Source organism: Erithacus rubecula (genome assembly GCF_903797595.1).
Source record: "Erithacus rubecula genome assembly, chromosome: 5".
NCBI classification, from domain to species: domain Eukaryota; kingdom Metazoa; phylum Chordata; class Aves; order Passeriformes; family Muscicapidae; genus Erithacus; species Erithacus rubecula.
In genome coordinates, this window is record NC_136687.1 from 47207583 (window position 1) to 47313986 (window position 106404).

The 106404-nt window shown below is 38.7% G+C and overlaps 5 protein-coding genes across 8 annotated transcripts; 4 read left to right on the forward strand and 1 right to left on the reverse strand.

Moving 5' to 3' along the window:
• The first annotated feature begins 3138 nt into the window (after positions 1-3138).
• On the forward strand, positions 3139-10224 carry LOC306802605 (radial spoke head protein 4 homolog A-like). Of its 2 annotated transcripts, none has more exons than XM_079307065.1 (6): positions 3139-3832; positions 4290-4524; positions 6108-6854; positions 8022-8157; positions 8930-9047; positions 9661-10224. In XM_079307065.1, exons 1-6 carry the CDS (start codon positions 3600-3602, stop codon positions 9878-9880), a joined length of 1689 nt encoding a protein of 562 aa, XP_079163191.1. In that variant the 5' UTR covers positions 3139-3599; the 3' UTR covers positions 9881-10224. The 2 variants fall into 2 exon arrangements, with proteins under 2 accessions (XP_079163191.1, XP_079163192.1); XM_079307066.1 differs by having other exon boundaries at positions 3265-3832; positions 8905-9047; positions 9661-9797.
• Positions 10225-10889: 665 nt separating this feature from the next.
• On the forward strand, positions 10890-52599 carry CENPE (centromere protein E). Its single transcript, XM_079306472.1, has 45 exons — positions 10890-11057; positions 11244-11335; positions 12824-12913; positions 12993-13111; positions 14158-14277; positions 15176-15257; positions 15468-15535; positions 15617-15688; positions 17203-17254; positions 18068-18155; positions 18339-18465; positions 19132-19251; positions 20327-20485; positions 20856-21000; positions 22010-22104; positions 22418-22474; positions 22555-22722; positions 24724-24798; positions 25047-25169; positions 25473-25607; positions 26163-26340; positions 26796-26950; positions 28381-28695; positions 29426-29737; positions 29922-30080; positions 33386-33595; positions 34506-34790; positions 34899-35057; positions 36434-36676; positions 37191-37400; positions 38317-38601; positions 38710-38868; positions 39648-39890; positions 40728-40928; positions 41015-41161; positions 43689-43901; positions 45094-45303; positions 45831-46040; positions 47119-47340; positions 47982-48185; positions 48771-48883; positions 49391-49488; positions 50046-50205; positions 50595-50845; positions 51658-52599. The coding sequence occupies exons 1-45, from the start codon at positions 11002-11004 to the stop codon at positions 51753-51755; spliced, it is 7083 nt and encodes a 2360-aa protein (XP_079162598.1). The 5' UTR covers positions 10890-11001; the 3' UTR covers positions 51756-52599.
• A 1821-nt stretch (positions 52600-54420) lies between these two features.
• Positions 54421-65904, forward strand: BDH2 (3-hydroxybutyrate dehydrogenase 2). 2 transcript variants are annotated; one of them, XM_079306575.1, is made up of 11 exons: positions 54421-54537; positions 55888-55968; positions 57424-57502; positions 59326-59422; positions 59927-60035; positions 61195-61255; positions 61903-62016; positions 62517-62575; positions 63291-63383; positions 64174-64274; positions 64571-64656. In XM_079306575.1, the coding sequence occupies exons 2-10, from the start codon at positions 55897-55899 to the stop codon at positions 64255-64257; spliced, it is 768 nt and encodes a 255-aa protein (XP_079162701.1). In that variant the 5' UTR covers positions 54421-54537; positions 55888-55896; the 3' UTR covers positions 64258-64274; positions 64571-64656. The 2 variants fall into 2 exon arrangements, with proteins under 2 accessions (XP_079162701.1, XP_079162702.1); XM_079306576.1 differs by lacking the exon at positions 64174-64274 and having other exon boundaries at positions 64571-65904.
• Positions 65905-67296: 1392 nt separating this feature from the next.
• On the forward strand, positions 67297-86429 carry LOC306802606 (sodium/hydrogen exchanger 9B2-like). 2 transcript variants are annotated; one of them, XM_079307067.1, is made up of 12 exons: positions 67297-67755; positions 70351-70450; positions 71629-71812; positions 73132-73302; positions 76007-76149; positions 77911-78038; positions 78914-79089; positions 79609-79715; positions 80854-81003; positions 83364-83472; positions 83633-83769; positions 84735-86429. In XM_079307067.1, exons 2-12 carry the CDS (start codon positions 70361-70363, stop codon positions 84972-84974), a joined length of 1635 nt encoding a protein of 544 aa, XP_079163193.1. In that variant the 5' UTR covers positions 67297-67755; positions 70351-70360; the 3' UTR covers positions 84975-86429. The 2 variants fall into 2 exon arrangements, with proteins under 2 accessions (XP_079163193.1, XP_079163194.1); XM_079307068.1 differs by having other exon boundaries at positions 71632-71812.
• Positions 86430-90640: 4211 nt separating this feature from the next.
• Positions 90641-97891, reverse strand: CISD2 (CDGSH iron sulfur domain 2). Its single transcript, XM_079307075.1, has 3 exons — positions 97714-97891; positions 92024-92235; positions 90641-91000 (listed from the first exon to the last, which is right to left on the reverse strand). The coding sequence occupies exons 1-3, from the start codon at positions 97814-97816 to the stop codon at positions 90911-90913; spliced, it is 405 nt and encodes a 134-aa protein (XP_079163201.1). The 5' UTR covers positions 97817-97891; the 3' UTR covers positions 90641-90910.
• Between the last annotated feature and the right edge of the window lie 8513 nt (positions 97892-106404).

Consider the following 106404-nt stretch of genomic DNA (forward strand, 5'->3'; position numbering starts at 1 on the left):
CTGGAGTCTTGACCACAGCATGCAGTTTGAAACCTATGCCTTAAGAAATTCAAGAAGAACCTACTACTTATGCCCTCCTCTTAAGAGAGCTGCCAGCACACCTGCAACTACTTGATGGAAGAAGCTCTGAATAGAAAGCAACAGCAGCTGCTTCCTATTGTATAGGAATTAAGTTAACTTTGCCTTGCCAGCCACACAGGAGAGACCAGCTTCACCTCATTAGTTATATGTGCTACTTACTGGTCTGGAGATGAAGGCATTCTTCTAGGAAGACACACTGTGAGAGCTGAATCTGGGCTTTCCAATTCAATACCTATTTGCAAAGAAATCAATATAGCTCAGAAGGATAATCAGCTGAAAAGGGAAGCTTTCTTCAGGTTGCCTGTCCTTCTCTTCCCAGTGCAAAATTCACAAGTTCAAGACTCACAAATGAACCTGCATGGAAATGCAACAGATGTCCAGTTCTATGTACAACATGTTATATCATCTTTGGATTTCCATTTCAAAGCCACTAACAAATAAGAGTTCAGTTTAATGAAAAAAATAAAAGCTACTGAGAAGCAGAATTGATTCCACAGAACAAGAAACAATGGCTACCTGGCCACAGCAGCTACAAACCTCCTTTTGAAAGGGAAAACATGAATACTTTGTTACTGTTCAGCTAATTAACCCATGCTACTGACAATGATCAGAGTATGATTACTGCAATATTGCACATATCCATTTCCTACTTTTCTCTATCAACAAAAGACCATGATATTTCTCTGGTGACAAATCCTTCTGCATTGATGTCTTATTTGTCCTGAGCCCTTGCACATTTTACGTGTCCTAACTTAAACAACTGTAATATAGGTGCCCCCAGCTTTCTTCTTTTGCTGAATAAAATTGAAAAGACAAAGCACTTGCCCTTTCTTGCAACATACAAGCAGAAAGGTAACTTAGTTCATACAGTTTTAAGAGAAGTGAATTACTAAGTAGGTTTTCCTTCCACACATGAGATACAGAAATCAAATGAAAGGGAATCCACAAGCAATTAACAAGTCCTGTATCGCCCTCTGCAGTCAAAGGGTAAGAATAAACCCGGGCACATTTCTGGAAAAAATCAATTAAAAAAACCTCTAAAAGTAGAAATCCAGCAGAACTTTTTTACGATAATGTCTTACTTGTTGGAACCCTAGGAACACAATGCAAAAACATTTTAGTTCTTGATATAAATGCTTCACCTGCTAAGGATGTGGAAAAGTATGTTCTGCTGCTGCTTCACCATGGATCAGATTCATCAATGATACTCCTAGCATTTACTCTCTTGGAATGTGAAAGAAGTTTGCCATAGCTATTTCAGAATTTTTTCTGGGTTGCTTCTAATAAACATCCACACTTAAAAGTTATATTAGCTGATCCATCAATGACAGAGCAGTATATTTTATAGTTCAGGTATTGCACTACTATATTTAACACCACTTATAATTTTAACAGAGAGTTTTGCTGAGATTTTTACACAACACTGTATTCATTTCACCCTGGCCAGATGGCAGGTTCCCCCCCAAAGCCGATTTTCTATCATTCCCTCTTTTGAACTGGAGAGGGGAGAAAAAACACAACATGTCAAGATAAGAGTAAGAAGATCATTCACTGATTACTGTCACAGGCAAAACAGACTTGCCTTGGAGAAATAGACCAAATCCTTTACCAATGATATCAGAGTACTACAATGGGAAATAACACCAAATATTTAAACAACAGTGTTTGAATACTGTTGTGAACAAAAGTTATCTCACATTATGCCCACCTGTATTCTTAATTCTTCACCTTCTCAGCCTGTGGCAGGACTCATGAAACAGCATGAGCCTGAGTCAGGAGAGGTTTAGGTTAGATATCAAGAAAAGATTTTACACCTAGAGGTGTAAAAACCACCCTAGAGGGTGGTTGGACTGGAACAAGCTTCCCAGGGAGGTGGTCACAGCACCCAATCCATCTGGGTTCACAAAGCATTTGGACAATGCTGGGGGCACACAATGTGTAACTCTTGGGGTGTCCTGTGCAGGGCCAAGAGTTGGATTAAATGATCCTCATGGATCACTTCCAACTCAGCAGAGTCTATAATTCTCTTATCAATACTGATTGTGCTGCATGACAAAACTGCTTTCTATCCAAACACCTACATTCCAACTTATACCTGCTTGGGATTTTTTGCCCTTGGATGCTTGAATAAGATCTTTTTAAGAAAATATCAAATTTTACAGTATTTTTCTCCTCTTAAAATAAAAATCTTTGTAATTTATGAACAACATATCACCACTAAAATGCACATGAAAACAGCGAAGGCAAATTAGCAACCTTTTAAAACAAGGTTTTAAACTTTTGAAGACCCACTCTTTTGCTCTAAGCAGATGGTTGAAAGACTCATACCACGAATGTTTAAGGGAAAGTATTAAGAGCACTTCATGGTTTCACGGAACAGGACTGGTTTGGGTTGGAAGGAACGGTAGACATCACCTACTCCTCACCTGACGCCATGAGCAGGGGCGCCATTCACTAGAGCAGGTTGCTCAGGATCCCGCACAGACCAACCACCTTCCTTGCACCGTCACCGCGTGGGTCCCGCTCAGAGCGATACAGGCGCCTCTAAATCCCCGTGGGGAGAGAGGGAGCGGCAGCTGGGGCGGGTCACTGGGGCTGCCCTCCCTGCCCGCGCCGCGTTCCCCCGGTGACGCCCCGCCCGCCGCCGCCGTTGCTGCTGAGGGGCCGCGCGGTGTCCCCGGGCAGGGCAGGGCCGCGCCCCGGTGAGAGCCCCCGGGCAGGGCCGTACCCCGGACCCCCAGAGAGCCCCCGGGCAGGGCAGGGCCGTACCCCGGGCCCCCAGAGAGCCCCCGGGCAGGGCAGGGCCGTACCCCGGGCCCCCAGAGAGCCCCCGGGCAGGGCAGGGCCGTACCGTACCCCGGGCCCCCAGAGAGCCCCCGGGCAGGGCAGGGCCGTACCGTACCCCGGGCCCCCAGAGAGCCCCCGGGCAGGGCAGGGCCGTACCCCGGACCCCCAGAGAGTCCCCGGGCAGGGCAGGGCCGTACCCCGGGCCCCCAGAGAGTCCCCGGGCAGGGCAGGGCCGTACCCCGGACCCCCAGAGAGCCCCCGGGCAGGGCCGTACCGTACCCCGGACCCCCAGAGAGCCCCCGGGCAGGGCCGTACCCCGGACCCCCAGAGAGCCCCCGGGCAGGGCCGTACCGTACCCCGGACCCCCAGAGAGCCCCGGGCCGGGCCGGGCCGGCCGTGCTCCGGGCACTGCCGCCACGCTGCTCACCCGCCCCAGCCGGGCCCCAGGCGTCGGAACCGGGACCGGCTCCCTGGGAATACCGAGAGATAAGGCGAGGGTCTGAGCAGCCTCGAGGCCTGAGGAAAAGCATCTGTCAGCCCACCAGGAGCCCCACCGAGCACAGGACCAAAGGGGAAGGGTCGGCCGCAGGCGTGCAGCAGGAGAAGCACGGTGCCGGTCCCAGAGCCCAGCCGAGCCCCTCGGCCCCCCACGGGCAGCAGCGCAAGGCGCTGACCTGCTGCAGGTGCCGCAGGGAAACACCGGCCAGAGACACGCCGGGACGAGGCGCAGCATGGATCAGCCACCAGCATTAGACCCTTCAGAGGAATCAGAAAGTGCCGACCCACAAGATGCCTACGAACGTGGGCATGGCCCCTACCAGCCACACGAACCGGGTTATGGTCTTGACCAGGCCGGATACAGCCCGTATGAGGATGAGATTCCCGATCCAGAAACCCGGATGCTGGCAATCAAAAATGCAAAAGCCTATTTACTGAAGACCAGCACAAAATCTGGCCTGAACTTGTAAGTCTGAAAATGGACCACAGTCAAATAGGGTAGGAAGTATGGAGAGAAAGGTAGAAGGAGAAAGGGAATTACATAAAGAATGGGATAATGTTATACGTGCAATATTTAATCACTAGTGATACTTGCATGTGTCCAACATCTTTGAGAAACAAAATTCCTAATGGAACTTTCATAGAGTTCAAAAAGAAATTGATATGATTTAGAGTAAGTTTAAATTCAGATTCAGCTCACAGATAGATGAGATATATACTAAAAATGGAAGATGGGAATGCTCTCAAGTATAATTAGACTAGTTTTAACACTAATTTACCTTAATGCTCCATGATCCTCTTTCTTCTGATTATGCCAATGATTTCTCCAAGGATGCAGATGTTTAGCATTTACTTTTTCTCCTAAAAGCATAATATTCTGACTTTTGTATAGTAAGCCAACAATATTTACATTTATATGACAGATATGATCATTTTGCTAATGTACTAACAAAGATCCTGGATGAACAGCCCACAAATACAGTAGACATAATTGAGGATATCAGCAAGGATGTGAAGTGCGCTCAGTTTCGGAAAAAAATGGACACTCTTCGAGATGAACATTTGATTCTTCCAACATTTCAAGCTGCAGTAAAGTATAAAGCTTTGTTCATCAGGGAAGGTGGAGGAGAAGAAGACGACGACTTAGAAGAAGAGATGGTGAGTTATTATCAGAGTGAAACAGGTACCAAATATACCAGGGGAGGAGTGGGCGGATGGTGGGAAGGGAAAGGGAGGAAGTTGTGGTTTGTTCTGTAGTGCTGCCTCTCCTCGCCATACAAATAATTGCAGTCACAGCACCATGTACCCTCTTCAGAGCTGAGCTCCTCCCATGTCTAGTTCCGAAGGAAAAAACCCATCTGGTTACTTAGTTGACTTTTTTTTTTCTGTAGTAAATCTAATATCCTGAGCCTTTATAATCAAGGATGTTCTAGAGGTGATAAACAGGAAGTAAGGTTTGTAACATCTCCCATATGCCAGTTCAGCACAGAATATTGCATCCAAGTTTATTTTCTTTATATAAAAGGATGTTTCTTTATCTGAAGTGACCATAATTTTTGATACCAGTTAGACAATAGTGTACGCAGCTGCTACTGTAAAATAGAACCGTGGTTCTTCCAGCTCCTGGTGTGGTTCCAGTCTGTCCTTGTCCAACAGAAACTAAATATGGTTTTAATGAAAAACTGATATGATTGAAAAGCCACTTCTTAAACCAGGATTTTTCATTATTCTGCTGCTTATATACAGAAACATTTGTATCCAAGGAAAAATGAGAATTCTTATAATGAGAAATACAAGACCATAATGAGAATTATAATAGCCAAGGGAAATAAATCAACAAGATGTTGATTTGCATGTGAAGTTAACCAGTATATATTCAAATGAATTACCATTGCAGAGTACAAATATCAACTACAGAAGAGATAGTCCTTCATGTTTTCCAGCCTGTTATGTATCAGTATAGGATGCTGAAAATGGAAAAATTGTAAGGAATTTCAGAAAGGAATTGGGAAGTTTTCATATTCCTGTCAGTCTTGCATTGATATAAGAAACCTGTCAGATCCAAAGAAATTCCATATGAAACTAACACTATTTTTTCCAAATTCCCTGCCCTGTCACGTCCAATTTCTAATAACTCTGTTATATGATCACCTACCCCCTATTAAATGCAAGATGGGTGGTAGAGCCTCTGAAAACACTTAATCATTGGCCTAGTTCTGCTTCTGCTGAAGCCAAATGGAGTCTTAAAATGGACTTTGTTAAGAGCAGGCATCAATATTTTAAAAACTGTAGGAAGCTGTATGCCAAGCAACATTCACCTCAGAGAAGTGTTATTGGTCTGGTGCCTAAATGTATGAAATCTGCATTATCTATGACACAAGGCAACACAGTGTCACTGTTTGCAGGCATGAAGGACTCAGAGCTGACATGCCCTAGCACTGAGTGCATTGTAGATCTTGTGTAAGAATGCTGACTTTCCTTATTTTGCAGTAATTAGGAATTTGAATTTTGAAATCCTGTGTTCTAAGAGCTGCAGTTCATCTGTGTTTTCTTCTTTACAGCTAAAAGGCTTCTATTTTTTCTAAACTAGTAAAAAAGTAGTGAATGAATGTCTGCAAAGCACTTTGAGATGATGAGTGGTACTACAGAAAAGTGAAGTATAGTGTTCAGTACATAACATGTCAATATTTAAAAGATAATGATCCTATTCTTTAGCTCTAACTGTGAATCTTCTTTCCTAGGGACAGCCCTCTCTACCAAATGTGATGGAAGCAGCCTTTTATTTTGAACAGGCTGGAATTGGCCTGGACAAAGATGAATCCTATTACATATTCCTTGCCCTTAAAAACCTAATTAATGTTCAGCCAATCCAGAGCTGTCGCTTCTGGGGCAAAATTTTGGGCCTGGAAATGAACTATATTATAGCTGAAGTACAGTTACAGGAAGGTGAAGATGATGAAGAAATAGAAGATGAAGGAGAGGAGATTGTTGGGGAAGGAGAGAAAGAGGATGAGGCTGAAGAAGAAGATGAGCAGAAAGAAAAAGAAGCTGAACCACCAAAGTCCACCTATAAACCCCCACCTGAGATCCCAAAAGAAGCAAATGGGACTGGGACTAATAAATATGTCTACTTTGTCTGTAACGAGCCAGGCAATCCCTGGGAGAAGTTGCCTCCAGTGACACCAGCCCAGATTGTCTGTGCCAGGAAAATCAAGAAGTTCTTCACTGGTCGGCTGGATGCTCCCATTGTGAGCTTTCCTCCTTTCCCTGGAAACGAGGCCAATTACCTGCGTGCACAGATAGCTCGGATCTCAGCAGGAACCCACGTCTCTCCCACTGGATTTTACCAGTTTGCAAACGAGGACGAAGAGGAAGAAGAAGGAGCAGACACATATGAAGAAAACACGGAGTTTGAGCCTCCTCCTGTGGCTGAAATGGTGGAGTCCCTCGCCATGTGGGCACACCATGCCAAGAGCATTCTCAATCAGGTGTGTGCCAGCATAGCTCACATGGAGCTTGGATACCACTCACACTGCAGTGCTTATAGGGTTACAGAATGTGAATGACACTCCTCACCTGCACATGCAAACTATTCACCAGAAATGGTATTGGACTGAAAGATTTTTATATAGCAAATACATTTTATGTTGTGTATAGTACCAAAATACCTTACACATAAAGCATGTATTTTATATGGTATATAATGTGTAAATATCTTGCACATATTTTAATATACCATCTAATTTTATATGTAGATATGCATATTTAGAAACTCCCTAAGTTTAGTACTTTTTCCAGTGACATGTTCTTGAGGTTGAAACCTGTCTTCAGATAACAGCATGGAGCCAGGCCCCAAAAGATAACAATAATTTCTTGCAATCTTTTGTATTAGGTTTTCTGCTTTGAGATCCTTATTTGACAAAAATGTTAAAAATTCTCTTTTTTTGGGTAGGATGCTAAAAAGCAGATAGCTTATGGTTGTATGCTAAATGGAACTTACTTGGTGTTTTCTTCTGGTTAATTTTTTGGTTTAACACTTTCTGCTGTAAAACATTCAAATGGAAAAAACTTTAAAATGTTCTATCAGACTTGAAAGAGGTACTACTAATTTGGTTTTCATTCCTAGGTGGTTTGATGGCCAGTCTACCAAATCAAAAATGCTACTGTGAAATAACAAATTTCTAGCAAATGCTAGAAAATAAGGTTTAAACTTATTACCAGCAACATAATAGTTGTAATAAATAAAATGTATATGCATTAGAATCTTAAGAGCATTCTGTTATGATCCTCTGACTGATAGCCAAATAACAAAGCAGATTTTAAAAAGAAAGGATAGCTTTTAGTAACTGATAAACACCAAGGATATAAACCAAGCTAGCCAGGAACTGAAGAATACAAAATGACAGAGGGCTGATGACAGAGGTGTAGGGTTATTCTCGAACAGTAAACAGGAATGAATAAGGGGAGGAATAAGGGGAACATTCTGCCAAGAGAATACAATACTCTGTTAACAATATACCAGTTATGGAATAGGTGTTTTTGTTCTCCTTATCCCATAACTGTGTGTGTCTGAGCCAATTGTTCTAACTAGTTCTAACTTACATTCTTTCAATGATTGTTACAATGCATTTATTACTTTTCCACATGAATTATAGGGTCGCTGCTTTTGGATTAATCCTTTTCAAAAATCCGAGGAAGATGACGAAGATGAAGAGGAGGAAGAGGATGAGGGGGAAGAGCAACAGGAAGAAAGAGGACCACCCCTTCTTACTCTAATCTCTGAAGATGAAGGTATTCTTCATGGAATGTGAAGTTTTTTTATAGAGAGTCACTAGGAATGTTGTCATTTAGCAGTAAATATTTGAAGTTATAGGACTCTAACAGTTCTTGGAGCAATATATTTTGCCTCTGTAGGGTAAAAACATTCTTTTACAAAATCAGTAAAAACCAAAATGGTTAATAATATTGATATTAAAACTGAAATAACCAGGTTTACTAGGTAACCATCTTGTTGAGATTATTTGACTTGTTATTGCAAGTTCAAAACAGCTCACTACATGAAATACATTCAACTATTTTTATATCATCTTTTTAGGAAAAAAGTGTGTGTAAATACAATAATATGTACACACATCCACTGATATACATTATTTGTATAATAATTTAGATCTTTTAGCATATCACTGCAGCAAATCATGGGAATAAGGGAGCCTGAATATTAGATTACATCAGTATTTGATTATTTTCCTACACTCCATTTTTTAATCAAGGTGAAATATAACTATACAATTTATCCATAAGTGATAAAAACTCCTTGACAAAATACTAGGGGTGAGTGCTACTAATTTTTTTTCTGTAGGGGGTCTATCAGCCTTCCTGTGGAAAAACACCTGTTTGAAAGCAGTGCCTACACTTAGTGTTTCTGACTTCTGCCTCTTCTGTTGTGTGACTTATTATAAACCTTGCTTGAATCCTGTGCAAGTCTTGTAGCTCAGTCTTAAACATTTTCTAGAGGCTCGTCAAGTCCATTTTTCATAGACAGTGTGTGTTTGGTTGTCTCCAGGCATGAAAGACATCCCTGCTTGGACAGTTCAGACTTCTACAGACCTGATCCCACAATATTCTGTTGCAATCCTGCGGTCTAACCGATGGCCTGGAGCTTATGCCTTTGCATCTGGCAGGTGAGAGTCCTCCTGGCATGGTTACAACACTGTATGTGCTACACACAGGTGCCTCTTTAATGCAGGCAGAGTTACTTCATTATTAATTCATTGACTGAATTCTAATTATTCCAAGAGACTGATGAGAAGGCTGCTTAAATGTGCACAGCAACAGTAAATATATATTTAAGACTGCAAAAAACAAAAATCATTGGAAAGGCTGGCATTAATTTAATGAATGTAAATGCCAAGCTAGTATTTGAGCACAGTCCTTGATTTAAAACACATATTCTTGTGTCTGTGGGACTTTTTAGAAAACCAGCTACATTCTGTGATTCTAATGTAGTAATAACTACATGTGATTATTACCTCTGTGTATATTTCCACTACATAGTCATTCTACTACACTGTACTACAATGTACTGTAGTGCAGTACACTTCATCATTTTAAATAGAAGATATATTAATAACCATTACAACAGTTAAAAAAAGAGGTGCCATGTTTAAAATTCTTCTGCTATAGGATAACTGCACCACTGTGACTTCTTGTGCAGCAGAGTAAAAATTCCTGACAGTGTCTCTGCTAATATTTCATCAGGGGATGAATGTGTGATCTTTCATTTCTCTTTCTCAGGAAATTTGAGAACATCTACTTTGGCTGGGGGCACAAATACAGTCCAGAAAGCCATACTCCTGAACTGCCCCCACCAGCACAAGAAGAATTCCCCAGTGGGCCAGGAATCACTGAGACAGTAGACCCCACTGTGGAAGAGGAAATGGCTTTCAGGGCTGCACAGGAAGAAGCCTTAGCTGAAGCTGAGGAAGGGGAAGATGAGGAATTGGAGGATGATTAAAATCTGGAAGAAAACAGATTGTTTTAAAGGTTTGAATATAAACAACATTTTCATAACATAGTCATTCATTTGCTGACCTCAAAAGAAATGCATTTGGAGCATGCCTTCTTTTTTAATTTCTGTAGGCTTTTCTTTGCAGCTATCTTCCTCTCCTCACCCCTCAAACCTACCTGCACTGGCATGAAGGCTTTTTCTGTTTGTTTGACTAAGAAAAAAATCTGTTTCCTAAAATGATACTGCTTTGAACTAAGAACTACCACCCACCAGATATTCACACTGTTTTTCTAGCCCTCACTTCAATACAAATATACATTTTACTCAAATAAATTTTTTTCTAAATCTCATGTCAGTGTCACTTTTATGTGTAAAAGCGTACTATTTGTATTCAGTAGGCAGCTTATTGAGGTTACAGCTTATTGAGGCCGAGCAGGGATACTGCTCATAATTGGCACCTCCAATCCTGTGCTCAGTTCTGGGCCCCTCGCTGCAAGAGACGCGGTCCAGAGAAGGGGATGGGGCTGGGGAAGGGTCTGGAGCACAAGTGCTGTGAGGAGCAGCTGAGGGAGCTGCGGGTGTTTAGCCTGGAGGAAAGGAGGCTCAGGGGAGACCTTATCACTCTACAACTGCGTGAAATGTGGGTGCAGGCCTTTTCTACCCAGTTATAACCGACATGACAAAAGGAAGCAGCCTCTAAAAGATTAATAAAAAGTTAATTTTAAAAAATATTTTAAAATAATGGAAAGGGCTGTTATCCTTAGAACGGCTGCGCAGCGAAGCGGTGCAGTCATCCTCCCTGCGGGTGTTTAAAAGACCTGCAGAGGTGCCTGTGAGGACTCCGTTGGATTTTCAGGCCGGTGCCATCTGGGCGCTGCCGGGAGGGGAAAAAGGGTGCCGCGGGAGAGTCAGGGACTGCCCAGCCGCCTGCTCCTGACCGTGCTTCCCCTCAAGCCTCCCCGCCAGCTTGTGCGAGTGGTGCGCTCCACGCACGGCGTGCGTCCCCGCAGGCCAATAGGAGCGGCTGCGGGCGCAGTTCAAACTGCGGCGGCGGTTGCGGCGGGCGCTGCCCGGTTCTCCTCAGTCCCGTCCCTTGTCCCTGTTCCGCTCCTCCTGTCCGGGCGGACATGGCGGACGAGGGTGCCGTCACGGTGTGCGTGCGTGTGCGGCCGCTCATCGCCAGGTGAGCCGCCGAGCTGGCGGCAGGGGGAGGCTCCCTGGGTGCCGCCGTGCCCGGGGCAGGGAGGCGACGGAGGGATCCGGAGCGAGGGGCTGGCGAGAGCCGGGGAAAGGGGGCCGCGGTAAGGGGCCCGTGTTTTGGGAGTAGAGTCCTCGCCCCATAAATGTAACAGAGTCTCTCTTCTTTTAGGGAGAATGCCTCAGGAGATAAAGTGACCCTGCACTGGAGAAGTGAGAATAATACTGTTTCCGACGTGAATGGTACCAAAATATTTAGTTACGGTAAGAATGTGAAAGCAATTGCTTTATTTAGATGCTTACGCGGAACTTTGCTACTTGTACTCATCTGTGGTGAATGCCCTGAGGTTCTTGAAATGTCCCCCAACCTTCCCAGGTTCGTAATTCCGCAGGAGTGTCACTGGGGCACACAGGATTTCTGGTGTAGGCAGTACTGGGATGTGCTTTTGAGGTCAGCTTCCTGAGGAATGTTGCTTTCTCTGTTCTAGTTCATGCCGTAGCGGCTTTGGAACACTTTTTTTTAAATCTGAAATCTAGTTATAACTGGACTAAACAAGGGCTATTCCAGAGCATTTAGGGAGAAGGGTATAGGAGACCATAATCCCAAAAGTCACTAGTGTGAACGCTGGATCCTCATAACTAACAGGCTCCCTTCAAGTCTTTTCCTACTGATCAACTTTTCTTGCTAATATTAACGTAGCCACTACAAATATTTTTTCTAAAACACAGATTCAGTAAAAGAAGCAAAAACTTCTCTGCCTCAGCTAGCCAGAAACTAACCAAGAGCAAAGGAGAGCTCTCTCCTGCTGTCCACTGCAGACAACAGAGTGTGCGAAGAATGCGGGGGAATAATTGCAGTCTCTGATAACAACCTCTGTACCTCTTCTCTCCCCCTTCACTCCTGGCAGGAGTCTTAAAGCTGCAGAACTCAATAGCCAACACAAACAGAACAGGCAACCGGGGATACATGTAGTAATTACGTCAAGACAGACACAGCTGGTATCACCTCTAGCCCTTTAACTGGCATCCCCACCAGTGCTTTATTTGCAAACTCTACATTCCTTCTTTCACAGGCCTCTCTCTCATGTAACCCTGACTCCTTTTCTTATAGCAGCTCCACATTGCACTGGCTTCTTTCACTCTGCTCGACTGTCTAACCCCAAGCTGTCCCTTTCCTGGCCACCTAACCCTGACTGTCCCTCACACAACAGAGCCAGCAGCCTCCTCCTCTGACAACAGCAGACTCTGAATCTCAAGTTCTAACTGCAAGTGCCTGTAACTGGTGGCCAGCTACCCCACTCTTTTATGTCCCCCAAACTGATTGAGCAGACACAGATGTTCCCACTCCTTGGAAATCAGTACTGCTGCAAGTCATTGGGAAAGTCCCTCCTGCACCATCCTTTCAGCCTGGCTATCCACAGATACAAGCATCATAAAGTCACCCCAGGACAATTAACAAAAACTTTTTAGGATTAAATGAGATGACCATTTAACTATGTTCATAATCATTCTTAGGGTTTTTTTACATGTCTATCATCTGTGCATTGTGTTCTTCTTGATTTTGTGTTTATTTTTAAACAAAATTTTAAAAGCATTAGTGGTGTTACAGTGATATTTATATTTGAATTAACTTACAAATAATTATGTAAATTTACTGTATTTGAAGTCAGCAATACAGAATTTTACAGATTGTTTTGACTTGCAATAGAGTGGATTCTCATGCTTTTTTTTTTTTTTTTTTTTTGTTTTAAGATCATGTCTTTCACTCAAGTGACAACACTCAGCAGTTGTATGATGGTGTAGCTGTTCCAATTATCCAGTCAGCTGTGCAAGGCTATAATGGTAACTTTTAAAACTGTGTTTAAATCTTTTTTGTAATGTATTTCAGAGATAGTTGGTAAAACCTTAAATCTCTTTTTAGGCACAATATTTGCTTATGGACAAACTGCTTCAGGGAAGACTTACACAATGATGGGGAATGAAGATTCCATGGGCATTATCCCTAAGGCAATTCAACATGTGTTCAAAATTATTTGTGAGGTGAGCAATTCTATTAAATTGAAGTGACTGAAAAGACTAGTAATATTTGTGATGGTTACAGGAAAGTTAATTTTAATATCAAGAGGCTTATGAAGGAAATTAATTTATGTTGGACTATATATTGCAGTTACCTTGCTAGCCTGGCAAAGATGAGTATTTCAAACAAAAAGGTAATGGGACTCTATTAGTTAAAATCAAATCAGAACAAAACTGAGGAGGATTCTTAACCTTCCAAATATGTTCAACTGATTACAAATAAAAACAGGTACTCACTTGTTAATGTGGTAGATAAGACAATGTGAAACTTCGTGTTTATTCTGCTATTTTAAAAGTCTAAAAAGTTAACAAATAAAGACTTTAAGTGGGAAAAATATGACACAATATTTATTTACTTCAGGCTTACAAAAGAATTGCAAATTGCTCAGTATTAAAAGTAAGGAGAAAGTGTACATTAAAACAGTGATTCCCAAAACATGATTTGCAGAGTGTTTGCTTCTGCCTTGAGGGTTTCAGGTAATTATTATCAATGAAGTGAAATGGTTGCAGCTCCTTTAAGAAGGTGCAGAGTACCCTTAGAAGTTTACAGAATTAACTAAAGGCAAGAAAATTTTCCTTGAGTCCATTGTGCCTTTACTCACCCCAGTGTTCTGTACCAAGGGGGTAGAGGAAGAAGCAGCAGCCACAAACTAAATCCAAGCAAGCAAAGAGAGAAGACAAGGTTCACAAAGAGGAAAGAGCCTAAGCAGGAGGAGATTGTTTACAGAAATGGCATTAAATTAGGGTAACTATTGTCATGGTTCTGTAGGGAAGTTATCTTAATTTTATAACCTCTTAGAAGTGGTATACTATTAATGCAGCTGGAAAGAGGTGGGATAGAAGAAAAATTATTCTGTATTGGCAGATGCTAATGTACAGAAAGGATGATGGAAAAGAAATCTCTGGAACAATATCCAAACCTTTATCTCCAGTTAAAGAATACTTGCATTAAAAGATGTCCATCAGTTAGTCTGTTTTTTTGTTTGTATTTTTTTGCCTTTCAACATTAGATTCCAGATAGAGAATTCCTGCTAAGGGTTTCTTACATGGAAATCTACAATGAAACAATTACCGATTTGCTTTGCGACAATAGGAAAAAGAAGCCTCTGGGAATTCGTGAAGATGTTAATGTAAGTGGATGTTTTGTACAAGTGTTGCATCTGCTTGGAGTAAAATATGTAGGGGAAAAAACACCTTCAGAAGCATCCAGTGAAAAACTTCTGGGACAAGCTCTGTAATTGTACCTTCAGCAATAGCAGAAGGACACTTGATGTAGTAGAATAACAACTAACTTTGGGCTTGCTATTTCTAGTTCATATTTATAAATCTTTATAAAAGTAGAGTTAACCCTCAAGTTTCCAGGATGGTAAGAATTGTTTAGCTAACAACGCTTCTACAAACATGACCCTAAGCTCCATGTGTTACAAGCTTCTGACAGATATACAGAGTTGCTTTAATATCATCTTCATATCACCTACCAAGTAGATACACTTTTCTTCTACTCTTCTACTGTAATCATAGAATAATCATAAGACTAGAACTATTCTGGAAGATGACCATTATAGAAAAAGAAATCTGTATTAACACCATTTTCAGTTTCTTTATATTAAGTGTTGTAGGAAATAATGAAAATTGTTGGTTTAGGGTTTGGGGTTTTTTTATTCCTTTGGTTGCCTTAAATGATTATGACTTTGGAACATACAAAGAAGGGAAATTGACAAGTTGTATGACTATGTCCTTATAAGGGTTACTGAGAAATATACTCTTAAATTCCTTGAGAAAATGTCAAGAAGAATATTTCACTCAGTAGATCTGGTTTTGGGACACTTTTTTAATCTGCTGTTTAATTCTTGTGCCCTTAGGCCACAATTTTGGTCAAAGTCTAAACTTTACCCATCCCTTGTGTTTGGAGTAAAATGACATTCAGCTGCTGAATAAATAGCATAATAATTGGTCGTAATGTTTACTTCATGTATTGAAGTGTGGTTTTGGAGTTTGGTAAAATGTATTATGGTGTTTATTCTATAGAGGAATACATATGTAGAAGATCTGATTGAAGAAGTGGTGGTTTCCCCAGCACAAGTTATGGAATGGATCAGAAAAGGAGAAAGTAAGTATTTAGATGATGTCAGCTGATAGCTTAAAAAAGTGTTGGTTAATCAGGTATATTTAGAACGATGGGGTATCCCTTTGGGCTTATATTCATAAATCAAAGGTTTTCAGAAAGTTTTAAAATTGTGCTTTTTGTCTATTTATCTCTAGTCTATCCAATTATAAGCAGAAATATTCTAATATTTTTATTCTTATATTTTTTTGATAGGAAATCGCCATTATGGAGAAACAAAAATGAATGAACACAGCAGCCGTTCTCACACCATCTTCAGAATGGTAAAAATGGCTTCACTACTGGGAGTGGTTTTATTGTTTTCAAAGTAACAAAAACGTCATTGCTCTTCATTGCATTTCTAGATCATTGAAAGCAGAGAACGAAGTGACCCTGCAAACACCAACTGTGATGGAGCAGTCATGGTTTCCCACTTGGTAAATGTATATTTAATACCTTAAATGTCTATTTAATACCTTCTTGGAGTACAGGTTAACTAGAGAACTTACTGCTTGTTTGAGACATTAACGATACTTCACAATGACTTACAAGAATTCCTTGTTGTTAACTTTGACAGATGTTTCTTAAGTATAGAGGGAGACTCTTGTGGCATTATCTAGAGATGTTCCCACCAGAGGGGATTCTACATGAGAATTATTCATGCTGGATTGGGGAGCATTATGACCTTCTAGGAGCATAAAGGACTATATCAGAGTGCTCTTGCATTTTACTAAATATATCTTCCCTGCAGTTGCTTCTGACTACTGACAAGTCCAGTAACCTTAAGACTTCCCTTATCCTCAAATTTAGTTGGTGTTAAAATAAAGTATGGCCTATATCTGCAATGGCCAAAAGATTAACTTTTTTCAGAAGTAACCCCACTTAGCATCTCTTTGGTGGATTACTGGTATATGAAATACCATAAACTGGGGGGAATACCACTGGACCTCTCTAAGAAAATTTTAAGATTTCAGAAGCCTTTTCTACAGCCTTTTCTTGATTCTCAGAAAATTACCTGAAACAACTGCAGGAATGGAACCAATGTGAAACTATTTGAGCCTGCTAAAATCTGATGAGCCCTCTTACTCAGAATTGGAAATAGCATTAAATTAATCCACATGCATTGTGGAAAGAGCTTTCTGTTCTGGCTTCACATGAAAAATCTCTGAGATCTGAATGTAAACACCACTAATGCAGTATCTCAACAAACTAATTACCTACTTTTTGTGCTTACCATAACTTACAGTATCCACTCTTCCTACACCACCCCCTCTGCCCCATCTCAGTTCCAAATGATTTCAGAGTAACCATGATTAACAAGGGTGAGGGGAGAGGGATTTTGGCACTTTTGGTCTGTTGCTGCTTGGTGGAGTTAGCACAGGATTTTACTCTTCTGAAGCAAAAATTAACTAAAGTGAGGGCTACTTGCTCAGGCAAATCATTATGGGATACCATAATGTTCTAGTTGACTTTGAACTAGGTTCAGAGTGAGGCTTTTCCTCTGGTAGTTCATTGCTTTTCCATATTGCCACAGTAACAGGCAAGGAGAGACAGACACCCAGCTTAGGAGAGGACACTTGATAATCTCACCTAGGCTCTTTCCCATGAAGGATTCCTACAGCTGGAATTAGTAATTAACTCTTCTACATTGAGAATCTGTGTTTATCTTTTTGTGACTCAGGGTAGAGGTTGTTGCAGTGCAAGGTTGAAACACTATTTGGGGTGGAGTAATAGAGTTCATACAAACCTACTCCACGCCCTTATGTACCTTTGAAAGTATTGGTTGTGTGTAGTAGCTATGCATTAATTCAAGTAATGACAGACCTCTTGCTTTTTTTTTTTTTTTAAGTTTAACTTTAGCTTACTAAATTCTTAACAGTGGCTTAGAATTATGAGAACTTAAAGTAAATTGCCTCAGAACTAACCTGTGAAATATTTAATGAATTTGCAGAATTTGGTAGATCTGGCAGGCAGTGAAAGAGCTAGTCAAACAGGATCTGAAGGTGAGTGTTAAATAAGGCTCCACTGACAACAACTTCTGTTAAACCTTATGAGAAACTATGATAGAAGGGAAATTATTTGATCCATGTCCTATTGTGTTATTTATTGTTTATAAATAAGGCCTTTTCCCCTGGGTAGAACAGGATCTACTCAGGAAAATACTGTAAATGCTGTGAAGTGCAAACAATTAAGTAGTAGTAGTATGCCTTCTCTAGAATTGCAAGCCCAGCAATAGTCCTGCACTCAACTCATACAATGGAGATGACTCAGTGAAGATGCACCTGTAATAACAAAATTGCAAGAAGCTTTTTAGGGACCTGTGTGTAAAGGTGAAGAGTGAGTAGATGGCTCAGTCTTTAGTTCAAAGGAAGCTCTTCTGTTAACAGTGACAGCATGAAGCTGCACAAAAGTCCCTTGATCAGAAAAAAAGTGATCTGAGATGGACACAAGTAATAGTCTCTCTTACAAAGAATGACTACTCTAAAGCTTGTATCTAAGACTGATTTGTTGTATGTGTAAATGGGCACTTGCAAAATTTAAACAGGAAGCAAAATTGTAGTTCTTATACCCCAAATGCTTACCATGTAAAGGTTCTAAATGTTTATTTTTGATTACTCTTTTATTTCTATGCATTTTGGCTATCATAAAGGATTGGGTACTGCCTGCTGATGGGTCAGTATTGTGGCACTTAAGGTTTAACTCTTGGACAATCAATCCCTCTGAGCATAACATAGCACAAAAGCTTGACAGGTTGAAAATGTATCTTAATATTGTTTTAAATTTAAAATAATAATAATAAAATGTGTGGTACCCAGGTGTTCGACTGAAAGAAGGCTGCAATATAAATCGGAGCTTGTTCATTCTGAGTCAAGTTATCAAAAAACTTTGTGATGACCCTTCTGGGTAAGCAACTGTTTGTATACCTGCTATAAGATAAGGCACTGCTAAACCAAGAAATTAAAATCCTTTATTTATAATCTTATGTAGGTAACTGTTTCAAATAACCTGTTACCTCTAGAAAAATATATTTACTGTGTTTCTGCAGAAATCTGAGGTTTTTTTCTGTTGTTGCCTCTTTTTTATTAGCTTCATAAATTACAGAGACAGCAAGCTGACTCGAATTCTGCAGAACTCCCTTGGAGGAAATGCTAAAACAGTTATTATTTGTACAATTACTCCTGTTTCTTTTGATGAGACACTCAGCACTCTTCAGGTAAAGCTTCTCACCTCTTCTCCAGCACTAATCATTGCAGATAGGTTTGAGGAGTGGAAAATGTAATCTGCTGGATCTTTAATGACTTGGCTCTTCTGAGGGGCATCTGTAAACTCAGAACTTGAAATATTTTCTTGTACTTATCATCTTTTCCCAGTCATGTTGTTGTCTACCTAGAGATTTTTAGACGTTGGAACAAAGCTCTTTCTCTCACTTTGCAGGCATGAGATAACCACTCTTACCTCATTTGCCTTTTCCAAACATAGTTAGAGAAGTCTTTGCTAGCACAAGATGTTAGGCACTACAGGAATTGAAATGTTAATGAACAGTATATACTCTTTAGGTAGGATTGTATCCCTTTTCAATGATTTTTCAAGCTTTTTCTTAAATAAAAAATAACTTGGGACACTCTTACTTAAATGTTATGCTTTATGTTTTAGATACTAATATCAAGCAAGCAAAGGAAAACTTCACCTCTTCAAAGCTTAGAATACATTAAAAATAACTTAATTCAAATGTTTGTGTCCTATTGTATACTGCTCTTTATCTAAGAAAGCTAGATAAATCTTTAATTCTCCCTTTAATTCTGTTGGGAAATATGGGACAAAATAAGTCTCTTTAGATATTTGTTCTTCAACTATTGCTCATGAAAGACTGTTCTTCCAGTTTGCCAATACAGCCAAAGGAATGAAGAATACACCAAAAGTCAATGAAGTACTTGATGATGATGCTCTCCTGAAGAGATACCGCAAAGAAATTCTGGATCTGAAAAAGCAGCTGGAGGAAGTATGTAATAAACTCAAATAAATAAATTCTTAGTACTGATTGCTATTTGGAGACCATCTCTTTTAAACCAAAATCTGTTAAATGTGTAGGTAGGTGAACTCTTTAAAGTGATATCTGCCATTTTTATTGAGAGAATAGAAATTGGTGATGTATAGTCTAGAACAACTAATGATAGTCAATATCTCTGGGTGCAAGATGAGGCTGAATGAGATCAACTGACAGAATTGTTAATTGGTTGCACCTAATCAGTAGGTTAACATAATTAAGAAATAGAAATTTGTGATGCCTTATAGCATACTTTAACTGATCAAAAGAAACAATTAATATAAGTAATTAATCTAAGACGTGATTGAATGTCTGTTAAAGATCCCAACTTCATATTATTTCTTCCCTTACTGATGTCTAACCTCAGTTTGAGTTGCAGGATGTTGCAACTGCATGAATATCACTGGCAAGACTTAGGTCATGTATATGTGGAAGTTGCATTTAGAAAATGAACAGTAGTAACTTCTCACCAAACAATGTAGTCTGATGTTTCTCCTCCTCTAAAAATCTCAGGCTGTGGAGCAATCTTGCAAGTCTTGTTATACCACAGACGATAAAAGCACAGGAAAATAACCATGCTGAACTAGTGCATTAAATCAAAGAATGCACATTTCTTTATTGCAAATTATAAACATCCTTAGAGAAAACTTTTAGACAAATTATTTCTTATTTTTAATGATAATGAATTTGCGACATGAACTTGGGAGTATGTTTCATATCTTCTCTGATAGCAGGTAGTGAGTTATATTTGAAAGAGTGGTTTTTTTTTGTTTTTTGTTTTTTGGTTTTTTTTACCTGAAAAATCTGAGGCTGTATTGTTTCTGGGAGTTTTGGCCACTTTTAAATACTAAGTCTGCAGTCAAATTGTAGACTAAATAGTCAGTTTCATTATTAAGGATTCAAGTCTTCTTTTTAGACTTAACAGAGGGTAAGTGGGTAGTTGTTTTTAAGTATCAATAATTGTGTATCTTCTGTAGGAGTGGTTTCAACTCTTAAAATGTCAGTTTGATTAATATTCTCTTTATGGAAGGTGTCTTCAAAAACTCAGATTCATGCAATGGAAAAAGACCAATTGGCCCAGCTCTTGGAAGAAAAAAATTCCCTTCAAAAAGTGCAGGAGGACAGAATACGAAACTTAACTGAGATGCTGGTGACTTCTGCTTCCTTTTCCTCAAAACAAAATGTTAAAGTAAGCACCTGTTTCAGATCTTATCTGATAACTGAAATACTTTACAAAAGGTAACATTAAATACATAGATTTATATTGATAATGACAACTAAGTATGATGGGCGATTTTCCCTTTTTTTTTTTTTTCATATTTTTAAAAGCTAACTTTTAAATTAACTTCTGACTGTCAATTCAGTATTTCCTTGTGGTGAACAGACTGCAGGGACTTTTTTGCTTTCCAGCTAATTTTGAGGAAACTACGAAATACTGTCTAGTTAACTGCTGATACAGGTGCTGATACAGGTGTTGATACAGAACTAGCCTGAGGTAACATTTACTCTCTACCCAGTGGTTTCATTTTATCACTTTTTCTCTAAATACTCTTTTAAAGGGCAAGAGAAGAAGAAGAGTTACTTGGGCTCCTGGTAAAATAAACCAGGCAAGCATGAGCTTTTTTGAAGACTTTGAAAATGCAATGCCCACTGAAACAAAAAAAATGAAGTTGTCTCTGCCAGCAGTACCAGATGTGGAGGATTGTAAGTAACCAGATGGTCTTTGAGGTCCTTTCCAACCCAGACCATTTCATGGTCTATTTAATTTTCTGTGAAATTCCCAATAAATATCTTTGCAAGCATTCCATTACATTTCCCAAAGGGAATAAGTTGATCCTTTGATAGCATAAATTAAAAAACAAATTAACAAGACTACAAATGTTCTTGTACATATTTTTCAATGAAAAGTGCTTCTACCACCCCAACTTCCCTAGATATTGAGCTTTTAATTTCTTAAAACCAAAGGGGAGAATTTTGAGGCAAATGGCAGTATCTACAAATAATTGTCATGCAGCCTACCCACACCCCCTACTTTTTTGGGAAACTGTTCTTTAACACAAACTATCAATTTCAGCCCATATTCTCTTCCAAAAAATGGAGAGGTGTGTGTGTGTAAAATCCCCAAATCCTCAACAAGAATAGGAAATCATTACTCAGAGATCAGATTGAGACAGAGAAATTCAAGGATTCATAAGAGAAGTGAACTGAAATAGAAAAAGAAATTTTCTAAGGCAATTGAACTGAAGACAAGAGGAAAATTTAGCAGTATTATTGCTGAATTGTATCTTACATCCTTATTACCTCCTCTGTCAAATGTATTTGCTAGTATGTGGATTGTTATGAGTGTTTTTTCCTGTATGGGGATGGGGTGCTCTTTTTCCTTAGATCTTGCAGGTTGCTGTTGAGTGGTTCTTTCCTTGATACTCAAACTTTTCCTAGTCTGTAGTTAAGTATATATTCTGGATTTTTGTTTTGGGTGTTTTTTTTTACTTCATTAACTTTTGATAAAATGGTCAACATAAGTATAGGGACTGGACTTCAGTGGTGTTCCCTTTCATAACAGAAAATTATCAGAGTCAGAAGTCTGACTCGGTGTGCTGTCGTTTTGCCATTGAATGATTGTTTCCAATGTGGTAAAATTATTTTATGAGAAAATTTTTGATGTTTAGTTTAAAATCTACAAGCACTTTTGTTAATATACCTTTCTTTTCAGCTACTTTAGAAAATTCTGAGTATGAAAGCCCTTGCCTGCTGGCTCCTGATCAAGTTTCAGAAACAGAATGGATTGCTGGTCCTAACATGAATTGGGTAACATCATAATCTGTTTTGACTTTCTGATACTGTGCATATGCATAGCATGCTTCTCAGTAAGATCCAACTTATTCTTCTGTAGAACACCAGTATTCTGTATCTGCAGAATTACTGAAACTGATTAGCAAGTCTCTTGGACATCCCTGTGAAGCTGTGGTATGGTTCTGTGATTCTTTGGGTTTGTGGTAAATGATCCAGTCAACTTTGGTCTTTAAGCAGGATTAACTGTGAAAAGACAAGCAAGAAGGAATATAATACTTAACTTGTTTGATGTTGTAGATCTGCTAACTGAGAGTGTTTGTTTTTCTAGACCCAGAAAGACTTTGAAGAATCTGTGCAGCTCTGTGAAGCATTAGCACTAGAAAAGGTAGGACTGTTCTGAATATTTTGGAAATAAGGCTGACATTGCAGCAACAGCTTCTAAAGTTTCTTGTGCCACTTCTTCAGGATATTGCTGTAAATGAGGTCAACGTCCTGCAAGCTAACTTCGATAAACTAGTGGTGGAAAATGAGCAGTTGAAATCAGAAATAAATGAAATGAAAGAGAAACTGAAGGAAAAAACAGAAATAGATGAATTTGAAGCACTGGAAAAGCAAACACAAAAAGATCATGAGGTATGGTGTGTTGAAATAGATATGAATTCTCTATGCTCAAATGCTTTCTAGAGTTTATTCAGTGTACATAGCCTTGAATGTTGATTCAGAAACAGATGGTGTTGTAAGCTACATCCAGCAACAGAAGGAATGAACACAGGATTTAAACTGGATTTGGAGTGTAGAATTCAGACAGATCTTTGGAGAGTTGCATACTGAAGCCTGGTTAAACATATTTATGTGTATATATGTATCCATATGTTATTTTATAAATGTGTGATCTGAATTTCATTCTAGACTTCTGTGAGGCAGTTGTTTGCTGCTTAAATACACTTTAGAACTGTTTTGAAGTTCAATTATGGTTGCTAAACCATATTTCCCATTTTTCTTGTGTGAAACATCTTGTCTTACATTCCAAGACAGATCAATAGTTGATGCTCACTTTGGTAAATCCATGGACTACATTATCATTAACTTTTAACATATTATTTAGCTTAGTCATGAAATTATTTAATAATAATAGAATAGTAATAGTAAACTCAAAACATTGTATTTTGTGCCAGGAAGTCACAAAAAAAAGTGAAGTTATCTTCAGATAATTTAGAATATAGGAAATTCTGACTTTCAGTTCTCTTCACCTCTTTGTGTAGTTACTGGAGATGCTCCTTGTTTGTCCAAATGTTTATGTTATGATTCTGTAGTCTAAAATACTTACTACTTATATTAAGTTTTACCTGCCTAAAGTCTGGACTGTGAAATGAGTTATGACCAAAAAAAAAAAAAAAAAACCAAAGCAAAAAACCCAAACAAAACAGTAACTTGAGGTATTGAGACAAGGATGTATTATTCCATTTCTTTCCCAGTACCTTTGCTGGACATTACTTATGCACGTTAGTCTGTGTAGTATCTTCTGATCATGACACTACTGTTGAATTTGTTACATCCTTTTGCATTTGTTTTTCAGGGTGCAATTTAACAATGTCACTGCTCATTTACATTGTGTTCCCTACAATGATTTATGGATCTGAAAGAAAATGTCTCCATAAAATATTACCATTTAGCTTGTACTTAAGATTCTTCTTAGAAGACCCTTTCTATGCTAGACTGAATGTGCTATCTTTTTTAGCATTAATGTTTGACAAATCCTAAGTTACAGTGTTCCCTGCAAAGGTTTTGGGTATCTAATAACAAATGTAATGTCTAAAGTAGTTTCCATTGCAAGAATTGTTTTTGAATGACGTATTTTCAGATATCTGAAGACAGTCCATAAAATGTAAGCATTTATTTATACCCATGTAGTAGATTAATTATATGAAAGGTCACATGCTTCACCAAATACATTGGATTAAATATATCAGTTTATACAGATAAACTACATAGGAATAGTCACAGGAGACTGCTTTTTTAAAAGCTTTAAGCTAATGTTAAATTTTTAGATTGCATTTTCTTACCTTTGCTTGTGACTATACATAAGTACTTGTAGGTGAGTGCTTATTGTAAAACTTGTCTAAAAAAGACCAAAAGAAAGAAATTGAAAAAGCTTCTATCTGGTCTTCTACTTATGACTTCTCTCAGAGAATGCCACTGAATGTGTTCATGGCTTGTTTTACTTCCATTTTGGCTTTTCAATCCTGTTAGTGAATAGATTAAATCATAAATATCTGCATGTGTCATAAAAAGCTGCTGAACATGACTAGAATTTGAAGTGCTCTATCTGTACAATTTCTGCATTAATTGCTTTGATCATGTTGCTCTTGCTCGTCAAACTATTGCAGATTAAATTGCACTTGAATTCTTTCTAATTACTGGGAAGCTAAAACAGAGCTTTGCATCTCAGGGATCTGTTTTGAAAGAATATGCAGCATCTTGCTTTGTAGCTATTTAAGTAGATGTGTGAGTATATACTAATAAAAAAGAAAACACAAGATAAACATGGCTTGTTTTCATGGTGTTGGCAACTAAAACTACTGGTGTGGGTGCTTTCTAACATCCTCTGCAATTTTGCTTTAATTTGCTCCACAGATTCAACTAATGCATGAAATTGCCAACTTAAAGAATCTAGTTTCAAATGCTGAAGTGTACAATGAGGAACTTGAGGTAAGCCTCTCCATGAATTTACAGGTTGTAAGACTTGTATGAAATGTGCTTGGTTTGTTTAGCTTGAAATACCATACCTGCTGAGGACAAGCTAGGCATCATTGTGCTTGGGTTAATCTTACCAGCTATGAAGAGGATATGTCTAAAAACCATAAATGCTTTCTGTGTAGGTTTTGATAAATTCTGACCTGAAAAACCAAACTGAGCACTGGAATCTTCTTTCCCCTCTTTTTTCCTCCAACTTTTAGGCAGAAATAAATTCCAAACTGGAACAGCTAAAAGAGAAAGAGAACAAAATAAAAATATTACAGAATTGTGTGGAAGAATTGCAAAAAGCGGGATTGGGAAAAAAGGAGACATCTTTTTCAATGGTAAACTTGAGTGTTCTGCTGGGTTGAGAGATCACTTGGTTTTTTCAGAGTTGGATTAAATTTAGGTATAGTCTTGGTATGATGAACATCTGCTTCCCTACAGATCTTGGGAAATTTTGTTTTCAAAGCTTAAAATGTTAATTACTGCATATCATACAGCAGTAGACTGGGGAAGTCTACTCTTCCTCTTAAAGTTACTGAGGCTTCTGTGCCTTCATTTACATTTTAGCCACATTAAAATGAACACATTTGCCTTATTATGGCTCTATAGGCTTGTGCTTCTTTGAGTGTTGTCTTTTTCAGGGAGATTCTGATAAACTAAGTGAAGAAATTCAGCAGCTGAATAAATCCCTCTTAGACAGTGAAGCCATAGCCTTGGATGCCAAAAAGGAATCTGCTTTTCTCAGAAGTGAAAATTTGGAGTTGAAGGAGAAGATGGCAAGTACTTGTTGAACTGCATTTATAGCTGTACCAAATGCTGTTAAGGGACTGTCTATTTCTAGACTAGTGAAGAAGACCATCAGTGTGGTGGAGCACTCATCATTAGCTTTCTCCAAATACTTTAAGTAATACTTTTATTATAAAAAGAAAGTAAAGGCTTTTTCCATAAGAGTGGGTGGTTAGCTTTAGATTAACCAGGAGAGAGAGCAAGCAAAGACGCAGTCTTAAGGGCATTATTAGTACATACCACTTCAGACATAATTTTACCAGAAAACAAAATAGAATAAGAGATGTGGACTCAGAAGTAGGATGGAGCTTACTTTGAGCTCTGAAAGAGTAAAGGCAAAATAGTAGTAGCAGCTATGGCCCTGACCTCTAAGGCATGTTTTGTTAGAGAACTCTGACAGGAATGCAGTTGTTAAGTTGTGCATTATTCTGCCATATTTGTCAAGGTCAGAATGACAACAGAAAATGTACCAGATGCATTATTTAAATGACAAGTACATAAACTTTGACTCTGTGTGACTTGCATGTCGTATTGTTTTCCTGAAGAATGACATCTTAAACAGCCACAGCCAAATGCAAAAAGATGTTCAATTATATCAAAGCCAAATAGAAGCAGGAAAAGCCAGTTACCGAAAAATGCAAGCTGACTTGCAGAGAGAGCTGCAATCTTTATTTCAAGAAAATGCAAGACTAACTTCACTGATGGAGGGCAAAGTTCCAAAAGGTACTGTTCCAGGTGGTGCCTTTTCCCTGCTCCCTATCTCCTCACTTTTCCCTGTAGTGGTGGGAGGCTTTGGCTCTTCTCTCATCAATACATGGAGACTCTCTGTCTCTGTTAGTATAAACCAACCAGAATATCTGGTATTACTGGCATGGTGTAACTATTTGGGCATTTTCTTGAACATTCTGGAAAATTGCAGCTTACAGAATATTTTGCATTTTGCAGTCAAGTTAATGAAAACTGTTGGAGAGAATCTGAAATAAACTGGATATCAACCTAAAAAATGCTGACAGAATTCAGACCAGGAGCTTAGTCTTTTAATGGTTGGCAAAAGTAAAATGTACTTTTCTGGAATTATAATGATATGACATCCAGAATGCATTATAAATCTTCTGCTTAATTTAAAACATGCTTTTTTTCCTTTGCACTCACTTATTAGTCTAAATTTAATTTTCTAGATTTGCTTTCTCATGTGGAACTGGAAAAAAAGGCAGCTGACTTAAAAGGAGAACTAGAAAATGCTTTGAAAGAGAACGCGCTTCTACAAAAACAAGTAAATGAGCTATCAGAATTTCAATCCCTACCAAATACTATTGAGATGCAAAAGAAAGAGGTAAGAAGAAAATATCTAACATTTTTTCTTGGTTTTGTATTGTGCTTCACTGGTAATGTACTAATGAAGGCCTATTGGATATGAGGTTTTAAAGCCAAAGTTGTCGTGAGTCAACCTAAGATGTTACAGTTAAGTTTCTTAAATTAGTGATTCTCAGATATTTAATATTTGTACCTAGGAGTAAGTTTCTGTTTAGTTTAAGATGTTTAGTCACTGACTACTACAATTAATAATGATTTTCTAGTCCAACATTTGCATGACAAATACTGACAACTGAATGTATCGATGTAATGGTGTTTGATCCTAGACACTATTCTAAATCTAATTTTTTTGTCTGAGCAAAGAGAAAATGTCAAGAAATGCATTAGCAGAAATTCTGCTTGAGAAGTGAGAGACTTACCTTGCAAATTCTGGAAAAATTGCTAGGAAACTTTTTTATTTCCTGGCAGGTAAGGGTAGGCTAAATATGCTGTAAATTTTTAGAGGGTTTGTTTGCAAACACTTTCTAGCTTTCTTTGTTCTAAGAACCACTTGCTACTAGGTATGCACAGTAAAAATTATTTAGGGCAAGTAGTCTACAAACTCATGAATACTTCGCAAAAAGTTCCAAACCCTCCAAGGGTCTACTTCCACTAATCAACAAAATGTAATTAGATGTTAACTTCATCTCTGTATTGATGCCTTAAGTTTTTAGTTTTTACATTTTTCAGCTTCTGCACTGCATTAGTGTATAAATCTGAACTCTGTATAAAATATGAAGCTTTCTTCACATTTTGGTCAAGCTAAACAATCCTTCTGGGCCTGCGAACCAAGGTCACACCATTTGCCTCAGGCCCTGGAAAGTATAAGCAAAAGTGAATCAGGGAGAGGAGGGAAGCAAACTGAGGGAATGTGACTTCGTTACCTGAAGTTATAATTGGACAATTAACCTCTGATTTGCAAATAGACCAAACTTACATCCATCTGAGAAAACTTGTGACTGTTGTCTATCTTGGATGTAGCCTCTGCCAGGCTTTTGCACTGCCCAGGTGTATCCTTTGAAGGCCTTTAATAAATACCTACTTTATTCTCTAACTCTGTCCAGCCTCTCTTTTAGGTAGCCAGTCCAAGGCATCAGTGTAATGAAGAAAGTATTGATACAAGTAAAGATCTGGTTTAGGAGTCCAGTCTTAGCTCAATAGAAAATAGGAAGTATTGAAGAACATCTAAAGAGTTAGAAGAGAGATTTCAGGACTTGGGGAGGGGCTTGACTGTCTTCCTTAAGACTCTTTGTTAGACAGATCCTTCCCAACAGAGCAAAACCCAATTTATCATGCTGTATGTTTGCCTGTACTTTATATATCTTCACATGGATCTGCTTTTTATTATGTAGTTCTGACAATTATTGATTTAGAAATCACTATATATTAATATTGTTTTTCTGTTTCCAGATTCTTGAAAAATGTGAGGAGTTATGCCTATTAAAACTGGAAAACGCAAAACTGCTTTCTGAAGTAGCTGATAATGAAATGAGACTTAAACATATGGCTGAAGAAATTGAGAAATCAAAAGACAGTCTCACAGATGCACAACTGAAATACCTGAAGTCTGATGAGGAATATGTAGCACTTAAACAGCTCCATGAAGAAATAGGACAAAAATACATAGCTGCTTCAGAAACCAATGAACAAATGAAGCTCCAAATAGAATGCTTGTCTAAAGAAGCACAAGAGTCTAAAACAATTTTGGATGAAGTGAAAGTAGAGGTCAGTATCAGCTTGCTCTTTTTTATTTAAGAGACTTGAGGCATTAATTCATAGTGCTAAAAAAAAGTTTTTGGAGAAATATTCTTAAAGTTATGACAATTATCACTCACTTCCTCTGGCATGACTGGCTACAACTTATTCTGTGCCAGGAGTATATTGAAGGATTTCTCAGCTCAATGGTCTCTTTTTGTAGGCGAATAAATATATGTTACTCCAGATTCTTCTGTAATTGACCTTTTAATTCTTTTTTTCCTGTTCTCAAGTATTATCTTTATTATATAAGTTTTTTGCTATCTCACCTACTCTGTATAAAGTCATAGAAACAAAGGTTCCTCATTGGGAACTGGAGATCTTTTAGAATACGAATTTGTTCAAACCACAGAGAATTGCCATGGAAATTGGCCATTAGAATGGAAAAATAAATACAAACATTTTTTTTAAAAAGCAAGTTAAACATACATATTTTTGACCAAGCTATGGACACTGCTCTGTCTGTACTATTTCAGCTATGGTTTTGATAATTCCTAAGCCATGCTACAGTTTCATGTGTATGTTTTAATAAGACATTTGCTGCTAAGGAGCCATCACAGGAAGGTTTCATAATCAAATGCATGTATTGTGGGCAAGAGTGACTTAAAGAGAAATTATGATCTTTTTAAGCTCATAAAAGAACATGTATGTATAATGCATTACAATGAAAGTGTCTGTCCTGTTCCTTTGCAACCTGAAGCTCTCTATCAAAATCAAAGAACTGGAAGAAAAAACAGCAGAGCAAAAACAACTTCTGGAGCTAAGAGAAGATCTTATTCAAACTCAGCAGAAGTTACATGAAATGCAGCAATTAAAAGAGGAAGAAAGGATTAGTGAAGTGAGACAGGAGGCTGAAGATTTGGAGATCCAGGCAGTCTTGCAGCAGCTTACAGAATGTCAGGAAGAAATAAAAACTCTAACCCAGGAAAGAGATGACCTGAAACAAAAAGGGGAGTCTCTCCAAGCTGAGATAGAGCAACTCGGAGAGGATATGAAGGACACTGTTTCAATGGTAGGAATTTTGCATTTATAGAAACAGATCATACATGTTAGGAGAAAGACTTATAAACTATATTAAAATATTCAGGAGAATATAGGAGTGGGAGTTTGTGTGGTTATTTTTAATCAAAGAATGCTTCCTAATATTACAAAATACATGTATTTTCTTTGTGGATTTTCTCTCTTGTATTCTAAAGAACATCTTGGCACAGGAAGATCTGAGAAACACACAAAATTCTCTGAAGGAATCCCAGAACACTGTCAAGAAGTTGGAAAAAAGTATTTCTGAAAAAGAATCTCAGATTCTGAGTGTTCAAGATGCACTAGGGAAAACCATTAAAGAACTCCAAATACGGGTAAAACTTTATGCAATAATTAAAACAAGCCCAGTTAATCTTCTTGTAGTCTCTTCAGCATGTCCTTAAAAACTTTCTAACCTCCTAGTAGCAAGTGAGCAAGAAAACAGTACTGCCTAATTTAAGTCTTTATCAGCGGCTGCTGTTTCTATAGAGCTTCAGGTTATAATGTACCATCTAATAAACCTTTGCTTAACTTGTGTGCCCCATGGTTGTGGATTTGAGTAGTGACATGGGATGGGAAATGGAAGAGGAGATGAGGTTTACTTAAGTGTAGAAATGAGGCTGATTTATATTTAAAATATAAATAATTTCATGATTTATAACAGTCACAAGGAGAAGTTTAATACATGATTGTCAATGGCAGCTCAGATTCCAACGTACTGCAGATGGCTTTTATAAATACTGTAGTAGAGTAAATCAAACAAAATTTGCCATTTAAATTTCAAGTGATGAAAATTATGTCTTTGTGTGTTTCTTAATAGATCTCAGAAATGACTGAAGAAATTAAAATCATCACATCAGAGAGAGATCAGCTTGCTGAGGAGAAATCAGAAAGTGATAGCTGTAGAGAAAGTGATCAGCTTCAGGTGCAAAAGGAACAAATCCTTTTCCTTACACAAGAGAACCGTTCATTGCAGGAGAAGCTGGATAACCTGCTTTTGAAAACAGAAGAAACAGGGGAAGGATCTTTGGTAATTATGCTAAAGTTTAATGGAAAGCTTGCTTATTTAAACTTGGACTTGAGTGAAATAATTTCAAAACACGCTGCAGAAAAGGGTTGTGGGTACTTGATAGAACCTCATTAGACTCCAAGTTCATTAGGGTTACTTGAGATAGAGGCCACAAATATTGTTTGTATAAGTATATATATATATGGACATCTAGTACAAGAATGACCATAAATAGAACATTAACATGGTGTACAGGATAGTAATGATCTGCCCAGGAATGTTCTATAATTAAGTAGACAAAACTCATCTAAAAAGGGTGGATCGGCTCTTTTAAATCATAGGTGGAAATGACTTTTTTTCCTGCCAGGGAAAGTGACATTGAAACAAACACTTCCTGAAATTGGATGTGCTGATTGCACTTCTCGATGTGTGTTTTTCTAACAGTGCCTCTGATTGTTGTACATAATCAACCTGTCAAAGGTATCAGATAAGTTCTTCCTAAAGCTACTTCCTAAATGTGTTTACTTGAGTCTCTTACAAAACATATACCACAGATTCAAGGACAATCTATGGAGCAAGAGTTATTCCTTCTGAGAGAAGAGCTGAGCCAGGCACAAAGGAAACTGCGTGAAATGGAGGAAGCAAAGGCCAGTGAATATCAAGGAGAATCTGAAAAAATGGAAAGAACAGATGTTATTCCAAAACCACATGACTCCCAGGAAGTCAGCACCCAGACAAAAAGAGATGATCATGATGATGATGATTTTAAAATGCGACTGGAAAATCTCCAGAATGAGAGAGACCAGCTAAGAGAAACTCTACAGGACACAATTAGCAAGGTAATAAAAGTAGTCCCCTTCCTGTAGGAGAACAGATATAGTAGATTTCATTTTTAGATTTTTGGAAGTGTTATTCAGGTGTTAAATGTACTTTAATTGTGTCCAAAGAACTCGGAGATGCAGGAGCAGTTGAGATGTACTCGTGAATCTCTTGAACAACACCAGGAGACAATTGTGGAGCTGGAAGGAAATATTTCAGAGAAAGAAATTCAGCTCTCAAAGGTGCAAGAGGCATTGAAGGAAAAAACTGATGAACTGCAGCAGAAGGTCAGAAGCATTTTTGTCGAGAAAACCAGAATTTCTGTTGGGTTTGGCAGCCTGAGTCTACTGCAAACTTCAGTTTGTAGGGCTCCAGTAGCTGTAATAAACAGACCAGTTTATGATAACTAAATATGTCTTGAATGGCTCGATATTATTGGGAATCAACAATGCACTTTGACCTCTGTGCATTTGTGCAGTCAAACATTTTTTTACAATCTAATAATGCAAATTAGCTCTGTAATTCTGAAGATCCTTCTGCAATTTATACAGCTTAGCTCATTCTTTACTTCATCTCACTGCAATAAGTTTGTTCCCTACTTTTTGTTTTCCTGTCTGAAGCCAGTATGGATTGTAGGGTTCATTTTAGCATATAGTGATGTCTCCTGTCTTCTGTGGATCCAGCAACTGAGGCATTCTCATGGCATTAGAATGTCTTGCATGCTTTTCCACGTTTACTTTTGCCTACCACCAAGACAGAAGCACTGACATCTGATTGGCTTTTAAGCAAAATTGTTCTGTTTTTTTGTCTTAGTAGAGCAGGAAACTATTGGAGATGTCTCCTTAAAATGATCCAATTTACAACAGCCCATATGTACAGACAGTGCTTCTGAGGGATGATCCAAAAACAATCTTCATTCCAAACTTCTTTGCTGGCGCAAGAAAATTTAGGAACTTGGAATGTTACCTGTTGTTTTTCCTCCAAAGCATCAAATTATTTTTGTCCGTGCAGGAGGTGATTATAAATACCAATGCTGGTTTGGATTTGTTCTTTCCAGCTCACTGAAGTCACTGAAAAGCTGACTCGTGTCTCGGCGGAGTATGGCAACCTCCTGGCAGAAAAGGAACAAACTGAAAGGGCAATGAATGAGCAAGTGTGCCAGCAGCTTGAGAGAATCACTTCACTTAACAAGGAGAAAGATGAGCTCCAGCAAGTGGTAGAGACTTGTAAAGAAAGGGAAGAACATCTGTTAAAGCTTCAGAGTCAATCAGAGATTTTGAAGGACAGCCTAACAAGCAAGGTGAGGAGTTTTGGTGTTTAGTTCCTGTATTTTTATTCTGATGTTTTCTCACTGATGTGCCAGTCTCTTGTTCAACATAAATCCTATTTAATTTTGAATACTCAGCGCATCAGTTCCATGGTTGGTAAGCAAACATGAACATGGGCAAAGGATTTTGTCTGAGATTATTTACTGATATTTGGTAACAACATCCTCAACTTGTCTCAGCTTTGTGTTGGTCCAGCTTTGGGATGAATGTGAATTTATCATATGTGTGCCTGTTTAATATAATGATCAGTACCTGAACATGCATTCCAGCATTTTAAAAAGGCACTGTGGAGACAGCATGAACTTCACTGGGTTTTGAATCCTTGGTGCTTTTCACTTTGTGAATATCCGGTTTGGTTGGTAAAATTTACTACTTTGGTTATGTTATTTTGATGTGAAGTACACTGTAGCAGAGTCAATCAAACAAAACTTGGCATTTTGTTTTGGAACTGATGAAAATGCTGTCTTTGTGTATTTCTTAATAGATCTCAGAAATGACTGAAGAAATTAAAATCATCACATCAGAGAGAGATCAGCTTGCTGAGGAGAAATCAGAAAGTGATAGCTGTAGAGAAAGTGATCAGCTTCAGGTGCAAAAGGAACAAATCCTTTTCCTTACACAGGAGAACCGTTCATTGCAGGAGAAGCTGGATAACCTGCTTTTGAAAACAGAAGAAACAGGGGAAGGAACCTTGGTAATTATGCTAAAGCTGTAATGGAAAGCTTGCTTATTTAAACTTCTGCGTGTGTGAAGTAATTTGTAATAGACACTGCAGAAGCTTTGTGTTATTGAATGCAGAACATTAAACAGCAGATTTATTGTTTACTTGAGATATAACCACCCATATGTCTCTGGTACAACTTGTACCAGAATGTGAAAAATGTTTGGAAGTAAAATACTGACTTGATACAGGATGGTGATGTTCTGCATTGATCTGCACATGGATGTGGTTCTTATAATCAAGTAAGCTGAAGCTAAATGTTTCTCATCTGGAAAGGGTAATTCTGCTTTTTCAAAGTGTACATAGGACTGACTTTTTCCAGGCAGTGAAAGGGACATTGCAATCAACACTTTCTAGACCTGCATCAGCTGATTATACCTCTGTGTGTGGGTATCTATATAGATTTATATAAAAATGCAAATTTCAGAAGAAAAATAATATATGTGCATTTATTTTAATATTGAGAGGCAGTGGCCAAATTTCAAGTAAATCATTTTCTGGGCCTACCTAGCATTATATAACACTGATGCTAGAAATAGAGATAAGGTCTCTAGTTTTGAGACAGGAAAGGTTTGCTGTTGGGCTTTTTGGTTACTGCTGTTCTCCTCCATGCTTAAACTATGACACTGGAGTTCTACTGCTGATAACTTCTAAAAGAAATTTTTGCTTCAAGTTTTGTTTTTACATGTCTCCAATTTCAAGAAGCATAAATTGAATATGGAGTTTGGGTCAAATTTTAATATTCTAAAACCGTACAAACCTCTTGAAAGTAATGTTGCTGCCTGTTGTACATAATCAACCTGTCAAAGGTATCAGATAAGTTCTTCCTAAAGCTACTTCCTAAATGTATTTACTTGAGTCTCTTACAAAACATATACCACAGATTCAAGGACAATCTATGGAGCAAGAGTTATTCCTTCTGAGAGAAGAGCTGAGCCAGGCACAAAGGAAACTGCGTGAAATGGAGGAAGCAAAGGCCAGTGAATATCAAAGGGAATCTGAAAAAATGGAAAGAACAGATGTTATTCCAAAACCACATGACTCCCAGGAAGTCAGCACCCAGACAAAAAGAGATGATCATGATGATGATGATTTTAAAATGCAACTGGAAAATCTCCAGAATGAGAGAGACCAGCTAAGAGAAACTCTACAGGACACAATTAGCAAGGTAATAAAAGTAGTCCCCTTCCTGTAGGAGAACAGATATAGTAGATTTCATTTTTAGATTTTTGGAAGTGTTATTCAGGTGTTAAATGTACTTTAATTGTGTCCAAAGAACTCGGAGATGCAGGAGCAGTTGAGATGTACTCGTGAATCTCTTGGACAACACCAGGAGACAATTGTGGAGCTGGAAGGAAATATTTCAGAGAAAGAAAATCAGCTCTCAAAGGTGCAAGAGGCATTGAAGGAAAAAACTGATGAACTGCAGCAGAAGGTCAGAAGCATTTTTGTCAAGAAAACCGGAGTTTCTGTTGGGTTTGGCAGCCTGAGTCTACTGCAAACTTCAGTTTGTAGGGCTCCAGTAGCTGTAATAAACAGACCAGTTTTTGATAACTATATATGTCTTGAATGACTTGATATTATTGGGAATCAACAATGCATTTTGACCTCTGTGCATGTGTGTAGTCTTTTTTTTACAGTTCAATAATGGAAATTAGCTCTGTAATTCTGAAGATCCTTGTGCGATTTATACAGCTTAGCTCATTTTGAATTATCAAAATATAAGTATTGGTCATACTCAACTGTGATGGACAAAAGACTCTCTGACAGTGTCAAGTTAGAAAGTGAATGTTTATTCAGCACTGGGCAGTAGCAGTGAGGTAATCCTGTAATATGCACTGCAAAATCACAGGTGATTACAAAGTCTATTAGCAGAGGAATCAAACAAATACATATTCATAATAACACCCCCTCCCATCCCCTGCTTCCTATGATAACTAGCTTGAATAGCTATTAAGCGTGTGGGATTGACTTCTTAAATTAAGTCTGGGGTCGTTTTTGTGGTGAGGGGTCTGAAAAGGAGGAAGTAAGGCGAGTCTTCCTCACCCTAAACTCTTGACCTTTTCTATCACTGACAATACAAATGATTTCTGGGGATAGTCCAGTTTTCCAAAGAATGGGTTTCTAGTTGCATTGTCTATGTTCTTGTGGTTCTGCTCTCTAGTTTCGTCTATTCTCATTGTAAGAGCATCTGAGCAAACGTGAAATGACAGAGAATTCATTATTTAAGTTTCAGATAACTACTCCCTTCTAATTTTTTAATCGTCTTCAGCAAGGTCACTAAAATCCTAATTTTCTAAGATTAGTGTTTCAATTCTTTACTTCATCTCACTCCTATAAGTTTGTTCTCTACTTTTTGTTTTCATGTCTGAAGCCAGTATGGATTGTAGGGTTCATTTTAGCGTATAATGATGCCTCCTGCCTTCTGTGGATCCAGCAACTGAGGCATTCTCATGGCGTTAGAATGTCTTGCATGCTTTTCCACGTTTACTTTTGCCTACCACCAAGACAGAAGCACTGACATCTGATTGGCTTTTAAGCAAAATTGTTCTATTTTTTTGTCTTAGTAGAGCAGGAAACTATTGGAGATGTCTCCTTAAAACGATCCAATTTACAACAGCCCATATGTACAGACAGTGCTTCTGAGGGATGATCCAAAACCAATCTTCATTCCAAACTTCTTTGCTGGCACAAGAAAATTTAGGAACTTGGAATGTTACTGCTTGTTTTTCCTCCAAAGCATCAAATTATTTTTGCCCATGCAGGAGGTGATTATAAATACCAATGCTGGTTTGGATTTGTTCTTTCCAGCTCACTGAAGTCACTGAAAAGCTGACTCGTGTCTCGGCGGAGTATGGCAACCTCCTGGCAGAAAAGGAACAAACTGAAAGGGCAATGAATGAGCAAGTGTGCCAGCAGCTTGAGAGAATCACTTCACTTAACAAGGAGAAAGATGAGCTCCAGCAAGTGGTAGAGACTTGTAAAGAAAGGGAAGAACATCTGTTAAAGCTTCAGAGTCAGTCAGAGATTTTGAAGGACAGCCTAACAAGCAAGGTGAGGAGTTTTGGTGTTTAGTTCCTGTATTTTTATTCTGATGTTTTCTCACTGATGTGCCAGTCTCTTGTTCAACATAAATCCTATTTAATTTTGAATACTCAGCGCATCAATTCCATGGTTGGTAAGCAAACATGAACATGGGCAAAGGATTTTGTCTAAGATTCTTTACTGATATTTAGTAATAACATCCTCAACTTGTCTCAGCTTTGTGTTGGTCCAGCTTTGGGATGAATGTGAATTTATCATATGTGTGCCTGTTTAATATAATGATCAGTACCTGAACATGCATTCCAGCATTTTATAAAGGCACTGTGGGGACAGCATGAACTTCACTGGGTTTTGAATCCTTGGTGCTTTTCACACTTTGTCAATATCAGGTTTGGCTGGTAAAATTTACTACTTTGGTTATGTTATTTTGATGTGAAGTACACGGTAGCAGAGTCAATCAAACAAAACTTGGCATTTTGTTTTGGAACTGATGAAAATGCTGTCTTTGTGTATTTCTTAATAGATCTCAGAAATGACTGAAGAAATTAAAATCATCACATCAGAGAGAGATCAGCTTGCTGGGGAGAAATCAGAAAGTGATAGCTGTAGAGAAAGTGATCAGCTTCAGGTGCAAAAGGAACAAATCCTTTTCCTTACACAGGAGAACCGTTCATTGCAGGAGAAGCTGGATAACCTGCTTTTGAAAACAGAAGAAACAGGGGAAGGAACCTTGGTAATTATGCTAAAGCTGTAATGGAAAGCTTGCTTATTTAAACTTCTGCTTGTGTGAAGTAATTTGTAATAGACACTGCAGAAGCTTTGTGTTATTGAATGCAGAACATTAAACAGCAGATTTATTGTTTACTTGAGATACAACCACCCATGTCTATTAATATGGACATCAGGTACCAGAATGTGAAAAATGTTTGTCTGTAAGTAAAATACTGACTTGATACAGGATGGTGATGTTCTGCATTGATCTGCACATGGATGTGGTTCTTATAATCAAGTAAGCTGAAGCTAAATGTTTCTCATCTGGAAAGGGTAATTCTGCTTTTTCAAAGTGTACAAAGGACTGACTTTTTCCAGGCAGTGAAAGGGACATTGCAATCAACACTTTCTAGACCTGCATTAGCTGATTATACCTCTGTGTGTGGGTATCTATATAGATTTATATAAAAATTAAAACTTCAGAAGAAAGGCAATATATCGCATTTATTTTGATATTGAGAGGCAGTGGCCAAAATTCAAATAAATAATTTTCTGGGCCTACCTAGCATTATATAACACTGATGCTAGAAATAGAGATAAGGTCTCTAGTTTTGAGACAGGAGGGGTTTGCTGTTGGGTTTTTTGGTGGTTGCTGTTCTGCTCCATGCTTAAACTATGACACTGGAGTTCTACTGCTGATAACTTCTAAAAGAAGTTTTTGCTTCAAGTTTTGTTTTTACATGTCTCCAATTTCAAGAAGCATAAATTGAATATGGAGTTTGGGTCAAATTTTAATATCCTAAAACCGTACAAACCTCTTGAAAGTAATGTTGCTGCCTGTTGTACATAATCAACCTGTCAAAGGTATCAGATAAGTTCTTCCTAAAGCTACTTCCTAAATGTATTTACTTGAGTCTCTTACAAAACATATACCACAGATTCAAGGACAATCTATGGAGCAAGAGTTATTCCTTCTGAGAGAAGAGCTGAGCCAGGCACAAAGGAAACTGCGTGAAATGGAGGAAGCTAAGGCCAGTGAATATCAAGGAGAATCTGAAAAAATGGAAAGAACAGATGTTATTCCAAAACCACATGACTCCCAGGAAGTCAGCACCCAGACAAAAAGAGATGATCATGATGATGATGATTTTAAAATGCGACTGGAAAATCTCCAGAATGAGAGAGACCAGCTAAGAGAAACTCTACAGGACACAATTAGCAAGGTAATAAAAGTAGTCCCCTTCCTGTAGGAGAACAGATATAGTAGATTTCATTTTTAGATTTTTGGAAGTGTTATTCAGGTGTTAAATGTACTTTAATTGTGTCCAAAGAACTCGGAGATGCAGGAGGAGTTGAGATGTACTCGTGAATCTCTTGGACAATATCAGGTGACAATTGTGGAGCTGGAAGGAAATATTTCAGAGAAAGAAAATCAGCTCTCAAAGTTGCAAGAGGCATTGAAGGAAAAAACTGATGAACTGCAGCAAAAGGTCAGAAGCATTTTTGTCAAAAAAACCAGAAGTACTGTTGGGTTTGGCAGCCTGAGTCTACTGCAAACTTCAGTTTGTAGGGCTTCAGTAGCTGTAATAAACAGACCAGTTTTTGATAACTAAATATGTCTTGAATGGCTCGATATTATTGGGAATCAACAATGCATTTTAACCTCTGTGCATGTGTGTAATCTTTTTTTTACAGTCCAATAATGGAAATTAGCTTCCTAATTCTGAAGACCCTTGAGCAAATTTAAGATAGCTTAGCTGATTCTTTACTGTCTTTCAATACTATAAATTTGTTCTCTTTTTTTTTTGTTTGTTTTGTTTTCATGTCTGAAGCCAGTATGGATTGTAGGGTTCATTTTAGCATATAGTGATGTCTCCTGTCTTCTGTGGATCCAGCAACTGAGGCATTCTCATGGCATTAGAATGTCTTGCATGCTTTTCCACGTTTACTTTTGCCTACCACCAAGACAGAAGCACTGACATCTGATTGGCTTTTAAGCAAAATTGTTCTATTTTTTTGTCTTAGTAGAGCAGGAAACTATTGGAGATGTCTCCTTAAAATGATCCAATTTACAACAGCCCATATGTACAGACAGTGCTTCTGAGGGATGATCCAAAAGCAATCTTCAATCCAAACTTCTTTGCTGGCGCAAGAAAATTTAGGAACTTGGAATGTTACTGCTTGTTTTTCCTCCAAAGCATCAAATTATTTTTGTCCGTGCAGGAGGTGATTATAAATACCAATGCTGGTTTGGATTTGTTCTTTCCAGCTCACTGAAGTCACTGAAAAGCTGACTCGTGTCTCGGCGGAGTATGGCAACCTCCTGGCAGAAAAGGAACAAACTGAAAGGGCAATGAATGAGCAAGTGTGCCAGCAGCTTGAGAGAATCACTTCACTTAACAAGGAGAAAGATGAGCTCCAGCAAGTGGTAGAGACTTGTAAAGAAAGGGAAGAACATCTGTTAAAGCTTCAGAGTCAGTCAGAGATTTTGAAGGACAGCCTAACAAGCAAGGTGAGGAGTTTTGGTGTTTAGTTCCTGTATTTTTATTCTGATGTTTTCTCACTGATGTGCCAGTCTCTTGTTCAACATAAATCCTATTTAATTTTGAATACTCAGCGCATCAATTCCATGGTTGGTAAGCAAACATGAACATGGGCAAAGGATTTTGTCTGAGATTATTTACTGATATTTAGTAACAACATCCTCAACTTGTCTCAACTTTGTGTTGGTCCAGCTTTGGGATGAATGTGAATTTATCATATGTGTGCCTGTTTAATATGATGATCAGTACCTGAACATGCATTCCAGCATTTTAAAAGGCACTGTGGAGACAGCAGGAACTTCACTGGGTTTTGAATCCTGTTGTTTTTCACACGTCATGAATGCCAGTCAATATTTTTAAGTCTTGCACTTTGATCTTGGCAACTCATTCTTTTCTCAATATTTGCTTTGAGCTTTTCACCCATCTTCTGCTCAGCAAATACTACTCTTAGGTAGAGTAAATATAATTTTTTTGTCTATGTTTATATTAATCTTTTATTTGTTTTAATTTTCTTGTGGTATAGACATATGTTGATTGCATTTTCCTTTGATTCTTGCTTTACACAAGACCAAATTTGACTGTTGTAGACTTTATTGGGTGTTATGCTATTCTTCTTCCTTATAAATTTTTTTATGTTATTAGAACACCAAGATTATTTTTAAACTTTTCTTTTTGCTAGTGTGAATTTTAGTAATTAAAAATTGTGATTTTTGTATTTTACACAACTGATTTGACTGCTTCATAGGGTGTGTAAAGACCACAACCACGAAATTGTGATTTGCATTTTTCTCCACTATTCACTGTAGATTCAACAGTTAACTAAGACACTAAGTAGTGTATCCTCTGAGAAGGACCAGTTATTATCTGAAAAAACTAGTCACTCTTTACAATTTCAAGAACACATCTCATCATTTAATCGAGAAAAAGATGAGCTACAAAAACTTCTTCAGAATGTCAGCTCTGAGCGGGACCAACTCAAGATCGAATTGCAAAGAAATTCTGATGTGGTGAGTGTTGCAATTTGGATACCTGAGTTGCTTACTCATAACTTCTTGTGTTGAATGTTACTTAAATATGTGTGCTTTCATTATAGTGTCTTGAAACAAAGGCAAAACTGGATTATGCTTTAGAACAAATGAAGCATAAAAACCTGAGTAATATGTCCATTCAGGTAAACCCAGTGGATATTGCAGAGCAGGTGGCTGATGAGAGCTTCAAAGAAAAAACCCTGAAGATTAAGGTGAGCTTATATTTGTGCGTTTTTTAAGGGTGCACATAGGACACTGGTCATGGAGCATAAGCCTTTTGTGCATTATGTATAGAATGGTTTGCATATCTTGCTAAGATGCTGCTCCTACCGTAGGATCAGTTGATTTGCTGTTGTTTTTCTGTGATTGCACATCTTGGGTCAACTGAGAAGTTCAATTTCATGTCCACAGAACATCTCACTTGCTTTCATTTCTGTCCGGCCCCCCAATAAAAATAACTAGGCGAGTAGGATCATACAATCATTTAGGTTGGAAAAGACCTCTTAGATTTCAACCCTTAAGCCAGCACTGCCATGATCACTGCTAAACCGTGTCCCTAAGTGCCAGATGTACACATCTTTGAAGAAGTTCCACGGCTGGTGACTCTACCACTTCTCTGGGCAGTCTGTTCCAGTACTTGACAACTTTTTCTTTTCAATTGAAACATTCTTCCCAATAACCAGTCTAAACTTCCTCCAGTACAACTTACGACATGTTACCTGGGAGAAGAGGCTGACCCCCCCTGGCTGCCCCCTCCTGCAGGCAGCTGCAGAGCAGGGCGGTGCCCCAGAGCTGCCTCTTCTCCAGCCTCAACAGCCCCAGCTCCCTCACACTCCTCACAGCACTTGTGCTCCAGACCCTTCCCAGCCCCACTGCCCTTCTCTGGACACGCTGCAGCCCCTCAGTGTCCTTCTTGTGGTGGGGGGCCCAGAGCTGAACACAGAATCTGAGGTGTGGCCTTGCTAGTGCCAGTCTGTTTCCTACTCCTGCTGGCCACACTATTCCTGACACAAGCAGGATGCCATTGGCCTTCCTGGCCACTGGGACACATGCTGGCTCACATTCTGCCAGCTGTTGACCAGCACCCCCAGGTCCTTTTCCTGCTGGGAAGCTTTCCAGACACTATTCCCCCAGCCTGCAGCACTGCACAGGAGATGTTGTGACCTGCCAGTTCCCCTTGTTGAACCTCAAACAGAAGCACTTTGGTTTTATAAAATCCTCCAAATCCTCCCTTCCATTATTCCCCATCAAATACTAAATTGGTGTCAAATAAATTAATTTAAAATAAATTAAAATGCATCTGCCCTCAAACTAGTAATTCCTCAGACCTTTTGTTAGCTACCTATTCTGAGTATATTTTCACACAGATACGAGAAGTCCTGGTAACCTACCAAAAGCCAAAATAAACAGGATTTATCAATGTGTATTGCTGCAGATAGGTAAAGCCTTATAAAATAAGGGCCTTGTTACCCTTGTAAAATCATGGCTCAGGCCTGCTACTTTGGCTAAGTAGCCAAGGGAACTAAAGGAGAGTGACTCAGCTGGAACAGGGGTAGAGAGATGTGAGAGCTGTGCTGCATGACTGCCTCGTGTCCATGTTGTGGTGTATGGTGCCTGGGTGGCTTGGGCTTGTTGTGCCTTAAAAGGATGTAAACTGATAACCAGCTAACTGCCTAAAAAGGCCTGGGTTTTGCAATAAAGGGCTCTCCTTTGCACTGCCTGGGGACTCTTCTTTGCTCTGCATCATCACATCTGGCGCCCAAACAAGAAATGAGATTACAATGAGAAAGTAAAATCCATCCAACAACAAAGCCCTGCAATCCCAAAATACTGAATTACAATGAAGAAATAAACTACAACTCAACAAAATAAACCCTTACAACCCTAAAACTATGAAGAGCAGAGCTCAAGCCCTACCACAACAACACAGAACTTTCTTTATAAACCACAGTCCAACGGAAAACAAAATACCAGCACAACTGATATAGTTAAACCATAATGAAAGAAGTAAACATCAGCTGATCTGTTTTAAGAGCACTCTTCCCCTTCTGACTTCTGTAATTGATAGAATCTTGTTTGCTTCTTCCCAGTGTTCAGAGTTTTTACTGTGAGGTGAAGAGTTAAGAAAACTGGTGAAGTTGAACTACGAACCAATGATGGAGGGAGTATGTTAGGGGAGTTTTATACTTACTTTAAAATGTGTAACATAGGCATAATTAAACATGATACTGGAGCTGCAGATTACTGGGTCTTCCAAGTCTGTAGCACTACTGAGTCTGCTCACTGCTCATTCACACCTTCCTTTTCATGGTAGAGTGCTAGGACCCACTTCATGAGCCCCTTCCTTCAGGAAAGCAGGAGCAGATAAACGTAGAAGTCCATCCTGAGGCGAATGCCAGCTGACAGACTTGTGAACAGGCAAGAATTTTTTTTTCATGCCTGATTTGCAAGACTTGATGTGGCCAGGCAACCTAAACCCTAAAAACAATTTGAGCTTGTAAATTTACTTGCTGGAAAACAAAGAAACTACCTGGGTTTGTGCCTGGATTAGTGTTTTTGTCATACCCCTGTGGCAAGTCAAAACTGAAGTCTTAATCATAATAACTTTTCCTCTTGTAAAACCAGTGCATACTTTAGGGGTTAGTCCTGGAGTCAGGTAATGTAATTTTGTGTTTCTTTTCACACCTAATCACACTTTTCCTTACTATGAACTAATTAATTTGTTTCACTTGCATTTAGGAGCTTCTTGAGAAATTCCCAACCATGGGGAAGAGATATGAATGTCTCTCTACAACATCTCTTAAGCTAAAGAGTGAACTGAATAGTCAGAAAGCACTGATAGCTGTGATACTGCCTCAGCTTACATTGGAGCAGAGAAAACAAATCAAAACATTTCAAACTAAAAATGAGGAAATGAACACTCGTGTCCAGAAGTTACTGACCAAACTGAAGGTACCAACTTAAAATGCTGAATATGTGGATGCTTCATATCGCTATGATTTGGATTTTGGGGGTTTTTTTATAAGTTCTCAATGGTAACAGCTAGGATTTTATATCCTCTAGCTTTGGGTTTTGAGAATCCAGGCATTGGAGAAAATGATTGCTTGACAATCTTAGAAAACTGGAACTACTTAGTTACATAAATCAAACTTAGTTTTTAACTGTCGTTCATCTGTTTAGCACAGAATTATTTCATTAATAATCCATTTTAATTGGAAAATGAAATTTTCTTTCTGTACTCTAGAAATCAAATAATAGATGGCGAAGTATGTATTTCTCTGTGGGGGAAAGAGACATGCAAGATGGCTTGGAAATGCATGTTTATTCTTCAAAACTACCCAAGTAGTTTGATGATTTTACAGCCTTGCAGATCTTCCCCAGTTTGGAATAATTTTCTCCATTGAACTAAAATTATCAGCAAAATGTTTAAGAGTAGTTGGGAAAGAATTCCTGTTAACATGTGCAGACATATAGTAAATGATAAAAGTTTTTTCTGTTGCTTTATTTACAATGAAATATTAAGAGCTAGAGGTTTTTTTTTTTGGTTGGAGCATGGAAATATGCACAGGCCTGGAGAGAGGGAGTGGGGCACTTGAGAGGCAGTCATGTCTATAATTATCCACTTGGAAGTTGAACTAATATTCCAAGAAGCCTTGTTTTATAACTTAACGCAGCCATTTTAGGTTTAGATTTTTCTATAGATGGCTTTTAACTTTGATGGTTAAAGATGTTCAAGATCTAATTAGCAAGCTCTGCTAAAGTTTTAAATCAGCATGGGTCATAGGTCATCTGTACCACAACTTTCACAACTCCAAGAGAAAATAAATATAACAAAGAACAATTTACTTTGTTTTTCAAAGTTAAGATTTGTGGAAGGCTGTCTAGAGCCTTTTAGACTTCTTGGCTTTTTTTGGAGTCTACAAAAAAATAGAATATTGAAAAAGTGCTGTCTCAGCTAAAAGGCTTACATGCCATTACTGTAATGCACATATTGAATCTGATTTTCTTAGTCATGTGTTGGTGATCCTGGACATTTAGAGGGTCAGAGAAAAAATAGATTGAATTGTAAAATACTGTATTTTAGCTGGATGCAGGGTACCATTTTAAAACAGGCTCACTAATACATCATGGGCTTCTGCAACAGCTTCTCTTCAGTTCTGTTTGCAACAAGAAAAGAGAATATCACACTGCTGTTCACAAGTATGAAATGGAATTGCTTGAGGAAAAGAGAAAACAAGATCACCTACATTCCCAGATACAATGTCTCAGGAAGATTAACTTGAAGCAGAATGAAGTATCATCTCAAGAGTTAAACAGCAGTGAAGGGCTGAGGAGTCTCCACTTGGATGCAGAGGTAATTTGGATAAAAAAATAGACATAAAGATCCATTCCAAAGACATGGGGTCATGTGGTGGTGGGAATCTAATGGCATTGGGTTTATCTGTTGAAACTTCACTTAAGAGGGAGAGGTGAAGGAATAGTTATTTTTGTATGCTATTAGTTCTATAATAAGAGGAGTTTGCTTTGTGAAGCAGCTAAAAATAAGATTAATAGGTTAGAAAATAGTGGGAATGTTATTTATTTATTTACCCTCTACAATACTTACTATCCAATACCAATATGACTCGTTCTAAAACAATGGAATAAACTTTTACTAATAAGCACTTTTTTTTTCCTCCTTTCCATCTGCCCTAAGAATGTAGATTGTCTTTCCGTTTTCCCAATAGGGTGTAATTTTAAGTCTAGCAAAACTCCTTTTATATGATAATTACATTCTAAAACAGACTTCCTGCTATACTGATAACTGAGAGGACAGAAGGTATATTTAGACATGTAATAATCAAAACAGTGTTTAAATTTTAATTCCCTTTTTTTTATAAGAGCATTCTCAAAGATGTATCAGAAATGGAACATGAACTTGTCTGCATAGAAGCAGAGTTACAGCAGGAAGAAACTGCTAGAAAAGAAACAATACAGTTCTGGGAAGCTTGTTCAGGAACTCACTGGGATGCAGAGGAACTGAAAGAAGAACTTGAGAAAGATAATGAAAGACTCTTGCAAGTCTTTAAATTCTGGAATCCTAAAGTAAAGGTAAAATTAAATGTTATAGATTTAGAAGTGTATTTTGTGTAAGCAGTCTGTAAGTGCCTATAATTGAAAACAAAACACAAAAAAGGCTCTTCAATGATCATTGATTTATTATCAGCATTCACTGTAATTAACTGTAAGACACAGGAGTACTTAAAAGGTTTTTAAAGATTCCTCATGCATCCAGATGTGGAAACTGGCTTTCTAAAAGACTTTCTGGGTAATAAATGGCAGGGAGTGTGGGGGATGTTTATTTGGGATTTCATTAGTCTGAATAATGTTGCTTTTCTTGCCAAACTTTATTAAAACTACTGTAGCCATTTTTAAAACTCAGTTAAATTTATATTTACGCTCCTTTATTGTGCTTCCCTCTTGCCTCTTTTGAAACCTGGACAGCATTTTCAGGGTTTAGTGCATCATGAACAGGATTTCATGAGATTTCATCTTTCTGATTAAATCTTAAGTTGAGCCTATTTTAAAGTTTCTTCTGTGGAGTCGATAATCTGTCTTGACTTGTTTGGGATTTCGCAGTGTTGGCAAGGTTTTTGGAAGAATTCCCTGATCCTAATATTGTGTGGATCACAGCTTTTAACAAACAAACACAAATCTAAAAAATTTCCTGACAATTACGAAGTTTTTATTTATCTGACATATCGAACATGTGGATTTCTAAAATAGTCCAATGGGTAGGTTTAATTTCCTTTAGTCAGTGAATACATACTAGAAAAAAAAACCAACTGTGAATAATTATGGTTTTCTCTTGCTGGTATTCAAGAAGTCTTCCCAATATAGTTCCTTTGTTTCTCTAATATTAGAGTTTGAGTTAATGCAGAAACACTGGTAAACCTGCAATACACTTTCATCTTATCTTATGCCCCTTCCTGCTTCCCTCTCTTCTGGAAATGAAAATGTTCTTTTGAGTGATAATGACACCATCTCTGACAGCAAGCATTTTCAAATAGGGCATTGAAACAAGAATGTGAAAATAATACAGGCTAAGGTACTTCCTGTTTCTTCACTTGACATATTTCTAGCAGATTAAAAAAATATTTAAAATTATTCTGTATGATCTCATTTTCAGATACTCCTTGAGCTTTCTTCAGAGCTGGATGCCAGAACTGCCAATTATAGTAAAAATGCTGATGTTGAATTAAAACAGAGAAAAGAGAAAAATCAAGAGTTGCTTCAAGATCTAAACACACTAAAAGAAAAACTGGCCCCTGGTGGCTCTGCCAGTCTGGCATTAGAAGAAGAAAATTATAGGCTTCATAATAAATTAAAGGCTGCAGAACAAGATAAAAAGGTACCAATACTTCTTCCTAAGGAAAACTTCTTTGATGCTTGCTTTCTAAGGAGTGTACTCCAAATTGAAAATAAGGATTGATGGCAACTGTAAATCTCTGCCACCACAATACAAATAGAGTACACTTTATTTTAGTAGTTATGTTATTTCCAAAGTAGAATTTTAAGCTCTTACCTGTAACATGATTATTTTTAATTGGCTGATTTCTGTACACAAATAGATATTAAGTTTAGAAATTAATATTAAATGTTTTCATTTGCTTTGGAAGTATTGATTTTAATAGGGTGATACTCTTGATGCCTCCTGTAAGTATATGGTATTCACTATGTCAGACATGAAGCTGGAGAATTCTCTATTTAATCACAGGAACTGAGAACTTGTTTTCTATCTCCTATTTATGTCACAGTTACCCTTCTCTGAAGCACTTTTTCTTTTCTTAGACTTGAGTGTTCTAGACTATTAAAAGGTGACACAAAACAGTGACCTGACATGAAGAGTTGCCATAGAGCCTGTATTGTTGGATTTTTTTTTTTTTGTGTGGTTTGGGTTTTTGCTAGTTCTTGCTAAGAATATGACCATATGCTGTTACTGTTACTATATTTTGACATAACTGCTCATAGCTGATTGATGTATCTCAACAGGCTATGGAAGTAAAAATTCAGAAGTTAGAGAATGTAATAAATGAAGTAGGAGAAAGTGTCAAAGAGAAAGATGACAGGATAAGCAAGTTACAAGCACAGATCCGAATAAGAACAGAGACAAGTGAACTGACCCAACTACATGCCAAACTGAATGAGATGGATAATTGCCTCAGGACTGCCCTAACAGAGAAACAGAGTCTTCAGGTATGAGCAAAATACTTCACTCCTCTCTTTTTCCCCTGATGAAAGGCACAAAGAATGCTTGACAGCAGTTGTAGGTGAAACATAGCTTTCTATAGTCAGCATACTTGTTCTGTTGGCATTCCTAGAGTAAAACACTCCACTTGCCTGTTTAGCAGGCAGTTTCACATTCTACCAGTGCAACCTTCAGTGGGCAACATTTAGATCTCATATTACAATACTAGAAACAAAATGTGTTGCTTGTATGTGATGTATTTCTGAAACATTTTAAACATTTTAAAACCTTTAAACTGAAGCATGAACTGTTTACTCAGTGTGATATATTTGCACACTACTTTAAAATTCCCAGATTTATATCTGCACAGAAGTCAGCAAAACTTGCTAAAATATGGTTGCATGTAATACAGCAGAGTAGGATACCAAGTGCTACTAACTATAATGCTAGTGGGTGATGTGAGCCACCTTAGTGAAAAATAATTTCCTGCTCCTGGTTTTGTACAGCAAAATCTAGCAGATCATAAATCATAAACAACTCTATTTCATTGCTATGTAAAAAGCCCTTATTTGTACTAAATATTTTGCATTCAGGCAAAATTAGATAAAGGTGCTGAGCTGTACAAAGAAGAAATTGACCATCTCAAAACACAATTGGTAAAATGTGATCTGGAAAGAATGAAACAATCCAACTCCTTTGAAATGAAGTAAGTTCAAATTTTATCTTCTTTCAATTCTCAACTACTTTACTCTTGGCTTCTACTTCCCTCTTTATTTTTCCCATATAAGAAGTAAGCATTCAGCTTGATGTGTTGTAATGGTGGGTAGAGAAAGTAAAATCTCTATGTACTCTGGGTTGCTTACAAAATTTCTTCCTTGTACACCCACCAAAATTTCTCAACCACTTTATCAGTTTCTCAACCATTTATTCAGCCATAAATTAAATAACTATTCTGACAAAAGAAGGCAAGGGGAAAGGAATAACTGAAAGCACTCTCTACTTCTCTAGAGAGAGGGGATACATCAAAAATAATTAGTCCAATTTTTGGGTGCACTTCACCTAAAATCTAACTGACAACCAGGTTTATGTAGTTTTTCTTGTGTAACGTGTGTGTCTTGTATTTGATAGATCATTGGAATTCAACTGAAACTGTAATAACTATTAAACTGAGGTTTTTTGATTTATGTTTCCCCTCTCTTCCTGTCTCATATAGACTTGCTAATTATAAAGCCATTGCAGAACATCAAGAACAACAGTTAACAAAGCTAAAAGAAGAACTGAGACGAGCACACCAAGAGCAAGATGTTACTGGTAAATTCAAGATAAATGGAAGGGACTCTCTCATGTTAAACACAGAGTTCTGAGGTTATATGGGTAAAGACCAGATTGAGATGCAGGCCTTGTATTCAAAGGGTATGAGGAGAATTGGGTGCACTGGAACATGAGATGAAAATTGTTTACATTAGCTGCATATGAACTGCATTAGAATCACAGCAGTTCTTGTGATTTTCTCCAGCCACAGTTGCCCTCGTGGAGGGATAATCTGCAGTGGTGGTAGTTCATGTTTCCCCTTTTTCCTTGACATAAGAATACCTAGTTCTAATCAAAGCTATGATGTAACTGGAACAATAACTATTTTACCTCTAAATGGCCCAGTGAAGAATCTGTCATGTTACTATCTCCATGGTAGTGTGGATCCTGAGAGGTGTCTTTTGTGTTGAAAAAATAGTAACTATTGTAATGGCATTTGTAACCCAGTGAGGTTTCACATATAAGACCACAAGAAAGAGTAGGCTTAAAAATGTATTGGCTTGGTTTTAATCACTCTCCAAATAATGCACACACATATGTATAAATCTGTTTTCTAGTGCTGAAAGAAGCAGATCCTCAGCAGTCCCAGATACCCCTTACTTGTGGTGGTGGCAGTGGTATTGTACAGAGCACACAGATGCTTGTTATAAAATCTGAACAAGCTAAGCTACAGAAAGAGAACTTGCAGCTGAAGAAACAAAAAGACCTTCTACTGAGGTAAGTGGACAGCTGACTAGCAACATATCAAATAATTTGTTTGATGTAATATTTATGTACAGCATTAGTGTTTCTTTCTGGGAGATCATGGAAGTGAGTAACCATAAACTTTAATTTAAAGTAGTTTTATGACCATAAAGGCCTTTTTACTTTAAATTGCTTGCTTTCTTAAGAATCTTGTAAATGCTGGAAAATACACTTGAATTGTGTGTTGGAAGAAATTTCAGCTTAAAAAAAATCCTCTGAACCCAAGATACACAGCTATTGTATTGCCATGTCTGTGATATGTCATCTGAAAATACAGGAACTGTCTGTTCTTCAGGAATTTTTCCTTGAGGAAACTGCTTTAAACTTTTCTTAATTGAATGCTGGCATTCTTTTCTTTGCAGTAATGAACTTCAACTCAAGGAGGAACTCAGGAAATGGAAAGAAAGGGCACTAAAATTGAGAGAACAATCCTCAAGAGAAACTATTCGAGAGACTCCTAAGAAGGCAGTGTCATATTTCTTTAAAGAGCAAATGCCTTCACCCTCCAAAGAAACTGTTTCTCAGGAAATAGTGACTCAGGACCTACCAAAGCCTCTGCCTCTGACCTGTCCAACAAATTTCTTTGATAACTCCAACTTGGGTTTGCTAACAGGTACGTAGCACAGTGGTAGTGTCCTATAAGATTTGAAGATGCAAAATGTAAGGGATGGCCTGAGATCTGAAACTTGCATGATAACAGTTTTCTTGAATGATTTGTCATCTGTTGAAAAGTTGATCATCTGAATTGTGAGGCTTCTGTATGCTCTACAGAATCAAAACACCAAAATGAATTCTTCACCTGCTGAAGAAAATACAGACTTTTTTTTTCCTTTTCTGCAGTGGAAGTATTGATGAGTGACTTTTAAAAGTGAATCAACAAAATGTTGTTACTAGATAGCTGATGCTCTAAAATATTTTGCTTTTTAACTTTACATTGGTTAAGCAGAGATTTCTGGTAAAACTACATAAAGTTAACTGCTGGTTAACTTCTTTCTCAAGTTTTTCAAGATGGTAGACTTTAGTCCTTGATGTTGCATTTCCTACTCTGCCTGGCTTTAGCTGCAGTAATAGCTGTTTTGATGAGAACTTCTGTTCCTTAGCCTAACTTCAGATTTTTTATATCTGGCCTGCTGACTTTTAGTGACTTCTGCCCTCATGCTTCTCACAGCTTTCAAAAGGCCCCAACAGACATGTTGAAGAGTAGCCAGTTTTTGAGGTATTAGTAGCAGACTTCCAGAAAGAACATGAATCATTGCTGGTTTAGCAATGGCCAACTTGGTTATAGCACACCTTTCCTCACAACACAAAGCTCCTCAGAAGGAAGCTTTCATAGCTGATGTACAAAACACTAATCAAGATTAAGTCACTGCATTTCTGCTGTTTGTCTAACTGAGAAAGGCTTTAATGTTCTTGTTTTCTGTACAGATACAAGACCTGAGGGCACAGAGTCCACAGAAGAACGTCTTAAGTATTTGTTTGGCACTTCAGACAAAGACAAAGCCCCTGATTGTAGCACCCAGTAAAGATGCTCTATCATAAGCTGCCCTTACAGTAGCTACAGCCAGAATCTGCAAATACAAAAGAAAATTGCTTCAGGTTAAAAAACCATCAGCCTCTTCCATCTTTGCTGTCTTGGAGTTTCTACTTCTCACAACTGGGAAAGCTGGAATAGGAGGACAAAAATGGAAAAACAGATGTTGCCCCACAGCCTGCTGATCTGCTGATGTTCTACTTTGGTGTTGTGGTGTTTTTTGATGGCAAAGAGAAGCTAATGTATTGACAAAAAAGAATGGAAAAATGAATGGATCACAATCTAACCTACTGTGAAACTTCTCAATCTCAAACTTTTCATTTTGTCATTCCTAAAACAGCCCTTTTCTGATGTGTTGATATTTATATCTTCAGAGTGCTGTTAACTTGGCAAGAAATATTTTGTTTTGTTCTTTGGCATGTGGTTTTTATACCATGTGTTCTTTAAGCCAACAGAAACTGCATTTTTACCACAATCTTGACCTCTTTGGATACTGCAGCCTAAGTTACTGATCTTCTGTTTGTAGAATACACAATCAAGGGTTCCTCTTAAAGTCCTTAAAAGTTTCTGCAGCTCAGCCAATTATGGTACCGTGAGTAACTTTGAATTTTGCATCATTTTTCAGTATACCTGTATGAAGTTGTGTATAGGGGTTTTTTAATTGTAAACAATGGAATTAACACTCTTATGCTTCTCTAGTGAAGGGAAAACAAACCAGATCTTTGGGATATTTTATTAACCTACTTATATATATAGTGTGAGACCCTACATTTTGTATCTTTTATATAAGAATTTTTCACTTGACAATAAAATTGAATGTGTTAAATGTGTAAAAATGGTTTTGTTGTTCACTTGTGCTGTGATCCAAGGATGCTGATTACAGCATTGTCTGTTACCAAATCACTATCTTTTATACTGATTTCATCACTTCCATCATAATTATCCTTCTTGTCTCTGTCCTCCATAACCTTCTGCAGCAATTACTTGTGCAGAAGTTTATGGTTTTTAGAGTTTTATTAAATTCTTTGAGTCTGTCAGAAAATGGTTGAGGTCTAAAACATAGATCCTCCCCTTTGTTCCCCTCCATGCCCTCCACTGCCAACTAAACAGGAATTGGGCACTCAGAACCTGAGATCAACTCCATTAAGGATGAAATCATCATGAGATGAGAAAGTCATACCTAAGAAAGATGCCTGCATCAAAAGCATCAGCCTTTTATAGGAATAAATGTGTCAGTGATGCTAGGTCCTGTTTGGGTCACCCAAACTGAGAAGCAAATGGTGACACTGGCTGTTCCTGAGCTTTCAGCAGTTACTGGAACTGGGGGAGTCACACAAGGATTATTTACCTGATGGATGGAGGTACTTCTTCAATAAAGAACCAACCTTTATTTACTTTGAATAGCTGAAAACTGCCAACTACTGTACCTGAGATTTATCTCAGTCTCTGGCCTTGAATGTGTTTTGGGAATTTTTTAAAGGCATAACGAGCCGAATATACAGATTCTAAATATCATTACAGAGTTGGGCACTGCAATGTCTTCTTTCTGACCACAGCCACAGGTATTTATTTTCTGACAGGAATAAATGCAGAGTGCTGGTATGTTTGTGGTGATTTGGTTTTGGTTTATTTTTTTTTCTTTTTTTTTTTTTTTTTTTTTGTTTTATTTTGTTTTTGAGGTTTGTTGGAAGTTTTCTGGGTTTGTTTTAGGTTGTTGTGGGTCTTTTTGTTTGTTTGGTTTATTACTTTTTTTTTATTATTATTTCCCACTATGATGAGATTTCCTTTGGCTACCAGCATTTTGGTGTTCTAAATGAATTAGACTGACTATTTTTCTTCCAGAATCAGGAAAGGTGGTGTATATATAGATCTACCTCTTCCATATACAATTTCCAGTGGCATTTTTGTTAATTATTACTTGCATGGAACAACTAGATTTGCTGATTTTTCTGGTGATTGAACTAAAAAAAGCAGAAACTTAATGCAACAGATCTGTGGCTAAATTTCAGTGGCAAAAGCTTAGGGAGCAGAAGGATAGATGCTTTTAGCAAATTAAGATTTTTTTTTTACTGGAGAGCTGATCTAGAAAGCCTTAAAAGCTATCATGTTTAGCAGAAAGACAGGATAAGCTGAACTTTTGTATATGTGTGTCCCAGTTTAGCCACAGAAGTGGCTTTGCTGAGAACAAACTAATGAAGTTTGGGCAGGACACCAAATTCCTTAATAATACCAGCAGATAGATTTAAGTCTGGTGTGAGCTTATAGCTAAATTAGTCTGTCCTAGAATTTTTAAGTTTAATTATATTAATTCTGCTTTAACTTAAGCAAATCAAACCACTAGAAACAAAAGATATGCTGGTAAATCACCAGTTTAGCAACAACAACAACAAAAAAAAATTAGATAAGTTTTGTTCTGGTTTGGAATTCGATAGTTTATATTGCAAAAGGACATTGCTTGGAAAAACATGTTTGTGACCTTTTGGTGGGAATCCTACTGACCTCTTGAATTCCCATTGTAAGAGAGCTAGCTAGTGCTGGTGATACCTGTGTGTCCTTTCTTGTGAAGGAGAAAAATCACACTTTTTTTTTAAATCCTGAGTTTCACTAGATGGCAGCATCTCAATGTTTCAACAGGAAATTACGTTTGTATAGAGAAACTTGGTAGTTGGACTACAAATCCCAACATGCACAGTAATAAAAAAAAACAACCCAATTCTGGAACTTCCTTTTGTACAAGGGTCGGTAAATGTAACAAAGCTGTTTGAGATCTCTTGGTGAGTGACTATATTAACATTTCTTTGTAAATGCTTCATAGAATCAGTGTGGCAAATGTTCATAAAACTTTGATTGCTAGATTGAAAAATGTATTTATAATGCATTTTGCTTCCCACGTGTTAAAGGGAAGTACTTGAACTGATCCAGGTGGCTTTTGGAAAAAAATTTTCCATTACGTTGCTTCAGAAGTCTAATTTGTTGAGTGTGTAACCTTCAGAAAAACAGTTTTGCTTCAACTTTTGTCAGGAAAAACATCTAACAAAACAGAATTTCTGATCAAAATAAGAGAAATTAGTAAAGGATTCAAGAAGTAGGACATTAAATTTGACCCAGTAATCTGAGTCACAGCATGGATCTGAGCATCTCTAGAGGACAGCATTGGCTGCTAACGTAGGGAAGATTATGGCACCTTTATCCTAATTTCCCAGTGAAATAGATGGTGTGCTGGATTTATGTGTATATTTAAAGACTGTGTTCTTATGACACCTTTCTACATTCATATGTACATAGACAAAGTTGCTTGGAGGATTATGAAAATGCAAAAGGTTTTGCTTATAGGGAACCTAATTAACAAATCCCAGATACCACACTGTGACTGGAACACACTGACCTCACTTTTTAGGAACTTCTTTGAGACTTGGCATTTGGTATTACTTGTTTGTCTGCATTTTTGTATGCTGTATTTAGTTAAACCTAACACAGCACTTGAACAGGGCTGTATTTTGCCTTTTGGCTGCTCCATCCAGACTAAGGTAGCAGCTCCTAGAGGTTCCCTACTGCCCCAAGCACAGTCAGTGTTCCCTGAGAACAGGGAACAGGGGGCAAAACTGGCAGCTTCATTCCCCACACACCTTCCTGCCTCACTGGGGCTGGGAACCTGCTGTGCTGGAAGATTCCTAAGACAGCTGAGGGCACATACCAAGAGCAGGAATGTATTGCAGTCTAGGACATTGAAAAGTTTGTAGAGAAACAGAAGACACATCTGCTTTCCGAGAATATCATGGACAGTGGAAACACTAGATTACGGCTGTTTCATCCTGGGGTACTTTTGCCCGTTTGAGAAAAAATAAAGTCTAATTTCTGTTATAATGAAGCTTAACTTTTGAGCTCAAATGCCTTTTGACTTCTTGAGGTTCTTTATTACCAAAAAAAAAAAAAAAAGAAAAGTTGGGGCAGCCCTGCCTCTCAGAGCCCTGGATAACTGAGGGTCACACAGCAGCCCACAGGACAACTGATGGCAAAGGAACACCTGGATCACGTCCAGTTTTGGGAATGTGCTTGCATCTGATTCCCAGGGATGATGTTGGCTTATCTTTGTTCCATTTCTGTGCCATCCCGTGGTTGGGCAGGGCGGCACCATGGGGCGGCTGGAGGGGAAGATCATCCTGTTGTCTGCAGCAGCACAGGGCATCGGCCGAGCGGCTGCGATTGTAAGTTGGAAAATGTTTGTTCTGCTGTGCCTGTGCAAGTCTCTCATTCTAGCTTGTCCAATGACACCTGCACCAAACCAATTCTTGAACTAATAAACCACAGATGAGGCCAGAACTACAAAGTAAAAAGATCAGGGAATAATATAGCCAATATGCTGTATCGTGCAGGCTTTGTGCTGTTTCAATTCATGAAAATCTTCAACTCTGAGTGGAGATGTTAGATAAGGATAAGAACAAGATTTGAGGACAGCTGCAACAGCTTTTCTAACAACATATGGTTGGTACTTCCTGTACCTCTTATCCAATATCTAATGCTTTGTGCTGGGAGAAAACAAAGATGATAGAGGGAATATTTCCTGGTCTAAGGCTGGACACTGTGAGGATCCCCTACAGTAAACCCAAGGTATTTTACTTATATTCATGATCAACATTACCAAGTTCACATGATACTAGCACATTGCTCACAATGAGCACCTGTATGAAACCCTTTACAAATTTTGTTTGATTACTGTTCAACAGAATTCGAGGTACATATTAACTCTCCAGTTAGCTTGTAACTCCTTTTGACCAGTTCTTCTCCTGCTCCTTCCCTTTTCTGTGGCAAATAAAAACCCCAGATTTCTCGTTATCTCTGTAATGTAATCAACAACTCAAGAAAAGTTCCTCTGTAGCATTTTTGCCAAACTGGTTAGTTTCTCGTGCATGTGGCTGAGAACACAGAAGACTGCTGATCTTAGCTCTTACATAAATCACTCGGTCCAAGCAGCAGGTAATCTTCCTGGTGGCTTCACCTTGTAAATACCCAACAAGCCATGGAAGGCTGGTATGTTTAATGTCACTATCCTCTTAAGCTGCACTGGGAACACTTACTTTGAAGATTAGGGCTACAGTCCAAGATATCAGAATACTTTCGACAGACTTTACTTTGTTAGTTGTTGATTTATCAGTAACTACAATAAAAAGAGAGAGGCTTTTGAGAAGACTGTCAAGAAGGAAGCAGTCTCTGCTTAAATATCAAAAGTCATGCTGCTTTTAATATTGTTCTATTCCAGTGATTTGGATACAAAGGATTTTGTTCAAAATAAAAAAAAATCCTGTTTTACAACATCTGCCTTTACCTGTCATTTCTCATAATTTCATTTAAATCTAACAATACAGACAATTCTAGTTCTATTGCTTACGAGAGCAGCAAATAAGGTCAACAATAATATCCATTATCTTGGTCTACTTACTGTTCTTACACTTTATTTATGGGAAAACACCTTAAATCTGTTTTATAACACAGAGTTACATAGTTGTGTGCAACTCTCTGATATGCCCAGAATGAAAACTGAGAGATCAGATGCTTGGCTTGGCTTCTATTTCAAGATGAAAAGCACCTGAAAAGAGAAGAGATTGTATTTCTGGTATGATCTGACATATGTAAATATAAACTGCTTCTCTTGTATTCTCTAGGCTTTTGCTAAAGAAGGAGCCAAAGTCATTGCTACAGACATCAATGAGTCTAAACTGCAAGAACTGGGGAAATACCCAGGTAAATGGCCCTATATCAGGTATTAGTTCAGCTCTTACAAGTTTTGTGTAGGCTGTCTGAGATGATACATTTTGAGGATAGGACTTGAAAAAAGCTTGAAAAAGAGAGAAAGGAAAATATCCAGACTAATTCTTTCGATGTTTGCATCGCTTTATTCTGTGGTGTGAAATAGCAGAGGTTTAGCATGTAAAATACTGCAACATCAGCATATCAGGGTATTATTCCAGACAGGGAACAACTGAGTTTCTTGTGTCACAGAGAAATTATATTTGATTGCTAGAATAGCACCCATTTCAGTTACCTTTTGGCATCACTGGGCTAATTATCAAGTGCATCTCTCTGGAAGGCATGGAGTGCTTTTCTCTGGTCAACAGAACATCCCACTATACAAAAAGCTAGACCCAGTGTTTTGCATTTCTATGGTCCATATTTGGCTTATCTTTTTAATGCATTCTTTATTGTCTTATAGCATCTGTATGTCTTCAGAAATTTAATTCTAGCAACATTAAATACACCCGTTCTGTTTGTACAAATGTTCAGGAATATTCTTTTTCTACTGACACTACAGGAACACGCTTCAAGGAGCAGGTCTTGCACAGATGTGTTTCTAATGACAGGTGACACAAGTGGGACATTATGTTAAAAGTATTCTTTCAATATTGAAATAAAAACCAAAACTTTGATATAGTTTACAGCTGAAAATGCTTCTAGCTTGGATTGAGAGAAAAAAAAATGGATTTAATGAATTCCTACTAAAGGCTGACAGTAAAATACACAAAACCACAGCTGGCACAGCTTTTGGCATGAATATCAGTCTGCCAACTGGAATTTACTTTGCAATTGTTTGGGAACTTGAGGGCTTTTCAGGTTTCTTCTGTGGGTGTTTTGGAAAAGTGTTACATTTTTTCTTTCTGCTAGTATGCTTAAGAGGAAAGAAATTATTTCCTATATACTCAGAGCCTTTTCCATCCTTTAGACATATGATTACTCAATCTCCAATTCATCAAGACTTGTCATGTTGAAGTCTTTGAATTTTATCCAGGAGAGGTAATTCCAAAGTGATGTTAATCATCAGCCTGTAGTCTGGTCTAATACACAAATCTCTTCAAAAGTGTCTCTTACCATTTAACTAAAGCAGACAAAGCCTTGTCGCTTTGGTTTCAAAAAACCCCAGTTTTTAATCAATTTTAAATCAAATTCTCCTTTAAGTTAGACAACATTCAGATGCTTTACAGAGAGTTTTATAGTATTTCATGGAATCATATCTGCTGGGTGAGACTTCTGGAGGCCATGTAGTTCCATCTACTGCTCAAAGTGGCACTGGTTAGAGCAGGTTGCTCAGGGCTCTACTTAATCCAGTTCTGAACATCTCTAAGGAGAGAATTTTCTCCATAACCTAAATAATTTATATAAAGCTCATTCACAATATCATCAACTACATATTAGAATGTGGCATGAAATGGGACATGTAACTAGTTCCAAGTGTTATTCTATGATAATGAGCATGAAAGTTCATTATGATTATATAGGTTCTATAATTCTTGAGTGTGAGAGTATAGTAGAATTCAAATTTATTTGGAATGTTTTTATGGTAAATTAAGCTAGCTCATCTGCTTGTGTCATGCTCTATAGCAATTAAAACAGTTGATTATTTTAATGTTCTCCTGAAATTTTAAATAGCATGATATGTTGTCCCAGATTAACCACTGCACTAACTTAATCATCGAGTGAATTGAATTGTAAGCGCTATCCTCAGCACATCAGAAAAACAGTCAACTAATCCTTAGTCAAATACATTGAAACAAATGCCATGTTTTTCCTAGGCATTCAAATACGGGTTCTGGATGTCACCAAAAAGGAGCAGATAGAAAATCTGGCCAAGGAGATTGAAAAGATTGATGTCCTCTGTAACATTGCAGGGTAACTGGATTTTCTTTGCTACTACTATTTTTTCAGTTTTCCCTGTCTGCCAGAACTACTTTCTACTACTTCAATGCATTTTATTTGTTATGTTTTAATAGATTTTTTACCCTTAATACTAACTTTCATGTGTTTTCGTCAGAACTGAACTTTTTGTGCATATCCATATAAACCAGGCCAAGACAGAACAGCTCTGGAACTTATGTTTTCCCTACTCTATATGTGTACCCTGTTCTGATGGCTTTGACCCTCCTAGCACAACAGTGAACAAAGCTGACAGTCTGCTAGTGCTCTATTTTTTTTCTTAATTTCTTCTATTGTCAATCATTTTGTTGCACATATTGAGTCTGCTTTGTCTCCTTGATACTTATCAGAAGAACTATACTGCTTGCATTCTGCAGAGCTCTTATCCGCCCCTTTTCAAGCTTAAAAAAATTGGAAGTGGAAAAAAAGCCATAGAAATGTAAACCACAGACAGTAATCCACTTCATGCACTCATTCCAGGTTTGTTCATCATGGAACCATTCTGGATTGTGAGGAGCAGGACTGGGACTTCACGATGAACCTCAATGTTCGCAGCATGTATCTAATGATCAAGACATTCCTTCCAAAGGCAAGGCTTGGCTGCCCATGACTTTTAGTCTCTGCTGCATTGTTTGAAGTGTGAGAGATCAGAGTTGCTGCCACTGTGACAATATACAAAATACAAGAGTGCCACTTTGGATAGGGGAGCCCTTAGATTACAGTGATGTACTGTAAAACATTCTCTGCATTGCCTAATATTTCAAATAGACAATTTATCTGAAGAATATGGTAGAGAAGATTTATTTTGGGAGTTGGCATATGTAAACTAGCTAAAATACTCCAGACTTTATGCAGGGCAGTGAGGGAGCCATTGCAATACAGTGCTAGTGTATTATACTACAGCACACAGCTGCACAATACCACTGCTTCAAAATATTTATAAATAATATATATTAACATGAATTTTATACAGCTCTGGAGACTATTTTGTGAAGAAATTCAGGAATGCTGGTGCTAACATGCTGATTAGAGCACAACAATTAAATTAAGGTAGCAGCTTGAAGATGCTTCTTAGCTTTACATTATCACTAGGTTTGGGTCTACAAAAACTTGTGAACTTAAAAAGGTGTTTGCATTCCTGTACATGCAAAGGCCAGATTTGAAAGCTGTGACTGTGACTGGATGACAACTACTGTTTTCAGTATTGTTCCAGTTCTTTTTGCTTGGTTGGTTTGGTTTTTAGTTTGTTGGGGGGCGGGTTTTTCTTAGCTAAACATAATTTTCAAAGTTTGGGGGTTTATAACAACTTCAGGCAAGTTTTAGGATGCCTAAAAAGGTCATAACTTAAAATTAGCTGCAATTCATAGATGCTAGAGTGTTATGCTTTAGTCTTCTCCATAATGAGAAGAGTTTGAGTGGGATCAGTGAGTTGTTGCATTGGTATCAGCAGATGTCTGTGGTGTAACTTACTGTCATGACAAGAGGGCAATGACTGAGAGGTGCTGACCTAGCAAAAAAATCCTTTCCTGGCATAGTTTTCAATCCTGACATGGCTCAGGGGAACTGAGTGAGAATTTCAGACTCTGCTTTACTGCTTCAGTCAATGGCATCTGCCCATGCCAATTAAGCTTTGTTGCCCTGTGTATCAAGTGCATGTAGGGCTGTTCTGCAAGTTCCTGTGGTTATTTTGCTGAACCGACAGATGAAAAAATAGTTTGCATTTGAGTGACATAAGTACTCTTTCACAGATGCTTAAACAGAAATCTGGAAATATTATAAATATGTCTTCTGTGGCATCCAGCATCAAAGGTCAGTAGCTTGCTAGAGCTCCTTATATAAATTTTTAAGGTGATGGATATACAATATAAATATTATGCAACTTTGAACTTAGAGGACATTCTAAATCCAAAGCTATTTCTAAATCCTCTGGAGGGATCAGGGGGAAATAAGTGAACACATTCAACTCAAACATAAATGCAAGGACACAGATGGAAAATTGTAGAAACTCCAAGATCCTTATCTCTGACCTTTCTCAATGTCTCATAGCATCCTTTTTACCAGTGTTTATTAACTAAAAAGAAATTACTTCCAGTGATATCTTGGTACATATGTTCTTCAGAGATATAATGAAGAAATGACAATTACAGAAGTGCTGTAACTACGCTTTCAAAAGAAGCTTGATCATGATTATCAGATAGATTTCTGTTGTTCCTGAATCTTTGCTGCTTGTTACATTTTCTAGACTAGTTCCCAGGCTTTCCTCTGATGTAGAATTTCCTCTGATGTGTAGAATTCTGGCAGTTGGCATTCTAGCTAGCCTGCCCTTATGGAGAGGCTAGAGCTGCTACAGGAAATGCTGGAGTCCAGAAGCAGGTGCATACTGAACAATCCTGGCTCTTTCTTTTTTCCCTTTTTAACTGTGTTTCTGTGCTGCCTTAACACGGCCCTTCTGTTAGGAGTTGTGAACAGGTGTGTCTACAGTACTTCAAAGGCAGCAGTTATTGGGCTAACAAAGGCTGTGGCTGCTGATTTCATTGAACAAGGCATCAGATGCAACTGCATATGTCCTGGTAAGTGTTTTTACATCATTCTGTAAACTAGGAGCAGATGCTAGAAGGCCAGATTGGGTTTGGCATTTTTTTTGCAAGTGGTAACTAAAGTTAACTAAACAACAGAATATGTTTGAAAGGCTTTTCATACAGGACAGTTGTTATCCTGTGGTTAAACTGGACCACTAGTCTGATTAACCTAATATCTGCACTTTACACATACATTACACAGTGTTTGGCTGTTTTCAAAGATTCAGTCTAAGAAGTTAGAAGCAGGTAAGAGCTAGCTAACAGTCTGACCATTGTTTAACCATCTGAAAAGTATTGAATCTAATCCTCAAAACTCTTGCCTTCTGCTAAAAATTTAAACTCTATGCTTTATTGGTAGTTTTGCAGTCTTTCTCCTGAATTATATTACAAAGTTACACATAGGTGTTAAGACATAGAAATAGAACAAATAAACTTTTGTCGTGATTGCTGATGCAGTCAATTTTTAACACTGAATTTAAAACTTTGCTTAGGAACTGTTGACACACCATCTTTACAAGAAAGAATCCAAGCCAGACCTAACCCAGAACAGGTGAGAAAGCAAATATTAGCTTGGTCACATGTGTATATATCTTTAACTCTCTTTTAAAAAAAGAATATTTAGCTGCACTTCTGCCCATATTAAAGAATGTCCTCAATTTCAGAGTACTGTGGATAACTTATCACTGTCTCCTTTGAAAGTGCTTTGAAAGAGCTTGAACTCGAGACAGAAGACTTAAGGACTGACCAGAACTGAAGTCTCAGAAGGATAATATTGTTTAGTGAATGCAGAGGGTCTTTCATCCATGGAAGCAACTCCAGGTGTTGGTTACAGCACCCAGTGCAAAATCAGAGGACATTTTCTATTGTGGCACTTGCCAGACACAAGGCAGTGCAAAACCAGGCAAAACCAGACAATTCTGGCTTGTGCATTTCAATATTATTTGGGATGCCTAGCCATCCTTATTAGATAATGGCAAGTTCTCATTTGAAGGACATGGGACTATCTACCACCAAAAGAAGAAAGATTTTATGTTGGCTTTATTCTGGAACCAAAGATTTAGGTGCTTTCTAATAGTCTCCTAAATTTTTTCAACCTGAAATTTACATCCCCATTGATTTTATGATTTTCCAACTTTAATTCTCTACTTGATGCACTAAAGGAAGTTATGACTAGAGGGCTGTTTCCTATATTGCTTTGCATATGTCAGTAGGTTAAAATAATTGCTTTTCTATTTTTGATATACCAAATGCTCTTGTATATCCAGGCATTGAAAGACTTTCTATCCAGACAGAAGACTGGCAGGATGGCTACTGCTGAAGAAGTGGCCCATCTCTTTGTGTACCTGGCCTCTGATGAAGTAAGTATTTTAATAAAATAAAATGTCCTGTCACAGAGTCCCATGCTACTTTGCTGCTTCACAGTAGAGAGGGTATTTGTTTCAGAACAAATTATATTGTCTTTGAGCTGGATTATTACAAAAATAAAAACCAAATTATGTTCCTTTTCTCAGTTCACCCTGCAACACAAAAGGTATTCTGAATATTGACAGTGATTGCAAGGCATTATGTATTTGGTGCCATGGCCTGGTGGTTTCATGTCACCTGAGCAAATTGACTGACCCCAGGTCATCCTGCATGCTGAAGAGAAATGAGCTTGTCAGCCTCACTAAGCTTGCACCATGGCTAGATCATGTTTTAAGGAGGTAGAATTAGTAGAGCTGCTGGAGGTTTTAGCTAATGCTCAGGGTGAATCTGCCAGTCCAGCATAAGAAAAACAACAGACCCACTGTGGTTGTTACACACCAGACTCTTGATGACCACTGCAAACAGCACCAGCACTAATAAGCACATACCAATGTTATTTCAGCTGCTATAAATTTATTGAGACTAAAAACTGGATTGGATTTGTCTGGACATGTCCAGTAGTTCTAATGTCTATATCAAAATAGTTCTATGGATTTAGTTCAGCATTAGTGATGCTATCTATCAGTAGTCTGTTTCTCAATTTCATCTTGGTTTTAGTATTTCCATAATGCTAAGAATTTTTCCTGTCTGCTCACAGGATTTTCAATCAAGTATAAACAGAATTCCTATATAGGGAAGAATGTCAACAGCTCAGTTGCTTACCCACTATCCATATAATCTAAGTTTTTAGTTAGGTCCCATTATAATTATTGGCTGACCTGGTCAGATTCTGCTCAGCTGGACAGACCTAATAACATCACAGTGTGAGGTATTTATTCCTGCAGGTAAGATATGTGAAGTCTAGTTTTTGTAAATTTGTACTCTCAGGATGTATTCTCATCTTAATGCCTCTAACAATACTTCTGCCACACTTCCTTGAATTAAGTAAAAAGCTTTAATTTCTACATTTGTTTCTATTTAGGTATTATATTATATTATTTTGTATTATACTTTTGTAAAACATAAAAAGGTGTACAAAAAGAAAGCAGATTTTTTTTTTAATTTTAAGAAAAACTGTTTCCCTGTAATTAATAGCCATGAAAAATTGCTTGAAATCATTGTTTATTTTATGTAATTTCAGTCTGCCTATGTGACTGGTAATGAACTAATCATCGATGGAGGATGGAGCTTGTGATTGACTCTACCTGCAAATGGAAATTCACACTATCATGGGCAAAAAAAATAAGGATGGTGTTTCTTGCAAAGATTGAGATCATGCATGTAATGTCTATCCAAACAAATTTTCTGCTATCTCTCTCTAGATTGATCTTGCTGATTAACTTCTCCTTAAATAGAGAAAAACTGGAGTAAAATATACTTCATGTGGCTTCAAATTGAAAAGAAAAAAAAAAAAAAAAAAGAAAGAACAGCAATTTAAGATTTCAGGAGGTCAAAAATATTATTAAAGTTACAAAGTCTGAGTTGTATTTTAAACAAAATCTCAGTGAAAGGAATTAACTATTTATTCTCATCTTAAAGGTATTTGGAAATTAAATACTCACAATTAGATTTTCATGTACAGGAACCACTATGCAAGGGCAGTACCCTAGCAGGTATGGATGGGGGTATATGTGAGAGGAGGATTCTTAAATACATTGTTGAATCTTCATGAATATGCTTGACTTGTAGCACAAAAGCCAAAGGAGTGGATTTTACCACTCTAGATGGAGCCAGTATATTCCTCTCCAAAACAATGTACTAATATTGGACAAATTCTGTAAAATCTGTTGCTAGGTGCTACACTTAGGTGCTCTATGCCTTATTCTCAAGTACCAATACAAGTCACACTAAAGCACAAGGCAAAATTTCTCTGAAAAGGTCTGTTTCTACACGAGTATGTGCTGATGTTTTTATTGTGATAGCACATGGTAGTTTTCATGCATGAAACAGAAACCTATGATTGTCAAGTTTCATACTCTGGGAAAAAACAAAGGTCCTGACCCAGAGATCTAAGGCAATGAATAATATGAATTCACTAAGCATTTGTTTTGCTGACATGCTGCTTAAAACCAACATGAATTACATGGTCTAACTGCCTATAAATATGGTCACCTTTAACATAGCTCCATTTATCTAGTTCATAAATAAAACTCCATGTACTTTAATACATATCTTCATATAAATTATATAGTATGTATGTGAGGGAGGAATTAAGGATTAAATGATACTGAATATGATTCATCAGTAATAAAAGCACAGAAAAAAATTTACAATATTGTGTGTGTTTCTGTAACAACAACTGCCAATTTTTATAAAATTATTGCTTAAGCTTTTCAATATCAGCCAAAGCATTAAAATAAATTATTTTATTTCAAAGATAATGAAACACATTCAGTTAAAATATGGCCTCTTATTTTAAAATAATTGTATGTAAATGTAAATTTTACAAATGAGAAAAGTATTGTAGGTATTGATTTCCTTGGGCTCATTATGGGTTGAACATTTACCTTTAATCATGGCTGGAGCATTCTGACCTCGTGTAGTTTGTTTATGGGGTTTTAGAGAATCTAGTATTTCAATCAAGTGACCTTGGTAGCCAAGCGGGATCATGTTGGGGCACAAATCCAAAGTTCTCCAAAATGGCTCCAAAAATGTTCACATCATAAATTCAAAAACTAAAAATTGAGGCTGGCAGGACATGGTTTCTATGGTTTCCGAGTTTAATGTGAAAGCCAAAGTCCTTTTTTTTTAGTAGGTACCAAAGGCTTACCTTGAAAAGAGAAAATTTCCCCACTGCAGTAACACAATGGAACATGTACTGTGTATTCTGAAAATATAAAGAATATGAGAAAAAAATTAATTATACTTACTGCAATACTGACCATCATTACTTACTTAAAGTTTCTAAGCTCGCTTAGAAGTGACTGTAGGAGGCTGTAGTACACAGTACACACCAAATGGCTGCATGCCATTTTGACAAGTGCTTCTCAAAGCACTTGTGCAAGAAAATAAGTACTACCTGCCTTTAAATTGCACTAAAGGCACAAAGGGCTTTTTTAGTGGTAGGCCAAGAATTTGGTGGACCAGACAAGTAAAAATCAGCAGAGCGTGCTGCCTCTTGCCTTATTAGCAGTGCTTTTCATGGAGGTGTCAACAGCTGCAACTCTGAAACATATTCCAATGTCATGAGGTTTTTCAGCAGATTTGTTGGACTAATTAAAGGAAAATGCTTCTTAATGCTCTTGTGACCTAATTCCCTGGTCTGTTTTTAATGGAACTGGGTAATTCTCTCTATTTTCCTTCTACCTCAGTAGAAGTAATATAGAGTAATATAGAGGCTTTTTGACTTTTCAGATTCTAGGTCAAACCTTTCTCTTGTGGAGGAGGGAGGAATAGACTTCCCTGATTCCAAGTCCTTCTGGAAAATTTAATCTGATCAAAAAATGCTTTCATTTTCTCTTGGATTTGTAGTCAGCTTAGTTCTGTGTGATGATGCCAAGAGCAAAGTAGCAACATGTGGCTTTTGACTCTGCTTTCACATGCACTCAGTGCAGTTTGCAAATTTAGGGTTGAGAAAAAGAAAAAGTCTGTCTCATTACCTCATGTGCACTTACAAATGAGGTGGTTGAACTTGCTTTATCTTAAAGAAGTTGAAATGCTGGGATGGGAACAATATAAATATGCAAACTGTGTTTGTTTGTGGTGATTTTGGGGGTTGGTTAGTTGGGTTATTTTTAATTGTCCTGCCTGCCCCAGCACATACCCAGAGCAGAATGAAGCAACAGCTCCTTACCCTTCCCTTGCACCAAATCTCCAACTCCTCCCATGCCGTGGCCTGGGTTAAAGGATTGCCTGTAGCTTCCCATGTGTCTTCCCACAGCCACGGGAAAGGCAGCACAGAAAGCCTTTTCCGTGAGTACTGGATGCAGTGACAAAAATCTTCCTCCTGGCTGCCCTGACGGGTATCCAGAGCCTTGGATGGCTGGGCTCAGCTCTGGGCTCAGCTCTGCTCCATCGCTCCCACCAACCCGACAGCTCACACCTCGGCCAGTCTCCAGCCGCCCTTTCCGCCATTCCCGAGGCCTGAGGGAAGCCCTCAGGAGCATCCCGAGCTGCAGCTGCTGGCCTGGGGAAGCTGTGGCTGTGGAGGAGGGCCTGTTGCTCCAGCAGCAGCAGCAGCAGCGGAGCAGGAGGAGGAGCCGGAGCCGTTCCCTCAGGCTGCTCCCTCAGGCTGCTCCCTCAGGCTGCTCCCTCCCGCTCCCCGCGCTCGGAGGCGCCCGAGGCTGCGGCGGGAGCGGGTCCTGGCTCGGGCCCCGCCGTGCCCAGGTGAGTGCTCTGCATCCCCTGGCTCCTTGCATCCCCTGGCTCCTTGCATCCCCTGGCTCCTTGCATCCCCTGGCTCCTTTCATCCCCTGGCTCCTTTCATCCCCTGGCTCCTTGCATCCCCTGGCTCCTTTCATCCCCTGGCTCCTTGCATCCCCTGGCTCCTTGCACCCCCTGGTTCCTTGCATCCCCTGGCTCCTTGCACCCCCTGGCTCCTTTCATCCCCTGGCTCCTTGCATCCCCTGGCTCCTTTCATCCCCTGGCTCCTTGCATCCCCTGGCTCCTTGCATCCCAGCCCCTGCTGGAACGTGGCGGGGCTGGGAGCTGAGAGCGGGCTTGGCAGGCAGCAGGCTGCTCCCGCGCTTACTTAGCGCCTTTTTGTGGTTAATGATGTTTGGGGTGTTTTCGTCGTTGAGTGCCAGTGGCTCTGGTGGTGTTTGTGGAATTCCGTGTGCTTCGCTTTCTGTACCTGTGGTGCAGAGCGGGATGCCGGGATCACCGAGGTGGCAGAGCTCCTGCCATGGGCTGTCCCTGTCACTCTGCTTTCCCTCACTGCCCACTCCAAACAACTGAAATGGGAGCATCTCGCACAAACCTTTCTGCTTTCAGAACCAGAAAAGTGTATTTTACAGGGAGGTACTAAAATAAATCTGTTCCTGGCTGGTTTCCATGGGACAGGCCTTAACCCTGAGCTATAAATTTCACTCCATGATTTCTCAATCCCTGATTTTTGGCATAGAAGGTGAAATTGAAAAACCAAAACAACATCCCTTCCCCAAAAAACGCAAAAACCTGTGAACTTCCAAAAGACCCGTGCTGGCATAAGTACCTTAACTACTCACTTTGGTCCTGTTGATCCAAAGGACAATTCCTGAAAGAGGGTTCTTAATCCTGCCAACAGAGTGAAGACCTGCCACAAAACAGGTAAGAACAGCACTAATAGATTCTTTATTCACTCCCTGAAACCATTCCTGTTAAACAGAACATTCAGTATCCCTGCTTAGTCAATCTTTCCTGCTTGCACACAAACCAAGTGCAAAACTAAGTGCAGAAATCCACTCTGGGAAAGTGGTCAGTGAAGGGAAGGCGGGAGGCACTGGTAAGTTGCTGATACATTCTGTTTCACTTAGGAGGACTGGCATTTGTGAATTCCCAGCCCCATGAAAGGGGCTGGGAAAAAAAAAACCTAAACCCAAGACTATTTGGTTCCACAAGAACTAATTAAAAATACAGAAAGTACTGAAAATTGAGTCAATAAGCACTTTACCTTTAAAAAGGAAGGAAGGAAAAAGCAAAACTTAACTTAGAACACACTGAAAGTGTTTGCCTACGGCTCTGTATTTTCCCTCTCCTGAGGTCATGCCTCAGGCCAGTTTGATATCAGAACATCTCAAACAAAACCTCATAGGTGTTAGAATGGCCCTTGTCATTATGGTATCAGCCATTCCCAAATATCAAATACTTAATTTTAAACTTGAGCCTTGATAACTGTGAGAACCACAATTCTGACTTACTTCCAACCATCTAGCAAGGAAGGAATTTCTTGGCTCAGAAGTTCTGGCTTAACTTCACTGGTGTTTTATATGGCCAGAGCAATGTAAAAGAATTGAAGGAAATTTAGCTGATGGAGAATATATGCCAGCCTTTGCTGGAAGAGAGAACTCTATCATTTGATAGAGTATCTTGTCTCCAGATACGTGCCTGCCCCCTTTGATGGCTCACACTTGTGAAACTTCAGTAAATATGTGCAACAAAAAAAATCTGACATATAAAGCAGTGCACTGACATGTTTCTTGTTAGAATCTATGGGACAAAAAGTGGACCAGTTAGAATGAACAAGTACAATGATAATTATCCACAAATTACTTGCATCTTATTTCCCACTCTGAGAAATATCTCCTTGAGATATAATCAGTGAAAAAGAGCCTTGTTTAATCAGGCTGCAAGCTGTGAAAAGTCCTGATCTTTATTCAAACAGGTGTCTTCACTTTCTTAGATACTCAGTGTGTTTGCAACTAGTAGCATCTACAGAAACACGTTCTTAAAATTCCTCTGAAAATCGACCTGAATCAGTCAGGCTAAAGTTAGGGGGAAAATATCCCCTCCTGAAGGTTTAGAAACCTCTGTTTTAGAAACTATAGCAGTTCTAAGTTTCTTACATGACCACTTGCACTGACATATACACAAGGCCTATGACCCTTTCAGAACTAATGGTCCTGCTAAGTGGTGCTGACAGCAAATAACCTTTATTATGTGCTGAAAGGAGGCACAAGTGAATAAAGATGTACTACAGCCATACTTTCAGGAAGGAATGAAGAGGTTAGCACAGATAATTGTGTGATTCAAAAACTCGGATTTTGGTTTTGGGGTTTTTTTATGCTTGAAGTTCTAAACTTAATACTGTTCTTTAGTTAGTTTCTGTCTCTTGTTCTTAGGTACAGCATACAGAGGGACATAAAAACCACTAAACTTGAAATTGGGCTGAGAGGATTTTTCCACCTGGTCTGTGAGGAATAGACATCACTGACAAGTCAGCCATTTGGAAAACAGTGATTATTTGCTTCTCTTAAACTTTTCCACCCTTATTTATGTCTTTAGGTTTGCAACAATGGTAAAGGAAGATGTAAATGACAGTGAAGATTCTGAACCATCAGTATGTGAGAGAAATGGCATGATTCCCATGCATGAGCAAAGTGAGGTAATTAACTAGGATCTCAAAGTATCGTTCTAGTCAGAGAGAGCCCTCCTTTTCCTTCTTTTCTTTTTTAAGAATAAAACTCTTAATGTAATAGACACTTAAAAGTAAGCATACAGTGTTGAGAGTATCTCATTTAGATGTCTTTATGGCACATCTTTATGCATATGATGGTCACGGAATCATGGGGTGAACAAGTAACTCCATGCTGAAAGCTCACGAGATTTGTGTTCCAGTCATGACTCTGAGTAAGGAATATATATAGAGAGAGAGAGATAGACAGAGGGAAGAGACAGAAAAATAATCAGAAATGTGGAACTATTACTGGAGAAAAGCCAAACCACATTATAAGCAGAATTCCATGTCTACGGTATGACAATATGCTGACATGAATAATCATACAGGAAGGCAGATGATTAACTTGTCAAAAATAATGCTAAAATTAAGTGAGACATACCCAAAAATGGTCAAAACGTGCTTTGGTTATGAATATGGAAAAGTAGATGTACCAATATAAGGGAACAGCTTCAAGGAACTTCGAGGGAATAACTCCCAGGGTAGTATTTCTCCATCTCTACTTGACTTAGCAGCTTGAGCCTTCCAGCAATGGATCATGTGAGTAAAGCTTGTGCTGGCCAGCTGTGCTGTTTCTTTCATCTTTGTTTTGTTATTTTGGTTCAAGGCTTTGCAACAGAAGTTATTTAGGAGTTACAGTAATAGCACCATCTCACTGGAATGATGCTAATCATTAACTGTATTGTGAAATCCAGTCTGGAAGCAGGACCTTATCAAATTGTAGAAAATATTAATAAATGTTTAGTTTTGTACACGAGACAAGCTGAGCCTGGCCTGCTATTATTTTTTCTTCATCAAATATGGAAATGCTGTTACTGCACAGGTGCTGTATCTGTTAGGACAGGAGCCCTGTCAGTTGCAGATAAAAAGGCAAATGCCCTGCAATTTCTCATGTGCAGTTCTTTGTGCCATACAAAAAACCAAACACAGGGTTAGAAATGCCAAAAATACATCAGAGCTGGACATTCCTAATTCCTGGTTGTTTAGTTAATGTAGTCATCTGTAGCCAGTGTGTATCCAGTGCATCTCAGCTGGCTTCAGGTGTTGTACACTACTTGAAATACATACAGTGCCACTTCTGAGGCAGTCTCCTTGTTTGAATTCAGCAGGGACCAACAGCAGATGCCAAAGGTACTGATGGGAATGTACAAACAGAAGAAACTGCTCTCTTGAACCACTGCACTCAGCAGCCTTCAGAATCAACAGCAGGGTCTCCAGTACCTGCAAGAACATGGAGGCAAATATTTGCTTGTCCTCCTCAGGGTTTACTGGCCCAAACAGTGACAAATGGTAGGTTAAGAGAGATGGAGTTTAATTAAAATGAGAAATGCAAATGGAATGCTTGTTTCTCTGAATGGAATAGTATCTGTCCACTGTCCTTGAAAATAATGAATGGAAATATCTGTGTTTTACTTATCACATTGTTGTTTGAATGTTTTAGCCAGAGGGAAAAAAAAGATGAAACAAAGGTTTGAATGAACAGCTTCTGTTTCTCCAGTCTCATGTGTTTACTATGATAGGTATGGTAGGCACTGCAAATTATTTTTATCAGAAGAAAGACCTCCTAATTTTTGTCTTGATGGTTTGTCCTTGATACCACAGGCTTGCAAAGCCAAGAGTCCTCACTATAAGGCAAACTGATCTATTTTGTTTAGAATTTGTCCTAAATTGAAAACTCCCAAAACAGATGCCTGGCTAGCCAATTATTTAAGATTTTTCCTAACAAAAGACATTTCATGTGTCTTTGATTGCTTCCACAGCCACTTGGAATTATTAGGCTTTTATGTTTCAAAATCTACTGGTCTACCTTTGCCGCCTGTCACACTCAAATAAGATGAAGAAAACTCCAATCTGGACATTTATTCAACACATTTTTTTTCTTCTCCTTCAGTCTTCTATTTTGTGTGGATGCATGCCTGTTCTCACTGGACAACTGTCGGAACAGATTTATGAACCCTGAAAGAACACAAAGTTTTCACTTATTTTGTAATATTTTCACACACTGTTCTCATAATATTTTTTCAGGATTCTTCTCCCCTTTGTATTATCCTGCTATGATTGCTGTATCATTGCTGTATTTTTACTCCAGATGTCCAGAGACATGACCCTCTTCAGAATTTTTTCCCAGGGATAACAATGTATCGCACAAACACATTCAACCAAAAATTATGCTTCAATTCTTTTAAAAATTAGACTGGAGCTGAATTCCTCAGCTTGAAGATATGCCAGGCTGTTCAGCAGTAGATTTAAGTGTGGTTCTGAAGTAGCTGAAGGAAGATAAGCAAATGCAAGATAAGTTAGTAACTTTAAGTTTGGAACCTGTGAAGTGCTTTTCACAGCAGACCAAGGCTCACTAAATTTATTTTGTATTTAATTATGTTCCTGTTACCAATTTTAAAGTATTTTAGCATATATAAAATCAGAACATGAGTTTAGGGACCATCAAAGATTAACTGTATTGTTATGATTAAACTAGTTTTTAAGGTAAGTAATTTAATTTCTAAAAGTCATGGTTAACTTTTTTCTTTAATAGCAAAACAAACGTGATCTACCAGCAAAGTTGTTTCTGTGAGTTGATTAAGTATTAATTATTTTTTGTTTTGTTCCAGTTGCATTTGTAGTCCTGGTTTGGGCTGTGGTTTGGTCCATAACTGGGGCTGAATGTCTCCCAGGTGGAAATCTCTTTGGAATTCTATTTCTTTATTTCTTTGCTGTCATTGGAGGTAAAATTTTTGGATTCATTAAAATTGGAACGCTTCCCCCTCTTCCTGCTCTTCTGGGTAAGATATCCTTCCTTCTTTTCTTCCTGCATATTTTGTGTTGCTTAAACCATCAAGTAGTATCTGTGTAGTAGACATGTTTGGATTGGGAACAAATAAACTGTGTCACATTCAAAATCTGTAGCTTTTCCAAATGCCTTATTCTGGTCCTTTCTGAAAAAGTGCAAAATTCCCCAGACTGGCTCAGGTGAAATTAACTAAGGCTCTCTGCTTACCTCTTTGTGGGTCAGAGAACTGTCTGCCTACAGACTCAAAGTTTATTGTCCATCACACCTTTCTGTCACAGTTACTTAAAATTTGGGTTTAATAACACCAAACAGGAATCTTAATCCAGATATCATCTTACAGTAGAATAGTAATCTCTTTTCAAAATTACTGCTGAGCTGTTTCATTAGTATCTCACACAGTGAATGTGTTTTCTGAAGAAGACATTACAGCAATTCCCTACTACTAGTAGTCCAAAGGATTTCTTTCTTCTCCTTTCTTTATATCAAGATAATTGAAACCTGAGAAAATAAATCCACAAGGAATAATTCTTCTGCAGAGAGTTATTCTGATTTAATCATAACATTTTTTTCACATAAACGTCCTATTTTTTTTTACATAGAAATACAAAATAGAAATGACAGATGAAAATAATGTTAATTCTGACACCTTTAAAATCTGTTCAGGTTTCTTTCCTAGAGAAGGTTTTATCCTTACTTAGATGAGTGCAATATTTTGAAGTGCTGTGATGTCAATGAAGCCAGAAATGAGGCTCCAGGTTCTTCTCACCAGCTGTGTCCTGTCCCCTTGCTATGTTTAGTACATAAATGAGTAAAGCTGTTGATACACAGCAAACTCCTTTGCAGGGTGGGCCTGCAGTGCCCAGATGTGATTCTGCAGCCTGCACAGCTGGTGCTGTGCCTCACACAGGAGCTCTATACACAGCTCTGTCCAGGCAGTGTGTGTGAGCTCTTGTGCTGCTTAATTTCACCAGAGAAAAAAAAATTCAAATGAGAGGGAGGGAGGTTTTGCATATGGCATGCATGCCTGCAGTATGAACCCGGAATGTCACACACAGGGAGTCTGCCCTAAGTAAACACCTCTCTTAAACAAATAACAGTATTTCTGACCATTTGGATTCTGCTTGTTTGGGAGTTTTTTTAATTACATCTGTATCCAAAAGTTATGGGTTGAGCATGAAACTGCTTGTCAGACAGGTAATACTAGACACCAGAAACTTCAGCATGACAGTACATGTCTGTTGAGGTGTTTAGGACAGAATTCATTGTTCTGATCCCCAGTCTTTGATGAAAATTGGAGAAATCCATGACTCAGAAGACAATATAGACATTGTCTGTGAATATTCTGGTTTTACATTAAAAATACAAACCTTCTGCTCTTACATACCTAAAACCCACCTCTGCTAGGTCCAGTAGAGTGTAAGGTGGCTGGCTGAGCACTTAAGCACTTTATTGGAGCCTCTCTTTCTCAGGAAAAAAGGAGTGAAACTGAAACAACCACATAATATATTTTATCTGCATGTTACAGAGAGGTTTCTGCAGCAGGAAACATGGAACAAATCAGTTAAGATATTCTTTGAGGTGGAGATTTTTGCTTTGTTAATTAGATTTCCAGATCAGGCTAGCTCCAGTGACTTGGACCTCATGCAAGTGTTGCAAAGAGCCTGTGATCACAGTGCCATCCTGATACCATTGTCATAAGGTACCACAGATTAATTATGACTCTGTTTTGTTCCAGGAGGTGATAGAAACAGTGTCTGAAAGTTTAGAGTGTCCCAGGACAAATCAAGTTCACAGTCAAGGCTCACATTCAGCTGGGACCAACCTGAGTACACTGATTTGTTTACTTTTTGTCTTTTTATAGTTTCCCATTTCTAAACATGACTAATACAAAATTATGCCACAAAAATGTATCTTTGAATCATCAGGACTCACAATGAATCTCTGTAGGTCCATATTTATAGTCAGCTTTTTCTGTACTTTTCCATATCCTTCCAGAGCTGTGGCTTTGATAGCTTTGCAGGAAGTCTCTGATTGGACAGTTTTACTAATATTTGTAAAAGGTTGTGTCTTGCAAGTAGCTCAAATAGAGGATAAGACAAAGTTTCTGATTTTCCTTCCCTTTTTTGTCCCCTCTTCGTGTAAGAGTCTCATTGCCAGAGCACTTAAAAATGTTTTAAGTTAGTCCATGATGAGCAGGTTGAGATTCTATTTCCTAATAAATGCAGCATGATGGTTCCAGTGATACCTGCATTTCTTATAACTAAGAAGATTTTTAACAATTAATTCCCAACTTCTGAGATAAATACACTATATTAGATGATCTTCCTATTTTTGCATTAAAACAAGCTAACAAGAAAAAAATGTAGAGGTGTCTTTGCTTGGTAAGTATGACCTGCACTTGGTAAACAAAGCAGAATTCTTCTGACTCATACTAAAGCTGTGTATCAGCATCCTGCTGATTTATTCATTGGTGACATGCTGTGTTCCTAGGCCACTCTCACTCCCTTCAAATGTGTTCATCTCTTCTCATGCCTCAGTCCCATTGTTAAAACATGGCTAATAATTCAGAATATAAATGGTTTCTTTTTCTCTCATAAAAACATGATATGGTGTCTGTTTTAAAGAGAGCTGTGCAAGCTTTTATTGTGCAACAAAAAAACCATAATTTGACAGGAGCTTATTTTCTTTGCTTTAAGGGATGCTGCTTGCTGGTTTCCTACTCCGAAATGCCCCGTTTATCAGTGACTTTGTCCAGATAAACCTGCGCTGGTCGGCAGCACTGAGGAATATTGCTCTTTCCATTATCTTGACCCGAGCAGGACTCGGCCTGGATCCAAAGGTATGGCACCAGCCATTTGTGTGTGGCAGACTATACAACAGCAATCAAAAAGAATTGAATAATTGGTTCAATTAAAAATATTGAACTGCTCAGTCTTGCAGCATCTGCAGATTAGATCGTACAGAAAGCATAGTTTCTATTGTATAATTATATATACATGTATATGTACAGTGTTAATATTGGCAGCTGGATTTTTACATTAAGTAAGCAATCAAAAAAAGAAAAAAATCTGAAGAAAACTGATTTTATGATTATTTTCATTTCCTGAATTTTGTGAGCAGAACAAATTGAGGATGTGTGCGCTGTCACGGTCTGTAAGGAAGAGTTTACACTCCCTGACAAACTCCCTGTTACTTTATCCTGAAAATCTGAAGTAATGGAAGGGATCTCTAGTCCTTGAAAGAGAAAGAGAATGTTTTTGTATGGCTAGAAATCAAAAAAACCCAACCAATCACAAAAGTATAAACCCTGTGTAACTTTTTTTTTTAATCATTTAATTGCAAATATGTTAATTGCAAAGATGGATCCTGCTGCACTACTGGAACAATTATTCTCATCAACAATTAAGCTGCTAACAGTCCTGTGAACAAAAAATAGTCTCTGCACCCTAGAAAACATGATATTTCATAAGTTGATGAAGGCAAGGTTTTGCTTATTCAAAATGAAGTAATGGCTGAAGTAAAGCTGTACCATATTGGCCCCTGCCTGTTGAAGGAACCACTCAGAATTTATATAAAACTTAGGTAAAGTATGGGTAGTTTAGAACATCCAAACTGATTTTTCTTAACCAAGAAAAACTAGACAGTTGTCAGTGCTTCAGTTATTTAGGAAAATAAGGTTTTGTCAATATTGAAAAGTATCTATTTTCCTATATTATCATAATCTAATTTTCCAAGACATTGAGGCTTGTATGAGCATGAGCTGTGTGTTGTTAGACACAGCTTGGATGCCCCTTTCTGCAAGACTGCATTTCTTTCTATTTCATGACAAATTTTTTGCTTTTCATTTTTGACTCCTTTTTCTTCCATGTGGTAACAGAGCTGTCACTTGGACTCTGTGTGTGGAAATGCTTTCATGCAGTTACCATTGTTCCTCATGTAATTGAAACTGCGAAGACAAAGAAGTCAGTTTCTCTTCTCAGCCCTGATTATGCTGGGATAAACTGGACTGGTAAAAAGTGGAACTCACTGATTTTTTTATTTCTTTTTTTTTCATTCCATGTCAAAATTAGGTATCCGTCCTAGCAGACTCATGTTTGTGACTAGCTATTAAAAACAGCTGTTAGAAGAAATACACCAATTCAGAGAACATTTTTTTAAAGCTGCTGTGCTAAAAGGAGCTTAATTTCTGAATACCAAGTGAGAAACAGCCAAAAGATGCTTGGCTCCTTGTGCCATGTTTATGTAGTTCTACAACTTTTCATGATTTGTTCATAGATTTTGGGGTAATTTTTGGGGGTGCTCATTCAACTTCTGCGATTATAGCAAAATCTTTTGTGGATGGAGCAAATGACAAGAAGCCAAACAATTTTCTGTTCCTCTTTCCCATGACATTCAGGAACCTTGTCAAACCTAGATTCACTGCCACACTTGAAATTTTACATCCAAATCCATTTGGGCTTGGGCTTGTCACTAGTTTAGGCCATGTCATGTCCTACAGTGCAGCTCAGACAGATTCTTTAGCAAACCATATCACATTGTAAATGTTTTTCCTCTCTGTCAAGCCAAGGCTCCTGACACTGTTGTGCCTGTATGATTGCAGGCTCTTAAGAAGCTCAAAGCTGTGTGTTTACGGCTTGCTTTGGGACCATGCCTCTCAGAAACAGGCACAGCTGCTGTCCTTGCCTACCTGTTCCTGCATTTGCCATGGCAGTGGGGATTTATATTAGGGTAATGTACTGACTTTTCTCTTATATGACAAAATTTTTCAGGCTGCTGCTAAATGATCCAAGTGTTGGTTCTCTGTGCCAAGCAGAGACCTCAGTTCAATGCATTTTGGGAGCTGTGCTTAGTCCCTGTGGTCTTTTGCTTACCATTTATGTCTGGCTCTGTGGCTAATTTAAAGGTCATATTAAAGGCTGTTGAGGAGTATTTGCATTGTTACTCTTCTGTGTTTGTGACCTGAGTACTTGAAGGAAGAAGGATAGTGCAATCCCTGAGTCTTGAACCACAACACAGGGGTCTTTTTAGGGACAGAAGATTATATGACAGTTTGGAAAATTTTTGTACTGGAATTCAGAGCTTCCACACAGAGAGATGCACATAGGACAGCCTTCCTGTCTCAAGTCAAGGATAAGGATATAGCATGGTATATTCTAGAGTAACATGCTTGAACAGAAAACCTTTTCCATCTAGTCCTATGTAAATTGGTGGACTTAGGCCAGGCCCATACAGTGGAACCAGATGGGTGAACTCTTTCTCTGACACACACTGAATTTTATGAGAAGGAACTGGGCTACTGAGTCATAAGCACGTCTAGACCAGGTTTCCAAATGGGACAATCAAGGCATCAGTCAGGGAGCATAACTGGCCTGCAGTGGAGACTCCAGTTTTAGTCTCTGAGCCCTTTACTTTTAATGTTACTGGGTTGGGCATAAAGTAAGAGCTGTTTGCAGGTCTGCATAGAAATATCCCTGCTTGTAATTAGAGGGGAAAGGTTAGGAAAATACTTTACATAAAAGTCTACTTATTTATACTGAATTAAGGTCAGAAGTTATTTTAGTTCAATGCTTTCTTTTTGAGATGCTGAACCTGTGTGTTTTCAGTTTTGTTCTAGGTGCAGTGTCCCCTGCTGTGGTGGTTCCTTCCATGCTGATTTTACAAGCTGGGGGATATGGGGTGGAAAAAGGTGTCCCAACTTTGCTAATGGCAGCTGGCAGCATCGATGACATTCTGGCTATCACAGGCTTCAACACTTGCCTTGGGATGGCTTTCTCTTCTGGTATGCTGGTTAATCTGCACATGATGAAATGCAGAACAATGATGTTTTGGAGAATGTGTGCTCTGTTTGTTATTTAATGGCATCTCATTGTAAAATTCACATACAACCTAAAATACTGAGATGGAAATTTCTCATGTTCAAAAGTTAGTGTAACATTGTCAGCTCTGAGTTGTGGGTCACAATAACTTCTAGAGAACATTTTTCTCTGACTGCTCTCTTAGCTGCCAAATCTGGGCCCTACATGCCCAGCATGGTGCTTTGAAATTTCACTTGGGTTTGGCAGCATTCTTATAGTGGCTCTTTCTCTGCCTTCTCTTGCACACTTTCTTGGCATGAGCTTTCAGAGAAAGAAAGTTGCACCATCCAATTCCTTCAGACCCATAGGTTCTCTCCTGAACTTCTTTGCCCCGAGTAATTTAAAGTAGACAGTGTCCTGGAATCACCCTCATAGGTCTAGAGCATGGTTTGAGTGAAGATCTGTGTATGGCTTACTGAACATGTTTTGGTTTTGTGGAATAGGTTCTACTCTGTACAATGTGCTCCGTGGAGTGCTCGAGGTCGCCGTTGGCATAGCAGCTGGGGGAATTCTGGGAATCTTCATTCGATATTTCCCAAGCCATGACCAGGTAAAAACTGTAGTTAAAAAAAAATACAATAAAGTGATTTTTTACTAAGGGATTATTATCTTTAGTTATTGATTTCCAGTCTTCCTGTGAAGCTGGTTTTGGGGAAAGCTTTTTACAGTGCTAGCAGATTCCAGATTACAAAACCTATCAAGTGAGGATGTGTTTTAAAGGAGATTACTTATTTACTGCACCAATAATAATGTATGATCTCACAGTCCTTCCTGATGGAAGTTCACCATCCTGCTGTCATTGAAGGTAGTGGAAATGGAGGAAAGTCTGATACCCATTGCAGACAGTAAAATAATAATTTATTAGATTGATACAAGACACATTTATTTCTTTATGGTGTATCCAGTAGGCCTAAGATTAAAAATTAATAAAGCAGATGTATTAGAGGTTTTAAGTGATTGATCATATCATTAGTATTAATTAAATTTGTTACTTTCCATTAAAATTACATTTGTAGAAAGTGGTAGATTAATTTTCTATCAAGGGATAATTAAAGGAACAGAAAATTGTGGAAGAATGTAGATATGCTCTGGACTACCAAAGTCAGTATTCAGAGCATCTATTGCCCTCAGTGGCATCAAGTTTTCTTATTGAACAATGTAAGAAGTGTGATACAAGAGCTAAGCAGTTAGGTAGAAATGAGGAACAATGGTAGATAACTGTCTGCTATGACACTGAATGAAATAAAACTAGATTATTCCTAGCAAATGTTTGATTTGTCCTTAAAAACATCTGGTGGCAAAGATTTCACCTTTCCTTGGATAAGCTGTTATAACACTTGACCACACAGGTAGAAAATCCTGCTCTCGCAGAGTTAAGGCAGAGCTGGTGGAACAGAGCATCATGTTCCTTGTGATAAAAATAGCCTAGTGGCAATAAGAATGTGGATGGGCAGAGGAAAAAAAAATTACATGTTGAAAATTTGTATTCTTAGGAATTAATGTCTGAAAAAAATCCTCAAGTTTTGAGTGAGTTCAAGATTCATTTGAAAGCTTTGATTCCTTCAAAATTATTAATTTTAATATTAAATTATTAATTTTATTTTCAAGTTCTTATTTTCAGGAGTAACTTTTTTTCCCCTTTTCTGAAATAAATTCACTTTTTTGTTTGTCTCTTTCCTTGGCTGTAGGCATCTTTGGCATGGAAGAGATCATATTTTGTACTTGGACTGGCCATGTTTGCTGTTTTTGGCAGCATCTACTTTGGCTTCCCTGGATCAGGAGGGCTCTGCACATTAGTCTTAGCTTTTGTTGCAGGTGTGGGATGGTCTGATGAAAAGGTGAATGTTTACATAAGAACCATACACTATCCAAAGTCTGGTGAATGTACAACCTGACAGGAGCTTGAATTTCTGTCAGGAGTGGTCATGGTCTATTCGTGAAGCATTAGAAGATTCAACAAACAAACAAACAAGAAAAAAAATCCCACCAAACCAAGCAGCACATTTTACATTTGTTTTGGAAGTCTTTAGTGTGTCCCATGTCAGAAAGTTGCCATGTATGTCAGTAGAGCAGTATGTATGCCAATGCAAAGCCTAGCATGCTGATTGAGAGATGCTCAGCTTGTCTTAGACATCTTAAGCCATATGAAGGAGATTTTGTTGTGAAGGCACTTGACAGTAGCAATCCAAAGCTTTAATGTCCAGCTCTGTGAGTGTCTGTACACAGTCACTTTATGGTAAAATTTACAAGTGAGTGTCCAAGATCTAGTTGTGGACATGACCTGAATATCTTGAGTGTTTGTTCCCTGTGAGGAGGGAGTGAAATGAAAAACAGTGATTAACTATCATCTCTCATCTTTCCCAAATCCTGGCCAGTGTAATTTGGATAACTTAGAGAACAGGGTGCACACAATAAATGATGATGTAAGGCCATAAAATAATGTCCAAAAGACTGCTTTTCAGTCACTTTTACTTGGGTACTAGCCTACTTCATCTCACTGCTGCTGCCCCACTGCCTTTCTGTACCTTGCAATGTTTGACTGCCTCTTTTGCTTGATACCATCTACATGTGATGTTTTGAGAGCATCTTTCTCTCCACAGCTATAGCTTTGTGACATTCAGAGGAGAAGGGAAAGACAAAGCAAAGGGGATTAGATATAGCAGAGTCCATGTTATTATCCCCATCTTGTCCCTGACTTTAGTAAGATCTCAAGGTTTGTTACAGCAATGAAAAGAAACTAAGATTGTCCAATTTTAAAGGCTGTTTTCATCTCTCTTCTTGGGACTCAACTAGTTAAGTACATTACAACTGATCAAGCTCTCTACTGAAAAGCTTTTAAACCATTTCATGAGGAAGGACCTTAAAAGAGTATATGCAGTCTATAAAGGCTTAGTTTAAATTCTTTTGATCTGTGAATGAAGCTTCATGGCCTTATATTGATGTCAAATGCCTTAGCTTTTTTTTCTCAGATAGAGATAGAGGTATCTGTGTACTCAATATATTACCAAGGTTTTCCTGCTGAGCTTCTCAAAGGTCACTGCCTCCCACTGTCCATGATGGAAGGCACTTGACAAACACTGTCTACAGAGGACAGTGAACATTGAACCTATTCCTGGAACAGTCAAATTGGCAGTAAATAGACTGAAATCTGTAAAGAGGGAATTTCTTTTTTTTTTGTTTTGTTTTGTTTTGTTTTTCATTTTGCCAGAACTGAAAAGGGTGAAATAACAAGGAGAAATGAAGCAAAAATGTTTAGATATATATATTTTTTTCCACCTCATTTTCTTTAAAGTTACAGAAGTTTTTGTATGACTGTAACCTACCATTCCACTGACAGAAGAGCAAGAGGTGTTGCAGAATCAGTCCCAAAGAGAATACCAAGGATGGGACAGGTCAAGGTTCTGGATTGATTATTAAGTGACAGAGCACTGCACTTACATTTTCCACACACTCCAGCCTGAAGGTTAATTTGCTATTGTAGAACCCACTTAATTAAAAGACAAGTGCTGTTTTATATGCTATGTATACCTTTTCATGTAAGTGGAAGATTCCTGTTTACCCTGGCAGCAGTTATTTTAGGAAAATTGTGTAAAGTTCAAACATGAGGAGAAAAGATGGCTTTGCCTTTATACACTATATTGCAGTGGAAAGTTCAGCTGTTGTTCCTGGTATGTGGTTTCAGACTTGCTCAGACTGACCTTGCCCCTGCTGACATGGAGAGAGGCCTCTGACTGAGTGCAGCACGAACAGAGTTAGGTGATGACTGAAACCTGGGAGAGTCTGACTCTGCTCAGCTACAAATGGAAGAGCATGCCTAAACATGCTGTTCCCAAAGGCTCAGAAACTTCATGGCAAAGCTGAAATTGAAGTTGAAATTACTTCTTTCTAAATACTGAAAATCAACAATGCTTTATTTTCCTCCTCTTGTCTGCAAACTGCTCTGTTACTGTTCAAACACCAGTGGTTTTTATTTCTCCTCTCAAGACATCAAACATTTATTTACTAGGACAACTAGACCCAGTCTGACCTTCAAAACTCTGCAACTGATTTTGTATGTTTTAGTATTAGGTCAAAGAAAGAGGAGCAATTCTGCACAATCTTTATGAAACATTTTCACTTTGTCCTATGATTACTTAACTGTTGTGTCTGCTTGGCCATCTTTTTGAGAATTTACAGATTAGTTTTGTTTTTATTGCAGAGGGAAATAGAAAAAATGGTGGCAGTTGCATGGAATATCTTTCAACCTTTTCTTTTTGGTTTAATTGGAGCAGAAGTATCCATTACATCTCTTAGGCCTGAAACTGTTGGTAAGCTCATTCAGAAATTATCCAGATTTCATTACTGGCTTTGAAAGAATCGCTATTATAAATACATCTAAAACAAAGTAGTCTATAGCTGACCCCAAAAAAATCAAAAAGCCAAAAGCACCTATGCACACAAGTACTGAGAACTGTTTGTCTGTTGCAGGGCTCTGTGTTGCTATATTGGGCATTGCCCTAGTTGTGCGAATTGTAGCAACGTTCCTGATGGTGTCTTTTGCTGGGTTTAATTTCAAAGAGAAGGTATTTGTCTCACTGGCATGGATTCCCAAAGCCACTGTCCAGGTAAACAATCCAACGTCACTTTCATTCCAGGCTAAATCTGCTTTGTTTAGCAAAGCTCCCTGTTACTAGCACAGCAGCAAGCAGGGAAAGGTTCAGGCTCAATGACCTGAGTGTAGTATATTGACTGTTCATACTCTAAACTCTCTAACTGCTTGACAAGTGTGTGCAGAACCTTCTGTGTGCAGGTGTTTTGCTTGCATCCTGGGTTTACTCTTAATAATGACAATTATTTGTTCATATACCACAGGAAATTTGACAATTTCTCAGCCATTGTTGATTATTTTGCCTTCATATACAGATTCTGAGAACTCTCAAAGGTAAAAGCATTTCCCTCTTACACATGAAGTGTCTGCAAGGGCAGTCACATCAGGACTCAGAATGGGTTTCAGTCTGGGATTATTTTGGCAAGGAGTAGTGTGAGAGCCATATTAATAGGAATGCCTCAGGCTGGCTACATTCCTACTCCATTATTTCAGTGATTGTCAAATCAATTAGACTTTGCCTCAGTAGCATGATTACTTGCAAACAATAATCAAAACAGGTAAGGCTTATTACATGGTCATTGAATTAAATGTTCAGAAGCTGCCACTGGTTGACTATTGTCAGGATACATTCTCCAACTGTGGCATTTTGACAGCTGCAGTGCACAATATACTGGCCTATTTCATTAATCACATATTCTCCAGAAATGTGGATAAAATGGCAGCTAAGCAATGTTCTTCACCGGAGGAAACCACACAGATAAACTCATTAGCTTAGGAAATTCCAAGCGTAGTCAAGTGAAAATTGTTCTCATAGGTGTAATACAAAGTTTACTTTTCTTTGTACAGCCTAGAAACAAACGGGTTGAATGTACTAAAAATGTCAAATTTATGTGAAATGTTGACTAATGATAGGTTCCCTTTTTTCCTCATTCAGTGCTAAAGATTACTTGCTCCATCTCAGCAATGTTTTCTTCTCTGCAGGCTGCAATAGGTTCTCTTGCCCTGGATACAGCAAGACAACATCAAGATGAGCAACTGGAAAAGTATGGAATGGATGTGCTGACAGTCGCCTTCTTGGCTATCCTGATCACTGCTCCAATTGGAGCCCTGGTTATTGGCTTGGCAGGGCCCAGGCTTTTGCAGAAGGCTCAGACAAATAGCAAGGAGGATGAGGAAGGTGCAGAGGTTGGAGAAGAGGCAGAGGCCTGTGAACTTTCCTAAGACAGACAACTACAGCAGTCTGCTCCTTCAACCCTGACACTCTTGTTGAGTAAAGATGGCACGTCTCTAATCTTTCTGGAGGAACCTAAAACTATCAGTTACCTCTGCTATTTTTAAAGCAGCCCTGGTGGAGTTCTATAAAATATTTTTATGTGATGATCGTGCCTTTAGATGAAATAGCTGAACATACAGTGAATAAGATGACCTGGCAGTGAGTCACTGAGAAGTTAGCAGTCAAGAGTTGCTTGAAATGTGTGGGTGGTGAGGTCAGAGAGAGGGTCAGAATTGTTGAGGCATGGAGTGGAGTCATGAGGTAGAATATAAACAGAAAAAAATGGAGAATAATGTGAGTAACTTCTTGATGGTTGAAAGTAGGCTGTGAGATGACAAGTTCCATAACTCAAAGAAAGCAACTTCTAGTTAAGAGATTGCTGACACATAGTGAACAAGTCCTGCCATGGGTTGATGATTCCCTCTCCTTCCTCATTTGTGTTCCAAAACTTGCCTTTTCCTACTGCTATTCTTCCTCATGGCTGAGGCACTCCTTTGTGCCTTTAAGGACTGTCAGCTCTGGTCATAGCAAGGAACAACAAGTGGCACTTACATGCTCAAAGAGACAGCTGGGGCCATCATAGACTCTGGTAGTAGAGATGTTGGTGCCAGCAGAAGAACGGAGAGGGCCTGAAAATGAGATGAGGGCTGTGGGTGGCTCTAAGGACTGGGGGAAGGTTGTATGGGATTGGGATGGCTGCTTCTTCACCTGTGTACCTCTGCCTTCACACAACATGATGTCCTGTTCTACAGACAGGAGTAACCTCTGTTGATCAAAATCCTGCTCTTGCCTTTTAGATTTGGTACCACTTGACAGATACCATTAAATCTGTCTGCCTCTGCTATGTTCTCTACTCAAGCTCCAAGTAAGTTTTTAGTAACTCCATTCGGAGGCATGGGGTCAGTACAGCATTCCTCAGAAACTGGAAGTTACTTTGTTATGTTTTGGAAAGGCTATTAGATGCTGCTTGTAACTGTGGCAGACAATACCCTCCTGCAGATTTCTACACTACAGTTCACGAAACTAATTTTACAGGATACTGTGTAGAATACATTTGATGGTGTCTAGATTTTGGCATTAGTAAGAACTAATAATTTCTATTTTGGCTTTTAAATTTTTAATATACAAAACAAAAAATGTACAAAAATACTTTTAACTACTTAAATCCTTCTAACATTGACACTGTACTATTTGCAGAGAGTCATATGTCATGCAGATGAGCTGTATATAGCTCAATATGTATGCCTTTGTATAAGCCTTACTCTACAAGCAAAAAGAAAGCTTCCTGAGAAATACTTAAATTTCATAGCCTGAAGTTTCAGCACAATGATAAAAATACCAGGAAATTCTTTGGTAAGTTTTCCCTTAACAGTTGTCATGTACATTATATTTTTCTAACTATGCACACTGCTGTTCTCTCTGCTTCCTTGGGAATGGACCATCTTTAGTTCAGTTTGTCTCCTGACCTGAAAGGAAGATGCTTTCAAATGGCACCTGATGGGTTTGAAGCTGGAGCAGTAGTTAAGGGTGCTATGTTTGGTTGTTATTGTGACATACCTGGACTCTGTGCCTGTTCTACTTCACATGCACTCCTGCTGTTCCCATGGCCCACTCCTGTTCAGCATCTTTATTGATCATCTGGATAAGGGGATTGAGTGCACCCCCAGTAAATTCATGGACAACACAGAGCTGGGTGGCAGTGTCCATCTGCTGGAGGGCAGGAAGGCTCTGCAGGGGTCTGGACAGGCTGGATCATGGGCCAAGGCCAGTTGTATGAGGTTTAACAAGGCCAAGTGCCAAGTCCTGTCCGTGGGTCACAGCAGCCCCAGGCAGTGCCACAGGCTGGGGACAGAGTGGCTGGGGAGCTGTCCATGGAAAAGGACCTGGGGTGCTGGTCAGTGGCTGAACAGGAGCAGCTGTGCCCGGGGCCAGGAAGGCCAATGGATTCCTGGCTGGGTCAGTAACAGTGTGGCCAGCAGGAGCAGGGCAGTGACTGTTCCTGTGCTGGGCACAGGTGAGGGCACACCTGAGAGCTGTGCCCAGTGCTGGCCCCTCACTGCAAGAAGGACACTGAGGGGCTGCAGCGTGTCCAGAGAAGGGCAGTGGGGCTGGGAAGGGTCTGGAGCACAAGTGCTGTGAGGAGTGTGAGGGAGCTGGGGCTGTTGAGGCTGGAGAAGAGGCAGCTCAGGGGCACCGCCCTGCTCTGCAGCTGCCTGCAGGAGGGGGTACCCCGGGGGGGAGGTGAGAGGACTGAAGCTTTAACAGGAGAGGTTAAATTGGACATTAGGGGGAATTTCTTCACAGAAGGAGTTGTTAAACAGTGGAATGGACTGCCCAGGAAGGTGGTGGAATCATCTTCCATGGAGGTGTTCAAGCAAAGACTGGACATGGCACTGAGAGTTATGGTGGTCATAGGTCAGAGACCTTTTCCAACCTCACTGATTCTATGATTTTGTGAAATACATGTAGTTTTAATAGGAGGTTAAGTATTTGGAAATTGTAATGTTGGTAAAGCTAACTGACAAGATGAGGAAATACAGTGTTCAGTTCATCAGTGACTGTCTATAAAATAGTTCTACTTGAGTAAAACTTAAAGGAGTTCACTTTTTTGTAAAATTTTATAAAAAGTAGAATCCTCCCACAGGGATTACTATGCCAAATTTGGAATGTATTCAATAACAGAAGTGTAATGTTGTAAGGATTACAGCCCTTTAAATTTGGACACAACCTTAAGTACAAAAGCAAACTTCTGATGAAGAGGTTTTGTTTGTGATAGCCTCTAATACTTCCTCACCAGCAAAACAGCATCTCATAAATGGGATTTACCTGTTCCCTTAACCTCAGTGCACCCTCAGTTACACATTAGGTCTCTTCCACAATTCTAAGTGCCTGAATAAGCTATACCAATGAAAACTTTTTGCTAATCTGAGATGGAATCAATTTTTCTTTCCCTGCCATTTTATGTGGGTATTTCTCATGAGACCCCTTTCCCCCAGCTTTTATTAAATCTTCAAAAAGTATCAGGTCGGAGCTATTACATAGACCTGCAGAACTAAAATTAAAAACTTTAATGCTTTATAATGTTCCCTCTCCTTGTCTTCCAGAAGGGAAGAAAACATTTGCATTTTTTCATTAAATGCTATATCAGGACTAAGAATTTAAGAGACTGGGTTTTTTAGTAAGTATCATGACATTTTCAGCTATTTCTAAATAGCAACTAACTGATAGATTAAATTTCAGTTTTTATCAGAGTATAGGTGAAGCATGACACTAAGACCACTTGCTTTTTAACAAAATGCCATGAAAATCATTACTGAATAAGGCATAAATTCAAGCCAATAAAATAATTTTGCCACAGTAGTCTCTTATTTGCAGGAAATAAAATTAGAGCACAATGTGCAGTAAGTGATAACCAGAGTCCTGCTGTCATGCAGACATAATCAGAGGCATAGTGTGGAGGAACTCTGAGCATGCTGTTCCAGAAGGTTCACAAGAACCTCTGCAGCAGAATGGTCTTGACAGCAGTGTTCCCAGCAGCCAGCATGTGCAATTTACAGCAGGCAGCATATGGGAAAAGACAGAAATGGTCTATCTGCAAGCAGGGAGTCATACAGGCCAGGGGATGTGGTGATGATGATGTGATTATAATCACAGCTCTCTTTTTTTCAGCCAAACTGAGCTTTTTATGGAATTTAAACTGAAGTCTAAAATTAACCGTGATACAGTCATGGTGTATTATAGCCACAAAATGGATGATAGTTTCTGCAACTTGCTTTTGAAATAATGAGTCCAAGAGATCAAATTTTTGGTCAATTGCACTTCAGTTACATTTACTTTGTGTAGTAGTTGCCCCAAGTCAGACACCTTTCTCTAAACCTGTTTTACAAGTTTATTTGTAGTCTGTTATAACCATGTTCAAATCAATTATGAAAAGAAAGTTAAAAATTGCTGTTCTTGTAGAGTAAATAAGTGTCACGATATGCTGATTTCAGTTTCCCAGATTTTGCATCAAGACTGAAGACCTGGTCCTACAACCTCAGTTCTGGTCTTTATTAGCATTTAGGGCAAATTTATTCCTGTGTATGAGCTTCCCAATTAGATTAGAAAAGTGGAGTGAAGAGGTTAAAACTTACACTGTTCTTCTCTTCAAGGAGCTTTTTGGGAGAAACAAAACCATGTTGCTGTATTACTCACTTTAACAAGGTTTGTCTTAATTTAACAAGTTTGGTTGTGATTTTGGAGGAAACCAAAATGTTTGAATACAAAAGTATCCTGATAAAAGCTGGAAGCACATATGCACCTGTGTCTAATAAGTCTGCTACAGGAGACTGTGGTGTTTAAAACCTGAAAAAAAACGTAAAAGACAGGGCTTTACAATTAACAGTAATTTCTTCACCAAACCCAAGAATTGGGGCTTGGTATTCTACACACATCTCTAAATGAAAACTGAGTATAAGACACTTAAATCTATATATTTTTCTCTATTATAAATGTTTATATCTTAATGCATTCATGGTTTGCTCATCCATTAAGGTAAGACCACCATGAAGTGTTTAAACAGTAAATATTATACCATTGTTCTGTTGCACACTTTGTAAAAGCAGTCATTTAACACAAAGTCACATCCTAATCTGCCATATTTTGCTTCAAGGCAAGAGGTTTTGGAACTTAGAACTGCAACTGTCACAAATGGAGGAGGAATGATCTATCTCAATTCTGCTGCTGCTGCAAGAGCCCTTATGTGAGAACAGCTTTCTGACTCGCTTTTGGTTTCAGCACTGTGGTCATCAGCTTTGGCAACAGCTCTGGGGCTTCCCACCTTACAAACAAAATGCTGTTAAGGAATGGGTGAGATCTGTCATGGTACCATTGTCTAAAACTGTAGCATAAACCAAATTTTTATTTTTGAACTGATGGATACACTATTTCATGGGAGAATGAATCACTTAAGAATAATTAATTAGAAATCTAGCAGTTAGGTAAGTAGTAATTATCTTCATCTGAAATTAAGCCTCACCACAGCAACGTTCTGACTTGCATAAATAATAATTCTGAATATGTAACAAGCCAAGAGGACAGCTCAGCTCAGCATCCTCCGTTCTGTCTCTTAACCCGTTCATCCCTTGAAAATTCCCATTGCAAGAAGTAGTGACCACAGTGCAAGTGAACTTGCAGGAGGCAAATTTGTGTTTCCTTACCATCAAGACAGGGCCCAAAATAAAGGGAAAACATTGGTGGCTGCCCTGCTCAATAGTTAGGTTTATATATGGCCTGGAACTGCCAGCACTCCACCTGGGATGCTGTGTGAAACCTTCCAGCAGTGTGGGGCTTGTCTGAGCTGGGCTGCTTTGTGCAAAACCAACAAACTGCCCACTTAGGCACCATGCAAGCCAGACCTTCAGCCTGCATGATTTAACACTGATCTGCTGCCTCAACATATATTCACAAAGGAGGAAGTTGCTATCTTTTTCTCTCCCACTTAAGTACACTTAAATTTGTTCCTAAAAAGCAAAGTAAAACATTATTTCTCAGCAGAACAAACTCAACAGAAAAGTGCATTTACATCACTTGAAATAGTGACAGTTTTATAATTGTATGTTCATACAAAAAAGGCTTAGTTGTAGAAAGTCAATTTATTACTGAAATAAACGACTTATTTACAGGGATAGGTACTTTACAGTTTTACAAAGCAGGCAAAATTCTTCTCAGAATAAGGTATCAAAACAGTGACAAATTCATCACTGTCTAAATGCAGTTTATTCCAAAAAGAAATCTACAGCAATCATGAAACTAAATCATACCAATCACATAATAAAATGCCGTCCCTTGCAACTACAACAGTATAAAAGACTTTTTATCAGTCATGATCTAGATCAAGCATCTGCTATACTTCTTTCTTCTTGAGTATTAGTGGACCTACATTATCTCCTGTTAATTCATTGTGTTTGTTGTGGGTGCCATCACAGACAGGGAACTGAAAAAAAAAAAACATACACAAGGAATTAGCATCATTCTGTGCAGCAGTTGCATAGTGATTTCTGTATTTCTTCCTATGCCCTGGGTGCTCTGATAATGTTGCTAGTTCCTCCTGTGATGTCCTGGTTCAACATCAAATTCCCTGCCTCCTATCAGACACAGGATACTAAGGAAAACAAACACAGTTAATGGGTAACTAAGTTTGTGAGGTCCTAAAATAGCTGTTCTTAGACACAAAGTCAGGGACAAAGCCTTTTCCAAGAAAGAACAGCAAGAAAAGCAGCCATCAGAGCTACAAATTGATTTATCGTGGAACTAGTAAGAGTCTCTTAATAGATTTAATCATTTGCAACCAGAAAGTGTGTTCTGAACCAAGCTGAAGTACTTGGCTGAAGTGATTAGTTCAAAGTGAGAATATCTGGCTAAGCTTCTTCAGTTCAAGACAGACTTTTTTTTTTTTATTAAGGAAGGAAAGCATTTGGTCCAGAGAGAACAGAACCAGAGTGTGGTCAGGACATTCAAAATTGAATCAGGCAATGAAAATTGAGGCTAGATGAAATACACTCGTTTACATCTAGTTGATTTGGGGGATATGGAATATCCCACCCAGTCATCTCACTGCTCACATCTCATTCCCAGATGGGAATCTCCCTCACCAACACAGGCCCAGCCTTATTTTCATTCTAATATGAACAACCTTCTAAGCATTGTTTTTTGCAAAATAAGAGTACTCATCTTTTAATTAGTTGCAACATATTTTGAAATAGTAAAACAGGTTTGCTTGGTTTTATTTTACTCACATGCGGTCACTTTCTAAACATTTCTAGAAAAACCCTATGTTTCTTTTAAGTTTCCATAGTTCCTTTCTTTGTGTGGATAGGTTTGTGCCATTCTACAAAGTTCAGGAACATGTTCCAATTCCAGACAGAGGCAACAGCTCAACACAGAGCAATCCACCACCAAAGCACTGATAAAAATGTTTAGTTTCAGTCTCCAATCCTACAGCAGCACAATGTCTTACCGTCTTCGAACGCCAACACCTGCAGTAAGCTTTAGTGAGGCACAGATCTTCAATGTTTATCTCGTTCACTACTTTGGGATTTTCCTTCTGGATCTTGAGGTTAATCAAGCTATCCTTCTGCTGTTTCTTCTTGGGGAGGAAGGGACGAACAGCAAGGTAACCGAGCAAGGCCAGCACGCCCAGGAAAGGCAGCAACCGCAGCCATTCTGAAACTAAAGATAAGGTGGATTTAGGGTGGCTCCTGACACCACTCCAGGATGGTGCAGCATCAGCTACTTTCACACTGCTTAGGCTGAGGGTAGGAACAGAGCTGCTCAGTCAGCAGGACCCTCAGGGCAAAGCAGATTCCACTGGTGAGTCTCAAAGATAAAAAAAAGACACAGATTAAGTCCTAGGATTTACTCCAGCCAAAGTAAAAATGTGACTCCTAGAATTTAATCTGAAATTTAATTTTATCACTCTAGATGATGATTCAATGGAAGATAATAAATACAAAACCAATAAAAAATGTACTGAAATAGGCAACCCTAAAGCACTGGCAAAACCTTCATCAATCTTTCCATTTTATTTTTCAGACCTCTGTTTGTTCAGGGATCAGCAGCCAGTTTCCACAACATAGATAAAGAAAGACACCTAAGATGAGTAGGTCAAGTCACAGGAAATTACTTTTTACCAAGGTAAGGAACTTCTTCAAAGTACAGGTAAAAAAAATAGAAGTATCCACTGCAGATCTGGCTGCCCTGCTCCATCATTATAAATCTTCTATGCATACTGGTGAGAGAAGACTTAATGGTGCATTTTAAAAAATGCATCAATGATTAGCATTTAGACAGACAGATAGATATGGTGGATCCACTTTTCCAGCAAAACATGCTGTGGAATACTCCAGTGCAATTTAAATACCATGGTGCACTAAAGGTTGACAGCATTTTTCTAAATTTCTGGAGAACATATTAAATCTAAACACTCATACAGAAGGGAGTTTAAAAATATTTTAGAAGAGAAAAAAAAAAAGTGTGACATGCTGGAGCACAAATAGCTGCACAAGCACTTTTTAAGACAAGACTCTAATCAACGCACTCTTCTAAATTATTTAGGATCAGAATATAGCAAGATTTTGTTCTACAATTTGTTTTTTGAAATTAAGATGTACAAGAAAGAAAACACAAGAGAGCAGGGTAAGGCTGCCCAGTTGGTTGCAGCCCTGAGAAAACACATTATTCTGTATAGCTGGATTTTATTTGTACTAGTAAAACATACATTTATGCTAATACTTCTCCAGTTAGAATCCAGTGGATTTTTCTTAAGGATCTGAGTTTTCTGGAACCAGGGTATGTAATGAAAACAATTTGTGGGAATAATTTTTTATTCTTTGCTGCCCTTGATGTGACAGCCACATTAAATGCATTTATCTGGAAATTTATCTCAGCTGCGTAAATGCTAAAGGCACTGCAAGGAGTCCCAGTAATCATTTCCCAACTGCACCTGCAGCAGCCCCTACACACCCCAATTCACAACATTCACTGAGACTCACTGCAATACACTAATCTCTGCTGCTCTTCTCTCAGTTCCTCCAACAAGCTGCAAGCCCTAAATAATAATTGACACTGAGATACCTCCATGTTTTCAGCTACACAGAATCCTGAGTTTTCTGGACAGCAGTGCCTGTTTGCCTTTTCTATCATTACTTTTCCAGAACACTCCATAAATTCCATAAGGAATCCAAATGCACTTTCTGACCTTAGCTGAAGGACTGACTTATGAGTGTATTTCAAAAGAAAGGAAAATATTTGGTCATTGGAAAAAAAAAAATTCCAAACCTTTATTTAACCTGACTGTTGGCAAAAATGTGGGTCTCTACAAAGCTACTCCTCTGAACTCCAAGACAGAACAGACATTCCAAGAGGCACACCAGGACCAGGGCATCTATCAAGTGTGTGGTGAATCTAACTGGGCTAAGATTGACACACAAAAAGGACACATCTCACACTCTGATACAGAATGAAAACCACAACAGTGCTCATGTCTACAGATGACTCACAGCCAGTAGGGTTCATTCAAGTGGAAGAGGAACATGACAGCTGCAACTTCTGAGAAAGGAAATCAGAAATAAACATGAATAGGATGTACCAGGCTATTATTTAGAATGGTTATTATTTAATATTTGTACCAAGATAACTGCTGATAAATAGTTTTGTCTTCACTGGCAAATAAATTCTGTGCTTACTTCTAATCTGGGAATCTCTGGAAAGCCCCTGATTACATTCATGGATACACTAATCATAAATTGGCTTGTTATTGCCAAAAGACTGCCTGAAGCTCTTATGTTTAAACTGAAAAATCAGTATGACCATGTTCTAAGGCATGAGATACAAGACACAGTCAAGAGATCTTTAGGCTGGGTGAGCAGGAAAGGGGAAAACCCTTCATTCAAACTAATGCAATGATGTGTAGACTGCCCTGGTTTTGAAGCCACTCATACCTTTCTGAAGCAGATTGTAGGACAATTCACAAGACTATTTTCACAGCTGACAACTCAGAATTCAGCCATTACACTGATTCTGGAGATTCTTTATCGGTTCTGCTGCATGGGGAGAGGCAGACTTTGGAGACAGAAATGAAGAGTAGTGCATGGAACAGGTCAGTCTTCAGACTTGTGTTAGATAGAGACCAATCCCAAAGATAAGTCCTGGAAAGTATCAGAAACCAGAGAATTCAAAAAAGCTTAAGCCACAGATATTTTCAAGGAGAGGATGTCTTAATTTTTAGTCCAACAGAAACACATCCAAAACCAAAAGAAACACATACACTGTGAACAAAGGTACAGACCAGCCATTGAGATGAAAATCAAAGCAGGTATTCCCTGCTTTGTCTTCCATCCACTACTCCTTTGGCACCTTTGACTTGTTTCAGCTACTTTTTGTGGAAATAACCCTATGCAGACCCAAAAGCAGCTTCTTACAGTAACAGCTCAACTATATTCTCTAAACTGATGAGATTCTTCATGCAAATTCGAAGTACTTACTAATTACATTCTCTTCAGAACCAATAAGCAGATCTATCCTGGTTTTGGTTGTTTGCTATTTTGAGGTGAATGTCTATGCCATTTTAATGACGTCTTCCAGGGCAAAAAGCAACATTGGCATGAGACACTGTTCATTTCATTGAACTTGAAAAGGGAAGGCTAAAGAGGCAACGACAAGACACTGAAAGAGGCTTCTGAGCAGCACAGTGTGATAATTTAGATATCCACTTTCAAACCCAAGGTCAAACATTCTTTCCTTCCTCCCTCACTGCTTTTACCTTCAGGAGGTATGCACTGGATGTCAACAGTCTTTCTCTTCAAACAAGCAGTTTTTCATTCTGGTTTTGTAAGGTCACAACAGACAACAGCTGTCCAGATCCTTCACCTGCACACTATACAACATCCTATTAAAAAGCTAAAGTGCTCCATAAACTTTTGGTCTGTTGTTTCTGCAACTGATGCACCACAGGAACTGAAGTTGCATCTGCCTGCAAGCTAATGAGAGTTTACAGAAGCAATAAAAAAGACTGCACTGTTACAAATCTGGATTCTGGCCTGCATTTGCAAATAAGGTCCATGTTGCCCAGTGTTTCACAGTGCTGGTACCTGATTAAGTTCAACAGATGCCACCCAAGGGCAAATATTAATGCACTTTAAATGTTTTTAGACCAATGTTGCTCCTCACTTTTCAAAAAGAAGCAAAGTATGCCATTTGCCAAAGAAGATACCTGGTCATTTGTAATAGTAGCAGACACAAAAGGGACCATTAATTTTCTCTATTGTCTAATAGTCTTTCCAGAATAATAATTCACTACAAAATAACCCCAGGACTGGGAATCCCCTGCTCTTAAAAGATCTTAACTTTAGGACAGGACAAAGACCACAACAACACAGGAGTGGCAGCAGTTGCTCAAGCAAACATTTTCTCAAATGAAACTTAAGACTGACAGCAGCTCTGCGTGCAAGTAAGCACACGACTCTTCAATGAGCAATGACGTTTCAATGACTTTCAATAACCTTTACAGACTAAGAGATGATAATTTTTTAGTTTAAGTGTTTAGAATGCAGTGTCCTACAATATCCTTTTCAGAAGTTTTACTATGTTGCATTTACCCTATGCCATAACTAGAAGCCCCTTGTAGAGTTTTGCTTTTTTCCCCTCCATTTTCATTCATATTCACCCTAGAAGGCTCCATAGCCATGTGTTTCTAAATATACCTTTGTCTCCACTTTTCAGAGTGCATCAAAAAAATTGCTAAGAACTAGAGGCAGTGGATTTTTCAGGTATTCTCATTGAATCCTACCAGTTCTCAAAGCAGTTTCTGACTCAGCTCCTTCTGTTTAATATTTTGGGACTGACATTTCACATGTTTGGTCTACACTTAGGAAGTCAGTTGTTTGCTTCTTGCCCTCCCTCCAAATTCAATGAAGTACCTTGAAGTCAATGGGGTAAACAATGTGACAACAAAACAGTTCTCCCCCACTGACCACATTATATAAAAACCCCAAAGTCCTGATTTTGGTCTACAGACCAAACCTTCCAGAGGTTTTTAGAATAAATTGTATTACTTCTATGCATTGTGAATACAGAGACTGGACAAATAATCCTGTTACAGAAAGACATGGTTAAACAAGTGAAGTAGTAAGATACTAAAATATTACTAAGCTTAACAAATTTTAAGTCAACTTGTGGTTACAAGGGCAAGGGTTTCATTAGGAAACTGCCAAATATTAGAACAGGAGAAGCTGCATTGTTCCCTAGTTTTTTATCCCCAACCTCCCAATTTTGTAGCACCTGAATTTCTCTATTTGGTAAATAGAAAGAATAGCTTTTCCATATGAGAGCATAGTTGAGAAAGAAGAACAGTTAATTTAAACTAATTTACAATTAATTTAAAAGAGATTTACTTGTTCCTGAGGAAGATAATGAGGCTTGCCGTTCACAAGCAGCATAAATATGCTGGAAAAAAAAAGTGCTCAAAGCTGGCTTTAAATAAACTGTGTCTACTCTAAATTTAAGAATTTTCCGACACTATTACAGTCACGGTGTTAGTGCTGAGATGTAAGGTTGATTCTGCACTTTGACAACTTTTCCTAGTTTCTGTGGAGAGCATTGCTCGATTGCTGCCTCTCGGCAGGGGCTGTGTGCAGAGCGCCGAGCCCTCAGCAGCGCCGCTCGCTGCTCGCCCACGCCGTGCTACAATCAATGAACTGCTGCTTCTACTGCCTCACGCGGAAAACACTCGCAAAACTCACCGAAGTAAAAAAAGACCCTAACTTTATGTACGTGGCGGGTTCCCAAAAAGACACTTTTTTGGTTTAACTCGGTAGAGATGCTGTCTTTGACCTGTGAAGAAGAGGAAGAGGCCGTGCTTTAGGCCTCCGGCTAAATCCCAATCCATGCCGGCGCACGGCCTCTGGCCCACCGGTGGTTCCCAGAGGAATTTCAGACGCCAAGGTTTTACCCTGGCAGCTCCCCCTGCCCCACAGGGCACCCACACCTCCGGCCGGGCCATCCTCCTGCTGCAACAGTCCAAGGTTCGGGTTCCCCCTCTGCGGCGTTCGGGAGACAGCGAGCGCTGCCTGGAGCGAGAGCCGGATTCCAGGATCCCAGGCAGCACCGACCGCGCCGCCGGGGGAAGGGGGTCCCGCTCTCCCCGCCTACCTGTCAGGCGGATGAAGCCGCCGACGCTCTCGGGCAGCGGCAGGCGCTTGAGGTACGCGGGCAGCTGGACCTTGACGATGCGGGCCAGAGTCTCCAGCACCATCGCCAGACTCTCCCGCCGCGGCCCCGCGCGCCGACCCGGGTGCGCCCGCCGCGCACGCGCCAAGGGGTGGAGCCGCGCACGCGCCCCGGCAGCCGGGCCGCGCTTCCCGCCGGAGCCGCTAGGGGGCGCTGCCGCCGGCCCGGGGCTTTGGGAGCGCTGCCGCCGGCAGGGGGCGCGCGGGCGGGGAAGGGAAGGGAAGGGAAGGGAAGGGAAGGGAAGGGAAGGGAAGGGAAGGGAAGGGCAGGGAAGGGAAGGGAAGGGAAGGGAAGGGAAGGGAAGGGAAGGGAAGGGAAGGGAAGGGAAGGGAAGGGAAGGGAAGGGAAGGGAAGGGAAGGGAAGGGAAGGGAAGGGAAGGGAAGGGAAGGGAAGGGAAGGGAAGGGAAGGGAAGTATATATTATTAATAGTATTTGGCTTATGCTTTACAGTTTTATGTAATTTCATGTCTTTACCCTGCTGCATTCAGGTTGTATTCCATATTGATAGTCTTCTAAATATTGAAGTAGAAAGATTAAAAGTTTTTCTTCATGTGAATGAGGCAGAATAATGTGAGTGCTGAGAGGTGTAAAGTTACAGGGAGAGGCCATTTACACTTTCTTTTATTGTTATGTCTAGGAGACTGGTCATTTTTTGGCAAAGAAAATTCTCCCTGTATAGGCAGATGAAAAAGTGGGAAGCATGTAGCCGTTCTGGCTCAATTGAGACAATCCATCCAGACCTGGAGACTCTAACATTAATCCCTTGGTCATGACAACACCATTTGGTTCAATGTGCTTTGCTACCCTAAGTGAATCTGTCAAGTGCTAGTAGCATATAGCAATGAGCACGAGCAGGAAAGCTGAAGCAGCACAATCCTACAGGACCTATCTCCTTCTTTACAGTATCCTGACTGAAGCACACTTCTCTCTCCTCCCTCAGCATACTGAAATCCTACCATATCTGCCCATATCAGCTGTGCACTTCTCCTGCTGGAAAATACTGGCAGCTAAGTTTAGGATAAATACAATTTATTTGTGCTTCTGGCTTAATACTTTTATACCTGTGACCCCTAACATTTCCTGATGAACCATCATCTTTAGCTTGTGGAAATATTCCTGTGATCTCACAATATCTAAGTTCCCTACCTCACCTAAATTTATCCATGTAATGACTGTGTCTGATGTCCTAAGATGATTCCTTCTTGTCTAGGCAGATGCTGGCTACTAGACAAGTGATGAAAGAATAAAACACTTGGTTATTCCTGTAAAAATTATACGTCAGATGTCATGATGTGACCTCCTTTGTGAGACTTTCAAGGGAAGAATCCATAAGGTAAACACTCCAGTCTTAAATCAAGCAACTTCACACTCAAGTTGAGAACCTCTGTCCTACCCTCTTCCTCCCCACATTCTTCTCTTCCAGCCTTCTCTGGATGCTGGGAGCACAGCTGACATTTCGGGGAAGCTCCCGAGCCCAGCTGTGCTGCCTTTGATCAGTGCTGCACTCAGCACAGTGCAAGTCCACCTGCACATGGTGCAGAGAGGAATTGCTCTGCCTGTGCCCCTCCTGTTGTGTAGGGATCAGCTGACATGAGTCACGGATGGGTCTGGCATGTCAAAGTCTGAAAGTCATAGATTACGGCAAACCTATAAAGAAAATGAAACCTGAATGAGATTCTGAACTGAAGCAGAAGTGAAAAGTGGTCTTTAAAAATCCAGTTTGAACAAGAGATGCATGTTCACCCTGCAATTTGGCTGCAGACTTCCTGTTTGCTTTAAGGTGGAAAATGTAAGCTTCAGGCTTGCTCAGTCCTGCAGGGAAGAACAGTGTTTTACACAGTAATCCATCTTCAGGGACCATATTATGGGTTCAGAACCTAAGATTAATCAACATCAGGAGGTTTAACAGGCAGGTGTGACATCTTCCCTCTCTTACACATCTAACACCCTGTGTGGACATTCTTATTCCAGAGGCAGATAGCTCCTTCAGGCTTTTATCAGCGTATTTTTCAACTTAAGTATCAATATTGTTCGGTATCTGGAAAATTTTCTCACATTTTTGTGGGGAGAGTAACATGCAACAATTCATTCTTGTATGATTAGTTTCAGTTTGTGAGCTATTAAAAAGTAGAGATTGCCTCTGCTTGTGTGTTTCCTGCTAAATTTGGCCACTGGAACTCATATTGGGAGGATATGTTGAAATTGCTGTAATAAAAGAACAGCACAAAAAACCAAACATAGGTACTTGCACAGAACTAGGTCACCTGTAGGAAAGATGAATATTGCTTTCAGCACTAGGTATCCTCTATCTCCAGCATTTTTCATCTAGCAAGAACATTGCAGATAAAATGGAGAATGGACCCCACACAGAGAGACCTCCATCCTTAGGGCTAGTTCAGGGCTTTGACGTGGAATTCCCCAAACATCACCCAAATGAGAACCAGCCCATGCTTTGATAAGAATGGTAGAAAAATTCATGGTGCAGATGATGTTTCACAGAATTTGTTCTTGTCACTACAACATAGCTGAACTGGTCCAGCTTATAGCAGAAACAAGACTGCCTTCAGCTGGTTAGTTCTGATCCAACAGACTGAGGATAGATGAAAAGAATCTGTTTGTGTTCCTCCTTATGTCACCCTTTGAAAATTGCTCTGTTTTCTTCTGCTCCTAATTCAACTGTAAAATGAGATAATATTTACTGGTCTGTCTAGAACACGTGAGATTTGTAAAGGAGAAGAACATTTATAAATTACATATATTTATTTTACCAAGTACACAAAAGTAAGAATAAAAGATAAAAGGTTCTGAGGCAGCAGACATACAGTTCTTCCATCAGTAAAGCAAGCCTAAGTAGCATAGTAATTTGCTCAGTACTCTTTTATGGTAATGAGCTTTTCTATCAAGAAGATGTCCGGTGTTGCTTCAGCCATCTTCTTGGAATTGGAACTGCCATTTTCCAAACTGACCACCTGGAATAATCTCTGCAGCAGGCTAAAGTATTACTGCTAACTAAAAACTACACTGCCACTGAAGGGCTGGCTTCCTTGATCAGCAAACACAAGCCTCCTTGTATTCTAGGAGGAAGAAAGATCCCTCACTTTGTATTCATCATTCCCCAATGAGGTGTGATTAGCTGCTGTTCCTGCTGTATGCAAAGATCTCTCTCTCTTCCACTTCCCCAAAAGCAAGCAAAATCATTACACCCCAGAAGAGCTGTAGGAACTATGATTCACTTCATGCAATGTCTCCATTAGATAGTTATGCAGCACTGTCAACCTCCAATTATTAAATAATTGAATCTCAAAAACTAAACAGTACCATAAAATTTAGGCTTAAAATTGGATATAAGACCACATAGATATGATTACTTTCCTGTATTTTATGCATAAGAACATTGCAAACAAGTTGCAATTGCACTGCACAGTTTAGGTTTTTATTTCATATTTTTACCTCCAGAGGTTTCGTTGCCCAGAGAAGAAAGCTGAGAATGTTGTGCTTTCACTTGACTCTGAGACCTGGCACCTTAAGTGGTTTCTGCTGGTGTTTATTGAAAATAGCTACCTCTCCATGGTGGGTAAAGTGTTTGAGAGAAAAATAAGTTAAGGAAACAACATTTATAACAAAATCAGTGGGGTAAACCTGTGAGAGCATAATGTTCATATTATAAAATTACCACTAAATGAGCATGGTATTACTAATAAATAATGTCCAAGAATTTTACAATTTAACCATCATGTTTTGAAAGGAGGTGCTATAATTGCCTAAGTAAATGCAGTGTCCCACTAACAGCATGAATTATTGTTGAATTTTAAAAATCCCTGCAGCTTAGAATGGCATTTATTGTTGGAGATTGTAGGGAATTAATTTTGAAAATAATGAAAAGAAGAATGTAAAGAAAAAAGGCAAGATTTCTAAGAATTGCATCAGGTTCTAACCTGGTGACTTTGTGCATGAGAGAACAGAACAGTAGACACTGTTTTTATTTATTCAAGAAAAATGCCACGCTTTGATCTCTTGGCCATGGGTTGGATACTTTAATTCCTTTCTCTGATTGCTACTAACAGTTGCAGAAATAGCACAAGATGAAACTGTGAATATCCACTTTGTTACCCTAAGTTGAAATTGCATTTATTCAAAGCACAGAAAGCACAAAGTTGTATGACATTAAACTGTTGTAGAAAAATCAGTAAAGTAACACTAACAATGCACAAGAAATACACAGCAAACTTAATATTGCAATGAGTTTTAATTTTTGACCCATTACACAAAACACCCAGTTTTTCCATCCTCACTAGGTAGCTGGTCCATTATGAACTGCTCATGCGGGATCCAGAATAATCTGATTTCTGGTCATATACAGACTTGCATAGATTTGGAACTTCACTGGCTTCCAGGGATCTGCCAATTCACAAGTTTTACTCAAATCAGAATGAGTATCCTTCAGATTCACTAATATGATCATAAGAGACCAGATATGTTATTGATTCGTAGCAGGTTCTGCCTGGTTTGTTGTAATAAACCAGACTGCAAAAGCCCCAGATTGTCCTCTGGGAGGAAGCTGCAGTGATGGAAAACAGATACATCCTCCCCTTCACTAAAGGACCTACAGAGGACAAAGCTGACATAATCTGGTAAGTACACACTGTTAAATGAACAGATGTGAAGTAAAACCACTATCAAAACACTACAAGCTGTGCTCATTCTGGGGACAAGAAGCTATATATATATATATGTCAGTATATTCTCAGCAGCAGACCCCTCTCACCTTTCCTTTTTAAACTGCATTGATGAGTGAAGACTGTCTATTCTTGACCAGATGTCTGAGGATATTTTTTGCCCTTAGTACTTTATTCCCTTGGCGTGAGAGCTGTCACTGAAAGATACTTCCTTCATTTTGGAAGGCAAAGGTGAGAATGCCACAAGACTAATTCCTGTGACGTAATGTGCATTCTTTGGCACTGGCTAATTATAGCACAGAAAAACTACCAGCTTCCCTGCCGAGGACTGAGTCAATAATCTCTGCTGTAGGACTGCTCTCTGCTCTTAAGTTCTTCCTGTGTCACAACGCCCAGTGACACTGCAGTGAAACAGCAGTTTGTCATTCCTTTTTAGATTGCTATGCAACAGCAGTGCTGAGGAGATTTCTGAGCCTGGCTCCCCTTTTCAAGGTTAGCCAGGTCTGGCATTGACAGTAACCCATACTCATTCTCTGTCATCTCACAACAATAAAGAGGAGCAAATGAAAAGCCTCAACCCCAAAACACCATGCCTCTTTAGTTTAGACAAGTGTATGTCCAACAGATGGAGATGAAAGCAAGAAAAAAGGGGCTATCTTGATTCCAAGGCAATGACATGGAATAGTATTACAGTTGGTAAGTAAGATAAATACAGCCTCCCTTGTCTGTATCTTACTAATGTATTTTCTTCTATATTTTTTCCACATATTCCCCATCCTCTGGACCATAATTCAGTTATAGTACAGTGCACTTCTAGATCTACACAGTTGGCCATTCCCTGGATTTTTAAGTTACTTCCTCATTTACTTTTCAAGATATTGCCAGAAATTTATATGAATTCTGTACTCCACCCCACTGCACAGAGCTGTAAGGTCTGTAATTTTATTTTTTTTAATAAGATGCTTTATCTGCAGATTCAGAGGGGGGAAAAGTAACTAACACAGAAGGTAGAGTATAAACATATCACCCCCAAATTTACAGAACTTATTTTGCAGGAAATATAATCCTAATGGCTATGAAAGATACATGATAATTAAGAGGCATTCATGTTGAACAATGTGCTTGGAGAGTGCTTTTGGAAACTAGGAAAAGATCCTAGTGTCCCTTTTTAATAGAACAGAAAGTCTTTTATTGAAAGCTGATTTTGTGATAGTGTCCATAGTTAATTTATTAAAACACTTGAGAATGTTTTAAACTGATTTCCCAAGAGGAATTAAATTACTTTTGTTTAGGTTTTTTTTTTTTTTTTACTTTTATGTGAGTCATTTTGACAGTTTCAGGGACGGAAATGTTTCAATTATTTGGGAAACAAGTATAGTAGAAACCACTGATGCACATAGTCCTCAAATTGCCTGTCCAACATGATTTGATACTGTCAAATATCCTGAATGATGAATGGGTAAGGGTATTATTTAGTCTCCAAGTACCTGAGTCCTCCACTTCTATTGTAGCAGTGCTTTTCTTATATGGGAGCTAAATGGAGATCATAAAATCATTTAAGATAAGCCACCAAATAGTCAGGAAGGAAATTATCTTTTGCTGTTATTTTGAATTTAAATCACTATGACTGAGAAAATTAATATCTTGGATTCCACTACCAACTCCTTAATTGAGTATTTTTCAGGGGGTAATTTTTTTTAACAAGATGATATTCCATTTTTCAAAGCAAAAAAATCCCAAAACATTTGCAGTTCTCATTGTCTTTATAAAAACAGATTCATATTTATTGCTTGGAAAAGTGACAAATCCATGTAGTATGTCTTGAAAAACTGAAAAACTTGCTTGACCTTGAAGAATAATAGTCAGCAGGAGTACAGAAGCCAGGAAGCATTTGGTTTATGATTTGCAAAATTTTCAGCAACTGCCCAACACCTGGCCATATTTCATTACTACCATGTCTGTCACAACCCACCTTCTCAGAAATACTGCCCTGGTCCATCTCCCTAAAGATGAATTAACTGGCTAATTTCAGTGCTGGTGACTTGGAGTCACCAACAACATTTGCCAAATTACAATAACACAGCAAACAAGAATAATATGCCACCCTTCTAAGAGATATATTTGGCTGTAATTACCTGAATATTTGAGGTCTAAGTAAGGTCTTGGATACCTTGTGGTTAACTGGAACATACCAAAGAAAAGATCGGGCAAATCTTTAAAGATGAGATTGCTCAAAAGGACAGAAAGAAAATAAAATTACTCTTTGTTCCAATGATAGTTAAATCCCTTGTCTAAATAAACAGCAGATACTCCTGACAGTTCAAAGACATACAAACCAACCAACCAATCAACCAACCAGCCAAAAAAGCCTGACATATTTCTGTGGACTTTTTTTTTTTTTTTTTTTTTTAATAATTAAATGTAGTCAATACACCATCAAACAATTAAAACACAGCACTGTACAAAACTCTGTAATAATTTCCCCAGAGAAATATAGCATGATTCTGTAAAAAGCACAACGGTGGGGGGGCAGGGGGGTAGGAGAAAGAATGTTCAAGAAAAGAAAACCCTCTAAATGAAGAGTGACAGCAAGTCAACCTGCTGCCTCTGCCAAAGTGTAATGTTTATTTAGCTAGAAATATGCGAACAATTCACCAACAGGGCTGCCTCAGAAGAAGGTGACATGGCCAGGAGAAGCAGTTTGCTGCAGGCCATTTGTGACATCAGTGGTATTAGAGTTCCTAGCTCAGTGAGGCTCTCTGCCCTAGGTCTTCTGGAAACACGGGCTGATGGCTGCAAGGAAAACTACTGAGACAAAAGGCGGTTTATACTTCAGTGTATGAAGTACACCATCAGTGTCCTGATTAGATCAGACTAATTAATTCCCTGTACCTCTAGTCAAACAGTGAAAATTGTACTTTGCATGTAGCTGGGCATGTGAATAGAAGCCTGCACTTCAATCAGCACAGTCTGTTGTGACCCCTGAACAGTGCCCATACTGGGGAGCCTGTGAAACACCTTAACTGGCCTGTTTGAGTTTGACCTTTAAGCATTAACATTTTATCTGAACTAGCAACTTTTAAAGGCTATTAGGTACACTGGTCAAATCCTTTCTTAAACCCAAACACTCCTCCTTGTGGTTTGCTTAGCACATTTGCATTCTGGAACAAGCACTGGAGTAGCAACCGAATTAGGATGGTCCAAATCTGGCTAGTAATCAATTACATCAAAGTAATAAAAATAGACGTATCTTGAAAGCGCTCCAGAGAACCCTTTGATGTCTCCTTTAGTAAACACAATAGGTCAAATTACCTACTGCTGAAAACTGCTGTTAAGAGCTTGGTCATTTTCAGTAACAGTGTAACCCGTACAGACTTAGCTTACAGTCTGAAGGCAGCCTGAGGGGACAAAAAACAGGTATAACAAGGAAAAGCAGCCACCTCCAAAGGGATAGGGTAAAGTAGGTCACCATTAGACACCTCTTTGACAAGGTCTCCAACTGATGTACCCTGGCCTCCTAAAGCTGCTAAAACTCCTGAGTTGCTCCAGAGAGGGGTTTTGCCCGCTGAATTTTAGCAACAGTGGATAATTGCTTAGCCCTTCACACCCCTGCTATTTTGCCATGTGTGTTTATATTATCTTTGTTTATTCAGGCATGTAAAGAAATCATACAAAAGAAGGAAACAGAGATAGTTAGTAACCGCACGACAACAAAAATTTTCGGTTTTCAAATTTGGCATCATAATTATACCATGCACATGCTCATCTGACTTTCATGCTTCAATAGCCGTAGAGCTGAATCAGCACAGAAAATGAACATTCTTGTTGACAAAAACTGCTGGTGACTTGACAGGGATATATTTTTCATCTAGATCAAATGGTAGTTTTGCTGGGAAAAAAAGAAGGAATACGCTGTATGCATCCTAATAAATAACC

Excerpts from the sequence above, each read along its gene's own strand:
- LOC306802605 (XM_079307065.1), top strand. The coding sequence starts at position 3,600 with ATGGATCAGCCACCAGCATTAGACCCTTCAGAGGAATCAGAAAGTGCC. Across the intron at positions 4,525-6,107 it reads ACGACTTAGAAGAAGAGATG|GGACAGCCCTCTCTACCAAA; the intron begins GTGAGTTATTAT and ends CTTCTTTCCTAG. Across the intron at positions 8,158-8,929 it reads TCTAATCTCTGAAGATGAAG|GCATGAAAGACATCCCTGCT; the intron begins GTATTCTTCATG and ends GGTTGTCTCCAG.
- CENPE (XM_079306472.1), top strand. The coding sequence starts at position 11,002 with ATGGCGGACGAGGGTGCCGTCACGGTGTGCGTGCGTGTGCGGCCGCTC. Across the intron at positions 11,336-12,823 it reads TACCAAAATATTTAGTTACG|ATCATGTCTTTCACTCAAGT; the intron begins GTAAGAATGTGA and ends TTTTGTTTTAAG. Across the intron at positions 17,255-18,067 it reads TAGTCAAACAGGATCTGAAG|GTGTTCGACTGAAAGAAGGC; the intron begins GTGAGTGTTAAA and ends TGTGGTACCCAG.
- BDH2 (XM_079306575.1), top strand. The coding sequence starts at position 55,897 with ATGGGGCGGCTGGAGGGGAAGATCATCCTGTTGTCTGCAGCAGCACAG. Across the intron at positions 60,036-61,194 it reads TCAAGACATTCCTTCCAAAG|ATGCTTAAACAGAAATCTGG; the intron begins GCAAGGCTTGGC and ends ACTCTTTCACAG. Across the intron at positions 63,384-64,173 it reads TGTACCTGGCCTCTGATGAA|TTTTTAGTTAGGTCCCATTA; the intron begins GTAAGTATTTTA and ends ATATAATCTAAG.
- LOC306802606 (XM_079307067.1), top strand. The coding sequence starts at position 70,361 with ATGGTAAAGGAAGATGTAAATGACAGTGAAGATTCTGAACCATCAGTA. Across the intron at positions 71,813-73,131 it reads GGCCCAAACAGTGACAAATG|TTGCATTTGTAGTCCTGGTT; the intron begins GTAGGTTAAGAG and ends GTTTTGTTCCAG. Across the intron at positions 81,004-83,363 it reads TGGGATGGTCTGATGAAAAG|AGGGAAATAGAAAAAATGGT; the intron begins GTGAATGTTTAC and ends TTTTTATTGCAG.
- CISD2 (XM_079307075.1), bottom strand. The coding sequence starts at position 97,816 with ATGGTGCTGGAGACTCTGGCCCGCATCGTCAAGGTCCAGCTGCCCGCG. Across the intron at positions 92,236-97,713 it reads CGGCTTCATCCGCCTGACAG|TTTCAGAATGGCTGCGGTTG; the intron begins GTAGGCGGGGAG and ends CCTTATCTTTAG. Across the intron at positions 91,001-92,023 it reads GGTGTTGGCGTTCGAAGACG|TTCCCTGTCTGTGATGGCAC; the intron begins GTAAGACATTGT and ends TTTTTTTTTCAG.